Here is a 144179-nt window from a genome sequence, read left to right as displayed (position 1 = left end):
CAGAAATTTCAAGGTCCAAAAAGCGAAGAATAAATGATGAGAGAATATTCATTTTTGGGTGAACCATTCTTTTAAATATTTTTTGGCTAATTTGATGATGCTTTCAGCAACCAATAAGTGCGTAGTACTTTACGTGTAGTAAATAAGCCTGCCCCTGTGTTTGTGTAAATTCAGAATACCTAAACTGATGTCAAGTTTGTTATCCAGGCTAAGGTGAGTAGCAGTACATGTGTAGGTGTGTCTTCCTCTTTGCTTTTCAGCACTTAGTTCCATACTCTTCCTCATCTGGTACGTTCCATCAGCGTTGGGCAGCAGTTCTCCTCCTGTAACCTGCTCCTCATTTACTGGTTGGCCATCTTGGAGAAGTGTCAGGTTGATGTGACGTGGGTAAAAACCAGTTGCCAGGCAGGTAATTCGAACCACACCTGTGTCACTGTAAGAGTGTTTAATCACTCTCACTCTGGGCTTTACTGTAGGGGAAAAAGTGAAGCCACTGAGTAGGAAATGCATCATAAATGTTTTCAAAGGCTTGAGAACCAAGCAAACTAAAAGTAGAGAGCATTTTTGGCAGTTACATTAACTATATTAGCTACCTCTTGCCATCACACGGTTCTTCTCCTTTTTTAGATATTTCTTGAGTTGGCTGATGCACAGAGGGCGGTAAAAGTGGGCATAGAGCCACGCGTCATACTCCAGCTGTGCTCTACTCTTTATCACAGGCCATTTCCACTGAGTGTGCTGGTCTCCCTGAATGTTATAGTGTCTCTCAAAGCCACTCTCGCGATTGAAGGCTTCCACTGTCATCATTCGACCAGGCTTATCATGGAAAATTTCACAGCCAACCAGTCTCTGCTGCACATGAAGGCCTAGGGAAGAAGTATAGTTTCACACTTAAACATACTGTATATAAGGCTGTTTATCACAATGGACCTTTTTCACAATAGTGCCATCTTGAATTTTTGACAGGAAAGACAACGAGGCTGTGAGGGATAGATTTACAGTCTCTTCAGTTGGCTGTACTGTTGTATAAATTGTTTTGGAGAAACATGAAAAAAAAAAAAAAAAATTCCCAATACATTTTATTAGACAAAACACTAGAGATAACATGAGTTATAAGAATGAGAATAAGATGAGATCTAGGAGCTTTATTCAGTGCATGCCATTGAAGAAACCATAAGCTTATCCCTCACAGCCTCGTTTTCATTCAAGTCAAAAATCAAATATGGTGTCACTGTAAATAAGGTCTATACCGGCTTATACCTGCTACCCTTGTCACAATATTAAAGGGATAGTTCACCCAAAAAGGAAAATTCTCTCATCATTTACTCACCCTCATGCAATCCCAGATCAATATTTAAGTCCTTTTTACCATAAATGGTAAAAAAGGACTTAAATATTTATCTGTTTTTTTACCCACACTTATCATATCACTTCTGAAGACAAGAATTTAACCACTGGAGTCTTATTTATTACTTTTATGTGGCCTTTATGTGATTTTTGGAGCTTTAAAGTTCTAGCCACCATTCACTTACATAGTAAGGACCTTCAGAGCTGAAATATTCTTCTAAAAATCTTCATATGTGTTCTGCAGAAGAAAGAAAGTCATACACATCTGGGATGGCATGAGGGTGAGTAAATGATGAGAGAATTTTCATTTTTGGGTGAACTATCCCTTTAACAGAGTTAAAAGAGTGCAAAAAAGTCAACCATAAAAAACAAAACTCAATTTTGCTGACCACACACTGTACATACTGATTGTATTGTATCTGCATAACAGACAGATTTGAATACAACATAAGCAAATAAATAACCAATGTGAATGTTTGTAAGCTGAAGAAGGTAAAGCTACAGTAATCCTTTGAATGTGTGTGGTTTTTTTTTTATCATTTAAATATCTCCTTTTCAATATGATATAACCTGTTAGTGAAAATACTATTTCAGATGCACACTTCAGAGAAGTCCATAAATCATATTTACCTTTTGTATAGTTTAGGTAATCAATTAAATAGTATGCTTTAGTTTTCATGGCCTCGTGCATGTCTTTACAAACTGTTAATATGGTCAGTTGCTCAGTGGCATTAACCGATTCTTGTGGTATCTCCTGGACAAAACTTCTCTCTTGTGAATTATAGTGACCAATGACAAGATCATCCAGCATCATAACTGCAGTGAACTCTGGAAATGGGGCTGAACTGTCTCCAGTCAAAAAAGTGGCAAAGACCCATAACGAATGTGACCCTGGGAGAGAGAAGAATTTGATTAGATCAGAGAATTTCAACTTCATTAAAAGACACTGAAGGGCAGCTGGGAGGAAAAAAATTGAATTGTGTAAGGCATGCCAAATTTCACTTTAGAGCAAGCATCATTCATAACAGGAAAATAATTATTTGACTACATGGAAAACAGGAATAGCAAAATGTGTGCTTCAGTATTAATGCTGTAAAACTGTACTTCCACAAATTATGTTGCTTACCCGAGTCAGAACATACAGGGGCTGACAGTACTGCACACATTGCAACGATCAGACAAAACATGCCTTTTCCAAGATGTAAACAGGGAAAGATTTCCTTTTTATGGTATGAAAAGCATTAGAATATGACAACTATCTATTCTACATTTCAGCATGACTTTGAAGAGAGTATTAAAGTACATTTTTGCAATGTGGACTTCCTCATTCTGAAGTCATTGGGTGTGGTTAGAAACAGGCATGTCTTATTTTTACCACTAGGGTGGGGGGACATTTGATTTTGTATTTTCCCAAAACTATAAAGAGCAACAAAAAAATAAAATAAAAAATAACATAATACTTTCCATAACACTAGTTTGTTACTTTACACTGCAAAATATTCCTGATCCATGAGATAATTGCGTGCAATGTCTAAAGTTGGATTTTGAGGTAATTTGATCCAATATTTAATTGTTTTTTTTAATTTTCCAAATTTACGTAGCTAATGAAAATCTCTGAAATTATCACATTTATTCTGAGACAAAATGCGTATTTGTCATTTTCAGTTTTGTTCAAGATGATTTAATCATTAGAATTTCAATAACTGTAAGTAAGTAAAAGTATTTGGGGTAAAAAGCCCCCCATTAAAACACATTGTTTTTCTTAATGGGACGAATAGATTTGATATGAAGAATGTTCAAAGTGGGCTCAAACTGACTGATCCAATCACATTTCATTTGTATATAGAACACTTGAGGTGTCATGAAATGTCAGATGTGACTGAAATTAACAGGAAATGGTGCACCCTTATCTGAAATGGTTATTTTTAATAAGCATAACCATAATTTATTACTTTAATAAGCACATTTTTCTTAAGGTGTGCCTTTAACCTCGTTGTATCTATTCCTAAACCTTTCACTTCTGAATAGTGTAACTAAAAAAAATAAATTAAAATTATTTTTTTTAATTCCGTTTTTCTATCTCACTCTTTTTTTTCTGCGTTTCAATAAAGAACATTTTTATGATTATTTCATATCTATATAAGTTTACTTTCACATGATATTTATTTGTTTATTACAAGACAAATGAGTACTGATTTTCTATGTGACAAAGGTGAATGATCAGTATCCCATTTGAGTGTTCTGTACATACGCAGATTATACATGCTTCTTACTCAAGGTGGCACTGAAGTGTCAATGATTGACTTGATTTATATTTGACATTGCTTTCGACAAAGCAAGGTGAATCTAAACTATAGCAAGTGTAACACATAAACAGTATGATATGACTGTTGTCATTTGGGTGTATTACTGAAATTATGTAAATTGTGCATCTGTTTAGACTCAAAAGGTGCCTGAGAAAATACATATATGTGTAGCTTATGTGTTATGTGTCGCTCAATATGTGTTTGACAGCCAGTTGCATGTCATGAAAGTTCAGTGTGGAAGTAATGAATCCTGTTCTGTATTTGGTGCATCATCTCTTTGATATATGAAAAATAAAACATCAAAATATATCAGAATATATAATATTCTATTATTTTATCATCGTCTTGAATATGTTTTGAAAATTTGACATTATCTGGGCATTTTTAGATCAATTTTTGATAGATATACGTGCCGGGTCTCTAAAAGCCTGAGTATATAATAATCTTTGGTGTTACACCCATGCATTTAAGTGTTAAGTAGGTTGACTGTGTTGTCTTTTATTCGTGAAAGCATTAATTTTTCAAGCAATTGCTCTCAGCTGGGCAGACAGTTTCATCTTGAAACAATTCAGAGTATCAAACTGATTCATGCCTCACTGAACATTAACAAAACATAACTTTTAAAATATTCAACAATAAAGATTCAGGTTAAATTCCAAGTTGGGGTGATCTGAACTTGAGATTTCCTATACCATTGTAGACCATAGTACAAAGTAGGCTCAAAACAGGACTGTAATTAGCAGTCTTCTCCTCTAGAGTCCAGTCTTCGCCAGGTTTATGGTATCCTCATTCGCATTTGATTAAAGCAGGAGAACTGTAAGTTACCTTACGACTCAGTACACTTGACATTGCGTGCTAACCTATATGGGGAGTTGTCCTTCCACACAATCTAGTTGAAACCTCTCTACAATAACGGCAATATTCTAATATTGGCTATGGTGTCTGAGCCCCGTCCTTTTAGGCGCAAAGCTGTCCGCTATGAAAGCAGGTGCACAAACACCATTCCTCAGAATTTTCTTCCTTCAAGACAGCGATTCATCTCTCGTCTAGAAGCCCTCTACTGCTTCGCCGTCGACTACACAAGTCAGCAGGTGGAATCTTCACGGCAACGAGAAGACTCTCCGCTCCCCTTCAGTGTTCCGGCTAACATCACACTGCCTCACCGCTTGATGCTTCGCTGGTGAACGGGGCGCTTCATTATCCTGATGCCCCACAGCTCTTCGGCAGGTGTTGTGTATCTTATAAAGCAATTGTATATTGTATATTGTGTTATAAATATAAATATATATATATGTATATATTTACTTACGGATATATATATATAAAAGTGTCGCTTACGTGTTCACGTCTTTTTAAAGATGTCGTTCCGTATGTGTTCCTTGTGCGAGAGGCACATCCCACCGTCAGATCAGCATGAGAGCTTCATTCTCTGTCTGGGCAGCACCCACACAGAGTCAGCTCTCATGGAGACAGACTGCTCAGAGTCTCAAGACACTGTGCTCGTGAATCGGCCTTGTTCTGAGTGACGATTCAGCCTCACACGCCCTCCCACCCGCCTCTTCTGTTCACGCCCTCGTCTCGTTCTGTGGTTCTGACACTGGGGATGATAATGTTGTCATGTCTCTCATTGCATCAGTCGACTGGTCAGTGGATGTTGCTACCACCCCTCCCCCCAGCGAGGGCGAGGAGTGTGTACACACCACTGACAAGGAGATGCTTTGTGTCCTTTCAAGGGTGGTCGAAGAGCTCGATATCGAGTGGTCTCCTCCAGAGGAACCTACGCAATCTCACCTTGATGAATGGTTCCTGTAGTCCGGACGCCGTCAAGCGACCGCGTCTTGTAGATCTGCCCCGTTCTTCCCTGAAGTTCATAACGAACTGTCATATATTGACGAGCAAGGCTACGATCCAGAGACGTTCAAAGAGCTCCACGCTGCTACAGACTTAGCGCTACAAGCCACGAAAGTCACTGCACAGGCCATTGGCAAGTAAACGAGCAACCTGGTGTTTTTGGATCGTCACATCTGGCCGAACCTCATGGAAATGCGTGATGCTGGAAAAGCTGCTCTATTTGATGCTCCAGTGTCTCCAGTCGGCCTTTTCAGAGGCTCTGTGAATAGAATTGCTGAGCGCTACATCACGACTCAGCAACAATCACAGGCTATGAGACATTTTATGCCAAAACGGAGCAGTACTTCATCACAACCTGGCTCGCTCCCACTCTGTCTCGGTCCAGCGCCTGGCTAAAAACCCCACACCAGCTGCCTCAGCTCCGCCAAATGTCACTGCCAAGCCGCTGGTAAAGCCATGCAAGCCTCAGCTCAAGGCCAAATTGCCCTCTGTCCCATTACGCGGACGTGTGGCGAGCTCTTACTGGCATTCCGACTGCGTACTAAAAAACTATCGAACATGGTTATGCAATCCAGTTTGCATGTCGGCCGCCCCATTTCAATGGTGTTCTGTCTTCCACGGTTCCGTCCGGAGACGCGTCAGTGTTACGAGGCGAAATACACAATCTTCTTGCAATGAACGTGATAGAGGTTGTTTAATATGAATTAATAAGCCTGCTGTCCCACTGCGCGAATGCGTGGCAAGTCCTCATGGACGTGTCAGAGCTGGTGTTTACAATGATCGAGCACAATCTGTGGTCTGACGTGCCCATTCGAAATGTTAACTCAGAAACAGATCTTATTGCACATGCTGCAAATCAATTTAAAGTCCTTCATTTCAGTCTGTCTCTGGCTCCCCACACGTTCACAAAATGTATCGAAGAGGCACTCACCCCATTGAAAATGAATAGTGTGTATGTTTTGAATTACCTCAGCGATTGATTATTACTAGCCAATCAGAGGCACTACTGAGCGAACACAGACTTGCTGCTTTGCCATATGGAAAATCTGGTTTAATGTCAACTGGCGAAAAGCACACTTTTCCCCAGACAGCAAATCTCCTTTTTAGGAGTTCATGTGTGTGCACCTCATGAAGGAGCATGTACAAACCATTCTTTGGTGTCTGTTTCAGTTCAAACTGAAAAAACAAACAAACAAACATTACCACTGAAGTCATTTCATTTTCCTGTGCCTCACGGTAACTCGCCACTGTCTGGCTGTTCTAGCACCATGGACAGTGCCAGCCTTCTACTGACAAGGTGTTATGCTGGGTCAAGTTTTCAGAAAGAAAGTGCTGACCGAAAATGCATCCAACACAGGTTGGGGCGTAGTGTGTTATGGACGCCTGACTTTCGACACCTGGAAACAGGTGTGAAACGGCCGTAACATGCCAACTGTCTAGAGCTACTGGCTGTCATTCTAGCTTTGAGAGCATTTCATTCCGATACTGTGAATCACCACATTCTGATTTGTTCGGACAACACAACAGTAATGGCATACAGTATATATGTTGCCATGACACGCTGGCCAATGTATGGCCAACGAAATGAAAGTATGTGCTTCCCCCGGTGCGCCTCCTTCGTTCTGTCATCAGCAAAGTCCAAGTGGGATGGAAACAGTTCTGTTAATTGCACCGAAATGGCCCAATCAGCCATGGATTCCAGAAATTATAGAGATGTTATATGTTCATGGGAAATACCGCCATGGAGGGATCTCCTCTCTCAGGCGCAAGGCACAATCTGGCATCCCCAGCCCAAGCTGTGGAAACTGCATGTGTGGCCCCTGAACGGAGCGCGCTAAACACATCAGAACTGAGGCATTCAGTCATGAACATCATTTTACAGGCCAGAGCGCCATCCTCTAGACGTTTCTACGCGCTAAAATGAAATGTGTTCACTGATTGGTGTCTTTCACATGGCAAAGACCCAGTAAACTGCCCTATACATGAAATTCTCATATTTCTTCAAGAGTGATTAGATGCAGGACCCACTCCGTCAACGCTCAAAGTTTATGTGGCGACTATATCTGCATATCACGCACCTGAAGCTAGCACCACTATAAGCAAACATGATTTAATCATAAAGTTCCTTAGAGGAGCAAGACGATTAAGTCCACCTCGGCCGGCTACAGTCCCGACTTGGGACCTAACTTTGGTCCTAAAGCGCTCGCAGGGCCCCCCTTTGAGCCTTTGGTTGATTTGCGCATGCTCTCCATTAAGACCACACTACTACACTACTTACATGCACTATCAATTGACAATTCATAATTCATATGGAGTTTGGCCCTGGTCTTTCAAAAGCCACTGTCAAACCCAGAAAAGTTTATGTGTCTAAGGTTCTAACCACGCCCTTCAGAGCGCAGGTGGTTCATCTTCAAGCTTTTTTCCCTCTTCCATTTATTTCGGATGAGGAACAATCTTTGCATTTGTTATGCCCTGTGCGGGCGTTACATGCATATGCTGAGCGCACCCACCAGTTCAGACTGTCTGATCAGCTCTTTGTGTGCTATGGAGGATGCAAGAAAGCAATGTCCGTCACCAAGCATAGACTTTCTCACTGGTTCATTGATACGATTGCCCTGACTTCCGAGTCACAGGGTATGATCTGCCCAATTGGTGTTAAAGCACACTCAACTAGAGGCATGGTCTCCTCCTGGGCATGGATGAACGGTGTGTTTTTACAAGACGTACGTTTTGCAGCAGGATGGTCTTCTCAAAACACATTCGCAAGGTTTTACAACCTAGACGTAACGTCTCTCTCTTCACAAGTCCTCACTATTTAGAGCACTTTCTATTTCATTTGCCAAACATATACTTATAATTGTAATTTACCATAAAGTCACAAGCACTTTCGTTATAAATAGCTCCCTTACCGACTGGGTTTGTGAAGGGATTAATTCATCCTATACGACTATAGTTCATACATTCATTCTAAGTGCTCCCCTCCTGGCCCAACATGAGAGTCACTCACTTGCGGTATACTCATGTTGGTCACCGTCCCGTGGGACTACGGCGTCATGTTTCCTCACTGGAAGGTTATGTCATGTAGTGCGGCATGATGGGATTCTGTTCCCTATATGAACTACAAGAGTTCTTCTTAGGTGTGAGCGATGCGCTCCTTGTCCCTCAGTCAGAAAATTCTGAGGAATGGTGTTTGTGCACCTGCTTTTATAGCGGACAGCTTCGCGCCTAAAGGGGCAGGGCTCAAACACCATAGCCAATATTACAATATTGGCGTTATTGTAGAGAGATTTCAACTAGGATGTGTGGAATGACAACTCCCCATATGCGTTAGCACGCAATGTCTCATTCCCTTCATCTCAGGGCACCGAGGTTATGTACGTAACCAAGACGTTTGCACAACCTGAACATCCTACATTTATTTAGCAACACTGGTTCTCAGTTACAGCTCTGTGATATCGTGGAAAAGTGTAAATAGTTATAGTATGATTCAGGATTTTTAAGATAACGTGGACAGTTTGGGAAGGATAGTAATAAGGCAGCCTTGTTATAATAAGGTCGGTATTTTTTGCCTTGTAGTAGTAGGATCACATTAATTTGTAACTGCTCTCAAGCAACGTGGGTAATTAAGTCAATATGGGAGCGGATGAGAGCCTCCATTAATAGCGGCTTGCTAGGTCATATATATAGAATGATAAGACTTATCACTTTTATACATCACATGTAACAGCAAGGTTGAGACAATTTGGAGTTCAGTTTTCCCTGTGTCACATAATTAACTTAGTGAACTACAGTGAAAAACATCAGTCATGAATTTTTCTATTTCTTTATTCCAAATTTGATTTAAAAAGTTAATCAATCTATATCATGAACAGTAGTTTATTTAAGCAATAAGGCATGAGAGGCCGTGCTGTACTGTGAATATAGTCATGGCTGAAGGGCGTTGCCTGCAACCACTTCAGCTGTGACTACATTCAAAATATGGCACAGCCTCTCATGCCTTAATGCCTTTATAAAACAGTCACCACATAATGAAAATAATAAGCACACAAATGTTCATTCAAATTTTATATTTTGTAAGTAAAATCATTAAATGCCATCCTTCTGCCAGAAAATATAAATCTACAAATCCACAGTTTGCCTGAGCAACCACTGTGCGGCGCCATGATGATCTCGATACGCAACGTAAAATTAACCGAAACGAGTGATCCACACAGACAACAACAACCATTTAAGAGTCATTTGGAGTAAAAATTAATTTCACGCTCAACTTGTGCAGTTGTTGACTGTCATAACAACTCAAATTAGTAAATGATATCAATGTAACTAACCTCAGACTAGTGCTTCATGCCATCTACAACCTCAGGTGAGGCACTGTAAAAAACGGTCACCTCGACTATGTGAAGTATCAGCACTTTTTTTGTTTTTTTTTACAAATGTAATACTTTACCCGCTAAAAATATATGTGATGCTGGTGAAAACACTGGCAACCGGAAATTTAAAACAGGCGAATCGTGAAACACTTCTGTGTTCAGGAAAAAGGTGGATAGAAGTTCTATGAAGAGGTCAGAGCTGTGCTTTATAATGATTAAAGCACGGCTGTTGACCAATCAGCATCCAGGACCAGAACTATCCGTATAGATATTTATAGTTCATCTATATATATATATATATATATATATATATATATATATATACTGAATACTACCATGGTATGAGTTCTTTTTTTTTTTTCATTCTTTTTACTCCTTCAGTTGCTTGAATTTTCAAAGCAGCATTGCAGAAAAAAAAATAAATAAATATGACAATATCTGAAAAAATACAAGCGTGTCATGGCAACATATATACTTCATTGAGCAAGCCAAAGGCAACAGTGGCAAGGAGCAAGTTCCTAAGATGTTATATACTGTAGATGAACCTTGGGAGGAAACAGTATTCACCTGGGGAAACTCTCCTCTTCCATAATGCATTTAAGCCATCTACAGTATTACATTACATATCTTTTTATCTGCTAGTTGTCTATGATTATGAGAATAAACACATCATCAACTCTTCAACGTTCTGAGAAGGTTAGTTCGTAGTTATAAAAATAAAATATAACAACAAAAATAAAAAATAGCAAACGCTAAAGGAAATGCTCCTATAACGTTAGAAATTGGTTCCCAAAAAAAAAATAAAATAACCAAACGGAAAAATATGATAACGTTAGGGGAACGTTCTATGTTTGCTGGGATGTAATTTCTGCGACACTTGCGCCACCAAACGGAATTGCAAAAATAAACTTTGTTTTCAAAACAGTTTTCTAAACACGCCCCCCCCATCTGTCGTTGGTCAAGCAAAGAGATAGTCCCGCCCCCAACTCACGCCATTGGTTGAGTAACGTTGTTGGGTGGGTCTAAGTGGGTTGCTCAGAACAAACAAGTAATTTTCATAGTGGAACAGAAACACAATGTTTACAGTTTTCGAGAAAATTTATCTATGAATGGCTAACTAATAGTTATCTCTGCATATGGCACAGGAAAAAGTATTTAACACAGAAAAACTTACTGCAGCTTTAACATAAAAATGTTCATTACAATTTATATTAACAGTGCAACAATTTGAGTTACGAGTTCTCTCATGAAATATCATACATTTCAGAATGTCTTAGTAATTTCAATTTCAAAGTACTTTATAGGCATGATTGTGTTTACATATAGTACAGTAAAACCAAAGCATCAATAGCCTACATAGGCTCCAACAAAAGCTGGAAAGAAAAAAAGAAAGAAAATAATCCAGTAAAACAGCAATAGTTATACAAATATAATAAAGGTGCGCGTGATGGTAATAAAAGAATAATAATAGCAATTTACAATTAAATAAATAAACATTCGACAAGACATTAATGAACATAAAGAATACTAGTATTTAGACTCCACAAGTTTCTGCAAAACCTGATGATCCATGTGTGCGCGCGGTTCACGTTTAACTAGATCAACAACCAACCACCCATTACACGGGTTTGTTTCCTCCGGACTGTGTTTACATGAGTGGATGACCGAGGCTACCCGCTTTCCACGAAAATAGAGCGCCGGGTCGACGCCCACTTCACTGCTCCACTTCAGAGCTGAGTCGTTACAGCGCCCCCGCACGTGGACCAGCCTGGTGACCGCGCGCATCACCAGCAGAACACTCGGTGACGACACACCCCTATCACGCTCCTGTGCGTGCAGTTCACTGTACTAGGTGCGGGACAACTCACATGGCACACGGTCATCCTGCGACAGTCGCGTACAGAAACAGGGAAGCATATTTCTGTGTACCGCATCAGTGCAATTAGATTTGCGTGCGGACTGAACGCTTCGGCTTGTGCGTTTCTGTCGAACATCTCAGACACATGCTGTGCCGAATCACTGTTTAGCCTACTGCTGTTTACTGCCTGTTAGCTTAAACTACTACAAGGGCTTAAAAATATATTAGAAACATGCTGCAATTCTATAAACGAGGCTGGAACATTCTAATAATTACAGATGATAGTGTATATCAGTGTTCTAAACGAAATCTTTAAAACATTTTGATGGAATCAAAGAACCTCAGCCTTGAAATGAGCCTGGTGAGAAAAGGACCGCCTGGATTAACAACCACCTGATATCTCGAAATGATTGTTTAAGAATGTGTGATTAATACAGCAGCAGTCACGAAACATCGAACGCCTCATTGCAGTCTCTCTAGCTTATTGAGTCACGCGGACAGTAGGTTAGGAGGCGGTTCAAGTGACCTACATTCACAACCTTATAAGATACAGAATGTTCTCTAAAGGCTCAATTATGGTTATATTTTTTAAACCATAAAAAAACATTCCCAGAACGTTGCAAGAAGGTTTTGTGTTGCAAACTTATAAGATACAGAATGATCTCTATTGGTTATTTTTAGGTTTTATTTATAAACTAACGTTCCCAGAACATTGCAGGGAGGTTTTGTGTGCAACCCTAAAAGACACAGAATGTTTTCTAATGGTTATTTTCTCTGTTTTATTTGTATCACCATAAATTAATGTTCCCAGAATGTTGCAGGGAGGTTTTTATGGGTCAACCGAAAGATAACTTTTACAAAACGTTTTCTAATGATTATTTTTAGGTTTTATTTTTGTATAACTATAAACTATCCTTTCCAGAACATTGCCGGGAGGTTTTTATGGGGCAGCTGAAAGAGAACTTATACAGAACGTTCTTTAATGATAATTTTTTTGTTTTTTTATAACCATAAACTTACATTCCCAGAACGTTTCAAGGAGGTTTTGTGTGGCAACCGTAAAAGATGCAGAATGTTCTAATGGTTATTTTCAGGTTTTATTTTTATTACCATAAACTAATGTTTCCAGAACATTGCAGGGAGGGTTTTATAGGGCAAGTGAAAGTGAACTTATACAGAACATTCTGTAATTATTATTTTTAGTTTTTTTTTAACCATAAACGAATGTTCCCAGAACATTGCAGGTAGGTTTTTATGGGGCAAGATGAAAACAGCAGTGATTATGGGTTAAAAGTGGAGTGTGTAATTTTAATCCAATACACTTTTTGTCAAATTTTGTGAATATCTCTTCACAGTCCACTAGCTGTCCGTTCTGTGTGTATGCTGAAAAAAAAAATCAGGTGTTTGTACACAGCCCTGGCTCTGTAAATGGGAAAATAAACAAAGTGGATCGGACCGATCCACACAACACTATTGCGATTACACAGCATTGGCAAAGGGTGTTCATAAATTTTTTTTGGGGGGGGGGGCTTCTGAAGGAGCACTGATTGGGAGGGGTGTGTTTGTTTGGCTGTTTAGTTAAAATATCAACAGTCTTTCTCAGGAATCGCTTACTCCACCTTTAACATGAAAAGCAGTTGAACCGTAACACCGGCAATGTTATCGGACAAGCTGACCCCTCTGCAATGCTTTCTGTCCGGTGTGTTTATGTTATAGTGGTCTTGTTTATTACGAAGTTAAACGTTTATCATATTTTATTTAGAATGGCCTATTTGCTCATAGGGAATTAGAGAGTGCGAAAGGTCGTGATGAATCTGAGGGGTGTTGGCAAATGTTGTTTGAAAACATACTTTATTTTTGTAATTCCGTTTGGTGCCACTAGTAGCGCAGAAATTACACACTCCACTTTTAATGAGCTTTCGCAATATTATGCAAAGACTTCCTCACGTTGTCGAGCACGAGCGCTGTCGCGCCAAACAATACCAAGCGGAAAAAACACAGTGATAAAACTCCAGCAATATGCGGAAGTTTAGAGTTTTTTACATGCTATAACTTGTAATTGGAAATTCATTACCGAACAGTTGTACATATGATAAGTTGTACCATCACTGCACCATAGGACCACCAAAGTACTTTATTGCATGTGCAGTTACAAACATTGTATGAATTTAAAACCACATAAATTTAAGCTTAATAATGCTTGTGATCTCTGACTGACATTAGAATGATTTACCTGATAAAATTCGAGATAAAGGTTGAACAGAATTTGTTTAGGCTACTTTAGGTCTCACGGTTGCAACTAAATCACTCTACTGTATACAGTCTACCTGTTTTTATTCCAGTTTCAAGCATTAATGATTTTCTGATAATCAGGCCAGTTTGCTTTGCCTCTTGATTCTAACACTGACCAAGATACAGCGAGTGCGAGTCTGGTAACAGGATACTCAGAGACCTGCTGGTGAGATTACGGCACACCGCTGCGCGCGCCATGTGCAGTGTGTGTACAGAATGGGCACGGTTTTGAACTGAGAGATTTTGCATGTGACAAATAAAGGCGTGCACACACACACTTCCCTTGTGTTTCGCTAGATTCGAGGCATGCAGCTTTAAGGCCACTCAAGTGATTACGCGCGGTGCGCGCGCCCGGTCTCATGGTCCAGGTAACGTGATGTTCAAACGTGAAAACCTTTACGCCTCGCTTATCCAGAAGCTCTGCTATTATCCCATGGCCTTGATTGTCTAAACAACTGGCACAAAGATGCATTCGCTGCAGAAACGTGTCAGTGCCATAAACGAGACTGTTCGAAAATAGAACCAAAAGGCGTGGTCTATTCACAACATCAGGCAAACATCTACCCACCACACCAGTGAATCACGTATGTTTATGTTTGGCTTTTTCCCCACCCCTCTCACGTGCATTGTCACGCACAGTTGTACAGGTGAGAATGATTAGGCATATATATGCAATAAGGCGTCTGGCCTGAATGATTCACGTAAATACAAACAAGTGGCTTGTGTGGGTACAGTGCCACAGCAAGATGGTCTATTTTTTGGGGGCAGGATTTGTTCTCATGCATGTGCCTGCCAGAGACCCGAAAAGATGATTAAAGTGTGCTAAAGCTGGACAGTCTTTCTCCGAGGGATACGTGGTATATGGGGCACAGTGAAAACTTATGTTGGGGGTGAATTGATATATATATATATATATCAATTCACCCCCAACATAAGTTTTATATATATATATATTATATATATAGTCATATATATATATATATATATATATATATATATATATATATATATATATATATATGTGTGTGTGTGTGTGTGTGTATATGTATATGTATAATATGATGACAGTGCTCTCACGCGCGCGCACACGAGCAAACACATAGAGCGCAAGGAGAGAGAGCGTGTATCCATGGCGGTGATATACTTTATGTGTAAAATTATATATAAGTAGACGGGGCTTCGAGGTAAAAATGCTGGGAACCACTGGTCTGGCACATATTTTCATAGAAAAACAACAACAACAATAATAATAATAAAACAACATATACAGACGCAGAATTGCTTCTTTGTGGTAGTTTATGTCATATAAAATATATTAACATGTATAACTTTCATGACTAACTCATTAAGCATTATTGCATTATACATTACATTACATTGCATACATTATTAAAAGCATATTTTGCGCACATCCAGATGGCATCCATTTACACATGACAGAAGCTGTCTTCAAGCAATCAAATAGTCACAAATGTCATGCTTTAACATAAATAAACCTTTCCTGTGATAACATTAGTTTCATTTTCTGATGCTTCTATGACAGAAAAAAAAAGAGAAGTGGTATCCAAGAAGGCCACAGGAAAACAACAGTGAAAACCGCTGCCCCCTTCACCAAGGTCCTATAGTTTAACTAAAAGTAGCCTATAATCAAATAATACGGCAGTTAAAAATAGTATGGAATATTAAGGATGTGCTATATTAGTAACAATATAAACTATACACATTGTAAATATATTCTTTGCTTAATGTTACTCAGTATATATTTTTTACATAAGGTGATAACTACACTCACTTAGCACTTTATTAGGAACACTATGGTCTTAATAAAGTTTCCGATGTGGTTTTCTGCTGTTGTAGCCCATCCGCCTCAAGGTTTGACTTGTGCATTCTGAGATACTATTCTGCTAACTACAATTGTACAGAATGGTTATCTGAGTTACCACAGCCTTTCTGTCAGCTCGAACCAGTCTGGCCATTCTCTGTTGACCTCTCTTACCAACAAGTCGTTTCTGTTCGGCAGAACTGTCGTTCATTGGATGTTTTTTGTTTTTGGCACCATTCTGAGTAAACTCTAGTGACTGTTGTGCGTGAAAATCCCAGGAGATCAGCAGTTACAGAAATACTCAAACCAGCCCATCTGGCACCAACAATCATGCCACGGTCGAAATCACTGTGATCACATTTTTCTCCCATTCTGATGGTTGATGTGAACATTAACTGAAGCTCCTGACCCGTATCTGCATGATTTGATGCAGCGCACTGCTTCAACAGGATTGGCTGATTATATAATTGCATGAATAATTAGATGTACAGGTGTTCCTAATAAAGTGCTCAGTAAGTGTATATCCAGGCCTTTACTTTTGTCAGATATTTAGTTTAGCCTAGGAGGTACAGAAAGCTTGATCTTAATTTTAACAATGGTCAGTAAAAGTTCACTTAGCCAAATACCCCTAAAATGTCCTTTATGCGCTAATATCTAAATGAACAGAATTTATTGAAGTAAAAAAAATATGATTTAATATGACTGAATCAGCCTGACTACATTGCACTAAAATATTTCTGTAAAGATTCAGATCAGGTAGAAATAGTTTCTTAAAGTAACAACTATCTTATTCACCTTTACAATGCACTTTTATTTATGCGCATTCTAATGCGTTACCAAATTGACAATTAATGAAGGCTAGTTACAGTAAAAAACCTACCACTTAGAAACTGACACATTCTCACTCAGTATGTAAATATGTGCTGAACACCACTTGCGCTTCTTATAACTTCCCCTTATCCAAAAACACTCTTCACTCGTTACACTAAAGCACAAAACAAAGTCATACAAACACTTAATCTTGTAATCAGGCAATCTCAAACTTTTCTATTTAAATTATTTCCCAGTACTGAGGCGGCCACGTGCGCGATTTTTTTTTTTTTTTTTTTTTTTTCTGAAAATGTGTTCGAGAGAAACTGTGTCACTGGGCCACGAGGCTCTCGCCGGGGTCACATGGACACATTTCGAGCCTCGTGCAGAGGCGGCGGAGCCGGTGCGCCTGCGCTCATCTCATCCATGCATGCTTCTTGGAACGAGGGAGGCAGCCTAAGCAAAACCGGGCAGACTTTGACAGAGCAGGTCAGATCGACACAGATTGGGCGAGCGACAGGACAGGCGCACTGGCGTATGATACACTTTCATTGAATGAACCACATTTGACACTTAACTTATAACTCTGCGAGCTGCACACTTCGACATTGTTTTTTCTCCCGCATCTATCAGATGCGCACCTACTTTTTGCTATTTTAGGAGGGTCATTATTTGCCAGTTATGACTATTTACTAAAGAACCGATCCCAAGAAAAACAGCAGTGCATCTATAGAGAGAAAGCATCTCTAGGTGTTGCATTAGAGAGATTCTCTTACCAATATCTGCATGACTTTACTGGGACTCAATATGACGACAGCAGTAGACACGAACAACACAGGTAAGACACTCTGGATAATTTTAGAACAGTCTTGTCTATTTGTTTGATTGTTACTGTCGCTTGCATGCTTCACCAGTATCAATTGCGTTACAATGTCAATGCGTTTCTTACATTACGCGCTACTGAGTGTTGAATAAACAGATCCGCAAAGTTGATTTGAAATCCGTTGATGTAGTCAAATAGGACGAATGTGCTTACGTATCCTTTTAAACATCAAAAAATAAAACGTATGCATTTGTGGGATGACATTTAGAGTTATGTCGAAGTATCTCGTCGTTTTCCAATTTAACGTAAAAACCTATTTTAAATAAATAAATAGGCTGCTTAAGTAAATACGTTAGAACTTCATATATGTGTGATTGTAGGGCACGAGGAATTGCGACAAAGTAGAAAGTAGAGGAAGAACACTAATTAATTAGACTAGTTATTTTATATCGCATATCCAGTGAGAAAAGTTACATATATATAGTACGTTATATAGTACGAATCTAGATGCCGGTCTCTTGAAAATATATGCTACCTATCAGAATGTGCTACTAACGCTATATTCGTATAGTTTTTGGGTTGGGGTTAGAGTATGGGGTAGGGATAGGGCTTAGTCCAGCCTCACACTATATCGTGCCGGTAGTACATCCTGATAGGTATTATCTGCCTGACAAGATGTGCTACCTAGGTTTTTAACACATTTCATGCTGTTGTAGTACATACCGATAGGTTCTCCCGTGCCTCCCGACATGTGCTACCCATGTTTTTATTGCTGGTAGCACATTCTGAGCATGTAGCACAGATTGTCAGAACACCGGACGAGGACACGGACATCACGGGTTCAGACACACTTTCCCCATACATTTCGGGGAACTAGGTCATAACAGAAAAGTCAGGTGTACGGACATCCCTGTGATGCAGGCGCGCGTCTCAGATCCTCGCTCGATTCACATGGACCGCCGAGTCTAGTCATGTGCTTTTTGTTTTCATTCTCTATCCTCCGCCTACATCCATTGGTAAGCAGAGGCGCTCATTACATAATTCCGCCTTGTTCCGTGTCTGCCCTCCCAGCGCGAACCCGTGTGTGACGCAGCAGGCCGAGCCATGTGCGCGCTGCCATTGGACCGAATGTTGAGAGTCTGGGCTGAACATCACGTGTTCACCGTGTTCACTTTAAATGTGGGACATGAAACTGATTCAGATTAACGTTACATGAATACAGCGTCACCAAACTATCCCCACCACAGCTTTTGATAGATTATCTCTTGAAGTTATTGTTATCAAACATGCAGGGTTGCCTTTGATTTTGATCCGAATATGGTGGCAAAATTAAATGTTTGAATTAAAGAAGAGAAAAGAAAGTGTCAGCCTTCATTTCAGAATTTACACGTTAATTATTGAGTTGTTTATGATCATAAAAGTTCGAAGCGTTCTAAAAATGACGATTTTGTGACCGCACATTAGCGTTCTATGTTAATAATTATTGTGTATTGTAAGGGTTTACGTGTAGGTGCGAATGAATGGTGAAACATAAAAATAAAAAATAGGGCGTGTTTTGATAGGCGGGTCTAATGCAACGAGTTTCGTTGAAAGGCTGTCCATGAGTGGCGCACGTGGAAGAGATGCGTGCTTCCCCAATGATAAGCTTGAAAAGCTCACGCGCGACCCTCTTGTGCTTACACAAGTATTCCCTTTTGACGGAATGTTTATTTATCGACCCACTTTATTAAGTGTTTAATAAAAATAAATAAAATAAAAAAAGAAAGAAAATCGGTCAAATCCATGGGAAGGAGGAGACCTCACTGTTTGATGCAGTTAATGTAATTTTCCAAGAACCTGTTGAGGATCCTAAGTGCATTTAGAAAGAGTCGAACATGACAAAGGTTTGATACATGTAATGCGAAAGACGGTGTTAAGGAGCATTTGAGGCAGAATAGGGGAATGCAAAGTTTCCCTGTTTGGGTTCCATTTGACACAGTGACTATTTGACCTTTTGTGTTAGTGTACCCTAGTTATGTAATCTCTAGGGTATTTTGCCTTTGGTATTTGGAATAGTGTGAAGAGTATTGCCTCAAAACTCCCTTTTATCCCAAAATAATTCTTGAAACTGGCATATCAACATTGTCAGCTAACCGTAGAAGCCTATTTTCCAAACAAATTTTGTAGGCATAGTGAATAAAAGACAATTATATAATTAATGAACAGCAATAGCATGAAGATCTCACTTGTATAACTTGAAAGATGGTATCAGTTTAAAGAACAATTTAATCACAAATCTGCTTAAGATGTGGTTTCCATTATGATAAAATGAGAGCAAATGATACTGTGTTTAATTTTAAGGGACCAAAGGTAAGGCAGCACAAAGTGTTGGAAACTAGGGAACAGTATACATGCTGCAGTCAATGACAAATTGTGAACTCTAGCATGCTGTGTAGTTCCCCAAGAGCAAAGTTGACTGATCTTAACTAATTTGAGCAAACAGACACTAATAAACAAGCTCTAATTAAAACAAACAGTTGTAGTGCATATGCTACCATCACATTATTAGAGTTGCGTATTTTACACACCGTGAGCTCGCATAAATAACACGAGGCAGATGCTGCTTGCGCACATGGCTTACTACAGTATAGTGAAACTCTAAACCAAAGAACTAGAGCCCTTTGTGGCACACACTCAGGACAAAGGGAGTGGGTGCTGTAACTGTCCCCATTTTACAACAAAGCAGTAACAGTTCCTAGAAAGTAGCCCTGTTTTCCACCCAGACACATTCCCTAGTTTCCACAGCTTCCCTGTTGCCAGGGTGCCATCTGTTTGACTGAAACTCCTTGTGCAACTGAGAGAAGTATTTATGGGAACATTTAATGAGGATGTACCCACAGATTGTTTTAGGGAGGATAAAAATACCTCAACTACCTCTCAGTGGGCCTCACCTTGTATTTCAAGTGTTCCCCCAGTGCAGCACAGAGGAAATAATCCAGTATGTTATATAAAGTTTCTTAATGGTTTGTTTTTTTCTAAACCTATTTACACTGTGCTTTTCTTTACCATCACTAGGTGGGGTAATATCATACATCGGATCTTGTGGGGGTTCTCCCAACCGCACCAGTCCGATTTCCATGTACAGTGAAAATTCCAACAGCAGTCTGCAGTCCCTTACACAACCCTGCTTCGGCTTCCCACCTTCCCCCAATGGATCCCATGATTCCTCACGTATGTACACCAGCAGCAGTAGCAGCAGCTCAAGTTCAGGATCAGGAGAGGACGGAAACTCATCATGTTCCGGTGGATCCCCAAGAGGTCGTGATGATAGTGGAAGTACACGCAGTTCACCCAGCAAATCAGTTGCCACCCTTACTAGTAAGTACAAAGATCTGTAATGCACTTGATTAGCCTGATCTGTATTGCAAAGTTGCCTCGGGAATGACTACAATGCATGGCTTTATCTCCATTCAGAACTCAATGGAATGGTGTTGCTGTGCAAGGTGTGTGGGGATGTGGCTTCCGGATTTCATTATGGTGTCCATGCCTGTGAGGGCTGCAAGGTAAGATAGTTTCATCTTCTTACATGTGCACTGTAAAAAAAATTCTATATACTAAAATTTAAAATGTTGGTTTAATTGATGCCTTACATTTTTAAATAGTCAAAGTGGGGCCAAAATTACAACATGCAGTGATAAGATAATTGCACTTTTTCAACCACTTTAAATCGAGTAGAAATGGCATAAATTATTGTGACAAGTTAAATGGGTGGAAACAAAAAGCACTTTTCCACCATTGGGTAGAACTGTTCTGAGCATGGTGAGTAACGGTTCCGGTAGCATTTCCAATTAGGCATGGTTTGGTACTGTGCCAAACGGGACTGGAATTCACAGCACGGTTTGCTCAGTCTCAAGATTGGTCACTTGCTCAGTCAGTTCATCCCAATTATGATTTTGCAGCACCACAGTGTAAAAAGAAACCGCAACTAGAACCATTCGGCCCGATGGTGGTTAAGCACCTAATTATATTTTTTACATTCAGTACATTAAGTGTAAAAAAAAACAAAATTCTTGATCAAAGAACATCATTTTAAAATTGTCACCATTGTCCACAGGGTTTCTTTCGACGCAGCATTCAGCAGAACATCCAGTACAAAAAGTGCCTGAAGAATGAAACTTGTACTATTATGAGGATCAACCGGAACCGGTGCCAACAGTGCCGTTTCAAGAAGTGTCTGTCTGTGGGCATGTCCCGTGATGGTGAGCGTCTTTTCAACCAAGCATGAAGAAATAAATAGAAATGTTAATAGAAAGGTTTCAAACATAATATTGACATGGAAATGGAGATATAATGATATTCTGTCCTTTTTTTATCCCCAGCTGTTCGTTTTGGCCGTATCCCTAAACGCGAGAAGCAGCGTATGCTGGCCGAGATGCAGAACGCCATGAACAACATGGTGAACAACCAGCTGCAGAACGAATTCCAGATGGCGAGCATCACATCCAATACCCCCTGTACTTCCTCAGCTTCTCCATCCATTTCCTCATCTTCTTCATCTCCGTGGCCGGGTCTTACAGTGGGGCCCCAACACCAGCCCCCTGCAGTGCCCGTAGCACCATCTCCTTCCCCCCCTGCCCCAGCTTCACCATCAGTGCAACCGGCTCAGAGTCCTTCACCCCTTTCCTCTATTCCACCTTTGTGCACCAGCCCAGGTGTAGACACCACCATCGCTGCCATAACCAGGGCACACCGTGAGACCTTCACCTATGCCCATGATAAACTAGGTCCAGCACTGCTGCCTCACAATACTGAGCTGGACAATCGAAGCAGCAATCGCTGCATGGCTGGCTACCACCTTAATGGCCATAACACCATCTACCACCATGATAATAATGTCACTCATCATCATAAAAACTTTGAGGCACCACAAGAAAAGAGCCACTATTTTCAGTCCTCCCCAACACCTGGACCATATCAGCAAGGAATGCTTCACAATAACAATGGACAGCATCCTCCAAACAGTAATATCTATGGGGCCCACCATGGTCAGGAGATAAACAGCAGCTCCCAGGGTCAAAACTGTCCATGGAAAAAACACAAGGAGATTTTGTTGGTAAGAAGATATATAGATATCTACAGACTTTGATAAAGCTCAGAATTCCATGATGGGATAGAAACCCTAGTAAAGAAGTCTCAGTATATTTCTAAAAACAAAATTTCTTGGAAGTGATCTTGAGGAAGCAAACTCAACTATTTCTGATGCTTTTTTCCCAGGCTTGTCCAATGAACATGCATCCATTCTCAGACCCCAGCAAAACACCCCAGGAAATTTGGGAAGACTTCTCTCTGAGCTTCACACCAGCAGTGCGAGAGGTGGTGGAGTTCGCCAAACACATCCCAGGGTTCAGCACGTTATCTCAGAATGACCAGGTCACTTTGTTGAAGGCTGGCACATTTGAGGTACATTGAGTGAACATTACCCTACTTATTTAAAAAAAAAAAAAATCTTGTGTTGTTTCAAACCTTAAGACTTTCTTTCTGTGGAACAAAAAAGATGTTAAGCAGGATGTTAGCCTCAGTTACCATTTACATTCATAGCAACTTTTCACCACAATGAAAGTGAATGGACCCTGAGCCTAATATTGTCTTTTGTGTTCCATGGAAAAGAGAAAGCAGTGTGGGTTAAGTAAATTATGACAGAATTATCATTTTTTAGCATACTATTCCTTTAATCTCCTACCTCAATATATTGTACATGATCGATGGAATAATCCTTTTTTATCTTTGAATATTTCCTACAGGTCCTCATGGTGCGCTTCTGCTCTCTGTTCAACGTAAAAGAGAAGACTGTAACGTTCATCTCTGGCACCACCTACAGCCTTGAGGCCCTGAAAAGCATGGGCATGGGGGATCTGCTGGGCACCATGTTCGACTTCAGTGAAAAACTCAACGCATTAGAGCTCTCCCCAGAAGAGCTGGGACTCTTCACTGCAGTGGTGCTTGTATCTGCAGGTCAGTAACATATAAGCATCATTGACTTGACTCTGTGTTTCAAGTATCATATTTTCCCAGTAACTTAAAGGGATAGTTCAACTTGTATGACTTTTCTTTCCTCTGTGGAACACAAAAAGAGATGTTATGCTGATTGCTAGACTCAGTCACCATTCAATTTCATTGTATTTTTTTGCATACAATGAAATGAACGGTGTCTGAGGCTGTCATTCTGCCTGTGTTCAATGGAAGATAAAAAGTCTTATGTGTTTGGATCAACATGAGCAAGAGTAAATTTTGACACAATATAAATTTTTAGGTGAACTATCATTTTAATTTCCCAAAAAGTTTTCTCAGTGATTTTTTTTATCCTTAGTTTGATCCATTTTGTAATTCTTACTTTCTTTGTTCTATCCAGATCGCTCTGGTATTGAAAATGTGAATTCAGTGGAGATGCTTCAGGAAAGTCTAATCCGGGCCCTTCGATCCCTCGTCAGCAAGAGCGCCCCTGGAGATGCCTCCCGATTCACAAAGCTGCTGCTCAAACTTCCCGACCTGCGCACACTGAATAACATGCACTCTGAGAAGTTGCTTTCCTTCCGCATTGATGCATGAGCTCAAAGACTGCTGCCATGAGAAGCACCACAGTTTGGCCTGAAAGACAGAAAGGACACCAACACTGGTACCCTTTCCAAGAGATCCCATCAGAAAGCAAACTGATGCCTCCGGTACTTCAAAGCAATTAATGACACATTTGAAGGGACACTTTAGAACAAAGTGTAAAAGGCTCTAAATGGCCACGTAATAGCCTTCACGTTCAGAGCAATTAAAAGGGTTCTTGTTCCACTTTTAATCAGACTTGAAATGGGTGGCAGTTTAAGTTAATACAAAAAGAAGAACAACTCTAAGGCACAATTCCTCCATAGCAGAGAAAAACTCGGATTCCAACTGTAATACATATGGGACCCTCAGCAAGCCATAGGGAACAAGTGCAAAATGCCTCTTTGAAAGGATCTCCAGGCCACTTCCAGAGAGGGGACTAAAGACACCAGCTGCAGAATAATAGTGTCTCTCTTCATACCCAGTCAGGCCTGGGTTCCTGCCACACGGACACTCAGAGATTAAATTATCAGTTTAACCATAATTCAAATGACAAGTTATATGTGGTATTATCCTCCAGACATATTCACATCTCTTTGTAAATTCAGTGTAAATATGATATAGAAATATACTTTAAATGTTTTAAAATGTATAATATATATATTTTGTAAAGTTCACATGCTCAATGCAAATGATATATATATGGGCATAAACATAAAAGTAGAGTGTATGCATATTATAATAGTACAACATTGAACCATGTATTTCAGATGTCTTTTACTTCATAAAGGCATTTTACAAAATTTGAGTGTGTTGTCTTTTTTATGTAGATAGTTGAAAAAAAATGCATGTAACATTTTTCAGTTTTGTGTTTGTCTTGAATAAATCCTTGGTTTATCTATGAACTGCCAAAATCTATTGTAAAAGCAGCATATGAATAAATATACATTCAAATACATAAATGTATATACATATATACAGTATATATTTATATACATATGTATATACTGTATTTATGCATATACATTCATTTATATACAGTATATACAGTACTCCCCTGTTTAACATTGCCTTATTTTAACTCGTCAAATTGTTATTAGTCTTAAATTGACCGTCCCAATTTTTTTTGGAGCGTGATGCAATCATCTGATTTGAAATTACTGTACATTAAAAAAAAAAAATATATGAAATTAACAAGGTAAAACATCATACAATGTTTAGTTGTAGTGCTTTCAATATAGCAAAGTGTGAATATAATTTACAAATCACTCCTTTTTATCTTTATTAGCATTTTTCATACTGTCCCAACTTTTTCAGAATTGGAGTTGTACAAAACTAAATTGAATAAGCAGAAAACTATGAGCAAATGCCAAAATAAATAAATTAAATAATAATAATAATAAAATAAAAAAATCCATACTTCATTGATGTTTCAATTTTCAATGTGAAAAGAAAGGAAAAGTAAGAAAATAAAAACATTGACAAGTTCAGTCTGCAATGCAATACAATAATGACACATTTTGTACAAGCCATTTAAGGCTTTGCGTAAACATAAAACCTATTTTTTTATCAGGATAAGCTGAGGCATAGTAAGCAATGAATTTACCAAGGTGTTTTAGGAACACTCAAGAGCCATCATTTGCCTATCCTTTCCCCAAGCTGGACATTAAATCTGATCTATGAAGACAATTATCAAAGCATGCCATGCACATAGTCCAGCCTCCTCCTCCTCCTCATTGCAGAGATCAGAACAAGCCAGGGAGAATATGTGGAGAGCTCTTTACACACATGGACTTAGAACTGGGTCATTGTGCCCGCATAATCAGTGCTTTACAGCTCCCCATTGGCCAAGTACAGAACAAACCTCACATCTCTTTTGGCCAATAGGAGCACACTGCCGGTGCTGTACTAGAGCGCGGGTAGTCATGCTCCAAGTGCCGAGTATGTAAATAATATGTCAGGGGTGGGAAATGATTCTTCTTTTGTACTGCTGTGTAGTAAAAAAGGAGGATTAATATCTAGGGCTGCATAGCAACTAGCCTGAGGCTCCAAACACAGTCGAGTTTAAATTGTTACCTAACATGTTGTCAGATTACAGCAGATGCGACACAATGCATGTGACGCTACTTGCAGGAATAACTAACTGCTGCCCTCTAGTGTGAGGGGGAAAAAAGAGGTAAAAGTATAGGAGGCATGTGCAAAGCAGATTTTAGATAACTTTTATTTACTTAGATACATTATTTGTTTTGAAATGACATAAACATGACATTTAAAAAACTAATATTGATCTTCCTCCAATCACTAAATGAACATTGCAGAGCTCTTCACATACAAAGCTTATTCACAGTAGCGCCATCTTTGATTTTTGATGTGAATGACAACAAGGCTGTGAGGGATAGACTTGCCGTTTTCAATGATATGCACTTTAAAAAGCTACCAAAAATCTAAATGTTCCACAGCTCATATTGTCTGGAGTTTTTTGTCAACTGAAATTTCTCAGATATTGTTTTTTATTTTTCAATGTTTAATCAGCGGAATGTTCTGTCAAACAATTTGTATTCCACAGACAAAAGAAAGTAAAATGGGAGTAAATCATGACAGAATGTTCATGGTTGGGTGAACTATCTCTTTAATCAGCCTTTAATTTAAATGAGGAAATGCTAATTTGTCTAGATCTTTGGGGCAGGTTAGGACAGGTTATTCAGTGCAACTCATAATAACAAAAATAGTAATGATACTCCATTGTTGTTAAGATAAAGTCTTAAATTATCTCTCAGTTGAGAGATCAATTATATTGTCACACAACACAAACATTCATTCATAAATCAACATATACTACTGTACAATCCAGGTCATGACAAACAGTCGACAAACTCGACACTCCTGATTTTCCTCTCAGACTCTAGAGTTACTTTTGTGACATCAGATGTTGGGATTGGTGGAAAGAAATTCAAGCCACTCTGTCACGACAGGAAGTCTCACTAGGGGCTGAAAACAGTGATTTATGAATGAATAAATGTATTTGGCATTCAAACGTGTAAAACTCTGGGATGGTAAAAACTAAAACTATGGGTGATCTACTTTGATCCCTTGATGATATGAACTAAAGGAGAATCACCATTGCAGAAGACAAGTTTAATGTACATACCTTGGATTAAAAAGCATCAGCTACTGTAAATGGTTAATAACTAGTCTGACTTCACCATCTCAAACAAACGCCTCACTTTTCCTGAAAATCTCTTGTATAAAATTCTTAGGATTTGTAGGGAGGAAAAAAAGAGAACAAAAACCCTGCTCACCTGCAGATTGGTAATATCAAGCAGACTGCCATCTTTTCGTACAGACAAAAGAGTAGCTCGGCCGTGTGATGGATAACCCTCTCCAACCCTGAGGTGACACACTGTGGTTGCAGTCTTCAGAAAGATCAGAAGCCTTTCAGCTGGACACCAGTCAATTGCAAATCTAAGGGGACAACATCTCTCCATTTCAAACCAAAAAACAGTGACTCAAGAGACTAGGTGCACATTCCATCATACACTATATGGCCAAATGTTTGTGGACACCTGAACACCAAAATTCATATGGGCTTGTTAAACATTTTATTTTAAAACCATAAGGATTAATCCCAATCTTTGCTTCTCTAACACCATCCACTCTTTTAGAAAGGCTTTTCACTTGAAGTTAGAATATAGCTGCATGGATTTGCTGCCGTTCAGACATAAGAGCATCAGTTTCTGTGTTTCCACTATTGGGCCATTGCGGGCCAGGGCTATCAACTAGTCAGGCGGGGCCAATAGCCTCGGACCTCGAGCCGCAAGACCAAAATCAATCTGCATTCCCACCATTGGGCAGCATTGCCCTAAAACCTGCCCTTAATTTGCCAACCTTGTGCCCATTACAAAATTCACAAGTTTGTTTACTCATGGCGGCTGCCGACTCATCACGTTTCTCATTGCTTTGTGCGTTATACATGTTTGACCAATCACAGGTTGCAGCACCTCCCGCACAGTGCCTCTTCTGGAGTAGACGTACCTACCATGGAGTAGGAGCTAAAAAGTCCCAATAAAGTCCCTCTAAACAGCTAAGAGGAACTATAGTTCCTCATGTGCAAAACCATGAAAAGTACTAGTACTAGTTTTAAAACAGGCTTTAGTTCCTGCAGTGGGAAAGGGCCTACTGAAATTCCTACTTTGTTTCCCTACCTGACATTTAGCAGTTACAAATAATAGAAAAATAAATAAAGTGTTACGTGTTAAATATACAGTAATATATGTTGCCTTTATGTTAAGAAAATCTACCTGGAGTGCAGGGTCTGAATCTCAGAAAGCATCTCTCCTTGACTAATGTACCGCTCCATTACCTCCACCAGGGCGGCGCTCATTTGTCTTAGAGGGCCATCCACAGCCTCCTCTACAAGGCCTGCTGTTCCCTGAAACACCTGCAGGTGAGAGAAAAAAAAAGGGACAGAGCAACAGACAGAAGGCAAATAGAGAAATTTAGAGAGGGGACAGATATAATAAGAAAAGTTTACAGATCAACTTTCAAGTTTGTCACTTATACATACTTCCATCCAGACAAAATCAGTGACAGAAATCAAAACAGCTCACTCATTACGTGCAACACATGTCCTAGACATAGTAAACACGGGAGTGGATTACACAAGCGGTGAGCAAGGTATGGTAGAGATACAGGCAAGCTGCCATATCTCTTCGCACTGCCCGAAAACGCTCACTTACCGTCATCTGAATCAGTGTCAAAAGCGAGATCGTGTGAGAGAGACCCAGCATGTGTGCGACAGAGACTGAACGACAGCCAGAGAAAATAATAGTTAAGATTTTAAACTCAGCATTCAATTTGTTTGATATCTACAGCAGCAGAAGACCCCTCTGGATACCACTACCATCAGCTAAGAACAGGAAACTGAGGCTGCAGTGGGCACAGGCTCACCAAAACTGGACAGGAGAGATTTGGAAAAAACAAGATTGGAAAAACATCGCCTGGTCTGACAAATCTGGATTTATGCTGAGGTACACAAATGGTAGGCCCACTGCAGACACAGTTTTCTGTTCTTAGCTGACAGAAGTGGAACCCAACATGGTCTTCTGCTGTTGTAGCCCATCTGCCCCAAGGTTCAACTTGTTGTGCATTTTGAGATGCTATTCTGCTCACTATAATTGTACAGAGGGGTTATCTGAGTTACCGTAGACTTTCTGTCGGCTCAAACCAGTCTGACCATTCTCCGCTGACCTCGCTCATCAACAAGCCGTTTTCATCCACAGAACTGCCGTTCACTGGTTGTTTTTTGCACCATTCTCTATACACCCTAGAGACTGTTGTGCGTGAACTGCAGTTACAGAAATACTCAAACCAGCCCATCTGGCACCAACATTCATGCCACGGTTTAAATCACTGAGATCACACCCCCCCCCCCCATTCTGATGGTTGATGTGAACATTAACTGAAGCTCCTGACCCACATCTGAATGATTTTATACATTACACTGCTGCCACTCGATTGGCTGATTAGATAATCGCATGAATAAGTAGAGGAACAGGTTTACCTAATAAAGTGGCCGGTGAGTGTACATTGGCAGTGTACAGTTAAGTTTATCTTGTCAATAAATCTTGATATAAATTGAATCTGCCCATTTGACCCTATTAATTAAAAAAAGTCCACTGGAAAACACCAGAAGATTTTTCTCAACTTCATCTGCAGCATGTCCACTGATTTTATGGCATGTAAACATATACTTGTATCAAAGATTTATACCTGTAGAAATGTGACAAATTAACTCGTTTCGAAAAAGAAAAAAGTATAATGTAAATATATTTATGATTATCTTTTAATTTTTTTATTTTTATGTACCATAATTAATCGTGATTAAATCACAGAAAACTGTGTGATTAATTAGTAAAAAAAAAAAAAAAAATCGATTCACAGCCCAAAAAAATATGTAAATGTGTGCATGAAGGAGAGGTATCTATGGTCACTGTCCATGCCGAGTAAGTTGTTCATGGTATGTGCAGCTGTTGTTTTGTCATTTCCTTCTTTGCATCGTCCTCATGTCTTTACTCTCAACATCACTTAGAACAACTATAAAGAAATGTATGCTGGGACGCAGTATCTGAAGATGGAAGTGGTTGCTGGTTGTCATAATGATGGAAACACATAGCGGTTCAAGTGATTTTTCAGCAGCACGAGGCAATAGCTCAAGGCACAGCTCAGAGGGACTGACTGACAACAGCCTGTACTGCATATTCCTCTGAGTCACTTTAACTAAGGTCTGCAGTCTGAGAGACAAGAAAAGCAGATGAAGAAAGAGGAGAGTTTTAGTGTTCTCTGCAAATTCCAAGTGTTTCAAGACTTTGAAAATGTTTGATTAGGTATCAGTCAGAGCAATCAAACATCATTGCTGGTAGATCTACAAGTATAAAGCTAAAAAATAAAAGGCTGTTTCACACCGCACACGTAAGCGGCAACTATTTATTTGCCGGCCACATTAACAGCTCCTCTAAATCAAACACTGTCAGACTCCCCAACACGGGCTGGGTTCAGTGGACCACATTCATGAAACTTTCGTAAATATATGAGTAAGTTCAGAGTAATTTGCATGTAACACTGGAGACTTATATCTCTGCAGAACAAAAATGGGCTTTTCTCAATCAGTGGGCATTTTCAAACCATTGAGATTCCCTACTTTCATTTGTTAGTTTAGAAATGCCCATCCTGTTTGGAAACGGCCATTGATTTCTACACCGAGATTCCCAACTTTCATTGGATTGTTTAGAAATGCCCATCCCGGTTTGAAAACACCCACAGATTTGAAAACACCCATTACTGTTCTGCAGAGACCTATACTTTTCAAATTGACCTTCCAGAACACTTTCTGCCGGATTCACAAATGCTTCATACCCCAGATTTGTTAGTAAAATGTGTGTATGTTAGTGAATTACAAACATTTGTAATTAGGGGGTGTGGTCATGTTCATTCATGATTATCATAATCCACGCCCATGAAAATGCCATATAAAGAGAGGCACCAGACTTGCAGGTGAATGCTTTTAATGTCTATGTGGAACAGTAATGAAATTGTTTTTATGAATGAAGTGCAATCACATCGTAAAATGTTGATTTAGCAAGCACAATATCATCTCAAAGAAAGTGAGAACTTCTCAGGTAAATCATTATGGTAACAGTAATATACTTGCAACTGGAAAAAATCTTTATTTATTAATTAATAGAATGCCTGAAGAAGATCTTTGACTGAAACGCTGTAAGATATTACCAATTTGCAAGCTATATGACAATGTGCTGGCTTTTTCTATTTTTTATTTTTATTTTTTTTATTTGTATTGACCATAGATTATTGACAGAAAGCGATTTACCGATATACATATTCTAAATTATGAAACCTAAATTATAGAGCTCATATCAACAGGGGCGGGTTTATGATTTCTGAGACCACAAGCAACCGACCAACCCGGGGCCCAATTTCGAAAAATTTTGCTTAAAAAATGACAACATTTATTTTAAATCATAATGTTAAATTCATCCTATCAGCCATTGTAGCCAAGCACATTCAGAATATTTAATTAAATACAAATCTAGTTAAAGTTAACTTATGGACATGCGTTTTTGAAACCTGAAGTTCTTTTTAACTTGACACAGTGTCTAAAAATGTTCCAGTCCTGCGTGAGACACTGAAGAAACAGCGAGACGCAATGCAGCAGTCAAGGACGTTCGTCCAGCATGCGTTTACATAGAAAAACAATGGAAAAACAGAGTAGACGCACGCAAAAATACGTTCAGTGTGAATGGCCCCTCATCCGTTCGCACGTGTCTGTGAGTTAGAGCGCCTGGACGAAACAAGTTCGGAAGGCCTGTATATTTTTTTCATAAATTACAAACTTAAACCCAAAGTCCTACTGACCCGAACCCGGCGGCTTCGTGAACCGCGCGTGTACCCAGAACAACATTTCACCCCTCAAGCGGTTTTTGCGGAGCACCAGGGCGGGGGTCCCCCGACGTCCGGGGCCCCACGCAATTGCGTGGTGGTTAAAACCACTACTGCATATCAAATAATAAACTGTCTAACCAGTCACGTTAGAAGGCATAATTTTTCTCGAGAAAAATCAAGCACTTTCACATCTATCAAGAAGTAGTGACAGTTTGCCTGAAAGAACACAACACTTTCGGACATCTTATGATTTACACGTGGTTGGGAGCAGGTATAAATTTTGTTCTTACATTTTGAAAATACGAAAACTTTCATGAATCCGAGAATTTATGTCAGAACGGCTTTACAAACGTTTTACACAAAAAATGTGTTCCTCATGTTTCATGAATGGGACCTTATGTGTTTATGTACAGACTTACCCATCCCTTAATAGTGTCCAGTCACTGATATGGGCCATTTGCTTAATAACCTCATCCTTCAGCTTCAACAGATGCAAATCACACACATTCAAGGCATTCTAGGCTGCCTGCAGTGAGTCTTCCAGCTGAAAGCTGATTTGTTTCTGTGTGTGGCACAATAAGTACGAATTTAACCATCAGTTTGTCCCACAGCTGAAAGAGGCAGACATTTTTACAGCTTACTGGCAAACCAGGAAGTGGTTTAAGGTGAGTGGACATCTTACCTCAGCTCTTTCGTTTAGCTGTGATTCTCTCTTTCTCTTTACACTCCTCTTTCTGAAAAAAAAGAGAAGGGATTAGTAAGTTAATGTGTAACCGTAGAAATCAAAAATCGTAAAACTCCATGTTGAGTGGTAAAGCTAGAACTAGAGGTCGAAAATCCCAATAATGATCAGAAAAAAATAAGGGACACTTACTTTAAAATGAAGGACACCTGGCCCAGTTACAATGCTCTATATTAACCAAATTAAGTTTTTTATAGCCTATATATTCACCAATGAAGGTTTTTGTAAAAAAAAAAAAAAAAAAAAAACATTATATATATATATATATATATATATATACACACACACACACTATATGGCCAAAAGTTTGTGGACACCCCCTTCTAATTAACGAATTTGGTTACTCCATTAAATCCAGTAAAGAAAAATCTTAATGTTTCTTTATGTAATGGCTTGGGCTTTGTGTTCTTCCAAATTTGTGGTAACTGTTCCAGCATGACAATGCCCCTGTGAACAAAGTGAGGTCCATAAAGAAATGGTTTACTGTGTCTGGTGTGGAAGAAATTTACTGGCCTGCACAAAGCCCAGACCTGAACTCCACTGATCACTTTTGGGGTGAATTGGAACAGCAAATGTAAGTCAGGCTCCATCGACCAACATTAGTTCCTGGCCTCACTGATAGCCTTGTGTCTGAATGAGAGCAAATCCCTGCAGCCATGTTACTACATACAGTATAGTGTCAAGCCTTCCCAAAAGAGAGGAAGCTGTTATTACAGCAAAGGGGGAAATTGATGCCTAAGGTTTTGAAATCAAATGTTCATCAAGCACATATGGTTTCCACAAACTTTTGGCCATATAGTGTATATATAAAACAAGCCATCCTAACTGTAGAATCCATCAGCGCCAGCCACAGAGGAACACAGAAGAATATATATATATATATATATATATATATATATATATATATATATATATATGTATATTTTTTTTTTTGTTTTTTGTTTTAACTATATAGATTTTTGCCAATAAACGATAGTTCCAAAAAGCAACTATCGGCACTGATTAACTGGTAAAATGTATAAATCGGTCTAACTCTAGCTAGGACTTTAAGTGACAGACCGATATATTGCCGAGGCCGATTATTTGGCCAATATATGATCATTTTGACCAAAAACCATGAGCACTTGGCCAATTAATAGAAATGTATAATAATATTAGAAGTGTTAAATAGAAGTACATACATACAACACTGCACAAAAGTCTTAGGCACATAAGATGTTTCACAAAAACATTTGTCTTAAGATGGTTATTTATATCTTCAGCATTGGTGTGTCAATATAAAATATAAATGTTAAACTCCCAAACATTCCTTTTGCAAATAAAATAGAAGAACAGGTAGCCCTGCAACAGATGGCATAGCCCCCACAGATCCACCCACTGAACACTGAGTCAGTCTGGGATTACATATAGAGACAGAAGCAACTGAGACAGCCTAAATAGATAGAAGAACTGTGGTGAATTCTCCAAGAAGCTTGGAACATCCTATCTGCCAACAACCAAGAAAAACTGTGTCCAGGTGTCCCTAGGAGAATTAGTGCTGTTTTGAAGGCAAAGGTGGTCACACTGAATATTGATTTAGCTTTTTCATGTTTAATGGACTTTGTTATGATGTTAATTGATAAATGAAAACTACTTATGGCATTATTTTTGAAGACATCCACACTATGCACATTTTTACAAGTGCCTAAAACTTTTGCACAGTACTGTGTGTTCTTTTAATTTTGGCACTGAAAAACCCATATCTGTTGACTAAAGCAAATGACATAAAAATTGTTCATAACAGAGGTTCATCATTTTTAGAATCAAATAATATGGTCACCCACAGATGAAAGAAGAGTCTGTCTGAACTACCTTTATCTGTAGAGAAGAGAGCAGAGTCTCCAGTTTCTGTCGTTTCCCCTGAAGCTCTTCCATGCGGACCTGGAGAGTGCTGATCAACCCCTCCACCTCCTGAACTCTGTCCTGATATTCTAATTTTAAAGTCTTCCATGCAGAACGAGCTTCATTACCTGTGTGCCCACACACCCAAATCAATGCACCATTTCACTGGTTTGCAAAGTATATCATCAAACAATAATACACAGTTATCAGTGAAGTGTGTTACCTGGGTTTTGGGGACATGGTTCATTCAGCAGTTGATCCACTGATGCCAGACCTGCCAGCAGCTTTATCAAATTATCCACCACACATAGCTGCCTGAATATATGCTTCTGTTTGCATCTGCAGTCCTACCCAGATACACATATTCCATTAATGTAATGTACCGGTAAATTTTATTCTGTACAAATAATACATTTAGACCCTGAGTGACATTATCTGAAATTACATAAAACAGAACAAAATTTACCATAAGATACGCAGCCATAATTTCTCCCTCTCCTGTTTCCTGCAGTTCGGTGGTGTTGCATGATTTCAAGAAGGACAGGTCAGCCCTTTCCAGCAGTCTGAAACGAGATTATTCAGTGTATATTTAAAGGTGTGCTCAGTAATATTTTTCAATATGTCATTTTGGACACTGACACCTAGGGGCATGGATGCAGCATCATTCAAACGCAATACATTTTAGTTACCGCTGCCATTGAAGAAATACTATTCACTATTCAAAGTCAGCCAGGATTCATTTTATCCCGGAGTGAAAATATCCAATAACAGGGTGGTTACTGCGATTAAGCGAGTAGTATTTGACTGGTCATGTGTTTCTAATATGGTGGCCCCCATGAGGCTACCCTTGTAGAATAAAACAGCTTTTATAAGGCTACTGATATGACTGGAGACTTCATCTCATGTGAGTGGCCATGTTTTTATGAACGTTTCAAAATCACAATTAATTTCTTTAGAAGTAAAACTTCTTAAAGGAATAGTTCACCCAAAAATGAAAATTCTCTCATCATTTACTCACCCTCATGCCATCCCAGATGCGTTTCTTTCTTCTGCAGATTTTTATACAAATATTTCAGCTCTGTTAGTCCTTTAATGCAAATGAATGGTGGCCAGAATTCTGATGGTCCAAAAAGCATATAAAGGCACCATAAAAGTAATCCATATGACTCCATGGTTAAATCTATATCTTCAGAAGTGATATGATAGGTGTGGGTGAGAAACAGATCAATATTTAAGTCCTTTTTTTTTTAACTACAAATCTCTCCACTTTCTTTTTGGTGATTCGCATTCTTCATGCATATTGCCACCTACTGGACGTGGAGGAGAATTTATAGTAAAAACTTAAATATTGATCTGTTTCTCACCCACACTTACAGGTGCATCTCAATAAATTAGAATGTCATGGAAAAGTTCATTTATTTCAGTAATTCAGCTCAAATTGTGAAACTCGTGTATTAAATAAATTCAATGCACACAGACTGAAGTAGTTTAAGTCTTTGGTTCTTTTAATTGTGATGATTTTGGCTCACATTTAACAAAAACCCACCAATTCACTATCTCAAAAAATTAGAATACATCATAAGACCAATAAAAAAAAACATTTTTAGTGAATTGTTGGCCTTCTGGAAAGTATGTTCATTTACTGTATATGTACTCAATACTTGGTAGGGGCTCCTTTTGCTTTAATTACTGCCTCAATTCGGCGTGGCAGGGAGGTGATCAGTTTGTGGCACTGCTGAGGTGGTATGGAAGCCCAGGTTTCTTTGACAGTGGCCTTCAGCTCCTCTGCATTTTTTGGTCTCTTGTTTCTCATTTTCCTCTTGGCAATACCCCATAGATTCTCTATGGGGTTCAGGTCTGGTGAGTTTGCTGGCCAGTCAAGCACACCAACACCATGGTCATTTAACCAACTTTTGGTGCTTTTGGCAGTGTGGGCAGGTGCCAAATCCTGCTAGAAAATGAAATCAGCATCTTTAAAAAGCTGGTCAGCAGAAGGAAGCATGAAGTGCTCCAAAATGTCTTGGTAAACGGGTGCAGTGACTTTGGTTTTCAAAAAACACAATGGACCAACACCAGCAGATGACATTGCACCCCAAATCATCACAGACTGTGGAAACTTAACACTGGACTTCAAGCAACTTGGGCTATGAGCTTCTCCACCCTTCCTCCAGACTCTAGGACCTTGGTTTCCAAATGAAATACAAAACTTGCTCTCATCTGAAAAGAGGACTTTGGACCACTGGGCAACAGTCCAGTTCTTCTTCTCCTTAGCCCAGGTAAGACGCCTCTGACATTGTCTGTGGTTCAGGAGTGGCTTAACAAGAGGAATACGACAACTGTAGCCAAATTCCTTGACATGTCTGTGTGTGGTGGCTCTTGATGCCTTGACCTCAGCCTCAGTCCATTCCTTGTGAAGTTCACCCAAATTCTTGAATCGATTTTGCTGGACAATCATAAGGCTGCGGTTCTCTCGGTTGGTTGTGCATCTTTTTCTTCCACACTTTTTCCATCCACTCAACTTTCTGTTAACATGCTTGGATACAGCACTCTGTGGCAATGAATGTTTGTGGCTTACCCTCCTTGTGAAGGGTGTCAATGATTGTTCTCTGGACAACTGTCAGATCAGCAGTCTTCCCCATGATTGTGTAGCCTAGTGAACCAAACTGAGAGACCATTTTGAAGGCTCAGGAAACCTTTGCAGGTGTTTTGAGTTGATTAGCTGATTGGCATGTCACCATATTCTAATTTTTTGAGATAGTGAATTGGTGGGTTTTTGTTAAATGTGAGCCAAAATCATCACTTTTAAAAGAACCAAAGACTTAAACTACTTCAGTCTGTGTGCATTGAATTTATTTAATACACGAGTTTCACAATTTGAGTTGAATTACTGAAATAAATGAACTTTTCCATGACATTCTAATTTATTGAGATGCACCTGTACATTTAACCACTGGAGTCTCATGGATTACTTGTATGCTGCATTTATGTGCTTTTTGGAGCTTCAAAGTTCTGGTCACAGTTCATTTGTGTTCAGCAGAAGAAAGTAAGTCATACACATCTGGGATAGCATGAGGGTGAGTAAATGATGAGAGAATTCTCATTTTTGGGCGAACTATCCCTTAAGTGCACCTTTAAATCTTATGTATTTATATTTACTTTGCATAAAAATTACTACGGCAACCACAGTTCCGAAGAACTTGAAATTTCACAGGTTCAAGTTATAGTTACAGCTGTAAAATCATAAATTAATATGGAACCTCCATCAATCAGTGTAAGAAACCTTCATCCTATTTCTGTCATTTTATTTAATGTGATAAGTGGTGACTCATAGTAACTTACCACAGTTTCTTGAAACAATAACCGTATTAACGATTATATTTTAGCGGAAACCATGGTTACCATTGTTACAATTTTCTAAGGCGGGACACGTTTTAAGTGCTTCATTAACTGCCACTGCCAGCATACACAGTATCAGAACATTTTCAATGTATGCCTGTAACAAATATTTCAATTAACTTTAAATGTAAATATGTGATTTCCTTTACACTTTAATGGACAATACTTACGCCTCGATTCTCTCCGTCGCCATTTTTGTTTTGAAACGTACCCGCCCGTCGCTGATTGGTCAAAACTGTGACCAACCAGAGGCCAGCGCCTACGTCATAAGCGTCAACCAATCAGTTATCTATGAAATAATTATTTACACTTTCTTAAAGGAATATTTCACCCAAAAATGAAAATTCTCTCATCGTTTACTCACCCTCATGCCATCCCAGATGTGTATGACTTTCTTTCTTCTGCTGAACATAAATTATTTTTTTTAGAAGAATAGACCAATCCCACGGTTTACAAAAAATGTCAGAGTGTGTGCAGTAAGTGGTGGCAAAAAGCCGGTAGACTTCTGTGTTAGAAATGACAGATCAGATGATAAAACAAAAGTACGACACAAAACCATGACAAATACACAAATATTCTTAGCCATACTATTTTTATAATGATATGGGTTAATAAGATACCTAAAATAATGTTCACTATAAATGTTTGCTGCAAAGCCCTGAGTTGAAATGATCTCCTCAGTCCAGTCAGCTCTGTTGATGGCTTGAAGCCAGAGCCATCTACGAGAGCCCTCTAAAAAATTTTTCAACAACGTAATCTGATAAACGTTTATTGTTTGTGCACGGCTCCAGCCAACACTTCTGTGCGTAATGTAAGCGGTGACGTTTACAAAGGATTGGTTTATATCTGTTGGGGGCGGTGGCTGTACTTATTGTTTTGATTATTGGGAGGGTTACCTTCCCCCCATCCCCCCTGGAATCTACGCCCCTGGTTGGTCCTTTAATACAAGTGAATGGTGGCCAGAAATCTTAAGGTTCAAAGGGCACATAAAGGCAGAATAAAAGTAATCCATAAAACTCCAGTGGTTAAATCCATGTCTTCAGAAGTAATATGATAGGTGTGGGTGAGAAACAGATCAATATTTAAATCCTTTTTAACTATAAATCTCCACTTTCACTTTCAGATGTGAAAGTGAATGTGACTTTCACATGTGAAAGTCAAAAGCTATTTGGACCTTCAGATTTCTGGTCACCATTCACTTGCATTTAAAAGACCAAAAGAGCAGATCTTTAAAAATATTGTTTGTGTTCAGCAGAAGAAAGCAAGACATACACATCTGGGATGGCATGAGGGTGAGTAAATGATGAAAGAAAGAAAAACAAAGACATGCTTCAACAAAAGAGTTCCTCTAAATAAACTATAGCAGTATGCAAACAAACAAATAAATACATAGTTTGTTAATTGATTCATTCGTTATTTATTCCAGGTAATTTTGATGCATATTTTTTTTTACACATATCCATTTACTCTTTATTAATAATTTATTAAACCAGCTCTTCCATGATGAAACATGCAGGGGAAAGGCTAAATACATTCTCATATCACTGATACATGGACCAAAGTTCAGATGTAATTACAAAACTTTTGTTTTGTTATTATAGTGAAGAGTAGCATATATTTTAGGTTTTCGAATATTCCTTAGATGCCAAACAATCTTCAGATAATAGAGTACTGGTCAGCCCACCTCATTTTGTCTTTCTTTTTTTTTTTTTTTCCAAGAATATAATTTAGGAAATGATTGGATGAAACAGATTCTGTGCCTACATTAATTATGGCTTATTTTTTTTAGAAATCAAATAAACCCACAATGAATACATTCAAATAAATCTACAGTAATTTTTTTCCATTTCATTTCCCAGTTTTCTGGCAACATCAGAATTAACAGTACATTTCAAAATTGAACATCTAACCTGATTTCCTATATTTCCTCTAATTGAAGTGTAATGTTGTAATTCAAGGTGTTTATTGGAGGAAAATGTCATCTTTACTGCATCTGAAATTATTTGATTTATATAAGATAAAAAGATAAAGGTAGATAGGTCCAAGTGGAGACAAACACACAGATACAACCCAGACACAACAGAGGACACCGGTTTACTCATCTTTTATTGTCACATTCATATCTATGCTCTGTATTCTTTACAAGGAGTTCAAAACAATTGTGGATGAGAATCAAAGAAAATCAGGCAGGCAGAGGCTGAAAGTCCTAATAATGTCTGTGGCACCTTCAGTAAGAGGGATGAAGGGATAAGGTAGTCCGATAAAGGTAGTCTCCTTTCTCTCTCTCATCCTCCAAAAATGTGCCCTATTCAATTAAACAGACCTTTACTCTCCTGTCGTATCATTACAGGTGAATGAAACAATAAAAACGAAAATGATTTTAACATCATGCTGCTCTGTGCGGCCTGAAAAGATACTATTATGTCACGGTTCACAGAGAAAGAGAGCGATTTCTATTGCAAACATAAGAGATACAATCCTATGTCATTTTAAAAAGCCATCAGAAATATAAATCAAATAAAAAGAAGAATTTGTAGGTTAAAAATGAAAGTCAGTTTAATAAAATAATGGGGGGGGGGGGGCTGTAGATTGACTAGTGAAATTGACTCGTTTTTTGAATTATTTCCCCTACCAGATTCCATTTATTCCATTTTCAAATTCTTCCAGATCAATTTCAAAACAACTGAAAACAAAAAAAAACAAAATCATCTTTGGAAGTAAAGGTTTTCTATTCACTACAGTATATGGAGATGCTGCTACCCAGTTGCTTATAAGCCTTTTATTATCATTGATTTATTTAGTTTCAAAATGTAAATTTTTTGTGTCCATTTTTTTTTTCGTTTTATGATCATCCTATTTGTTTATTTTCTTTTCTTCTAAGAGGTAGATCAACAAAACAAAAAAATTAATAATACATGGTTACAGATGTGGTGCCCTTTGATTCAGGGTGTAAATCATAAAAGGGGCCTACAAATGGAGGACAGAATGTTAGTAGAAGCTCTAGGCAGAAATTGCCATTTTATTGCCAATTTAAATCTAGTTTCACTCATCCTATCCACAGCTTTCGAAAAAGAAATAGTGAAACTGGTTTCGAGGGCAGCTTCCATTGGGGGGATTGTACATCGGGTATGTCCAAGTAATGGTAGGTCAAGGCTGCAAGGCGTGGAGGTAGTGTGGTGCCATTGAGGTGGGAAAAGACACAGAGGACAGCAGAACAGGCACAATTTTGTGTTTCGTCTACTGAGGTATCGACAAAATCTGATGCCGACAGTTAGTTAAGTTTGTTCCATTTGTATCGTAATAGTTAGCTACCTGGAAAGAGGTTCTTATTTAGGGTTTGGTTAAGACACTTTATCATATGGGGAGAATTTTAGCTTAATTGTGGACTTAGAAACCTTAAAAAAAAACTTTCCTTCTCCTTGCACTGTGCAAACCATCACACCACACTGTCCTGCCCCCAGTTCCTCCCCAAAAGTTCAGACGCCACTGTAAATTAGAGTCCCAACTCTAGGCTGGAGTAGTAAAATTCTACCCAAACATCTAAGAAGAGCTAAAAATAAATTAAGTCAAAAGTAATGTAACATGCACTTTCGCTCTCGTCTGGTTGATAAAACAATCTTATGGCTAAGTCTTGAGGTAGCGTTCCTAGTTATATGAGGTTTGAGTCGTCATTGTAGCACCCAAATGTTTTTTCTTTAAGGAGATGCCAGAAACTAGCACGGTGAGATACAACAGTGGCATGCAACGTCAAAATCGATGATCACACCCAACTAAGTTGAGGTTCAATCTGCCCTCTACGTGTAAATCTATGCACTGCAATGCAACGGATGGGGCGATCACGTCCTCCTTATGGGTTTCCAAGTGGACAGTTAACAGTCCGTGTGACAAACAACAGCCATTCATTTGACTTGTCACAGAATTGCATAAGTAAACAACATACCGTCTCTTTTTGAAGCTCAAGTATGTCAGCGTAACTGTTCTACTGTTTGTTCAAGCCCTTGCCACAGACAATGAGTGTGGAGGACCTTGAAAAACATAAGAAAACAAGTGCCAAACAGGAGGCCTAACTCGCAGTACTCAGGGAAACCGTGTACCAGCCAATCTATATGAGCACTGCATCTGCTCCTGACTGTGTACAAATCTTAGTTCCTTTTTCTTGGAGCACAAAACAGGAAATAAAAAAATGAGAACCCAAATGAGAACCCCAGTTTGGCACAGGTATTACTTGAAGGATGAATTATTTGTTAGTATTTACTATATAACTAGTAGCAGTGTGAGATGTGTGTGTATGTGTGTGTGTGTGTGTGTGTGTGTGTGCATCGTGAAGGAGAAACCTAGCTATAATCCAACACTAAATAAACGGAAACAATCTGAGCAAGAAAAAAAAAAAAGAAAAAGAAATTAAACATCAAACGACTCAACTGAACTGAGAAAACGGTCACAAACAAGGCCAGCGTGAGAGAGGGTGTTCTACTCCAGAACTGAAACAACACGTCTCTTGCCAATGCAAATGGCTCTTTTGATTCAGGAAATAATGAAATATAAGGAAAACCAAAATACAAAATGAGCAGATGAAGGTAGCGAGTGGTGTAATAGGGATGAATGGAAGAATGGAGGAAGGAATGACATGGAAAAAAAGAGGAAGAGGATGAATGTGGCATCTAAAATTCATCTAAATGCTAAATTAACAGAAGGAAAAATGAAGCAAATCCATTAAGGTCTCTTTAAAAACTAGCTTTGAAAGAATGTCTACCTCCTCATTAAAATTGTCCATCTCCCTCTCATCGCTTATTATACCTTTCACCCTAAGAATACAGAAAAAAATTTAATACAGAAAAAAAATAAAAAATGCAAATTACAATAACATTTCTACTTTTTCCATTTTTGTCACAATTATGTTAGTTCTTGGAGATCTGCTGTTTATGTTAATATTTCTCACATATTTTTTGTCTTTTATTGACGAAACAGTTCGCAACCAGATGTCATGTCCAAATAAAGCTTGCTGTCTAAAAAAAAAACAAAAAGTTAAAAGTAAAAACAAAATGGCTGCTGCAGTCTGAACAGAGCAAAAGTGTATGAGTGTGTCTTGGTGTCTGACAGAAATCTATGGGCTGTAACTGAACAAGACGCTTCTTTCCCGCCTGAAGAGTAGTATGTATTGTGTCTCTCTAGAGACAACTGAGGAATCATTGACAAGTGTGACCTTCAAGCAGAAAACAGAAGACTGCCATCTAGTGTGAAAAAGGGAAGCTTAAAAAACAAAGACCTTGACCTGTTAATGGGATAATTCAGACAAAAATGAAAATTCAGTCATATTTAATCACCCTCATTAAAAGCGGTTCGTAGGCTAAGCCGGAAGAGAATTCGCCATGGGTTCCCTCATGATTTTCCTTTGGGTTTTTAATCTTGTGTGTAAACTAAGGTCTGTGGCACACATTACTTGACCATACGTGGACGTTTTGTTCTACAACATAAATTACACAGTCATACATCAAACGTGAATTTTGAAACCACCATGTGTTTTTAGAAAAAAGTATGTCATTCAATTAGCCTTCAAAATTCACGTTTTAAGTATGACTGGGTGTAATTTATGTTGTAGAACAAAACGTCCACGTATCGTCAAGTAATGTTTACCACAGACCTTATTTTTCTACTCAAAACTCCCCGTTACAAAAAAAAAATCTAAACTAGCCGCAAACTTGCTGCAAATTTGCAGCTCGTTATTTTCACATGTAAATGAGCTTTTGATTCGCCGCAAATGTTTGCCATGGTGAATTCACTCCCGGGTTTTGGACTACAAGCTAAACGGGTCTATTGTACCATCTGTATTACTCTGTCTGCATGTGCTCCTTGGAAAAAAAAATAAAGTCATTCATGTTTCAAACAACATGAGAATGTGTAAAATGTTGACAGAATTGTCATTTTTGGGTGAACTTTCCCTTTAAAGCACATGGACATGTGGCAAACCCTTCACAGATGTCTGAATGGAACCTGAAAAGTATGCAGTCCGGCAGTGTCCATCCATCTTTAACATTTAAGCCTTTCCATCCTTTATCCAATTAGCGTTTTATTCTAAAAAAAAAAATTAAATTAAAAATTAAATTAAAAAAATCTATTTTTTGATCGATTTGTTTAAAATTATGTGCGAGGTTAAATTTGCGAGATGTGAGCATTTTTTTCTTAATTTTTTTGGCTCCCGTTTTTCAAAGGTACCTTTTATGCTCTCAGTCGGTTTAAAAAAATGAGTATTACCGAGGCCATAGTGTGTTTTTCAATTTTTCTGCCTTTTTTAAACACCCAAACCACTTCCCCAACAAAAGATTTAACAATTAAACTCAATTAGAAAACACACTCGCGCACACTTGCACAGGACAATGGGGAATGAGAAGACTCCAACCAAAAAAAAAAAAACAAAAAAAAAAAAAGATGTTAGATGTTTTTACATTCAGTGCCTTAGGGCCAACAAGGTCACTTTGCTTTAGTTTTTCAGTTAAGTTGTGGATAAAAACTATTTGGCAAGCATCCCCATTTATAAAACCCTCTCAAGTTAGTCAACCAATGCTGTTCATGTAATTGATAATGGAGTCCAAGTCGAAACCTTCAGTGCAAAATGATCAAGATCACACCACAGGCGCAAAAATTAATGGCACATCACAATCATAATTCATTCTGATATGCGTCAAACTAAAAAGATCTGTGGCATGACAACATCATTCATGCACCAGTAAAAGATGGTGTGAATTGTTCCACTTCCCATTGGCCAGTGATTTCAAGTGCAGGTCTCTAAGGATCCCCAGGCTGGCCTAAAGGCTGTGAAACCACCTACACAATTCATTGCTTTTCCTGGGGGTCCTTTTGAGCTCAGGTGAGGAAGAAACCTCACAATTACACTCATGCATACACTCATACCGAAAAAGAAAATAATGGGAAAAAAGCTACCAGACAAAAAACTAAAAATATTTCTTCCTTAAAAAAATAAAATATTCAAGACTATCAGCTTTTATATAAAACACCAGCAAGCAAGAAAAAAAAAGGAAAAAAAAAGAAAAAAAAGAAAGAAAAGAAATTAGGAATACTGAGGTAACAATACCCTGAGGTAGGTTTTTCATTTTTCTTAATTTCATTTTTTATCTAATCTGTTCTAGGTTCAGTGAGAAAGGCCAGCATTCTGGCAACCTCATCGGCAAATGTCGAACAAAGCAGGGGAGAGAGAGCACAGAAACCACTTTGCTGTCACCTGTTCTTGACCAATGAACTAAAAGGCAGGTTTGACGAGGGGCTGTACCCTTTGTGTTGAAAGGCCAAAGTATACTTCTATTTTCTGTTTGCCGTTCTGTCTCACGCTATAGTCTTTCAAATTATACTCTTTTGATCACAGGCCCATACGGACGCGCAAAGACTAATGCCGCGTTTCAGACGAAGTCGGAGATTTTTCCAATTTCCAATTTCCAACCTCAATGCCTTGCAGTCACAAGTCACGGTTACATGTACACACCACAAGAAGGCGCCATGACTGAACAAGAACATTTCGTGTTTTTATGCCCATTATGGCAAAAGCAAAAATGTCACAAGCACAAAATGCTTTCGTCCAGTGTAAATACTTAAAAGTTTGTTTTTACGCTTCACAAAACCCAGCTCTGTATTATGCTCGTTGGTCGCCGCCATCTTGGAAATTACGTTCAATAATGCTTCTCTCTGATGTCGGGATTTATCAATCTACCCCAACTTCAAAAGTCGGACGTCCGACTTCGAGCACTGTTTTCAAATAGGAGGTGGGAAAAGTTCTCTTGAACGCACCATAAACGCACGTGTCTAGAAAAACTTGGCTGCACGAGCACAGTCCATGTGTTCTGCAGGGCCGGCACTAAGATGCAATCTTTTGGAGGAGTATTTTGATCTTTAGGGTGAGCAAATGGTAGACCGGGAGAGGGGTGTCAGACATTTCTGGGGGGGGGGAATCTAGGGGGGCAATGCCCCCCACCCCCAAGACCCGCCATTGGCGTGCTGTGCCAATGACAAAATTTGTGTCACAAGCACTGTGCGCAAGACATACCAGCACACGGAAAACCGAAGTATACTTTGGCCTTAAGGATCCCAGTAATTTCAAAGCTGGCCTTCAGACTGTTTCAACATATTTTACATGTTATTCTCAGGGAAAGCCCCAGCAAACAGTTTGAAGGTTTAGAGATAACAACTGTTGCTATTTGAAAATTGCAAATATGTTATTCACACATTCCTAAAATAGAAAAAAACTTTTACAAAAAGATGGCCTGGGCCTTATTTACTGTAATCCTGGTAAGCCCCACTCTCCATTTCATCAGTTTTCTTCCTGCCTAGTCCAATGCAATGAGGGGCCAGGTTAACTCACATATCATATATATATAATATATATAAAATATGCCATTTGGGTGCAGGCAACGCAGCAGCGATCATCGCTGGCGTGGTTTAAGGCGGGATAGGTGTGTTTCCGCATCTCAAAGCTGAACCACTGCAATACAACTGCAGAGGTCATCTTAAGCCCACACACTTACTGAACTCCAACCGCCCGCCCTGCCAGCCAATCAGCAACCAGCTTGAAAGGGAAGCCTCAAAAAATGGCACTACCCACTCAAAACATCCTCTCAAGCCAGGTGCATGATTGCAGACAGTTAAACGTGCAGCACAAAGTCATGAAGATTATATTTACAACCTAATTTTTTCATCTTTTTTCATCTTCTAACCCCCACAGTTTACTGTGAGGGACTGCAAGAGCAGTGTTAACAACTTTGGCCCCTCCTCTCGTCCCTGATAGGTAGGGAGAAGTCACCTGATTGGTGACTCCGCCCACCAAATTGTGGTGGTTTCTCCTGCTCTCTCTCTCTCTCTCTCCCATCTCTATCTCACTGCATTTCATTAATAATACCTCTGAATAAACATTTCTATACATATATCTCTATCTTAAAAAAAAAAAAAAAAAAAAAAAAAAAAAAAAAGTTAAAATTTTTGAAGTGACTGTTGATGGCGGAGGGTCCCGAGTAGCACACATCCCTTCTGAGGGAACTGCGCTATCCTAATAAGCTGCTATCTAAAAAGCTCTCAATAGAGGGCACCCCACCTCCTCGCCATCCTCAATCACTCCACCTGGCCTGGCATCTGGTCTCTGTTTTCTAGTTATCTCTCTTTTTAAAAATCACTCTTATTTCTTGTTCATTTTCATTTTCTCTAGACTTGTGTCCTCTCTCAGGCATTTTTTTACTTTTTCGTTTTTTCTTTTAATTCCCTCTCAGTTTGATGCTCATTTCTCCCTGTCTAGCGCTGGGTCTGTCTGTCACTATCTCAGTCAGTCCGCTCGTTTGTCCTCCATTTGTCTGTCCGTCTGACTGGCTATGGGCCCCAGCCTCTCACTTTCTCCTGGGTTCTTGTGCCAGCCCCTGTGGGGGCCCCATCTCAGACATGCCCTGTGGTTGGGGCCCCTGTTGACCTCCCATTCCTCCTTTCTGCTGCTGCTTAACTTGTGTCAAAATATCCCTGATCTTCCTCTGTGCCAGCTAGAAGAGGGGACAAAAAAGCATTTTAGTTAATCAGGAAGAGATGTTTTTGAGGTCTGATTCCATTCTGTTCTGATTGAACAAATTTCGAGCAATATGAAAAAACAAATTTGTGTGTACTTTCCTAATCAAGCACGTTTTAGATGAATTGTGGGCAACACCATAACAGTAGAAAGAAATGAGGGTGAAAAAGACTACGGTTGACTCACCTGACTTGCGTAAAAGTGGCCGATGATTTTGACGATAACCTGGTCCTGTTCATCAGGGGTCTGCTCTCTGGGAACCACAACTTCAGCAGCGGTGAGGTTCTGCAGCTCATTTACCTAAAAGGGGGTGGTCGAAGCACAATGATAACCTTTAAACATCAGCAGGACTGTCCTGCTCAATTCATTCCACAACTGATCGATTTAATGGATTTGAGGGAATAAGGGCTCTATTTTTGTTAGTGCGCAAATCACAGCGCTATATATTCGTGAGCGCGCTAATTCGAAGCGTACTTTTTGTGCACGTGGGCGTGGATGGGAGTACAAACTGTGGGTGTATTGTATGTAAATTAAGTGGTGCAAAGCTCAATTGGCTGTTTTCCTGAGAAATAGGTCACTGTGCTAAGACGTTTCAAAAGCAGGTGTTATCTCAGCGCAAAGTCCAAACTCGGTTCCTACATTTGAAGTGAGGAGATTCCACCAGCAGACAGTAATAAAGTTCATGTCCAAACTCTGAAAATAAAGTGGAACATCAAATCAGGTCCCTGATGACCACTGTTGCAGCTGTTTTATGAAACAAATACTTATGAGATTTGTGTTTAACTATCTTTAGGTCATGGTTTTAAATTTTTTGTATTATGTTTATATTTACAATTGTATTTATTAAATAATTTGTATTGGTATTTTTCTACCTGCTATCATAGAGTGATTTTTAAGTCCTTGCAAAACGGGCCGGTGGAAGAAGTTGGAGTATGTTTGGAATGTTTGGATTTCGTATGATTTCTTTTTGACCATTTTGTTATTATGGTGATATTTTTGAATTTAGAAATGTTTTTGGTATATTTTTCCATGTTTCAATAAATGAATTTAATTTTTCAAAATCGACCGGTAGAAGCGAAGTGCGTTCTGATACAACCACTGTTAATACTAGCCATGATTTGCATGTCAGTACATGAAAATGATTAATAATACTTACATTCTCTATCATTTAACGAAGCGTAAAATCAAATCCTGATGAGAACCACATTTTCCATGTGTTTAAAAGGAGCGTGTGACTGTCATAGGCAGTCCATTTACACAACCAACTTCTTCTAAATGTGCTGTCTTTGTTTATATTGCTGTTGCTTGACAGGGAATGGACTATATAATACAGTCACGTGGAGGAGTCAGGAAGTGCGTCATTGATTACAAGAGAAACTTGTGCCATCCACAAACCAAAACAGTCCAAAACAATTTAAAAACAATATAAAATTAGAATCATTTCCAAATAATAATTTTAAAAAACCCAATGTAAACAGTGACAAGCTTCCTGACTCCTCCTCCATGTGACGCGTGACCTTACCAATGAGCTTACGTCATCCCTCTCATGATCGCACGTCACAGAGATGTACGAAAGTGAATATTTGTAGTTAAAAAGTAAATTAGTATTGTTTTGTTTCTAAAAAATAATCAGTCGTTTGGGTTCAGAAGAACATTATTTGTCAACTGGAGTCGTGTGGATTATTTTTATGCACCCTAAATATGCATTTTGGATCGTCAAAAAATGCAGTACATTCGCTGGCATTGTTTAGAGGAGGAGGCCTGAAATTAAATCCTAAAAGTCTTAAATTCTGTTTTGATGAAGGAAGAAACTCAGATACATCTTGGATGGCCTGAGGGTGAGTAAATTATCAGCAAATTTTCATTTCTGGGTGAACTATTCCTTTAAGTAATAAGGATGAAATTTTTTTCAGATAGCCAATAATTGTTATGGTCGACCGATCCCTACATGATGGCCAATATTATATTTCTATACAGTTTTGCCTGTTTTTCAACAAGGCAGCTCAAGTCAAGACATTTTTATTTGTATAGCGCTTTTCACATTACAAATAGTTTCAAAGCAGCTTTACAGAAAATCATACTGTAGTGTCTCTAATGTCTTAAATAGAACAACAAGAACAACAACAAAACAATACCAGTGAAATAAAAAGTGATCAAAGTCAAATTAGGCATTAAAACATTTGAATGTGCAGAGGAGAAGATAAATAGCCATTTTGTATTTTTTAAACCAAGCAGGAATATGGTGTTTGAATTGGAATATAAAATAAGGTATAATAATCACTGCTTCCAATATCAAACTAATAAGATGATACTAATTATGAATGTAAAAAATGAAAAAAGTAATTAAAAATGCCTAATATGGACAATACTGAAATAGTCCCGATATATAATGCATCAGCATTAAGTAACTTTCTCATCTGTCCTTTACATTTCATTCACTTAACTGTCACTCTACTGAGTTGCTGTAATGTGACATCTAGTATCAGCAATATTGGAATGATATCAACCAGCATGACTTACGGTTTTCCCACCCTTTCCAATGACTCTTCCAGCTGCAGCAGCTGCTACTTTGATGTGCGTCTCCAACTTCACCTCCTCTTTGGGCCCAAAGAAGTTCTCTTCCTTTAGCTTACCATATATTCTGCCTTGAGCCTAAAACACACGAGAAAGCTTCTTAAAATACTTGTGTCACATATTATGAATTTGTTATTGGCTTCTCTTTGCGGATGATCAATCTGACACTACATAGAGTATAATAGTAATCAATATGCAGAAAAGAGTAAGCCTAACCTTGAACTGAGCCTCAGGTGGTCCGGTAACAATGACCATTCGCATTTTTGAGTCTGGTGCCTCTGCAGGTGCAATCTGAAGAAAAATTATTTGGAGATGTTCAGATGAGCCTATGACACAACCAACTTTGTCCATCAGCAATGAGGCACATAAACTCTCTACAATATCTGTATGACATATGTAAACATTTGGTGACATAAAACACAATATTTGATGAAAGATGACCTATCGGTTCAGTTCAACAATAGATCTTGAAATAAAAAATAAAATAAAAAAATCACAAAACAAGACAACTGTGTCTTTCAGTTGATGTTGTAGGTTTATGGTTGCATTTAACACAATAGAAGGCAATGGACAAAACACAAAATGTGGTTCCTTCAGGACACTACACCTCCTGCAAATGCAGAAAGCAGAAACACATTTCGTCAAAATAACCTGAATTTGTTTTCTTAAGACTGTGATTTATCCTGTGACTGATGGGTTTGACTAAACTATGCTCAGATTCAGAGAAAATGGAGCGAGACATTTGACTGGACAGTCAAAAAACTGGTGTTGGCGTAGTTGTCATGTTTTGGCTTTTGTGTGCCGACTTCATCTTACATTTCACAGACATTCCACACAGTATGTGCAATATCTGCAGAAGAGTTACCTTAATAGAAGCCCCAGCAAAACGGCTCAGCTGCTTGATATGTTGTCCTTTCTTGCCAATGATGGCTCCCACGGCTTGGGCTGGGATGTACACATGGACAGTTTCCTGTTCAGAGGCCTGTGGGGAGACACGCAACGAATAACTGTTAAGAACATCATAAATGTCAATGTTTCACTACTGTAAACGGACCATAAAAAGGAAAAGATGCCACAGAGGTCCGGTGATGTGAAAACAGTTACTTTGGGGGGAAAAAAAAAAAAAAAAAAAAAAAAAAAAAAATTGCAAGGAAATTGTACATACCCCAACAGGACCATAGGGGGGGCCAGGCACAGAGTTTCCGAGGGCAGGTGGAGGCATTGCAGAGGATGGCGGGAAGAGGCCGATGGCTCCCAGGTTTAATCCAGGGATCAGGTGAGTCTGTTGCTAGGTAAAGAAAAAGGGAATACAGTGACAGAGGTCTGTGCCGGATACTTGTATAACAGCAATGCTCACAATTTACAGGTAATACTTATGTTGGGGAAAGTTAGGAAGTAGAAGATGAGAATATTGGTTATAGATCTTTTTTTTTTCTTTTTCAAGCTGATATTGTTGAACACCTTCTGCATTTGGGCCATTCACACATTCTTGCATTAAAAACAGCTAGACGGAGCATAACAGAACAGAGCACAGGGATGCTCGGATTACATGGCATCTTAAAGGGATAGTTCACCCAAAATGAACATTCTCTCATCATTTACACACCATCATGCCATCCCAGATGTGTATTACTTTCTTTCTTCTGCTGAACACAAACAAAGATTTTTAGAAGAATATTTCAGCTCTGTAGGTCCTCACAATGCAAGTGAATGTTGGCCAGAACTTTGAAGCGCCAAAAATCACATAAAGGTAGCATTAAATTAATCCATAAGACTCAAGTGGTTAAATCCATATCTTCAGAAGTAATATGATAGGTGTAGGTGAGAAACAGGTCAAAATGTAAGTCCTTTTTTACTATAAATCTCCACTTTCACTTTCAGAAACTGAATACAGAGATTTAAAGCAAAAAAAGGACTTAAATATTGATCTGTTTCTCACACAGAGTGATTGCATTGCTTCAGAAGACATAAATTAAACCACTGGAGTTGTGCGGATTACTTTTATGCTGTCTTTATGTAATTTTTGAAGAGTCATACACATCTGGGATGGCATGACGGTGAGTAAATGATGAGAGAATTTTAATTTTTGGGTGAACTATCCCTTTCAAAAGACAATGCTTATGGCAACGCTGTGTACATAGGCCAACAATAAAAAAAATATTGCAGACGGAATGCAACAACTGTCCTGTGTAAACAGCCCTTAATTAATTTTTTTTTTTTTTTTAGATACATGGAGAATATTCTTAAGATTTCTTAAGCCCACACAGCTTTTAACAATCAAACTCACATTCATAGCAGCAATGTCATTGTCATACGCCTCTCGCACTTTCTTCATGATCTCCTGTTCTGCCAGGCAGCACGCCTCAATGGAACCCTTCACTGTAATGGTCCTTTCTGGGTTATAAAGGGTCAAGTCCTGCAATCTGCATTCAGAGGACGTTTATGATATTAACAGATGCAACAGAAGAAATAAATCACATATTCAAGTCAAGTGAACTACTATTTATGTATTATAAAAATCGTATTTATTTTGTGTTGTTGAAGTGTGTGCGCTTCATTTCTTACGGTGAAATGGTGATCTTGGTATCGGTGTCTTGCTCCACTTTCTTCAGGTTGCGTCCCTCTTTGCCAATCAAACGGCCGACAAAGTTGTTGTGAGCAAGAATCTTCAGAGGCACCTCATCAGCACTACCAGAAATTAAAACTCTATTAATACTGATCTGAGAATAGACGCGACCCAGCACTGACAAATCGAACGACTCAAGGTACAAAGGAATGTGAAACCGCTAAAAAATGAGCAGTATTCTATGTATTGACAATTGCCTTTGTTTATATATTCTTGGGCTTGTACTCAATTTTTTTTTAGCCTTAAAAGCTGCACATTTAGCCCATATTTTTTGTGCTATACATTTTATTTTGTAATCACTGATTTCATTAATGCATAACTACATGGAAACGCACTTATTGAATGACCATTTATCCCTTTATAATAGAGGACATTATTACTTCAGACAGACACACACACACACAGACACACACACACACACAGACAGACAGAAAGGCAGATAGATAGATAGACAGACAAATAGTCAATCAGACAGACAGGTAGACAGACAGTTAGACAGATGACAGATAGACAGTCAGAAAGATAGATAGACAGTCAGAAAGACAGACAAATAGTCAGACAGAATGACAGACAGTCAGACAGATAGACAGTAAGACAGACAGATAGCTAGATAGACAGACAGTCAGAGATAGACAGACACACAGGCAAGCAGATAGACAGTCAGAGATAGACAGTCAGATAGATAGACAGACAAACAGTCAGACAGATAGACAGTCAGACAAACAGACAGACAGTCAGACGACAGAAAGACAGATAGCTAGATAGACAGATAGATAGACAGACAGACAGCTAGACAGACAGATAGTCAGTCAGACAGATGGATGGACATATAGTCAGACAGACAGACAACTAGACAAACAGCCAGGCAGATAGACAGACAGATAACTAGACAGACAGAGAGACAGACTGACAGACAGAATGACAGACAGATAGAAAGACAGATAGATAGATAGACAGACAAATAGTCAATCAGACAGACAGGCAGACAGACAGTTAGAGAGTCAGAAAGACAGATAGACAAAAAGATAGACAGACAGATGACAGACAGACAACAGACAGACAGATAGACAGTCAGAAAGATAGATAGACAGTCAGAAAGACAGACAGACAGATAGACAGTCAGACAGAATGACAGACAGTCAGACGGTAAGACAAACAGATAGCTAGATAGACAGACAGTCAGAGATAGACAGACACACAGGCAAGCAGATAGACAGTCAGAGATAGACAGTCAGATAGATAGACAGACAAACAGTCAGACAGATAGACAGTCAGACAAACAGATAGACAGTCAGACGATAGAAAGACAGATAGCTAGATAGCTAGACAGTCAGACAGCTAGATAGACAGACAGACAGCTAGACAGACAGATAGTCAGATGACAGAAAGTCAGACAGACAGATGGATGGATGGATAAATAGTCAGACAGACAACTAGACAAACAGACAGGCAGACAGACAAACAGATAACTAGATAGACAGAGAGACAGACTGACAGACAAATAGCTAGACAGGCAGACAGATAGCCAGACAGACAGACTGATGGACGGACGGACAGACAGGTGGACAGAAAGTTAGACGGACAGACAGACCAACCGATGGACAGCTAGACCAACGGACGGACGAATAACAAGACGGACAAACAGACAGAAAGACAGACAGCTAGACCGACCAACAAATAGATAGACCTGCCATGGTGACTTACGTTTTGGTGTCCTTGGCCTCCTGGTTCATGATTTCCAGGATCATACGACAGGCAGCTGAACAGCCCTCTGGCGTAGAATGGATACTGATGGGCTTTTCTGCTGCGCCGGCATTCTCTTTGCGATGCACATCGATCCTAAGAGATGGGAGAATGAAAGGGAGGTATCGTAAAGGTTCTGAAATGAACACCAAATAAAAGATACAATGATAAAAAAAAAAAAAAAAAAGAAAAACAATTACTGATCAGCTTAGACATTCTACTCAATAAAGTTTTTTGTGTTCCACGGAAAAAGGCTAATCATACTGGTTTAGAATGAAATTAAAGTAAATTATGAATGTTTGGGTGAACTGTCTGATTAAATTTGTTTTTGCCATTAATTTCATACTTGTAATCACATACTTGCTCTGAGTTTGCTTGGTGATGTTGCGGATGGTAGCACCCTCCTTGCCGATGATGGCACCCACATACTGTGTTGGCACCAGTAGTCTGAGAGGGATATCAGCGTGCTGGTGTTTGGAGGGGATTCCAGAACCAGGCGACATCTGGCGCGAGTTACCTCGTGGACCATATCCGGGGCGACGGCCGTTGTCTGGACCTCGTTCAGAGTCGACCTCAGAGTTCTCGTCAGGGATGTATGACACACGCAGGGCATTGTTCTCAAACTGGTAGCCATTGAGTTTCTGAATAGCTCTTCGGGAGGAAAAGTTTAAATGATGCGGTTAATACAGGATTCCCACAATTTATGGCTCATTGATAAGGATTTTTTAAAAACGAAATCAGATTGAATCGCTAACGTATCATTCAGACCAATTTGTGAGTTGGTTTGAACATTTAATTGAGAAGAGCTGACTCAAAAGTATGATTCGCTCTTGAACTTCTCTTTCATGGCTTGCGAACAGGTTTTACTCTACACAACATCAATATCTAAGCTGATTAATTATTTTAGAGCAGAGCTTAACTTGTAAAATGCATATTCACTACAGAAACTTCAGTGACTTTTCCAGGTCTTGTAAACATCATTTAAAATTTCCCTTGTTTTCCATGACTGTGCTACCCTGGATATAATGGCAGTATCTCTGAGGTAACTTGGGAGGAAATGTCACTGAATGCTAACTAGTTAAATCTACAAAAATACAATTATATGGATAATTTCACAGTTCAACAGAAGTGATTTACCTAAATGGTTCTTAAGCAAGATTACAGACTAATCAGATAATGAACAAAGCGTTACATCTCAAGCTAAAAAGTCAACCAGCAAAACGCTGGTACCGCTGATTTTGGCTTGCAGTGCAGCTGAATGACCAGTAGGTGTCAGGAGAGAGCAAGGAAAAACACTGATCTGATTCAAGCGCTTCTTTCCATTGTTAACCAAAAGATGATTCTGTGAAGGTTTGGCTTGATATAAAAAAAAATAAATAAAAAAAAGACAAGATAAGAAGCTATTCTGATTTAAAGTCGCAGGGTAAAGGTCACTTACTGTCTAGCATGTTCCCGGGTCCCGTATGTGACGTTCACAACTGCAGTTTCACTGTCTGTGTTCACTATGAGAACATGAGAGAAAGAGATAGAGAGAAAAAATACATTTATATGTTGCTGAAAATTGATTTTATTTTATTCTATTGCATTTTATTTTATATATTATATTGTAATTACTTTTATTATTAACATGACACCGTATTTTTGTTAGTACGTTTATTTGTGTGTGAATTGATGACTTGGAAATATTGTATGCTAACAATAATGCCAATAAAGTACTTGCAATAAACTTAAAACAACTGACCAAAAAACAACAACAACAACAAAAAAAGTATTGTACATATAAATATTTCAAATAGTTTGGACACAATCCTGTCACATTAGTGCAAATTAGTAATACCTTTGAAATGGGCAATTCAAAACAAAAATGGCACTCATGTGGTCATTTACCTTGTTCACAGTTCTCAACAGTTCCATACTGGGCGAGCAGACCATCAAGAACCTAACAATGGATTAAAGAGAGAATGAAAGAAAAGAAAAAGTATAAGATCTTCAGGACATATTCGTTTGATTCTTAGTTCATCCAAAAATGAAAATTCTTTCATCATTTACTCACCCTCATGCCATCCCAGATGTGTATGTCTTTCTTTCTTCTGCTGAACACAAACTAAGAATTTTAGATGAATATCTCAGCTCTGTAGGTCCATTCAATGCCAGTGAATAGTGGCTAGATCTTTGAAGGTCCAAAAAGCATATAATGGCACCATATAAGTAATCCATATGACTCCAGTGGTTTAATCCATATCTTCAGAAGCGATATGAGAGGTGTGAGTGAAAAATAGATCAATATTTAAGTCCTTTTTACTATAAATTCTCCTCCTTGCCCAGGAAGTGACGATATGTACAAAGAACGTGAATTGCCAAAAACAAAAGAATGTGGAAGTGGACATTTACAGTAAAAAAGAACTTAAATATTGATCTGCTTCTTACCCACACCTATCATATCGCTTCTGAAGACACAGACGCAACCACTGGAGTCATATGGATTACTTTTATGCTGCCTCTATGTGTTTTTTGGACCTTCAACGTTCTGGCCATTGCATTGTATGGACCTTCAGAGCTGAGATATTCTTCTAAAAATCTTCATTTGTGTTCTGCAAAACAAAGGAAGTCATACAGCTATGGGATGGCATGAGGGTGAGTAAATGATGAGAATTTTCATTTTGGGGTGAACTATCCCTTTAATATGAGGTCTTGAAGGCTGCATGCTCAATTATTATAAAATATTTATACAAATTTGCTCATTTGGAAATGATTAAACATCATCTTGTTTAAACTAGTTATAGATATTTTAAATATCTACCAGTAATTTAAATTCAATATTTGGCATCAGGAGTTTGTGTCAAAACAGTTTTGCCACTTAGGTCACTTCCTAGTGGCTGAGGTTGGCAGATGTGAGGCCAGCTGGAAATGTGCCAAGAGAGACCCCGCCCCACAAGAACAACAGTCAAGCAGTATAACAACTATCAGAGAGCATGCACTGTGCCACACCCGCACATTCAGATACTGTATGTTTAATGGTGTAATCTCATAAGCACAGACAGATCACCTAACCTGACTGACACTGACAAAACTTGATGAGTTTAAATCAACACAGGGCACTATACTTGCCAGAACATGTAAAGTTCGATCTTTGCTATTCAGAGTCAGATTAAATATTGGACACATTGAAAAGATTTTGCAAAAAATTGACAGCTGCGCAGAACTGATTGCACAGAAGTTTTTTATGCCACATAATCACTGATTCTTTATAAGTAGTACATTGAAATATATATATATATATATATATATATATATATATATATATATATATATATATATATATATATATATATATATATATATATAAATACACATTTATTTATTTTTTTTGTAGTAAATATAGCAGAAAAGATGGGTACTTTCTACACTGAATAAGTTAAAGCGTGAACTTGAACATTTTAAGTAAATTCTACATCTGTATTCAATTCAAACATGTAAAAATATATTCACTAGCTTAAAAGTAAATATTATTTATGATTGTTTGTTATATTTACAATGCGTCATTATTTATTCCTTGAAACTTTGTCATATTTATTCACTAATTTGGGTCAATTTCACTGGTAAATTAAATAAGTAAATTTTACTTAACTTTTCAAAGCTGGTGTTACTTAATAAAAAATGATTAATAAAAATAATTGGTTTAGTTTCACTGTTTGCAAGTTTATTCCATTTTTATTGTTGACTTTGTTGTCATGTTTGGCAGCTTCTTGTTATGTGAAATCTGAAGTTCATTTTCTACTCAAAATGAACCGTTCATGATAAAAAAATAAATTAAAAAACATTCTGTTGATTGTTAATGCCATTGTGTTTTTTTAACCAAGCGTTGAGGTCTTCGTGCACAGCTCTGTACCTTGTTTCTATTGCCAGTAATGCAAGGTGATGTTGTCTAACAGACTACATACTGTACATAGCATGCAATAAGCTTCCATGTGGAAGGCTTCCGTATTTAATGTGGTACATGATTAAACGTGTTTAAAAGGAAAGTTCAAAATGTGAAGTTTAAGTACATCAGATTTATAAGTAAAAAACTGTATTAATTGTAATGTTTAAGTTAAATTTACTCACTTTAATCAATATTATGTCATGAAGTAAATTTTACTTTAGATTTTACTTTTATTTAATTTTATACCATTACAATTCCCTTAGAAAAACTATGTGCAAAAACGTGCAATATAGAAATTAAGAGAACCTTACAAGTATTTTTTTTAAAATATGTATTTTTTATGCTTTAAATTGTCTTTCATTTCCCAGCTTGATATGCATAGACAAATAGAAGTAAGCCATTCGTAAATTGACCTCCCTAAAAAGTGTAAACACTTTTGCGCTATCAAAACATTAATCTGTTTGTCTGAGCATTCAGACCAGTCCAACGCAGCAACATTAAGCTCGTTTACATGGACACCAAAAAAATATTATTGCGAGAAACTTATGTCTGAAAAGTCACATTTTCATTTATAAGCACTTTGTTTGCAGCTTTTTCCTGTACTCTTACATGCTGCTCATTCTGTAAGCAGCTTTCTCCACAGCAATGTAATTTCCCCGCAAAGCTTTTGTAAATAACAAACATGGGATACAAGGAAGACTTCGCTATTTTATTCTCTGTTGCTTCACTTTATTTCCAGACATTTCAGAGTTGTTGCTGTGTTTGTTTCCTTAACTTTCCATCGCAACCTGCAGAGGAATTGCACTGCAGTAGTGGGGTTTCCCTCTTACGTCAAAGTTCAGAATTACGCCATTGTACTTGAGCACATATACGTGGACGTGAGGGGCAGTAGTCAATATTTAAAATAGGTGTGTATAAAAGGAGTATATTATATAGTGTATGTGCTTTTCCCTTTTCCTGCTGTATTCCCAATGATCAATGCTGGGTGGATTACTTTTTAGGCAGTGGTAGGTTCAGCGGTTCAGGCTCTGGGTTACTGATCAGAAGGTCGGGGGTTCAAGCCCCAGCACTGCCAAGATGCCACTGTTGGGCCCTTGAGCAAGGCCCTTGACCCTATCTGCTCCAGGGGCGCCGTATCATGGCTGACCCTGCACTCCGACCCCAGCTTAGCTGGGATATGTGAAAAAAGGAATTTCACTGTATATGTGCAAAATGTATAATGTGTGATAAATTAAATTAATTATTATAATTATTATATTATACTTGTTAATTGTAATCAGGTAATGATTACAAATTACATGGCAGAAAATGTCATCAGTAACGTAATTTCGTAGATTATATTTTGGAGGGTAATCTAATCCGATTACTGTTGGATTACTTTCAGATTACTTTCAACCTAAAGCTGCATGGTTTAGTCATTTGAATGGTGCTTATGTCTACAAATTCAGACAAATGATCACAAATGTAAAAATATGAAGGAAGTTTTCATATTTTCATGTTCCATGATGCTGATAGAGGTCTAAGCCCTCCATCAATGACAGACTCAAATATGGTTGAGTTTAACAGGTATTTCTTAAATGAGTTGAAAACTAGAGTTTCTAAAATTATGGACAGGTTCCCGAGGCATGTTAACAAAAATGTGGTCATGCAATTTCGCCATTTTACAAACGTCATCCACATGTGGTAAGAGATCAGACCAGTTATATTTGTGAATCAGTGTCACAAAAACATCTCAAAGTTATCACTACACCAAAAGTGCATTCAGATACATTTTTGAAGCCGACTACAAAAGCAATTTAAGGAAACTAAAAGTAACTTTACGGCGCTAATCCAACTGAATACGAAGTGTATTTATGCATTTTGATGCGTCTGATGGACAAAACCCTTCCAAAAACATTGCGACACATGGTTATATTACACAGAGAGTGACAATTCAAATAATAATTGAAAAAATGTGTTTGAGTTGGTTAGATTTGCAATGTAAAGTAAAAAAAAAAAAAAAAATCTTTACATTTGACGTAGAATCCTTTGCAGTTGACAGGATATTAACTTTTGGAAAGCAGTGATGTTTGTGCCCTGTGTATCCTTAAATATTAAATGATCTCTATAGATCCAGTGGTTAAATGGTTAATATATAATCACGTAATCTATAAAAACGTAACTAGTCCAATTATGAGTATTTTAAAATGTAATTTAATCCAATTACAAGTACCTGATTTTTAAAATCTGATTACATAATCCAGATTACATGTAATCCGTTACTAACCAGCTCTGAAATCTTTGTATTCAAGAAACCTGTTTGATAACATTTTTGCAACTCCGTTTGGTGACACTAGTGGTGTAAAAATTACACACTTCACCTTTGACAAGTTTTTGTTGTAAAGTTTCTTTTCAGATGTGGCTGGGAAAAAAAAGATTGATCTAGTACAAAAGTATGAGGCTAGAAGAATCACAGAGTATAAAATTATTATTATTTTTTTTGTTGTTGTAGGATTAGGCTTAATCTGTCTGGAAAACATCCTTTAGAGCTCTGTCTCATAGACAGAGCATTTGAGTGAAACAGCATCATTGTGTTGATGAAGAATGATCGAAGACTTTGTGTCAGAACAGATACACGCCCAAACTTACCTCCCACTGTAGGTGTGGTGGAATGTTTCTGATCTGGAGTTTTCTGGTCCTGTAGATGGATAAATAAAGAGAAAAGAGTTATAGAGATAGGGTTCCTTTACCAACTTTATTTCATGAAAATAATGGCATCAAAATATGCATACACAAATCATGACAGGAGTGCTTATAGTCACAGACATCTTTAACAAAATCTGATCTCAAGGTTTCAACCACAAGCACCCAGAAACAAATTACATTAATGACTTTTGGTAAGTTAGTGTCATCCAAATAGTGATTTTTAAGTATGCTAACAGATAGGTGTTAAGAAAGGTCACTGTCTCGGCTATATCAAATGATGTAGACAAAAGGTGAAAGACAAGGCCAGAACAGGAATAAATCCACTAGAACAGTTGACTTTCATGACAGCATTTAATTCATTAGCGCTAACATTAAAACTCTTGTGCATTCACATGACAACAGTGAGGAGATACAAATCAAATTCTTCACGAAAAATTCAACTGACGCTGCAATGTGCAATTCCCATTAAATAAATGAAGAAAAACAACAACCACTTAAAACTAAAACCCAGAACCATATGTCTTAATAGTTCTTTAGACTTCAAAAGAGGTTTCAAAACCTTAACATAAGTCAAACTGAAACTGCAACAGCCAGTAATCACCATGGAAAAGAGCAGCTTTGACATTCTGAGAACTGCTTTTGTGTTCTACGGGAAAGCAAGTCATACTCAACTTTTGATTGAGTTTTGAGTGACTGATCGATGACAGTTTTTTTTTTTTTTTTTTAGTTTAAAGTAAATGATCTATGGAGGATGTGACTCAGTTGGAATGACCAGATTTAGATACGTGAATGGGTTATTTCTGCCAAAAGCGTTTTAGGCAATTTTGACCTTCAATAATCGTGTAAATACATTTTCAATGATGCTTTTATTAAAAATCCACTTGGCTCAAAAATCAATTTGTATGGACATGACGCTTCTGAGATTGAAAGTAGGTACTGGTCGTGGATCAGTCCGGAACTTCCACATGATATTGGACACGTGCCAACTATGTGTAGGTAAATGAAGATTGTTAAAACTGTTAAAAATTATAGAATGGCACAAACTACTTTCTGAATTGACACAATGTAAGAAAATGTGGAGTTAATGGAAAGATCTATTCTCTCAGTGAGTGCTTCACCAAACACAATTCCACCTCTCACTATCATCTTTATAAGAGGTGAGAGAGAAAAAAAAAGTCTGAATATGTTAATGTATCTAACATCTTAAAGCAGTCTGGATTCGCTTAAGATTTATAGTAGGGTAGATTAAACATTGTGAAGATGCTGTGGAGCACCAATTCAACATGCTGTTGGTGGAAGCGGGGAGGAACGGGCAGAGGAGAGAGAGAGGAGACTGAATGGGTATATTGAAACTAGACACTGATGTAGTTTAATGCCAGCTGCCCGGAACCTTCCAAAAAAAAAAAAAAAAAAAAAAAAAAATGGAGAGAGAGAGAGATAGAGAGAGAGAGAAAAGGAAGGTGCTCCATCTATATAATGATGCCACTGTAATAAGGAAACCAACAGAAATGGACCACCATAAATGACAACCACTGGCCCCCCAAAAAAAAAAAAAAAAGAAACCTACACAAAATTGTAGCACCCTGGAACCTCTAGAGGGCATATCAGCAAACATCTGAGGTGCATGTGTTTAAGATCAAGAAGGGAAATGGGTGCCAGGGGTCATGTGGGATGGGCCTGCAACCCTTCTCTGGTGGTTAAGAAAGGGTTAAAACCAGAAACCCTAAAGACCTCTGAACTCCTGAATGTTAACGCCCACTGGCTGACTAGAAGAGAAAATGGCGGCATTTGAATGCTGTCAACCACCCAGACTTGCAAATGGCGGGCCAAACAGCCAATCAGGCATCACAGAATCCTGCAAGGGTGTTTCACGCCACAGAGACCAGCAATACAAGAATGGATTGGTGAAAATAACCCAACTAAAATCATGCAGTGGGATGAGATTGTCAAATTCAGAAAATGACTGTGGTGATTTGGAGGTCATTGGAAAACTACATGATCGAAAACCGGTTATATGAAGTTGGCATCGGAAATCAAGTCAAAATTAAGGAGAAACTTGCACCCAATAATGAAAATTCTTTACTCAAAATTCTTTATTCTTACTCATGTTGTTCAAAACCAATAAGACATTTTTTCAGTCACCATTCACTTTCTTTGCATGTTTTTTTTTTTCCATACAATGAAAGTGAATGGTGACTGTGGCCTTCATACTAACATCGCTTTTTGTGCTCCACAGATGTCAGTCAGTTGAATGGGTTTGGAACAAAATGAGGGTGAGTAAAACTCAGAATTTTATAAGTAAATTAATACCACCAACGTACCAAAAGTTACAACAAATGGCCAAATGCCACACAAACGCATGATTGCCTCATTCATGCTGGGCAAGACCACCAATCTGTCCGCTCTCCTGCGGATCAATCACATCATTCCCAAACCCATCCCCCCACCCTGACACTTCCGCATCCCACCCACATTCACCAAACAACCTCAACAGGGCTTCCATCCCCACCCCCCCAAAGCTGGACAACATCCCCCTTGTTTAGCACCTTTGAACCGGTTTGAACCCACCACGTCACGTCCCATCAAGTCCCTGACCACTCCGATTGGTCAATGCCATGGAAATCAAGGCAAGATGAAAGAATGGACTTTAGAAAAGAGGAGACCCTTTCGGGTCTTCTTCGTCTATTGTTCGTGGATGATGGCGGAAAAACATCCTCAAACTTACATTTCTGAACTGACCAAGTCCAGCATTGGAGCATTGGTTGATGGAAAACTAACATGGAACACAGAATGAGTTCAAATCTGCCATATTTTATGGCTTTGTAAATAAAACCGGTTTAGGTTAACTTCAGTTAAAAATAGAAATCTCAATACAGACAACAAAGAAAGTTAAATCACACAGCACTATAAAGACAATTACAAAAATCCTAATAACATGACCAGAAAACGGTGAAAAAAAAGAGTGGAATTCACCCCCCAAAAGTTCAAAGGTGAGGACTCAAAAGGACGAATAGCATTAGGGGGAATATGTGTTTGTGTTTGGGTGAGGGTTGGTATGTGGTATTGTCCAATAGGTGGTTAGCCGGTGCATTACTAAAGTTTACTCCTTTCTTGAACTTTTGAATGTGAAAGAAACATACAGATATGACTATATGAGTTAAGATACATCAGTTAATATAGTATGGGTATGTCATCATTTACTCACCCTCATGTTGTTCCAAACCCATATGACTTTCTTCTGTGGAACACAAAATGAGATCTAAGGACCGCTGTTAGCCTCAAGTTACCATTCGCTTTCATTGTATGGAGAAAAGCTGCAATGAAAGTAAATGGTGATTGAGACTAACATTCTGCCTTGCATCTCCTTTTGTGTTCCACGGAAGAAAGAAAGTCATACGGGTTTGGAATGACATGAGGTAAATAACAACCTAGTTTCATAGAATGAACGTTACAAAATTTTTGCAAACTGGCTTTTACGTGCTGTGTTACGTGCTGTGATAAATTTTAACGCTTGTATTACAGACTCACCTACATTTACAAACGTAATCTAGTGTGATTAGCATGCAGGGTAGCTCAATTTATAGAGCGTTGGACTTTGGACTATGAAAACAGAGGTTTGAGCCCAGCCCAGCCCAGCCAAGCACGCAAGCTGACATGTGAGATGAATGTGTCATTGAAGTGACACGACATGACGTGGCTGCTTCAGAAAATGTGCTTTTCATTTCTAATTTTGTTTCTGGACAGTATCGGTTAGTTTTAGGCGTCGGTTAAGGATAAAGATTTCCGTTTTGTGTCTAACATGATTTTATGCACTGCACTGCTGCCATATGATTGGCTGATTAGATAATCGCATGGTTGATTGTTGGTGCCAGATGGGCTGGTTTGAGTATTTCTGTAACTGCTGATCTCCTGGGATTTTCACGCACAACAGTCTCTAGAAATTACTCTGAATGGTGCCAAAAACAAAAAACCTCCAGTAAGCGGCAGTTCTGTGGATGGAAATGCCTTGTTGATGAGAGCGGTCAACAGAGAATGGCCAGATTAGTTCAAACTGACAATGTCTATGGTAACTCAGATAACCGCTCTGTACAACTGTGGTGAGAAGAATAGCATCTCAGAAGGCTATTCTGAGATGCGGGTTGGTGCTGTTTTTGGCTCCACGAGTGGGACCTACACAATATTAGGCAGGTGGTTTTAATGTTGTGGCTGATTGGTATATACGTCTTGACATATTTTAAGAACATTCAGTTCCTCCACACCGTGCAGACATGCTCAGACACACGCACACACACAAACATTCGCTCAGATATCTAAATGGGTACATAAAAGACATTTATTGTTTTTATATAAAACAAACTATAATTACTTAACCTAACCCTGACCCACACCCTAAACCTAACCCTATCAGAAAACTTTTTGTATGATTAAAAAATCATTATTTAAATTTGTCCGATTCTTGCTCACTTCTGGGTACAAATTTGTCCCCAAACTATTGTTAAGTACACACACATACACGCGCACACACGTACAATCTCTCTCTCTCTCTCTCTCTCACACACACACACACACACACACACACGCACGCACAATCTCACTCTCTCTCTCTCTCTCTCACACACACACGCACACATATTAAGCAGGTCCAACCCTAACCTCTCTGCAAGACCTCCAGCATATCCAGATGCAAGATGGACCAGTCTTAGCTGGTCTAGAGGAACCAGCAGTACTCCATCTATCTGATGGGGACACAATGACACACATTCCATATCGTATATTTATAAACACTCTCAGAAACACTTCCACTTAATCAAAAACACACACTAAACTCATGTTAAATGCATGTTTCTATCTCTTAACAGATAGAAAATAGATACAATTTCTATCACTAATCTATCACTAAAACTACTAGATAGTGTTTATAGTGCTGGGACATTGAACGTGTCTTTTATAGTAATAGTTGGTGTTATACTTTGATAAAGTTGCCCCAAAAAGTATTTGGACTTACTTTTTTTTGTATTGCAAAATTTGTATTGTGGCTTGTGTGTCCAAAGTGTTATGGGGCCACTGTTTCAAAGATCAACAAAATGCATATGAACAATTTAACTTGGCATCTGGAAGGTCTTTGAATGCATTGTAGAATAATCAAGTCACATCAGCAAAACTGCTCCTGCCATGCACATACACAAACACCCCCCCACAATGTTCACATTTAAAACAAACAGTCTCAGAGTGCAGGGCACAAATGTGTGACACTGACATTATAAACGCACAGTCGAACTACACCGCCAGCATCACACAGGTGCATCCAAATGTACATCTCTATGAAAAGCACAAAAATCAACTCAACATATTTTGATAAGTTTAACACCACGGCTGTCAAATAAGAAAAAAATGACACACATCTGGAAGACAAATGAGAGTTGTCGAGGACAATACATGTGCTTCCCAAAACATAATTCTCTATTTATTCTGAAAGGATACACTGTATTTATTAAAAATTAAAAAAGGTGTCTGTTTTACAAAGCTACGATGCAATCAAGCATTTAGAAGCTGGGAATCTTTTTCTGTCACTTATGTGTTTATGTGTGTAGAGAAAAAAATTTGCTGAGAAAAACTAGCTGGAGGATGGAGATGGGATTAATGACAAATTCACTGAAGGTATGCAAGACAACTTTAACAAAATTCTAGGACTGGGAAAAAAATATCAATTTTCCGATGCATCGCGATCTTTGGTTGAATGATCTCGATATTCTTAATCCCAAGATCAATCTTTTACTCTATGTGGCAACCCTCTATAATGCAAGTAAATCACTCACATGTGAAACCAAATCTCACGGTATGAGACAAAAAATTTTAAATGTTCCGATTTTACTCACCAATGATTGAGTAGTATAGTGGAGAAGACGTTATTAGCACAGAGATCCTTTCACTGCATGCTGAGAGTAAAACTTTTGTTTAACTCCTTCTGTGCGTCCAAAGACGAGATCCACGGATCCATACGTCATTGAATAATGTCTCTTTTAATACCCTTACTGTTTTTTACAGTCAGTTGTTGATTAAAAACAACAAAAAAGTAAACATTTAATTCTAAATCACACATGGATATGCAAAAGATATCACGCACGTCTTTTCTCATTATAAACGCTTACTGGCTGATGCCGCTAGTCTTAAAGAGACAGTATCGATTAAGCATGTGATCTACGCATCTATGTAAATACTTGTAAATAATACAAATTATGCAAGTAAACAATACAAATTTAACAAAAATATATATGCAAAATAATTTATGCAATTTCGAGACATTAATTGATGGAATAGACTGAATTTGAAAACATTTCAAGAGTGACCAATTGGAAGAAAAACGAATGATTTGTAAAATTTATATTTTATATTTATATTTAGAAGGGCTGCCTAGAAGGTTCCTTTATAATTAAGAGTGGTAACACTTTAGTTTACAGTGTCCTTGTTATACATTTTACATGTAATGACTATAGTAATAACAGTAAATTATGCATAATTACAAGCAACTAACCCTTAACCAAACCCTAACCATAAACCTATAGTAAGTACATGTTCTTAATTAAAATTACTGAGTACTTATGTGTGTAATTACACTGTAAAATAAAGTGTAACCTTGAGAGCATTAGCTGAGAAAGAATTTCTTTCATATGTAAAGCAAAATGGACATTGTAACAGAAATGTACATATATTAATCAATAGCCAATCGAAGCTTGTGAATCACAACTGAATCAGGAAATCTGTATCAGTACCCAGCCCTTCAAAATACACCCTGCAAAAAATCTTTTTCTTAGTGATAATTCTTGTTTTAATGATGTTCAGATATTGTTACTGGAAAACAAAACAAATTCACCTGGATTGAAGCAAAACTGTAAGATATTAAAACTTGTTTTCAGATAATATATCTTGAATATATGTGTACTTTGTCTCGTGGGACTGGCAGGTTTCTTAACTTGTTTTTCACTTGTTTATGCTTATAAAAAATACAAAATAAAAAAATCTGCCAGTGCCACAAGACAAAATACACTTCTCTAAAAACAAGTCTTTATATCCTGTGCAGTGCAGTTTTGCTTCTCAGGTGAATTTATCTTGTTTTAAGAATTTTTATGTAGTTTTACTGGAAAACAAAGACAAATATACTTGTTAAGAGTATGATTGCAGTGCAGAGATCTAGTTATTTTTTGAAACCGATAAACAATACAAATAATTGTTATGGTCATAATGGAGATCATAAGGTTAATGCGATTCATACATTTAGGTCAGCACAAATCTGATATCAAATCACTTCGATGGACAGTATGTCATTGCTCAAGTCAAGTTTTGCTGGCAAATATCTTGAAGATGAAATAACTTTGAATAAACAAAAGAGGGAAAGAATAAAGACATCAATGGCATTACAAAGACAGTCTTAAATACTCAAGAAATGTAGGAAGTGAAATATCCCACATGTAGTGACTGCCTAGCCCTAATTAACTATTTGAGACCCACAGTAAAAGTAAAGGGTCCAACAGGAAACTGGGCACACAGGAAGTCAGAGATCGCCTTTTAGAAGTCACAGTTCTCTTCAAGCAACTTCCTGTCTTGTTTGCAGCCATTTCCACCAAAGCCAATCAGAGGTGAAGTTGATAAAACGAAGTAGAGATAAGACTTGAGAAGTAGAGAAAGGAAAAAGAACAACAATTATGCCAACAATATAGAAAAGAAAGCTCAGAAAAGAGCATTCACAACCCTTCACTCACTCATTCAAACACATTCTCTGCTTTACCTCCTTAAATAGCATGAACTTTAGGTGGTGCCTTTTTTCTTTACTGAGAAAGCGCCATTACACACGGATTCCAGCTAATCATGGTAGCCTGCCAACCTACCTACTACCTATGAAGGTCTTGAATGACAACATTAATCACTGACTGATGGCAAACAGATTGTAACATATCCTTAAAGATCTTATTTCTGATTTAGATTAGCAGAGTGGGTCTAATGCTCTGCCCTTTTGAACAGATCAAGAAAAAACCATTCCCACCTTGATTAGGTCCTGATTTAAAATAAAGACCTTTTGCCAAAGTTTGTTGGAGCTATGAGAATAGGATTAGTTACATATCTGCATCCTGTAAAATAACAGCCTTTCTATCCTCCTAATTTTTGCACATATTCAAATAATGATGATATATTCAAATAGTCAACTTGCATAGTATTTACAATGCATTCGTGTAAACACATGGAAAAAGGAGGCATCTAAAAAGAATCAGGGTCCCTGATTTTTACAAAAAACATTTGGGAGAGACTATAAATCCTCCAAATGATCCAAGCGTGACCTGCACGAGCAAGCCCAACGCATGCTGGGTTAAGGATTCCACCAGTTTTGCAATATGTACAGTTCCCACAAACAAATGTATTTAATAGTGATGACAGACTTGGAACCTCTAATTTGGGCTAAATGGACTATCACTGGTCTGACTGACAATATAAATTAGTTGAGAACATCGATAAACATTTGTTATGATCAGTAAAATGTATAGACTCCCGTCACAAGAGACCAGCAAATGTTAGATCAGTCCCTATAAACACATTGCACTGAAATTGATATTTTCATAGCTACTTTAAGCTAGAAAATAGAAAAACATTTTACAGGGTTCAGAATAATTTCCATGATACTTGCATTACTTTTCCAATTGTTTGGATTATTAGAAAAGGCTTTTTTTTTAAATAATCTTAAAAGCCATTTCTAGCTGATTAAATATTTTAGAGAACAACTAAAATGTATATTCACTATAGACATTTAACTTAAATTCCCTGATATTTCCAGGTTCTTCATGACCGTGGGAACTCTGTTTTTAAAGAAGTGGGACATTCACTTGCTTAAAAAGATAAATCAGGAACATTTAAAAAAAAAAATACATTCTTTGTACATTTTGTACATTGAAAAATGCTGGAAAAAAATAATTTGAGCTAGCAATTTTACTATATAAATTAACTAGGAAAAAGGGAAGCAGCAGACATTACTCAGCACAGAAAATCTTATATTTATAGTTTCACAAATGTTTCAATGCACACCATTATGCTGTATGCCACACACAAAAAAGAACCACAAGGACCAAGTGGTGATCCCCTTTTTAAACTGGAATGGCTAATTAAACTGAATGACTAATAATTTTAATAATAGTATTTCAAAAAAAATTTTTTCCAGCTGACCAATGTATGTCTGCATTTTTCTAAGAAGGATTTTGTTTTACCAGGCAAATCTTTATAGTTACTTATATATACAGTATATATCAATCTTAAAATTAGATTACATTTAGAAATCCAAAGCATATTAATTAACGAAATCTCCTGTAAACACAAATAATATTCAATAACACTAAGTAACTGATTTATAAAAAGATCACAAGGTCGATTAATACATCCAAAACTGAAATTACAAAATGCTAAACCTTCTTTTCAACATGACACACTGTGACGAGACAGATGTAGAAACATGAAACACAACTTCAGTTGGTAAACTGCCAGTGGAGTTTACTCTGCAACCAACACTGAAAATGGCGGGTAAGTCAGAGAGGAGAAAGGGGCGGATCCTAAGTTGCACACACCTCCCTTTCCCACTCTTTGCGTAACAAGTCCACGGAGGAAAGTTGTAAGCTGCTTAGTGGACATAAAGGTTCTTCAAGTCAACGAAAACCCACCCTCATAACTTCGTTAAGGTAAAAGATCACAGTTCAGTTTGGTGGCAGTCAGATATCCTCTCGCCCTATGGGACCAGAGGCAGCGGCTCCAGGCACTGAATGGAACAGCAAGAGTTAAGCCATAAATCAAAGTGGTATAGAGGATGGCAGCAATGGTGAGACAACTTTACCAGAAATAACAGACATCCCATCCCCCTTCTTTCCTGGTTTCTTCTCATTCTTTTTTCTAACTCCCTCTTTCTACACTCCTCCCTGCTGAGTTTTCTGCTCTGCATTACCTGATAGGCCTTCCCTCCCCCTCTCCCCACTGCTTTTTTTCTCCTTGCCCTATTCCTCTGAGGTGAAAGGTCACTCCCTATAGCTCAGGAATCAACACACACTGAAGCAACCCTTTAAAAATGATTCAATTCAATTTAAGCTCGAATCGACAGCATTTGTGACAATGTTGATTACCACAAAAATAATTTGGACTCCATCGTCCTTTTCTTTAAAAAAGCAAAAATTGAGGCTACAATGAGGTACTTACAATACAAGTGAATAGGGCCAATTTTTAGAGTGTTTAAAAGGCAGAAGTGTGAAGTTCATAATTTTATAATAGCACATAAAATAATTCTTCTGTCAAAACTTCTGTATTGTTTGAGCTGTAAAAAATGTTTAATCATTGTTTAAATGTTCATTTTAGAATTTTAAGGTTTACAATCATGTTAACACGCATATTGTTTATGTCCTGATTGGCCCCATTCACTTCCATTGTAAGAGCCTCTCTGTAACCCAGATTTTTGCTTTTTTTAAAGGAAAATAGGGACGTCAAAATTAATTTTTGCGGTAATCAATATTATGCAACAAAATGCTGTCAATTGAGCATAAATGTGTGAACCCGGAATATTTCTTTAACATATCAGGAAAATGGTGAGAGATAGGAGGCAATACATTGCTTACTGCTTGGCTGCAATTATGCAATAAAGAAACTGATAAAAATAAATCTCCCACCTCTTCAAGGTGTCAAAACTCACAACTGAACCGCCTGAGCCTCTTTGAGAAAAATAAATATATATATTCCTCAAAGAGGCTCAAAAAAAAAAAAAATTATTACAAAAAATTTATATATATATATATATATATATATATATATATATATATATATATATATATATTTTTTTTTTTCTTTTTTTTTTTTTTTAACAGTAAAAGGATAGTTCACACAAAACTGAAAATTCTGTCATCATTTACCCTCACCCTCTTGTTGTAAAAAACCTGTATGACTTTCTCCCATGGAACACAAAAGGAGATGTTAGCTCAGTCATCATTCACTTTTATTGCATTTTTTTCCCCCATACAATGGGAGTGAATGGTGACTGAGGCTAACATTCTGCTTAACATATTTTGTTTCACAGAAGAAAAAAGTCATACAGGTTTGGAACAACATGAGTGGGAATAAATGAAGACAGTTAATTTACTTATAAGAAAATTTTCAAATTTTCTGCTCCTCAGTGACACAACTGTTCAAAAGGTATTAACATATGTCCTCTAAAAGTTTGTTCTCTTACAAGCAAATGAACATGTTCAGTTCACAAAGACTGCTGCAGAAAAGTATATTAATTCTAAAAACACCAAATATTATACACAAGCAAAATCATATTTATTATAATTACAATTACCATAACAACAACACCATTATTCATTGATAAAATGACAGCACAGCAACTGCTCAATTTAGTGACATTAAAGAGTAGTAATGTCTCTGTTGCCATTCAAATGTAACAGGAGAGAACAAGCAGTTGGCGTTGTGATAAATTGACAGTGAGACAAAATGTAGACTCTCATAGACTGCCAGTGCTATAGAACTAGTGACTGTAAATTTTTTATGCTACTGCCAAGCAGGAAAATCAGAGTAAATATTTCATAGTCCATGCAACAGTGGCCAGGGACTGCAAAGTGTCTAACAAAGATTCAAACAATGACTTAAGTAGCAAGCGCTGTTAAGTTGAAAACTTCACAGACATTGAAACAGTTGACATTTGAACAGGATGTAGGAGACTGGCCAATTGTTTAACCCTTTAATGCATACCTCGGGTCTTTAGTGACCTGGGACCTCACCTCTTATGCCCACACCTCTTTAGTATTTCTCAACCTTTCTCTATTGAATAGTGTAACAACAACAACAACAACAAAGAAAAGGCAAAAATTGCACAATATATATATATATTTATAACTGCTTCATTACCACGTGTATAGGGTCATTAAAGACACTAACTATGCAATAGTGTTGTTGTTTTTGTTTGCGCTTACATAATATTTTTATGAATATTTAATATCTATATAAGTTTATTCCCACAAGATATCTATTTCTTTGTTAAAAGACAAATTAGTACTATATTCATACAAATGACTACAATATCACGTTGATGTTCTGTGTGACAATGGTGAATTATCAGTATTCCATATGTTTGTACACATACATATAATACATGCTATTTGTTACTCAAAGTGGCGCTGATGTGACAGTGATTGACTTCATTTACATTCGACATTACTGTTTGACGAAGAAGCAACATGGAAGTAAACTATAGCAAGTACAACACATGAACAGTATGATATGATTATTGTGCTTTTGTGTATACTACTGAAATGATGCAAGTTGTGCATCTATTTAGACTCAAAAAGTGCCTGAGAAAATACATATGTGTAGATTATGTGTTATGTGTAGCTCAGTATGTGTTTGAAAGCCAGTTGCACCTCATGAAATTTCAGTGAATTAATCCTGTTCTATATTTTTTGCATCATCTCTTTCATAAATGAAAAATAAAACATAAAAATTGATCAGAATATATTCTATTCTATTATTTTCTAATTGTCTTGGGGAAAAAAGAAGAAGAACATTTTACACTATCTGGGCCTTTATTTAATTTTGTAGATCCATTTGGGATAGATAGATGTACTGGGTCTCTAAAGACTCAAGTATGTAATAATGTTTGGTGAAACATCCATGCAATTAACTCCAAAAGATAGACAGAACTACTTTTAATACAACATACATGACAAGATTGTCATTCTCCACATATTCCAGGCTGTGATATTATTCTCTAAAAAAGGTGCCTGCCATACACTAATAAAAGAGAGTGTGTTAACATGGGGTAAACAATTAAATACTTTTGTTTTACAGTTAGGTCTGAAGTTTAGGCTTCTCTAATGAAATGTAAGTGAAGATTAAAAGATTGCAAGGCACATTCTACAAAGTTGTACAAAACGTTATTTTTTTTAATTTTTTGCCTTCAAGGCAGATCATTTTAATAATAATAAGAAAAAATCAAGTTTGCTATCTGAGTTTTTTTATTTTTATTATTTGTTTTATCAGAGGAACCATCATTTCATTGAAACGCCATTGTAGCCAAGTAGATTAAATATTTTAAAGACATTAAATAAAAATAGAATAATTAGTGTTTCATTAAATAAACACGAGAGAATGAAATTCAATCATTTTCATTGATAAACACTTTATATTTATATTTCATACACAATGATACATAGTAGCTTAATAAAAAGCATTATTTACCTATATAAGTTAAACATTGCATAATACTAAATTATTACTGTGGGACACGTCAGGTTGATTATTATAATATAATGCTGAATTATCATTATTATTCTGATTATTAGATTTGCGTTATACAAAAGTAATATATTTCTGTCCCGTTTACTTCATCTTCACCTGGGGACTTTTATTTTGACACCAAAAGTGCTGCAGTATTTACTTCAACTTCACAAGGAGCTTTTATTTCCACATTCTGCATTTCATGAAACGCTGTAATCTCCTCCTTTTCTGTTATTCTGTGCCGCGTTTGTAGATTTGTATAATAACTTGTAACTGTTACTAATGTTTGGAATTGTGCGAATGCTTGAACCTGCATTACTTTGATTTCCCAATCAGTGCACGTGAACTGATCTGAGAGCGCCGCCATGCACATGCACACAGATCAGCGTGTCACCAGTTTGTTCTGAATCACACACAGACACGTTTATCTGTTTTTAAATTACAGCCTTCTGTGGATTAATATTCACATATGACCAACTTGCCATTTTGATGTTATTTTGTTTAATTGTGCAGCCCTGAAGGATCGTGAAATTAGTCTACTAATGCGCTATTTATGAAACTTAATGGCCAAATGAAAGCACGATATTGGTAAATTTGACATCGTCAGCAAAATTATCTCGATTATATCGTTAATATTCGATATATTGCCCAGCCCTAGAACATATACATACATATCCACATATAACATACATATAGGCAGTGTTGAGGAGTAACGGAATACATGTAACGGGATTACGTATTTAAAATACAAAATATAAGTAACTGTATTCCACTACAGTTACAATTTAAATCATTGGTAATTAGAATACAGTTACATTCAAAAAGTATTTTGATTACTGAAGAGATTACTTTGCATTTTATTGTCATTTGTTTCATTTAATATTTAGTCCTTTCAGATAGAAAACATTTATACATATAAATGATGCGATCCAAAGTGCATTTGAACTGCAGTGAAACACTTTCTTATGATGTGTTACATTCATACGAGCAGACAGAGGAGTAAGTTTGAAGTAAGTTTGGAGCACAAGAAAGAGAAATAAACCTTGTGTAAATTGTCAGCTTTACACTAAGTTAAAATGCTGTTTCTAGCCATTTTACATGCACGTTACCAGGCACGATCATATTTTTTTATCAAGAAAATTCACGTTGGATCATAATTTCTTTTTTTCCTAGTAAGACCTTTGATATTAGGGCAAAAATCATATTCTTGATAATAATTTTTGTATCTGTTTTCCTGTAAAAATATCTAAAAATCCATAAAACAAGATCAGTTTGATTTATCTTATTTTAGAAACAACACTGCATAAGATATTAAGGTTTTTCAGAGAATGTATTTTTAACATGTGTATTTTGTCTTATGAGTTTTTATAGTCAAAACAAGTGAAAAAATCTACCAGTACTGAAGAAGTAATCTAAAGTATTTAGAATACGTTACTGACCTTGAGTAATCTAACGAAATACATTACAAATTACATTTTACAACATGTATTCTGTAATCTGTAGTGGAATACTTTTCAAAAGTAACCCTCCCAACCCTGCATATAGGGAGATGGGAAGAGAAAAATGTAACTCGGCAGTAGTAATATATTCAGTCCATCTTGACATTTTTACATTAACTGTTCAAATTTAACAAACTGTAATTTTAAAGAATATATATTTCTGCTACAAAAATAACATTCATAACTTGTAGAAAATCTTGGATAGTTGGGGTTTTAGGATGTAACCATTTCTTTGTAATTGCTTTTTTACATGCTGCTAACATTATTTTAAAAAGAATTTCACTTTCTAAAAATACATTTAGATTTGAAAGGGTGTGTAGCCTATATGTGGGCCTATGCTGGGTTAGAATATAGGGAAACCACTCTGCTTTCGACTGCTAGGCTAATTTTTAAGCATGTCAAAGTGTGCAGGGAGACATGCTCAGCTGAGGAATGCAACGCCTCTGAAACGGCAGCCGGTGGGGGTGAGGAGAACCTCAAGTCCCTTCCCCGTTTTTAAATCATGTGAAACACCCCTCCCTCTCATCCGTCATCGTCCCTTTCTCTCTCCCTCTCCCTTGGCCATTTGAGTGAGACAGGGAGCCATAGGGAGTGGAGAGAGAGAGAGAGAGAGAGAGCAGAGAGAGATTTCATCTCATCGACAAAGAGTTTTGTCTGCAAGTAGTTCTCAACCCTGAATCTCAACCTTTGACCCCAATGTGGATGGGGACCGCTTTTGGCAGGGACTTTAAAAAGAGCCCAAGGGAAGAGCAAGGGACTGGTGTTGCTAGCAAACAATTCAACTTTTCAAAGAGGCCGCAGATTATAACGAGGTATGGCTACTGTTTTAGAAGGGGGAGAGGAATTGCATCAAAATAACAGCAAATATTAAAATCTTCAGTTATGTATTAGATCGAGGTGCAGTGCAATAGAAAAAAAAAAATCTCTGAGGTCACAACAAATAAAAAACAATCGCTCATCTAAACAGGCCTTCAGGCAAATTATGAAATTTTCCAGAAACAAGGGGCGTTGTCTGAATTATAATTTATCAGCAATAACGGGCGGTAGCTATTGTCTAAATGTACACTAACATTATCGCGCCAGTTTATCGTCAGCTTGGACGATATGTACGTAAATGCAGTGCTGGTTTCTGAGAAACCGATAAAGCACAAGTTGCGTCTTCCTAAAAATTCCATATGTATAGGCATTTTCCCCTCAGGTGGGGTTGGTTTGGTGGGTGGTATGTGAGAAACAACTGTAGTGAGTAAGAACTCCGGGATCCATTTAGTTCACAAAGGAGATATGCCCTCAGTTTGGATCAAAGTTCACGCTTCACTCTGCTTTGCCCTACTCAGTGTGGAGAAGATGGGAGCGCTTGTGCGCCTCCATTTTGTGAGTAAAACACGGGACAAAATGACTGTGTACAAACGGAGTCAAGAGACACAAATTGAGCACTTGCTCAATATAACCAAATCCTTTTTATCACACACTTAAAGTTCATTACTAAAGAGCAATCACGCATTTTCAAGAGGTATATGGCGCTTCACTGAAGTGGAATGTCTGTCAAACATACTTTAAATAAAAGATAGATATGTAGGCTAGAAGGTGTAGGCTGATCCATACGATTTAAATTACCCTAACATTACAGTGTTAAGAAGTTTCTGTCTATAAGCATGTAAATCTGAATCAAATGATGCCCCCTCCCCCAGTCTCGCATGTTCGCCATTTCAAGCGAGCCAAGGGTGCAGGCAGAAATAAAATGGCACTTTGCACTTGAGGACACTTGTTTAGCCCCAAAAGTCACGATTCCTCTTTAGAGCTGCTTCAACACCCACAATAAAGTCCATTGTTCACATACGGTAATTAATATTCAAAATTGGTCAGTCAAAGCGTTTTTTATCTAAGCTACTGGCACTCATTTGCAGTGGCGGGAAAATATATTTAGTGCATATAGGCTACCCTTAATTTAGACTAGTTGGGTAATGGTTCACATGTTTAATTATGCATTATGCTGGGTTTAAAAGACCGTAAAATATAGCTTTTACAAGGTCTTTTTTTATTTTATTTTTTATTGTAAAAACAAAAACACTTTCAAGGGCAAACGCGTTTGCTTTAGTTGAAATTCGGCCACGTATTTTGCATGTTAAGTGCGTGAAATAAATAATAATAAAAGATTCATACCCCAAATTAACTATTGGGTTTTTCAGACGGTTTCACTGAAACCCCAGAAAGAAATTCAAAGTGTTTAGACCTTTTAAGATTAGCTTTACAAAACTGAGTTGCATAAAGCAAACTTTATATAAGAGACCAAATTAAATCTTAAAATGTGTCATGAAGCCCTCCATTAAGAATGGATACAAAAGCACAAAATACACTAAAATGTACATGCCCGCTCTGTATCTGCGTCTTTTGTTTTAGGTTAAATATGAAACTGCGCCAAGTTGTAATGGCATTATTAGTAATGCACTAAAGTGAGGCAAATGTGCACACACTTGCGAAATTAACATTAATCTCGTCATGCAACAAAACCAGCCGGAATTTCTATTTTGTTGTGAGTAAAATGGGCCTATATGTCTCAACCATGTGGGCCAGTGTACGCTCAGGCATCTTCCACTGACAACGCCCAGTTACCACAATGAATCTCATTCACATGGGCAGGCGCAGAATGTGCTGGAAAACTATAGGTAGCATACAGTATATAGGAGCCGGATTAGCATCCATGCCAGCATTGAGTGAAATCAAGCCATAATGCCTTGATATAGTGCCAAAATTGAAAAGAAACGGGTGTAACTGGCTGAATGACAGCTAGTTTTATTAAATGTAGCCTATTCATGTGCTACTAACGTCTTCCCCTATACACTATATTTAATCTTTTTTATTTATTATTATTACCATTATCATGTTTTTGTAAATGAAACGAGATCCAACTTGCAAAATATGAGTTGCACTTCACTTGTTCATGGCAATAAAGTACTGTATTCCACTGTATATCATCGCGTTTATTTGAGTCATATCGAGCCAGTGATGTAGAATGTGAGGATTTGTCTTTAGATGAATGCCTGCAGTGCAGCAGAAGCAAATGCTCTCGAGCCGATTCTCGTGCTTCTCTCGATCACTCCTCTTTACGCACGCGGCGCTGTGGCTTCAGCTTCTCGCAGGCAGAGAGAGGGAGACCTGCCTTCATTCATAAAGTCACCAGGCTGCTCGAGAGTACTACAGCGCCGTGAAAGAGGCGGTGCGCTCAGTCACTGCACCGCCCACCGTGGAGAAGCGGAGGGGGTTGGACGAGAAGAGGAGATTTGCAAGTTGACAAGGAAATGGGGGGTGTGGAACGGAACAGTAACGGTCTCGTATACAAAACCGAGCCCCACGCTGTAAGTGACACAATCCAGTGCTCCTGACTCAGCACACACTATACTCACAGGTTTAATCATTTAATGATTGTGTCACAATTTGCTCTGCTTTCGAGTCAAACTGCTATCTTAATGAGGAGCAAACCGTGTAGATTATGAAAGTAGCCTATGGGTTTGCCTTATTGTTTTGGCAAAGACATGTCCAAATGAATATTTTTCATCCTGTTACATGTTCTGGTCATAAAACGCATTTTATAATGCTTCAAAGAAATTATTTCGTTTCATTCTGACCTGATCATGAATATTAATGCCCCTACGACCGTAAATAGTGCGGCGCTTCAAAGAACAGGCCTATCACTGAAATTAATTGAATCTTTTACACTTTTAAAGTATTTTAATATTTCAACAATCATATGACATGGAAAAAAATTTGGAAAAAAACAGAGAGAAAAAAAAATCACATTTTAAGCACAAACTCGCTTCAGTAATATCTTTCAATGGTGCTGCATCAAAAATACTGAAAATCTGAATAAACATGCCCCGTTTCTCCTTCGAAATTCTGACAAATATCTTGAACTACAAATAGTTTTTGTATACACTTTCTGAGCCTAATCACTTCTGAGCAACATAAAGCATTGTTTCCAGATTTACTTTTGTCCACGAAGTCATCCATTTCCTAAAATAGATTTATTTTGGTTCAGATAGTTTTACTTGCTTCCAAAGAAGTATGTTATAAAATACCTCAAGTAAAATCACGAGGTCAACTTTATCATCACATGTAAAAACAACTTAGTTATTTCACTATTTTAACTGTTACAAATCTGATTCAAGTGTTTACATGCACATTTTCTCACTTTCCATCTTCATAAAACTGAACAAACCATGAATTCAACACAGAAAAACTTATTGCAGGTTCATATTTATTTTAAATAAAATGATCTACCTTAATAAACTTATTGAAATAAAAAGTATAACACCAAAAAATGAAAACCACTCTAGCACAAGGTTGACCTCTTAACAGTGTTTGATTTAAGACAGTCATTTTAACTTTCAAATTAAGGTACAATTTTATTTTTTTACAATTATTACATTTTGCATTAATTAAAACAATCCAATTCACAATTCGCATGTGGTTATTTTCCAACAAATTAAATCTATTGATTCACGAGAATAAGTATTGCACAAATTCATATAATTAAACTTCTTTTTTTAAACAAATCTTAAAATTAAAATTAAAAAAGGCAAGAACTTGAGTGTACTCAAGCATATATTGAAGGATAGCCGCAGTTTTGTTTTTAATTAAAATGTAAGAGACTAATAAATTAATTTAGGTTAAATTAAATGTATTAAACTTTAAGCAATACTTTTGCAACTAACCCATTTTTACCAAAACAACATATGAAGGGCTTTTTTCTTTAAGAATTTGTCTAAAAAGCATATTTTATTAATTTCCATTTTCTCTCTGAATAATTAATCTCAGTATTTTTTATCATTCATTTTAAACAGACAATAGTTATGTATGCATAAACAAATACTTATAAAACCCTTATTGGAAAATGTAGTGTTTCTTATTGACCACTTATAGGTAAATAAAATGGAACCCTTATAAGTTACTTTCTGAATGTCTAATAAATTGGTTCACTACCATTAAACACTGAAGACAATCCAGCAAAATGTCTCTTGAACCCAACAAATCTTCTCTTCAAGTTAAAGAAGACTCAGACCAAAGTTTCTTCTTTTGTTTAAAAATGAGGGCTCTTCTTCCTTCCAGAGCGTGACGTCAGCCTCAGACTTTGTTTGTGATCACCTAACTCTGAGAACCTTGGAGAATGTTAAAAAAGTGAAGCTGTGCTACTACTGCCTGCAAATGGCTGCTGACAACAACCCTCTCATCTCTTCATTCCCGTGTCTTCACCTTTTCCTGCTTAAAATTATTAATGATCAGAAACTGCCCTTTGCTGTTCGTCCAAGACGAGTTTTGTGATTTCTCTTAAAAGCAGCAGCAGTTAGATTATGATAAACGTTCTTCATTCTGCCAAAAGGGTTAAAAATTCAGTTTAAAGAATACGAACCACATGAGTAAACATGATACTGCTGGGAAGTAAGAAAAAGATTGTAATAAGGAAAAAAGTCCAAACAATGAGCTACAAAAAGTAACAGTTCTAAAGTCAGGATAACATGAATTTCCAACATACTTAATACTTTTTATAAACAATGTTACATAAAAAATAAAATAGAACTATCAATCTTTAAATAACCCTTTCTGTAGAGAGAAAATGAAACAGATCAAGAATACCATCAAATCATCCACAAACAAGACAAAACTTGAATTTTCCTCCCAAGTAAATGCACTTTTTCTGAAATCTGAAATTAAGCCCTGTTAAACTCACATACTAAGAACAGTATAAAGTATCTCAATATTTGGGTGCGCCATTAGATCATGCTGAATTTACCAGGAGCACCAAGTCCAAAATGTTACTTAAGCAACAGCAACGAAACAAATACCACCACATTTTAAATGGCATGTAATGTCAGTTCAGTACAGTAAGTAGTATAAAAACAAAATATCATGGGTATTACCAAAATATCCTATGTTTGCTGTATATATATATATGCGCATGAGAAGGCCACTCTTCGCCTGAGAAGGCCTACACTCTTCTCTGCATGTGATGTATGTGCTAAGGGGAACGTATGACTCCATGTAGCTCTGTTTGGGGGCGGGGGTGTTTGGCAGCCCCTTCCCCCTCTCTATGCTTATAAAATGTGTGTGTGTAAAGGAGGGATAGCATGACCATACCAGCACATGCCTGTTTTGAGGTCATGTGATCTAGAGGCTCCATTTTAAGTGATTTGGACTCGGAAGGAGGGAGTTGCAATGGGGGGGCGGGTTGAAAGTGAGAAAGAGAGAGAAAATAGCATAAGAGAGAACAGAAGGGGAAGGGCCCCATGAAGGGGAAATGGTTAAAGAAATGTAAAAGCAACGTAGATTCTCTGTCACATTCATACTTGTATCCATACCTACAATGTAAAGTCTAATTAGATTTTTTAAGGCAATCGGACTGCATACAAACGTACTTATGTTGCTCAAGTAAACTGAACTTAGTTTTTTAAGTAACGTTAACTAGTTACAAGTAAACTTAACTCATCTGTGATTAAATTATTATTGTTTTTGTTGAATTATTTAAATTGAGTTATAAGCACATCTTATACCATATAAGGGAAATTATGACCGGAATCTCGATTAGTCATATGGCACATTGGATTGTCCTCAGTACTTCTTAGTGCACATAAATCTGCACTTTTGTAAAGTACAATTAAGTAAAGAAGAGTGGATTTAATTTAACAGACTTTTTTCACATTTAATCGCCCTAATGGTGACTTCACATAAATCACAACTATCAACCAGTTACAACAAAATAACAACAATAGTCATAAGAATTTAAACTATATACATTTTAAAATAACTATTAATATTCTTCTACATAAGTTCCCTTGATTTGACCAAACATAATTTATTCAAGCGCAAGGGCTTTTATTTAAGACAACTTTAGTGTTTAGAGAGTAATGGTAACTTAATTAAACTAGTAACAATAGTATAAAATGAAGCTTAAGGTAAACAATTTTTTTATTATTATTTGAGATAACTATTAGAATTAACAGTGTATTTAGAGGGGTATATTTTCATGATGGACCATAAAATACTAGACACATACTTGTGGCAGAACCGTGGACTAACGTTCCTTTATACTGACAGTTGACTACCTCCTTTACTGCTGATAGCACTTATTTCTGTACTGGAAAACTACGGAATAAAAATAACAGAGCATGTGGACCTCAAAAGGAAAATGTTTGGAAAGTCAGACACCCATTCCTTAGCTAACGGACAGCGTAGACTGAAGGATACTGACTGAAAATGACTAAATTAACTTCAAAACTACAAACTATGGTTTGGGTCAATTCCATCGTAATGCAAAAAAACATGGAGTAAGAGTTCAGTTCCCAAAAGTAATTCTGTTTATTAGGTGTGAACATCTAGCAACGTTGAGTTGAGCAATTGTTGATTTCAGACACACAGCACACACACACACACACACACACACACACACTTTCAAGACAACTTCCCAAAAAGAGCTCACATCTTATACAAGACACGAAGATAGTAACTTAAGGGGGGAAAAAATCAGCTACATTTTCTCTGTTATAATATGTGCTCTAATGTTCTTGATGATTAATACAGAGTAATGTGAATCTGTAGGAATTGACTCATCCTCAAAAATTTTCTGGTTTTAAATTATTAATGAAGCAGAGAAAGAAATAGCTTTTAAAAATATTACATTGCACAAAAACAAATGGAACCCAACTGGTCAATTTATTAAATATTTCTAGGTGCTAAGAAACAATTATTTGCTGTAAGAGATCAATTCACTAATAGATTAAAGCTATTAATAAAAACAGGCGTGTTGCACTGTAAACCCTAATGTTGTCATTACTGGAAAAATCAAGTTGTCTTAATTAAACATTACTTGAAATGTCATGTTTTGGGTTTATAACTCAAATAATATGTTCCTTGAACTTATCTTTTGTAAAAATCCATAGATTTAAAGATTTTAAGTGTTGTTAACTTAAACAATTAAGTACAAAGTTAGGGCTATATATACTGATATATATATATATGTGTGTGTATTGTATGTGGATATGTATGTACGTATATGTATGTGGATATGTACGGGTCTGTATGTACATATCAGCGCTCGGCATTAACGTTTGTCCAGGACAAGTGGATTTTTGAAGGGGCAAGTGAAAGAATTTTACTTTCGACCGGACAAGCAGACTGATTAAAACATCAATAACAAAAAATAAACGGCTATATTTGTGATAGCCTAGGCCTGTGTCACTTATTAGAAAGTCCATATTCTTATTCTGCTGTTGAAAGTAATCCAGAGCATGTAATTTTATAATTCGCTAGTGATCTAGTAACAACTGCGCCATGTTTGATTGACAGGCGGCGTATGTGTGTGTGCTGAAAATGCTCACGCTAATGCACACCTGAACGGTCAAATACATTTCAAAATTCCGCCAAAATGCCCGTCTTGGTGAAGAATTCATGTAAACACAGAGAGTGATGTCTAAAGTGAATGTAAACAGTGGGGAAAAAGCGGATTTGTATTAAAATATCGGACTTGTAAATATAAATGTAAGCTAATATACCTGCTGCTGTCTAGTATGTCATAATAATCAAACAACCAGAACGAGAAAACGAGAAAACACTCACTGCTCTTGACTGGGTAAATTTAGTAGCTTTGAAAATTATTAATGTATTATAATCATACAGTACAGACCAGTAGTAGTTTAATGTTATATTTCATTCTGAATGTTTACATGAATGCTTCATAGCCTACTGCTGTTAAAAACATTTAAAGCAGTTAAAAGCAGCACAGAATTTTCTTAATTTGTATTTTTTGTTCTATTATTTTTAATCTATTTCTATTCATTGCTGTTTTTATTGTTATTTTATTACTGACTGTTTACTAGTCTTGAATATTTCCTTAAGAACTTGAAAACATTCTTGAAACCATTCCTTGTATTTGTAAGCATACTTGGCAATAAAGCTGATTCTGATTCTTCCATAATTAACATATTAGTTAAGTGTTTATTTGTTGTGGTTTTGAAGCTGGTATTGAGAATCGTCAAATTTCACTACAGAAATTTCTCCTAAAATTTTGGTATTGTGATAATGTATAGCCTTTATTGTACATGGTAGATCTTTCTGCAATAACATGATGAAAATGTAGATCTCATTCCATAGAAGTGTGAGCACCCCTGTTGTAAATGATGGCGATGGAGGCTTTTCTTTATCTGACTACCATACGTGACATAAAATAATTATCATATGACAATAGCCTCCTCTCCTACCCAGTGCAGTTTACATTCCTGTTGCAGAGAATTGAGTTGATTGCATAGATATGCTATTAGGTTGGGCATCGGTCATAATTTTAGAAAATATACAACATAAACTTTGACATGTTACTTGAGCCTGTGATTTAAATGTCCTTTTTTCAATCTGGACAAGTAACTTTTTTTACTCGGACAAGTGAATGACCAATTTACTTGTCCGGAGGACAAGCACATGATATGACAATGCTTAATGTCCAGCCCTGCATATGTATAGGTATGTGGTATGTATGAGAGTATACACTGATCAGCCACAACATTAAAACCACCTGCCTAATATTGTGTAGTTCCCCCTCATGCCACCAAAACAGCGCCAACCTGCATCTCAGAATAGCATTCTGAGGTACTGTTCTTCTCACCACAATTGTACAGAGCGGTTATCTGAGTTACCATAGACTTTGTCAGTTTGAACCAGTCTGGCCATTCTCTGTTGACCTCTCTCATCAACAAGGCATGTGCATCCGCAGAACTGCCGCTTACTGGATGTTTTTTGTTTTTGGCACCATTCTGTGTAAATTCTAGAGACTGTTGTGTGTGAAAATCCCAGGAGATCAGCAGTTACAGAAATACTCAAACCAGCCCGTCTGGCACCAACAATCATGCCACGGTCCTAATCATTGAGATCACATTTTTCCCCATTCTGATGGTTGATATGAACATTAACTGAAGCTCCTGACCTGTATCTGCATGATTTTATGCACTGCACTGCTGCCATACTATTGGCTGATTAGATAATCGCATGGATGATTGTTGGTGCCAGACGGGCTGGTTTGAGTATTTCTGTAACTGCTGATCTCCTGGGATTTTCACACACAACAGTCTCTACAATTTACTCCGAATGGTTCCAAAAACAAAAAACATCCAGTGAGCGGCAGTTCTGTGGATGGAAATTCCTTGTTGATGAGAGAGATCAACAGAGAATGGCCAGACTGGTTTGAACTGACAATGTCTATGGTAACTCGGATAACCACTCTGTACAACTGTGGTGAGAAGAATAGCATCTCAGAAGGCTATTCTGAGATGCAGGTTGGCGCTGTTTTGGCGGCACAAGGGGGCAGTATAATATTAGGCAGGTGGTTTTAATGTTGTGGCTGATCGGTGTATACATATTATATATACACTACCGGTCAAAAGTTTTGAAACACTTGACCAAAATGTTTCACATGATCTTAAAAATCTTTTGATCTGAAGGCGCATGCTTAAATGTTTGAAATTAGTTTTGTAGACAAAAATATAATTGTGCCACCATATTAATTTATTTCATTATATATCTAACATTTAATTTAAAAAAAAAAAGTTTTTGAAATTGATGACTTGGACCAAATAATAAAGAAAAGCAGCCAATAAGTGCCCAACATAGATGGGAACTCCTTCAATACTGTTTAAAAAGCATCCCAGGGTGATACCTCAAGAAGTTGGTTGAGAAAATGTCAAGAGTACATGTCTGCAAATTCTAGGCAAAGCATGACTACTTTGAAGATGCTAAAATATAACACAGTTTTGATTTATTTTGTTTAGTCACAACATAATTCCCATAGTTCCATTTCTGTTATTCCATAGTTTTAATGACTTTACTATTATTCTAAAATGTGAAAAAAAATTATAATAAAGAATGAGTAAGTGTTTCAAAAATTTTGACTGGTAGTGTGTGTATGTGTATGTATATATATACACACACACACACATGAAGTAGATTAGACAGATAGATAGAGAGATAGATACACACACACAATTTATTTTATTTATTTTTCATATTTGGTTCTATATACATTACTTCTTTTCCTTTTCTTTTTGCATACTTTTGGTTTGTTTGAAAGAATGGATGAAAAAGCTATGATGAAATAGTTATCTGTTATTTACAGTATTTATATGATTTAACTGGCTTTTCTGAATAATAAAAGATTATCTAATTATGTTTCCTTGCTTAAAGAGAACATATGAAGGCATTTAAATAGTTTTTAAGAATTCATAGAGTTTTTAGATCTTTTGTAGTATTTATGGTGTTTTGTTGCAAATAGTTGTTTAGTATGATGTAACTATGATTGTGATTTGGTCAAGTTGGACACTGTTAACACTATCTCAGTTCTCCTTATGCATGTGCAACTGAAGTACAGGTGACACTGCATTTCTGAACAGAAACAATTTTATTTAATGATTGACCTAGAATCAACTATAATCTTCTTTATTTAAACCATGTTATTGTATGACCTAAATTTAAATCCATTCATTTAAAAATATTAAGTAGAAACAACAACATTTATATATCAAACCTGAGTTAAGTCTACATGCATCTAGTTAAACAGTTAAGTTCATTTTTATATGATCACCAGGTTTAGTGAACTTAATCACACAAGTTTTGGAGACACCATTACTCAATTCATTTGAGAGAAAGGGTTTCCTCAAACCAATTGAGTAAAGTCAATTTATTAGGGTTTTCAGTGTGGAAATGACTAAACATAGGTTTAAAGCTTTTTTTTTTTCCTAGTGGTGGAAGATAACACCAAAACTGTATTTGAGGCATCCCAAAACATCATTAGAAGCCAAATAAAATGAACAACCTAGTTTTCACCATCCTACGACCAGTTTTATTCTAATACAACCTAATTCCACAGATCATTGAAATAATTCTGTGAGCTACTGCCCATGTCTGAGTCACAGTGGGAGAGAGAAAAAATACTCAGGAAAATGGGATTGCTTTGGATGACACACCTAGAGACTTGGATCTGTCGGGTGAATCTGTATATTTTAATATAACAGCAAAGAAGCAAGAGGTACGAATGAGTCAATACTTAGAGAGACAGAAATTAAATGACAAAAAGTGACTTACTTCCACGTGTTTTTGAACTAGAGCTAACATTTTGAAAAATAAAAAAAATTATTTATATATATGTGTGTATATTCTTCTATATATACCCATCTAATGTATATTGTTCTTTTCACCCAAGCAGGATCAGGATTACAAGTATCACAGGAATCTAAGCCAGCAGCATTTTAACACACATTCAGACGAAGAACTATGTACAAAACAGCGTCATTATTTACAGTGCAACAAAGCCAGTTTTTAATCACACTTAAATGTTTTGCTTTTTATAAATGCAAATAGAGCATATAGTAAAGTATGGAATAAGAATTAATGAATATTAATAAGAACAAGATGTTGCTTGTACTGGGCTGCTAACTATGACCCAGGCACTACATGTTCATTGGCCCATTTGAAGAAAAGGGAAAAAAAGAGGTAGAAAAATGTAAAGAATTTTAGGTTCAAGGGGCACCTCCCCCCTCCTTCATGAGTGTTTACGATGACCACGCCTTCAGAACGGTCCGTTCACCAGAGAAATAAAGAGTCATGGGGGGCACGGGACAGACAGGGGGGTAAAACACAACTTTTTTTCCCCCTGGGAAACACCCCTTGTTTCAGTCTCTCCCACACAAGCACAAAATTTTTTTTTAAAAACATGTACCCATACACGTCTCTAGACTCCTCTTTATGCCACACTGAACTATTCTGTAGAAATACCCATCGTAATGATAGTAAAACTTTCAAAAGTTACTAAAGTTTAGGTTAAGAGTTTTAACTTGAGAATGTGCAAGAACTTCACTTTGTCCAGAACAATAGGCCTTCCAATGTAAATAACTTGTTTGCTATTTACCCTCATATTCTGTTTGAGGTCTGAGAGACCAAGGCCATTTTAATCAAAAAACTTGATAACATGCTTCAACTGTCCTCAAAGTTAAATGTGTTTTTTTTCTTCTAAAATGTACTAGTGTCTCAGACACCCAGGTATAAACATGAATAAATGCAACAAATTTGTAAGTTTTCTTGTTAAGCTAGTTTCACAACTTTGGCCACGATTTTGACTGCTCCTATGACAGCCAGTCAAAATCTGCAAAGTTTTACCCAATAAATCATTGAGATCATATCTTATAGTCTGACAAGCAACAATAGTAAAGGATTGTAAGAATCGTAGTGTTCACCTGGCTGTACGCTACAGTAAAATGAAGTATGGTTCTAACCCTTTATAACAAACTTTTCCATTTCCAGTCATTTGTGATTACTGTACACAGTTTTTTAAAAATCATGTTGATTCAGAACGATGTGCTAATGAATCATACAGAGTGATTTGTGAAGCATTTTGACCTATTCATTGACTCAAAAGAAAGATTCACTAATGAATAACACTATGGCTTATGGGTAAGTTTTACTCCACACAAGAGCAATATGTTTATATTAGAGCTTTTGGAATTAATCCCCATGCGGCATGCGATTAATTTAAAACGTTTAACGTGTAAACTTTTCTTAATCGCAATTAACGCATTTACCGTTAATACAGCATAAACCAGCATAAACACTTGTTGGGTGGGCGGAACCTTTGTAATGTGCCCGCCCGGAGTCATTACACTGACACACACACCACAATAGCGCTTCACTGTCACTCATAAAATGATGGAGAAAGGACCTCTAAGTGCTATTATTTGATGTACAAAACAAGCCCAGATTGCACTTGTGATAGAAATCAAGTACTTTCAGCGCATTTTTAATACCACTGAAGCACACTCCGCTTTTCCTGTGGAGTTCAATGCGGCACTAGATGCTGACGTTGATGCTCTGACGTGAATCATGAACGTAGCTTCACGATTGCTGTAGTAAAGTGGATAGTCACAGCCTACCGGCAGATAAATATTGTGGAGGAAGAGAGTTTAAGAGATTTAATGCCCATTGCAATGAATACTAAACCTATGGGGACTAAAGCCATCTTTACACAGCAAAGGTGGCACAGAAGCTGCATCTGAAGTGGCAATTAGCAGGAATAAATGCTTTTACACAGCAGTTGCAAATGCATAAATAATGTAATGAGATGAATATTTTAAATGTAAAATTATGAATATAGAAATATGAAATAAATGAAAATATGAATGCATACTGAACCTATAGGGACTAATTATTTCAATAAGTCAACCTCCCAATTAGACTTTGGGAAACATTTAATGTTACTTGAATAGGTGACATTATAATGTGGAAGGTTTTGTTTGGAAAATGTTAATATAGCATTATATTGTTGCATATTGTTTTCTTTTCTTTCTTAAAATGGAAATAAATGCATTTTGGCAGGAAAATTATTATTTATGGTGTCAAATTTCAGCATTTCAAAATCTGCAATTAATCAACTGAAAGCCCTAGTTTATATATGTTTAGTCTGAGGAAAATGAAGAAAATATATCTTTGGCAACTTGCATGTAAATGTTTAGATTTCACTCACCAGTGAATTAATTTTGTAGTATAGTGGTGGAGTATTCAGTAGCGAGATCCTTACACAGTGTGCTGAGAATAAAAGTTGTTCTGTGTAGTGTGTGTATCCAAAGACGAGATCCATGTGACCCATTTGTCACTGAATAATGTCTCTTTAATACCCTTTCTGTTCTTTACAGTCAGTTGTTAAAACAAAAACAACAAAAAAAAGAAACTTTTAATTCCAATCTGGCATTGCACTGATGAGATAAAGCCATTCTAGTCTCTGGTTAACATGCGCTTATTTAAAGACGCTGTTTACAGAAATGCCGGATTCCCTTAAAGAGACAGTACCGGTTTTTGTTTTTAGCACATGTTCAACAAATCAATGTAAATACCTGCAAATAGTACAAATTATGCAATTAAACAAAAATGTAAAAATATATATAATATATGCCAAATAATATATTTATTGATTAAATAAATTAATTTGTTCATTTTTAAAAAGCTAAAATGTGACCAAAATTAACTATTAAAACTAACCCCATTTAATATATAATTAGTCAAATTAATATTTTCATATTGTACCTAGTTGAAAGGTCCCCTGTATATTCACAGAATTAGCTGGGAGAGAATTTATTTTGTATGTAAGCAAAAGGGACATTTTAACTGAAATATACCCATATGAATCGATATTGAATCGAATCGGGAAATCTGTATCGATACACAGCCCTACATTGAATATTAAGTAAATTCTTCATCTGTACTCAATTCAAACATGTAAAAATTAATGCTCTAGTTTATAAGTAGTGGTCGACCAATATGGGATTTTTAATGGCCGATGCAGATATCCAGAGATCGGGGGGCCGATAGGCCGATACAATGCCGATATATCACACAATATAATATAGTAAATAACAAACATAAAATTGCTAAAACAAATCATAATAAACTCTTATTTAGCACTATATTTACTCAATTTCACACAAAACAAAACAAAATTATATTGTATTTTAAATGGTAGATAGCATTTTCTTCAGATTTCTGTTTAGTCATAAAATTTTAGTAATTATTTGCACATGAAGAAATTGTTCATATATTAGGAAGAAGAAAATAGCAGTACACACAGTAGTCCAGCAACCATGGATGACATGTCCACGTTAGCAAATCGCATTTTCTCAAAAATTACCGAATCAAACCAATTGTACATACAGTGCATAGTGAATAAGACATTTACTTATACCACACGTGAAGCGCTTTTACCTTGGGCTTCCTTGGGACAAAACTAACCATGACCGATCGTTTACATGTCTCAGTCGCTTCACATGCAAGCAAGCGATTTTTGCCACCCTCAAGAATAAAAAGAAAAAGAAAAAAAGTCGGCCAAACGGAAAAATTTTATGGCCAATGCCAATAATTATAAAAGTCAGAATATCGGCCGATTTATCGGCCTCGACGATAAATCAGGGACCACTATTTATAAATAAATATTAATTATGATTGATTGTTATCTTTACAATGTGTCACCATGTATCAATCCTAAAAGAGAAAACCTTATCAAATTAATTTGCTTATTTGAGTATATTTCACTGGTAGTAAATTTTACTTTTCAAAGCTTTTTTTCTCAGCATGAACCAAGCTTGAATAATTAATGAGCTTGTATGGTTTCACTGTTTGCATTACACCAATTTTATTGTTGATTTTGTTGTTACATTTGGTAACTTGTTTTGTGAACTCTAAAGTTAATTTTCAACTCAAAATTACCCGTTCATGATAAAAATAAAAATAAAAGAATCTGTTGATTGTTACCGTCATCCTGTTTTGTGCACCAAGTGTTTAGGTCTGCGTGCTCAGCTCCATTAAAGCAAGGTGATGTTGTCTAAAAGACTACAAAGCATGTATGAAGCTTCCCTATGGAAGGCTTGCTTGTGCACGAGGTACGTGAGTACGTTTAATAAAACATGGAAATGCCACTACACTTTTAAAAGCATGGCTTAATTCAGTGCTACATTGCTTGAGTAAAATGTATAAAAAAAAGCGAGTAAAATGAACAGAGATTTGCAAAGTAAACTCTACTTGAGTAGTTCGAATTAAATTAATTTATGATAAATTGATAAATTTACTAGCAATTTCTGTGTGGAAATTGTTTCCAAGGTTCTTTTTAAATAAACCTCACTACAAATATTTTAAGTGTATGTACAGGGAATTAATTAGGTCACAAGATCATATTAAAAGAATTTAAAGGGTAAAAAAAATAGGTTATGTAATTATGTAAACTTTTACAGCAGTATTTTACATTTAAGAGATATACTGTCAAATAATGAATAGAATGAATCTAAATCTGGCATGATTCCCTGGACTGAAAACCCTGAACCCTGTCCCACAGTCGCTTGGGCAGCCATGCTACAAAATGGCGCCAACCGTTAATCTGAACTTCCAGCCAAGTCCCATCCCAACCTGTTCATGCTCCACATGCTCAATGCCTTGTAGTAAGACTCTGCAGTTCTCCTATCCATTGATTTCAACATTCATCTCTGAAAGAAGGTTTCTGAACACTGTCAATGGACAGTGACAGAGAATGGTCTTATGCTCTATTACTAGTTCCTTGACCTTCCGGTGAACAAGAACCAGCTCTCGCTAACTGTGTTGATTCAAATCCTCCCCCAACACGGGCAAACTCTACATCAAAGATTCTTAGCAGGAGATACCCCTCGATCAAATGTGCAACATACAACACACACTTTTATCTTTTCAGGGCCCATATTTTCACCTCAGTTTATGCCAAATTAACTAATTTTATACTAAGAGCCTTGGTGACATGTGAATGCATGTACATATGGGGTTTATGGTACTGAAAGCCACCTCCTCTGTAGAGGTAAAGGTACTTCGATCCTTTAAAAAAAAAACAACAAAAAAAAAAAACAGCACAGATGGTTCAAAATAGGGATGGGGGAGAGAAGAAGGCACATTGGTAAGGGGTTAAAATGGGAGGGGTGCTCTTAAAGACACAATGCACATTTAACCTTCACATTTTCAGCATCTCTACGTGACATGCACATTTTTCCTTTGTGCCTCCCTCACTCTGTCCCTCTTTTTCCATCTCCCTACTTTTGCCTTTTTCAAAGCAACATTAGTTTTGAGAATCTGCCTCTATAACGGCAGAAAAGGGAGGCCCACAAGGAAGTGCTGCCATTCGTTCCCCCTCAATCCCCACCCCCTCCTCTCCTCTTTTCCTCTATTCTTTCCTTCTCTCCTCCCTCTTCCTGCTCAGGCAAGTTCTGTGAGCAGAACGTCATATAACCAAACTGACATGACTGCCTGCATGCACGTTCTGCTAGCCAGCCGAAAAGTCCTGTGTATCTGGAAATTAATAAAAAAAATGCATATGTCTTACAGCAAAAGAAAGAAGGACAGCAAATGCGATGCAGAGGGACAAAGGGAGGAAAAGGAGTAAGAGAGATATAAACAAGCAATAGAGTAAAACTGCAAGCTGGGGGGTGGGGGCAGCAAGCAAACAAGCGTGCTAGTGGAAGAGAGACAGAATGAGAGGAAAAAATTAGAACGAGGTGGCCACTCGTGCAGCACCGTCAACGGCTTCTGAGAAACTGCACACAGGTGTTCCTGGCCTCTGATTGGTCGCACCTCCTTCTTCGTAAAGACCCCTCCCACTGCCTTCTGTAGTACTACGATCACAAGCGGAGATGGAGAGAAAAGGACAGAGAGAAAAGGAGGGTGGGAGCCAACAAGAGAAATAGCAAGGGAGATAAGACAGAGCAAGCAAATGTGGCTTCAGACTGCCTGAGAATGCAATCGCAACGCATTATTTACCCAGTAAAATGCTGAGATTCATTTAAATCAAAATCAAAGCTCTTTCTTTTTCTCATTTCTCCTTGAATCCACTTTGCAAAGGTCCAGCAAATTTTTTTTTTTTATATTATGAATAGCTTCTCTTAACTCACAGATCCTTACTAAGTTGAAAAAGTCAAAACTGCAGTTATTTCAAAAGAGAAGACACCCTGTTATAAGCATGCAAATTTTTCCTTCAGCCAAAGCAACCCTTTTATTTGGTGGACACTACACTTTCCATGTCCCAAAAAAAAAAAAAAAAAAAACTATGGCTATTTAAAGCATGTACACTCACAAACTGCAAGACAAAAGACAAGCATTTTCAGCAGGAGTTTTTCTTTTTTTTTTTTTTTAAAGATCTTCTGTACTAATTTATTTACAATGGGTGAGATGTCAAACATGGTCTGTAGTAAGGATCTCTCACCTTTACCAAAAATGAGCACTCAACAAAAATAAGTGCAATTATGAGACCGTTTTACTGATCAGTAACAATAAGGAATATCATGACAAACGGAGCATTTCATGAGGGAAAGCCCACCAACACACTCAAAACACACACTTCAACAGGTTCTCTATCTCCTCAAATCAATACATTTGGAGAAAGTTACTGTTCCCCAGTTTGCACAGTAAAACAAATTATTTTTTTTCCTTCTATCCATGACCACACACATGCAGTCAGAAGTATGGCTATCATTTTGGATTGAAATAATAACCCCAAAAGTGTTATATAATTTTTCACTTCAATGTAGGAGTATTATGTTTCTGTTAGGTAACAGTTACTTTAGTTTAAGTATTTAAGTGGCTATAATTACAAATATCTTTAAAATAAACATTCCTGTTGCGGTTCTACATCAACTAACTATTTATAAAATTGCACAGCACTTGCACTACTTGCAAGTGTTTCCATTTTCTCTGCAGTATTAGTATTAGTTTGCAATGAATTTGCCTTTGATACTATTAGTCAAATATTGTCCACAAGAATTTTGAACAAGCAGCAAAGACCCTGTTGCATTTGGATCTTGATAGGTGCTAACAAGGGGAAGGGGTGTGCAGAGTAGCATCTGGAAATGGGGGGGAGGGGGAGGGCATTGTTACACTTTATCACCCAGTATTGTCATAAAGGTGTGGTTTTTCCCCTTGTCTCTAATCTCTCTCCTGCCAAGCAACTTCAAAAGTGGCCCATCAAGCCATCACAATTGGCCATGTCATACAAATGCCCAATTACATAAAGGCATGAGACACAGAGTCGCACACACAGTACTATGCACAAAACATCATGTCTTACTACACCCTCTATAAAACCTTCCTTTTACTCCAAACTATCAAGTTAAAAATGCTTAATCCCAGCTTCATAGCCTTGAAGTTTTGACCAGTTCTATTTAGTGTTTTTTTGTTTATTTATTTTCAACAATGAGATGCCTTTATCAATACACATTTCTGATTTGAGTTAGAAGCACTTACATAAGTCAGACCCCTGTTACCAAACACAAGTGGTGTGCAAAAAAAGGAAAGGAGCTGCTCTGACTCCTCCAGACTCCCCAAATCGTCTAACTGCTGGTAACTCCTCATTCATTCACATTTTTCCAAAACAACTAATGCAAATTAAATGCAATAGCAAAATATGTGTCTCACTTGCATACATACATGTTGGTGTAAAAAAAAAATTTGTTTTTTATTTGGTCAGGGTGACAACCCTGGCAGCTCCTAAGCATACAGTGTAACAAAAGGCCAAAGCAACATTTCCGTTGACATAGGGGCGTGCATTGCTTTTAAACGTCCTGCACCTCAGAGGCCAGGCCCCGCAAAGACGTTTATCAAAATGGCGACGAGAAACAGTTCCTCTTTAATTAACATTTCTAATTCATTTTCCACAACCCTGGTTGTGTTGTGTGCATGTAGGCTGGTTACTTGGAATTTTCAAATCAAAAGAACCACACAGCATCTAACCAAACAGACATTAATAATTCTAAAATTATCATAGGCACACAGGGAGCAAATGAAGTCCCTGAAGTACGTGTTTGCAGCATAAATGTATAAATGGCAAAATTTGCAAGTTTAAGTGCAAAACGTATTTCTATATTTAAGAATAATACCTCACCTAGTCATTATATCAAGGATTAGTGAAATGTGTGCATAGTGGTGTAACGTTATCAAAAGGGTGTGTAAAAAATTGATCTCCACCTATTCATGTTAATGCCCCAGTGCTTTCAAATGGAGCCTTCGACAGATGGCTACATTGTACGCCATTTTCTCAATTGCTGACGTTGGTTACTCTTCACACTGATGGCGACCACGTGTCACATTATCAGTATAACGTTGGCCTCAAAATATGTATTAAATGTCATTGTGGTACATTTAAAATGTGTATCTGCAACAAAACAATCAACAGAGTAGGCTTCATCAGTTAGGAATATGGTCCACACTGAATATGGAAACATTTCGTAACCTATCTGAATTAAAGACGTGTCCATATAGTAAAATATTAAGATTTACGTCGAAAAAATGTGCAAAGCATACATTTATCCTCACAACATCCGTCAGTCAGTCAATTATTCAAACACGTGAGAGGCATAATTTAAATTCTTGCGCACCAATTAATCTGCGCACACATATCTCCCATCTACTTGTGTACACCAATCATATTTTTCGTAGGGTGCAACATTTTAAAACATTACGCCAGCGATTTTCAAGCCAGGATAACAGGTGAAACTCGGATAGTTGTGCAAAATGTGTTTAGGGTGTACAGTATAAAGGTGATATGAGTTGAGTTGGGTGGGGACGAGTTTTTTTTTTTTTTTTAAGACACAAACAGCCAGTTGCGCGCCATGCCAACTGAAGCAACCCAGTGCATGCATTTCTGGCGCTAATTTTAATTTCAAAGAGCTAAAATTGTACTCTGGCGTATAGTTTCACACAACGCTGTTGCCAGAAAGGCCGCAATGTATACAATTCTTTACAACTTTACAGTTTATGGCATACAACGTATACATACATATACGGTTTGCATGACAAAGTACTACACTTTCAATACCCTACAAAAGTCTGAACAACGATAATATACCAAAGTAACAGCAGCTTTAACCACAGAGCGGACTCCAAAACAAAATCTGTGTTGCATGAATCATTCAAACGAATCAAGCACCGAGGCCTTGCAATAGGCCTAGGCCTGATCAACAGGGGACAAGTGATTTAAATGACGCTGAGACCACCGTTGTTACATATTTGACAAATACGCACGAATATGTCTAACATGGCAGACGACAGCAGGCCACAAAGCATAGTAGTAGTAGTAACTATCAATGTAACAGCACGTGGTGAAATGCTTAGGGCATTCTCCACTTAAACACACGTTAGAATGCCACATGAAGAGAAACAAAGAATATTCGCGTACATATACAGAGAGAGAGGGAGAGACTGGAAAAGTAACAATAACATAACTCTTTCAATCAAACAGATCCACAATTAGCACACAGCGAGGGTTTGGTGACAGTACAAATATTTGTATCACCGCCACGAGACATACATTCAGCTTTTATATGCAGAAAGCAAACAGTTGTTCAACTATTCAAGAGAAAGCCAAATACCTCTGCTTCTTAGGGACAGAATGTTCGACCTCAATTCGTTTGCCGTGAAGTTCCACTTTACCTGGAAAAAGGAAACAAATGTTTTTTTTTTTCTTCTTCTTTCTTTCTTCTTCTTCTCCCCACTCACAAACGAGACTAAGACCTTACATTAACTGGCCCTCACAACGTAAGCAAACTTACTAGATTAATAGATGTCACAAACTGACCCCTCAAACATTTCTATATATATGCCTCGTTACATATTGGCTTCTTTCCTGTGTGTGAAGAGAGGCCGTATTTTTTTTTTTAACTGCATTTCAAAAACTTGCTTTAGGAATGGCCTAAATTAGCTTTTGGCGAATGTTGGTTTGCAGAGGTAACACGAAGCTATTTTAATCAACTGTATGACAGAATCCATACGTGTAGGGAATTATTTGTTGTGCGTGTCCACTTGAGACACAACAGTGATCAGGAGAACAGCTGAAGATGAATTAATATTGACCATGACTTTATGTGGTGGATAGTTTTAACTGGATCCTTATCGGCATGGCGACCTTCGTGCTATATAGAGCACACGTCACATGCTACATATGTGGAGAACCGAGGAGAAACATTTTGTGGTCAGCAAATACATAGACAGATGAAGTGAAACGGCATTGTTGAAGTCAGTATTTAAGAATGCATTAGGGCCATATATATATATATATATATATATATATATATATATATATATATATAATATAAACAAAACAAAAAGACTTCCCCTGTTAACTTAATTAAACGTGTTTCATTCTAGCTATACTGGCCTATAAGCCGAAAGGGGGAGGGGTGGGACCTGAATCTATAGCTGTGCCGGGTAGGTTGGACTAAACCTAAAGACTGAGCTTAGAAGAACTACGTCTTACAGTTTATGTCGCCAAAATGAAGGTACATTTAAATAGTTATTAATCACAAGAGAATACACTGCACGTTTAAAACCTTCCAGAGCAAAGCAAGTAAAGTCGTGTGTGATTGTGTGCATTAATGCTTACAGTGTGTGCAAAACCCTCTGTTCTTCAAAGTTCACTATCTCAAGCACCTTTGCATTATATCCCCTTGCATTGCCTGGACTGAAATGGCGAGAAGTAGAAACATGGATTCACTTTCCACTACACTCTGAATTTTTAGTGGGGGGGGAAAAGTGGAAATTAAATTCTAAACTAGTAGAACGGATATGGGAGGTCAACAAGAGTAAGTTATTTAAGAAAACCCGACTTAGAAGTCACCGGTAAACGGAAGGCCCATTACAACCAATTTACTCACCAGAAAATGTTTCAATCGCTTTCATCGCCCATTGGTCGTCCGGGCAATCAACAAACGCATAGCCAGTTTTCATGAGAAACTGCCCAGAGTATGGAATCTTGTAATCTTCAAAGGTTTTAACCAAGTCTTCCGCGGTCACGTTTTCATTCAAATTTCCAATATATAGCTTGTTCATCGCGAAAAACTGAATGGCTCCCTCCAAAAATAGAAATGAAAATAAAACTTCTCGCCAAAACGTTTTTAATTTTGAAAAGGGACTAAGACACCCGCAGATTACAAAATCATCTGATGTCAGCCGGTTGGTATAAAAAACGGGGGGAAATCAAATTGCAAGACAATCCAAAATAAAAGGGGAAAGTTCGACTAACAGTAACGTGGTAGTCTGAATAAGTCCTGCAGACGAGTGGTAAATATTCTTCACTGTAGCAACCCTCGCGAATTTCCAGCACGGTGTTGAAACAGTATCAGTTTGAATTCATCTGATGTTTGTTACGATGGAATAGAGGAACGAGTATATAGCGGGATCGGGAGAAATTCTTTCCTCTCGCTGCCCCTCAACCTAAAGCTGTACCCCGCACTGTCACACAGATCCTACCGCTTGGCGATGGCACCGCCTCTAAAACCGAGTCGAATTTACTAATTTTTTTTGTTTGCAAAGAAGAAACCACGTGGTCTCAGAGTAGCAAGAGAAGGGGCCGGTTCTCTCTCTCTCTCTCTCTCTCTCTCTCTCTCTCTCTCTCTCTCTCTCTCAAGCACAGCGGCAGAAGGTTGTACTTGGATAGACATGAACATTCTCTGCGACGGATATCCTATGCATGCATGCAAGCATACAGACGTACACGCTTCAGTTTTACTCATGTGCTAGGTCACGTTTCCAGTAGCTATTTTCTTTCAAACTCTTTGTTTCTACAGTGGAAACAGTGTTTCGTATTCCAACGAGGCGCAATTGACAAAGAAAAGGCCACTTTTCTTGGTGGTTGAAATGTATATATATATATATTATTATATAGGAGGCCTATAAATCAAGCTCGGCTTCTCTGATATTTCCTTACCCACCTTTTCCGTTCTCTCTGTAACCTGGTTTAACGTTTGTTCGCAAGTCTCCAAAGTTGCATTTGAACCACGTATTTCGAGCATTAAACCCATTAAAATCGCTCTTATGTACACTGTATTGTCAGCCGTGGATCATGACAATGACGAGGAAGTCAAATATTTAATTAGTGTAGTTTTACAGCTGACTAAGTTTATGTCAAACATGTTTGAGGTGGCGTAACCAAGTAGTAACACGTTTGTTCAATGCATGGTTTTATTGAAACACTGTATCATTTTTTAAATTCTACTCTTGGGAACTGGGCCGCGCGGGAACACAGAAGCCAGATTTACTGTAACAGGTCTCCGAGAGAGACGAATTTCCACAGACATAAGTTCACAAGCTGAACCAAGAAGGTCCAACAACTGAATCAAAATGGGGGTGGTTGAGACAGTAAGGCCTAGCATAAAGGATACCGCCCTCCAACAGGAAGTGAGCAACTGTTGCGCTGCCTTTTGTGCACCTTGTGTACCTGATGTTTCATTGCTTGAGCTCTCAAAAAATCCGATCTTAAATTGCCATTCAAAATAGATATAGTAGATAAGTTTATAGAGGCTATTTTGTTACAGCTCTCAAATTGTACACGTGGCGAATGTCATAAAATGGCTTCCCGTTCATTACAGTAAGAGTGAGGGGCGATCTCAAAGCACCAGCCACGTAGGTTCAAGCTACTCTAAAATAGTTGCGCAATTAAGTGTATGTTATCCAACATACTGACTTAAATAAGAATCAGACGCTCTACAAAACACATTTCACCCGCGTGGTCTTTGAGTTTTATATCTCGCGTGTTTAAATCACGCATTACAAATGTAGTAACATCATAACACAAATTGGGCGCAAGGATGTCTTATTTCAAGAATGATTACGATGGCTTGACAAAAGAGACACCGCATTAGTTGTATACGTATCTAATCACTTTAGCTTTTATTAGATTTCTGAAGTCTGAACAAAAACAAAGGACGTTCTCTTGTGCCCTAATAGGCTGCATGCTCACAATCATCTCGATTCTCTCGCAAGGTTTCATGTAGCTAATGTAAATAAAGGTTGTTCTGAGCTCTAGTGTAGACTGGTCCAGAAGGGTAAAATTGCAAAAATGTTTACATTCAAGCCTTGACAAACCAATAAAGGTCTACATGCCTCAGGGCCATTCATGGGCATACTAGCTTTAAGTCACTTTAAAATGCTATTTAAACCAGTTTGAACTGTGAATTTTATCAGACTGAGCATTCCATTGCACATTACTGCTGCTCTGCTTTCACATGTTGATGTCATCAGCTGGCATACAGGCTAAAACTATAAAGCACTAAAGGGTCATTGGTTTGATGGCATTTCCCTAAACTCAGCTGCCTAAAAGTTGGGGTAGAAGCAGATTTGAAGGCACCAGGCCAAATCTGTATGTACATTATTTTAATTGCAACAATTAATCACATTGGCAAACAGATGGGTATACATGCATGAAGTTGTAATGTCTTGCATTGCACGGGATATGCATTTCTTTTCACAGTTCTATTGCACAGTAAACAGACACTGTTGCAAGGGGGTGCACTGTGGTCCTTTGAAGGAATTGCCATGTCAATACAACCCCCTGTGAGTTTAAGAGGGACTCTGAGATTTGAGATTGTGACCTGACCACACACTGTGAGGGGGATGGGGAATAGCTGGTGTGGGGGTAGGGTATCTCTTCTGGGTGAGGGAACTTGTCCAAGACAACAAGGAATTTAGAGTTTGATGTTGTGTCAGTGAAAAATGTCCCTTGGTATTCCTTACAATTATTTATATATAATTATTTTAATGATAGCAGGTGTTTTAGACACTCTAACATATGAGCTAGAGCTTATTTTTATTATTATTATTATTAAATATGTTTCATGTTGCATGCATTGGAAGTTAACCAGTAAGACTTAAGATCTTGGTCTGGGGAACAACAAAGCATGCTACAGTGGGTGGGAAGGAAGTTCTAAAAAAGAAGCAAGCATGCCTCTGAGAATGGTGTGTATATGGTTATGTAGCATGTTATTTAATTGATTTCGATAACTTGAGGTTAAGAAAGTAATGTTTTGTCAAACAAAATTCAGAAAGACACAAAATAATCCAAAATAATCATGTAAAACCTCATCTGAAATTTCTGATAGACATAAAGCTCAATATGTGGAAAAGACAGTGTTTACAAAATGAGGGAAATGTTTGGTCTGACCCAATATAAAAGGATGTAATAGGACTTCTTCCTATGTAATTGCACTATTGTAAGGCTTCTTCAAAGTAACATCCATTTCCAAACAAGAGACTAGAGGCAAGGTCAGTCTTAATAAATGGAAACGTAAAACTGTAGCTGAAAAATTATAGACAGCTGTTTTATATAAAAAGAAAAAAAGGACAGAAGTTACATAACCATTAAAATATATTTATAACTATAACAACAGCTTGTCATTATTGAAATGCATTAGGGATAGGAACACACCATTAATGCTGCATAAATAACCTGCATTTCATAGTGGCATTGCATTATGACAATAGAATACAATTATTCTCAAAGTTTTCGTTTCATTTTTCTTGGGGTGAAATCATGATTTATTCTTTCACAGGAAGGGCAGATGTTTGAATGCATATTTGCTCAAGACTTTTGCAGAAGAATGTCTAACAGTAAAAGAGGTGAAGACTTCATTGTTCCTGTGGTTTCCTCCTGCTTTTTACTAAATGTTTCCATAGTTTGTATTGTTTCTAACAGTTATTAAATTTTCTGATTTCTTTATCGATAATAAATTCAACAGGTACCTGGCTGGATCTCAAAATACAATAGTATTCTGTTTCTCATTACGGCTGCTGGTCTGACCTGCACTACAATGTTTTAGGTTGAAAGCTACAATTCTGTGGTCCAGATATGACAATAAGTTTTAAACTTAACGGAAGTTGCTTAACATATATAATCAGATATTTATCTGGCTTAGAATAATTGTAAATGTAATTTTGAGGTCTAAAAAATGACCACATAGAAGTGAATAATGTAAATGTTTGAACTGGTTCAATAAGTTAATTTACACTTTAAAATTGCTTTAAATTAAGCATGCACAATTACATAGTTTTATCCATTTCAACATCAGAAACTCTGGATGTACTGTAATTTGTGCATACTAGCAATACAAAGTTGAGATCACAAATGGTACAAAAGCCTGTTGAACTTAGTTTTAGTTTATGTAGTCATCTGGCGCACAGAAAAATAGCAGCATCAGATCTGATTAGAAGTTTTTAAAGTTCTAAAAAGATCTTGCCATTCTGATTTCCTTGGGATAAGGAATACAATTCCCCTGTTTAGTGCTTTCTCTGTATTCAGTGACACTACTGCTCAGCATATGCAAAGTATTTTAAATAATGTTACATTTCTCACAGACAGTATTGGGCATTATGTCTGAAGGAAGGCAGTTCTGACCTTCCCCAATGTTTGAACTATTTAATTACTGGTTGAGAGTGATGTGATTCCTCCCATCTTGGAGAAAGCTGAGAATGATTGGCAGTTCTCTGTCATTTCCTGTGATGCCACTCAAATGATGTGAACCCCTCTCTGCTGTTTTAGTAATAACATAACATAATCTGGGTTTGTAAAAATTCTCCCTCTAAATCCAGCTTTATTAATCTATATAATCATAATGAGAATATGTAAGACATGGAAAAACCCAATAGTATATTTAGGGGGTTTGTTTCCAACTTCTGAAACCATTAATTGTTTCAAACGATTTATAAAATATAAATACTTCAATACATATCTAAAAATGTACATTTAAAAAAGTTATGTGTTGATCCAACACACAAAGTGACGTGTTGGTAGATTTACAAAAACAGGTTTGGTTAAAATGGTATGTGTTATAATATCATTACATAGACTTTTTCATTTTACTTTACATTGAAATGGTAATTGAAATATTCTAGACAATCTCACAATAAATTAAATCACTAAAGTTTGATTAAAGAACATGCTTTTATTTTCTTAAAAAGTGTTTTTTTTCTCTCTTTTTTGTTGCTACAAGTTATGTGTATAATAACATACTGGAAGTATGACATAGTAATTTACAACGAATCTAAACAAAGTTGTAGCACATAACATAAAAGCAAATGTAATAATTTTTAAATATGTAATTTACACGTGTCATACAATTTAAAAAATAAATAATTAGCACTAACAATTAATAAATATCACTGCAAGATTTTTTAAAGTTTTGTTACAACACACACACACACACACACAAAGAATGAATATGACTCACAAATGTTTGACTTACAAGCATACAAAAAAGAAAGATAAAATAAGCTACATTAATAAGAAAGAAAGAAAAGCAACGCGCTGTTGTTGAACTATACCTGACTAATTCATATCAGCAAGTCCTCTATTGTGTTTAACTTCTCGGAGACATTACATTAAATATTCGCTATCCGTTATGGAACAAGCGACAGTTTTTATTTAATGTCCAGCTCCAATTTGACGCCACTATGCGATTTCTTACAAAATGGAGAGGGGAGGGGGGGTATCCAATCAGAAAAGCGTTTCGCTGGTGACGTATGTAACACACCCCCGCGCCTACAATGTGAACAATTGTAGTTGCTGAATATCCCCCATACATATAAAGTAAATGTCTCAGCTCACGTAGCCTATGCGTCATCATATTTCTTTTTACCCCACATTTGAATAGATTAAATGATACCGTATTGTGCAGAGAGCTTAAAACTAGAAGAAACTGCTGTCCTTTTAGCCATGTCAAATGCAATGCTATTGGATTACCTGTGGAGCCACAAAAGACCATTGAAAAACTAACGCGTACTGGTTGGCTCTCTAATCAAGGCTGAACTAGACGGCTACATCTATGTATGTACGTATCACCAAGTAGCTACACGCTCAAAAGCGTAAAAATCTAAAGACTGTTGGCATCTGTAGTATTGCCAATCAGGGCAACGACTTGCATATGGCTGCTTCCACCAAGTGGGCATTTTGAGATAATGCATGTCCCAAGAACTGAGACGCACAGAGAAGAGTTTCTCTGTTTTAGTTACACAATTGTTGCTCAATCTTCGTGTATATTGATTCATTTTCGAAACAGCTTCCGTTGATAGTCATGTGTACAAATGTTAATTGACAAAAACACATCCCTCAATTGTGGTATTTAGCCTATATGTGTGATGATTTTCAAAGCAACAAACAAAAACACTAAAATAAACGAACTTACACAAATTTGAACGAAATGTTGTGTTACAGTTGTGTGGTTAATTCGTGGTGAATTTCTCAGGATTGCTACACGTGATAGCAGCAGATCCGAACCTTTCTCCTTTGACTGTAATCGTTATTTACTTCAAACACGTTTAAAAAACAAAGCCCAGTCTTAAATATGGCATCCTTAATTATAGACGCTGTATTGATCATGTTAATCTTGGATCAAAATAGTTTCATTGTGCTCTTCGGATATTTAACGAGTTAATGACGTTTGTTAGATTAAAACGTTTAGTGCAAAGTCGATCTGTTGCAACAACCAAAACATTAACCTTTTTGTAACGATTCTATTAATTCGATAAATAGTTTGCTTTAACGAAAGACTAATGAATTCGAATCTGCGGATTCTGAATTCGAATCAATAAGTGTTCTGAAGTGAACAATTTGTCCGAGACAATAATTCGTTTTTTATAAATGAATGAATTAGGTGCGTAACTCAAACAGTTCACAATGAACCTTTTTCAGAACATCAACTAGCCTATTTTAAAGTTTAGATAACTTATATGAACGTCTTTATATTGCGCAATCATTTAAATGCCCGATTCTTTCAATGTATGAAGCGTACAAATCATTAAAGCACGACAGCATTTTTTTTTTTATTATTATTATTAATTTTGTGTTTAGAGTGTGCAGTTGTCTTTTCAATATATCATTTCCCCTCTTATCTTCATCTGACAACTCCCTTTCAACTGAACTTTTACTGTTTGTGACTTATGCATGTAATACATTCGTGGTTTCAACACCCTTTGAGATGATTTGAACTTTTGTGTTGGTGTGCTGCGGGTTCCGTTGGTTACTGTGGTGTGTTCGAATTTAAACTTAATTATACATGATGGCTATAGTGACGTCAGGAAACGTAACTTTCACCGCCCCCTCCTGGAATTCAAACGTTGTCATAGTTGTAATGTTGCCTTTAACAAATTCCTTCACAATCCGCAGTTAATCACGATTCATAAGGCAACGATGCGTCAAAATATGCATCAAATGCCTACTGTAGGCAAAACATATTAAAATGAGCACATCGTGACGTCATTAGGAAAGCAAATGAGGTTATACTTTTATGGGAAACCTACTTAAATTTGGCTAAATGTGAGCTTATGGCCATCAAGGTATGTTCTGAAGCATCTTATTATGGTATTCTCTTAAAAAATGAGGTTCAGTATTTGGGAATAGTCATTACTAATGATCATCACAGAAGGTGTTTACTAAATTTCAATCCTATTGTTGAAAAAACTAAAAGGAAATTAAATCAATGGCTTATGAGGGATCTTTCTTTAAGAGAAAGAGTTTTAATTACAAAGGCTGAGGGTATTTCTAGACTGACTTATGCAGCAATGGCCTTGCATCTTAATAAAAAATGATGTAAAGAGATTGATAAAATACTGTTTGACATTATAGGGAAAAACAAAATACATTGCATAAAGAAAACAATTATAATAAATTCATATGAAAATGGTGGCCTAAATGTTTTGGATTTTGAAATGATAAATAATACATTTAAAGCTAATTGGCTTAGAAATCCTTACTCCATTTGGAACTTTATCCCCTCCCATATACTTTCTAATCTTGGTAATACACATTTTTTTCTTAGTTGTAATTATAATATTGATAAAATACCAGTAAAACTATCTGAATTTCATCGCCAGGCCTTTTTATCATGGACCTTGATTTTCAAGCATAACTTTTCACCACATAAGTATTATATATGGAACAATAAGGAAATATTATATAAACGCAAGTCGTTGTTTCTGAAACATTGGTTTGATAATGGCATCATATTGGTGGATCAATTATTTAATTTAAATGGTTTTCTTTTCACTTACAATGAGTTTTTGGCACAGTATAAAATTCCTGTAACACCAGGGCACTATGCAAAAGTTTTTGGTGCAATATCTCCTAAAATCTGTATGCTGTTTAGACATCAGAAAAGAAGTAACATTCAACAATGGTCCCCACCTACTATAGTAAGTTCTTATGTAGGAAATATTTGTTTTTCCCTTAACTCACAAAACAGATCCATAAGAGCGTTATTTCAAAGAAACAATGTGTCTCTGCCTTATATTTACTCATATTGGAATTGTTTGACAGACAATATTGTGTGGAAAAAGGTTTGGCTTATACCTAATCAACATTTAATTACAAACAAAGTTAAGGAGGTATCATTCAAAATTATACATAGAATTTACACAGTGAAACATTACTTTGTAAAATTTAAAGGTGATATTGATTTTAATTGCACTTTTTGTGACAGTTGTCCTGAAACTGTGGTTCATTTATTTTGGCACTGCCCATTTGTAAGACCGTTGAGGTGAAATGTTTGTGATTTTATCACAAAAAACATTGATGGCCAATTTGTGCTGTTTTGGAAACATTTATTATTTGGTCTTCTGGAAAATTGTAGAGACAAGCACAGTCAGATTTATGTAATAAATTTGATTCTTTTAATGGCAAAATTCCATGTTCACAAATGTCAGTTTTTCTATAAAAAACCCTGTTTTACATCATTCAAGAAAGAAATGGAACTTTATATTGACTCAATCCGATTTTCTATTAACCAAAAAGCAGTTAAAACTTTGAAAATTTGTAAATGTTTGAATATTTTTATGTAAATCTACATTAAGCCCCCCTAGTGTGCATCTATTTGTTACATTTATGTTGTATTTTCTTGTATACTCTAATAATTGTAACATACTCTTTTTTATTGTTAATAATAATACAAATAATAATAATTAAAAAAAAAAAACTTTTATGGAAACCAATATAAACTTTACTTTAAGGGCTGATTGTCAACGCTTGGTCTGACCAATGAATCTTCTAAAGAATCTAGCCCTGATGACTTCCTTTGAAATCTGTTTCTGTTTTTCAAAGGATATCATTTCTGCACATACCATACTAGAATAATAATAATAAAAATAAATAAAAAAGGACCAAATGTTTTTATAATACCAAACAGTGTAAATCTATGGCAATTTCTCAAAAAGAGATAACTTCCTATGAGGATTTTTATACCACAATTACCACACAAAAGATGGCGTAAATGTTAGTGTTCTTGTGTTCAGTTATTTTCATTTCATTTTAAACTTTCAGGCTTTATTTTTTATAATTGTATCTACTTAATTTCAAGCAATATTACCAAAGAAAGGTTAGAAAATTCAAAAGCAGGGGAATTTGGTGATATAAATATCATAGTGGCATAATACATATCATACACTCTTAAAACTACTAGTTCTTTATCAGCTTGTATGGTTCCATTAATAACCTTTAACATCCATGGAAACTTCCCATTGCACAAAAGGTTCTTTAGACTTCAAAAAGGTTCTTAAAAATGGATTACATAAAAAGACAAAAAAAATTAACCAACCAAAAAAAAAAAAAAAAGGATTCCACATATTAATTAATTACATAAATTCCAACCCAATTGTCCCTCTCTGCTGCTCCTCCCTGTCAGCCCTCCAGGAAGACCAAATAAGTGCCCCACTTCCTGCCATAAGCACCCAAACTGCCCAGCCATCTATGTGACAACTCCTCAAAAGCCGCCACTCTGCCCAACTCGGTGCACCACTACTGAAATGAGGGCACACCCGGCGACTTCGATCCCCTAAGTATCGCCTGCCGATCATCAAGCAGGTAAGGACCCAGTTTTTTATATGTTTATTTATTATATTAATACCTGCCCCATCACCCAAAATACAAAGTCTGGGGCAGAATAAAATCTGAGTGCCCAAGACCTCACAGATAAAACTCTGAATCCCGACCAAAACTCTTGAATCTTAGTACAGGACATTAAAACATGGGCTATGTCCCCATCCTCCAAATGGCATCGCCAGCAAGTAGGTGTGTCTTTAAGGCGAAGCCTATACAATCTAGAGGGAGTCCAATAAAAACAATGCAGAATCTTAAATTGAATGAGGCACACCCTTGCAACCCTACACATAGACTTAACATTTAAAAAAATCCTACCCCATTCTCCATCTTCCAGTACTAAATTCAAGTCTCTCTCCCATAACTTCTTAAGAGATGTTAAAACCCCATCTCCTAGACTCTGAATTAGCTAGGAATAATAAGCTGAAGCTTCATGACCTTTTCTAAAAGCAGCAAGCACCTTCTCAAGAGTGTCTGCCACTTTAGGGGGTTGCGTACTACACCCAAAGGTGGTACAGAGTAGATGGCACAGCTGTAAGTACCTGAAGAATTGAAATCTGGGAATCCCAAACTGCTGTATAATATTTTCATGCAGGTCACCCAACGTAGTAACATCCTTCTCAATCCATTCTGTCCAGCAGAAAAAGGACTTGTTAATGCACAATTTAGGGTTTAACCAAATACTTGTGGCAATGTTCAGATAAATGTCCGAATTGAACACATGAGAATCTTTTGTCCACACTAAATGCATGTGTGAGGTAACGGGATGTGTCTTTACTTCTCCAGGCAGCTTGGTAGAAAGCCTTTGCAATGGCAAGATAGGGGCAAGGACCTCCTGTTCAATAAAGAGCCAGGGAGGAGCTCTCTCAGGTGGAAGTGACCAATGCGCCAAATGTCTGAGACCAAAAGCATAATAGTAAAACAAAATCTTGGGGAGACCTAACCCACCTTTGTCAATTGGCCGGTGTAACTTGTTAAATTACATCCGAAGATGTTTACCATTCCAGATAAAGGATTTAGCTATACTATCAAATTGTTTAAAATAAAAGAGGGGAACTTCAGTGGGGAGAGACTGTAGTAGGTAGTTGAATTTTTGAATACAATTAAGACCAAGATTTTTACACATCCTGTGAAGCGTCAAAGTTGCTCTAGGGAGCTTACACACTTTGCTTTGCTATGATCAAGGACTGAGTCCAACAAAAGATTAAAGTCTCCTCCCTATATTATATCATCAGGGGTGCCAGCGGCTTGCAACATCTCTTCAAGATCTATAGAAAAGCCCTCATCAGCATTAGGTATGTCAATATTAGCCAAAATCAACCTTTGCCCCTGAATTTCTGCTAAAACAATAATGACTCTTCCTAATTTATCTTTAATCTGTTTGAGACATTTTAATTGTAAATGTTTACTTCTCAATGTAATGACTCCCATGCTCTTACTCGAGCCAGCACTAAAGAAAACATGTCCACCCCATATCTTCCCAAATTTTTCAGCTTCCTGTGGGGAAAGATGCGTTTTTTTGTAGAAACACTATATCATATTTCTTACGTTGAAAAAAATAAATAACCTTCCTTCTTTTTATGGGGTGCCCCAGCCCATTCACATTCCATGTGGAGAGACAATCCCCTCGAATTAACATTTGACATTTTGACGTATTAGAAAAAATAGATTGTGTGTCAAAAACAAAATTATAAAGAACACATTCCACATTAGTGCAACAATCAAACCCCAAACTTCCCCCTGAACCAAACAAACAGAAAAAAGAAAAACATGTGTATTAACCCTGCGCATGACAGCGCCAACTGGCGTCCATCCCTCTAAACTCAAACAGTCCATGAGAGCCCCCATGACAACTTTGCCGTCGGATTGCTCAAGTCCAGTGCTTCCATACAAATTTTGTGAGACAGAATTACATAACAGAAAATAATCTATAAAAACAAAATCCAGGTAATAAGCAGAATAAACACAAAAAATATGTAGATTCATCCACATAACTGTCCCGAAGGTGTGTTCCTCCATCAAACAAGCTCCAGCCGCTAGCGGAATCAGCACAAAAAAAAAAAAAAAAAAGGCCCAGTCAAACTCACTCCAATGTCCTGCAAGAAATATTCCACAAAACCAGCTCCAGCCAACAGGAGGCATAAGCACCAGAAACATGCAGATTCATCCACAAACTATCCAGAAGAAATGATACTACACAAAACAAACTCCAGCCGCCAGGCGGAACCAGCACAAAAAAAACCCCGAAAAAGGCGCTCAGTTTCCTCCGACAGTCAAGTGTATGTTCATTGAGTCAGGTCCACTAGGCAGCAACATGAAAATCACCAAATGGCTTACTCACTTCAGTGACTTTATGAAGGTCAGTGCTTGCTGTGGGCATGTAAATTCTCTACGGCCATCCTTAGCATCTATTCTCAGTTTGGCCGGAAACATCAGAGCAAACGTGACCTTCCATTGATGTAAGAGTTTCTTGCATTCCTTGAATCATTCACGTTTCTCTCTTGCCGAATTCACAAAGTCTGAGAACAAGAAAATACTGTGGTTCGTCCAAGAAAGTCTTCTTTTACTCCTCGCCTCGTATAATACGAGATCTTTATCGGATGATCTCAGAAATTTGGCCAGAATTGTTTGGGGCCTGTCTCCTTCCGCGGATCTCCGAGCTGGAACTCTGTGAGCTCGCTCGATTTCCAGCTTATGGCCTGTTATGCCGAGCAGACTCGGGAAGAGCTCGTCTAGGAATTTTACCATATCTCGGCCTTCCTCATGCTCAGGAATTCCAACAATTCGGACATTGTTTCGTCGATTACGATTCTCCAAATCCTCCAGTTTTTCCCCAATGCGTTCCAAGTCTATCTTGGTTGCTAGCGGGTTAGCAGCTAATTCCCTCTCCGATGACTCCAGATAATTGATCCCTTTCTCAACGTCCGACATTCTTGCAACCATCTCAGAGAATTTAATCTCCATGGAAGTGATCGATTGATGTATTACAGCAAGATCCTCCAAGTCTGCAATGACTTTGTCAGCATTGCCGACACATTCATCAATTCATGCCGGATTTCTTTCAGTTCACCGTCCGAATTGAGTCCGGGGCTTTCAACCTGCCGCTGCGGGGTGTCAGCTTGAGCATGTAAGTGTCTTTTAATGTCTCCAAAGCCAGAGGATTTTGAATTCTTTGACATATTGCCTTCTTCGAACCGTTAAGAATCAGGGTGTATTGAATCTTACCGGTTTATGACACAAATAGTATTAAAACTAGCAAAGTGCACAGAGCTCGCTGTTCATATGTCCGACTTGCATGGTGTCACGTGACCTCCCTGTGGTGCTGATTAATTTGTTGTGACTAATAAACCATTTAGTGTTCACTGTTATCTTTTCAGAGTGTAAGATACTTGGGAGGGGGTGTAACAAAGTTGATTTAAGTGGGAAAGCTAGTTCCATAGCAGGAAATATCCACCGAATTTAAATCAATACTTTATTCCTCTGTCCTTTAGGTTCCTAGGCAAACATTAAGGCTGCCATAAGTACACTGTGGTAGTCACAATTCATAATAATAATTTTCATCTGAAGTGAATATCATGGAACTAATGTATATGCACTTTTAAATCTGCCACTGATCTTATGGTCTTGAGTTTAAATGTTTGCTGATAATTTGAAATGGTTAAGTTATAATAACTTACATATAATGAGAACAGAGAATATAATTGACCAGCAAACTGAACAGAACTTGAATGTTTGCAAGAGAGATATGGTCCTTTCTCAATCCACGTAACAATGATTTACTCTAATATAATATATTTGGTTGCACTTTATTGTACTTTCAGTATACTTACAACGTACTTACCTGAGAAAGTACTGACTAATATTAGTTAACTATATGTTCTTAATATGGGTTAAGGTTAGGGTTAAGTTTAGGGTTAGCACCTAGTAATTACAATAGTTGTTGTAATTATATACTAGCCTAGTAAATGTGGATATAAAGGCATCTACAGTTTAAAGAAACCAGTTTACCCCCAGAACTTTGTTGGTTTAATCCCAATTTTCCACTTCCATTCATTATGAGATTGATGGCTCATGCGTTCTGTAAACAATCTACACTTTACTGCCCCCTATGGACCATTCCACGTCTTCGCAGTGCCCTTACCACAAGTATTATAAACACAACGATTGTCTTTGTTTTGTGAATTATAATAAGAGCTCATTTCAGGGATGAACGTTCATTTTTATGAATGTGGTAAATTTGTGTCAGACCAATGAGAGACAGGTTAAAAATAACTCAAGCCATAGTAGAATACTCAAGCCCTGAAACTTTAATAAAACGTTTTTCTGTGTTGATCTCCTGTGTCTAAAGGTGTTTAACCTGAGGCATTTAAATTAAAATTGTGCTTAAAGTGTCCAAATAGTTTAAAAATAACAATGTTATACTGTATAATTGGATACATGTAAAAATGTAATGAAATTTGACAAATGTTTTCAATTTTTTTTACATTCACTAGCTGCATTCAGTAATTTGTTTAATATGTAGCATCATTCAAACAGTTTTTTTTTGTTGTTATTGATGCCATTATTGAAATTCTCTATTCAGTCAGTCATTATTAATTTAATCCATGAGCGAATGTGCGCGATGGGAGAAAGGTGCCTCTTGTTGTTCCTTGCAGGGTACTCAGCCTTACAGGCTCCACATGGTTAGGATTAGGGCATCTGCTGCCTCCCAGGAACAAACTAAGGCCCTTTTGAACAATGGGTATAAAAGTGTCTAATTACAGGGCGAAGATTAAGCGAGTAGTAATGGACTGGTCATGTGATTCTAACATGGCTGCCCCCATGATGTGATCCCCTCCATGTAAAATAAAAACAGCTTTAATAAGGTTACCGATCTGACTGGAGTCTTCATCTCATGTGAGTGGTCATGATTTTAAACATACATTTCAAAATAACAATGAATTTCTTTAGAAGTAAAACTTTTTATATGAGCAAAATATTACTGAGTGCACCTTTAAGAAATGCTTCAATGTGACATTATCCAAAGGCTCAAAACTTTGAAAGTATATAGAAATTTTGAACCATTTACACTGAATTACTAAGACTGAACATCAAACATATGTATTAAAAATATGCATCAAGTATAATGTATGTATTATTTAATTTAATATGTATTAAATTCATGACTTCGGCCCATGGTTTAACTTTCCATTAACAAATCGTTCCTCTCACTCAACCCTCATTTCAAGATTTAAAATGAATGAACTCATAAAATACTATTTAACCAAACGTTGAAATGTACCATAATTCCAGAGTGTACAATTCTGCGGTCTGAAATTAAGGTCCCAAGTAGAAGTGGATCAGTTGGACCACACAAAGTTTATTTTGTAAATCTAATTCAAAACTTCTAATCGGAATTGCCATTTAAACTCAGGCAATAAAAGGCACATTACCAATTTACCAGAACTTCCAGAACCTGAGCTTATGGTCAGAAAAAAAAAAAAAATTTTAACATGTGAAATTAAGTTTGTTATTATGTGTATTATATATATGTGTATATAACGGAAGTATTAACGTGTTGGGTTGGTAGAACACAGATGAAATAAAACAGAGTCAAAAGTAATCAGAAGTTGTATATGTATATTTTTCTTCTTAGTTGCAATTAATACATTATTTACATAATTTTCATTTCGCTAACAAGGGAAAAGCATTACTACATCACAAAGTCAAACTCACAGTTAGGGAACTCTTTCCTGTTACAGAGCATTCTATAGGTTTAGTGTGAAATTGTTCATTCAAAACAAACAAATCGAGGAACCCAACTGTGTTGTTTTGTCAAAACGTGATGTCCTAGACCAGAGTACATTAGCTCTCATATAGGAGAAAAAACTGCATTAAAACTATAACACATGCAAAAACCTCAGAACTGTACTTGTAATGGTCCATCTGCTACAACAGAACTTCGTCGAAAGTGTTTTGTGGACTTTTTTTAAATGGAGGTTCACCATCAACTGTAATACAGTCCAGGACTAAGCCTGGTAAGAAACAAGTGCTCTACACAGAAAAGTCAGCTGCTTTTCCTTGCAACAAAAATTTACATGTACACAGAAAAGTAAAGGCTGTCGGCTGTTTGGTTTCATATTTAGCATATTTCGGGGAACTAGATCAACTACCTGCTCTTTAAAGGGATGGATTGCAATAGATTGTTGGTGCACTCTCATGAAAACTAATAGGAGCACTACATGAGCTAGTCATGAACCATGGTGCCATATAATGTCTGAACATTATACTCTTCCTTTAGGCAGCTTCATCCTGTTGCATATGAGGACACCAGTGACCACAGTATACCCGGTAAAGACAACAAAATATAATATTTGTAGCATTATTGAGGGGCATTCTGCGCTGAAACTGGCGTGGAACTGATGTCTAAGCATTACGACTGGAATTATTAAACAAAATGCAAGTTTCCACCATGTAGAAAATTCAGTTCCCCAAGATTATTCCCAGAACAATAACAGAAGAGACGTGTCTCTTTTCAAACTCAACCAACAGCTTCACAATTAGAGATATACTTAAATTAACCCAACAAAACAGTATTTTTAAAGAGTCAACAACACTCAAAAAGCAACCTTTCCCATAAATGTTTGGGGAATCAGTCTGCAGGATGCTGATACTTTCACTTTACTGTTCAATAGCATTTCAAGAACATTGAACATTAAAATAAAACATCTCTATGGACAATTCTATGTACATTTTTTAAAGTTCTATTTTTCTTTCTCTTAAAGTGTGGTATTCAATTCATTATGAATTCGTTACAATATCAACTAAATTTATAATCATATATTCATTTCTTAAATGATTTAATTAGGCAAGATGATAAATGTTTTGATCACTATCAGACATCGAGGAAACAGTGGAACAAAAAGACCAGGAAATTCGTGAACTATAGGTGAGATGTGTGTATTTGCAAGCAGGCTGGGTTGTTTTCAAGAGTGGTTTACTTATCATAAATTTTTTGACTAGTATGAATAGAATTTCTTCTTTCTGTGGAGCTCTACACGGGATGAGAAAGGTGGCAAAGAAACATGGAGTTGAAAGGCAGAGGCTGTGTCGACCTGCTGAGAAATTGGCATGACATCGCTCTCTTATAAAGACGCAAACACACACCTTGCAACTTGCAAGGCCCTTATTATTCCCCACTTGACTGAAACTCTTCTCCATTAGGGAAGAAATACTGTGAAAACAAAAGGCAGTCATTGGACAGCACACAAGGAACAAGTGGAAAAATATTAACCAATCAGAAGGACAGAAACTCAGAGAACCCCTGTTCTTCATGAGCAGATTCTCCAGGCTTTCTCAGCTCTCCTTGAATTTGTGCTCGCTTGAGAGTTCAGAGCTGCAGGTAAAGGGAAACAATCTAACCTTGCTCTTTTTGCACCACTAGAGGGTGCTCTATGGCTGTGAGCTGCCCTGACTGTCCGGATCAGTACCGGAAGAGCTGGTGTCTGAGTCAGAGTCACCGTCGTTGTCCTCTGGCGGGCACTTTTCCCGCAATCGCCTCTGGATGGCTCTGAGACGGGTCAACAGGCCCTGGTAGTCAAAACGACCTCTCTTCTCCCCAAAAGGATCCTGTAATAAAAAGATAACATATTCAACAGTTCACAAATGGAAAGAACAAAACTTTTCAAAATATTACGCTGAACTCGGGTGTACTAAAAGGCACCACCACAGTTAAAAAGTAAAATCAGTAAAAGGTTGTTATAAAAAGCAGCAAAAAATGCTTCCCCATGAATAGAAAACAGTACACACATAATATTCTATTATAACTACGACAGCCAATTAATTACGTGAGATGCTATTTAATTTATTGCATATAATCAAATATTTGCTGAGAAAAGCCCCAAAATAAAAGATATCAAAATAATTATAACAAAGGTTACATTATATTACTTAAAAGTAGTTCAGATAATACAAAAACATTACATTATTGCTGCATACGAGCGAAGCATTGATTAGACAATACAAAAAGTGGCTTTAGAAGTCAATACATAGTTTGTTTTATTTCCATTTCATTGAACATAAACCTATCACTGGCCTACAGTCCACGGCAATACATTTGGCAATTTTTCCAAGCTAGACATAGGGGCTGTTCTTACAGGATGCGTTCTTGCATCATTCTGCGCTATATTTGTGTGTGTTTTGTTGCCTGTACAGCTGGAGTTGCGCTTACTGCCCCCTACAGACTGACTGCGATTATTTATCCAAAACATGAAGGTGGTACTTCAAGCTTGAATTTCTTTGATGGTAAGAAAATTCCTTATAACAGAATTTACTTGCGGTCAGGGAGGTGTGATTATTAGGGGTTCAAACACGAAGTTGCTTTTTACAAAGAACAGCACCAAACAATTGTGTGTTGACAATATGTCTTTATTTGAAAATGCAGGATAGGCAACAAACTCTCCGTTTAAAAAAAAAAAAAAAAAAAAACATAGGAGAGGTCTGGACAATAAAAAAACAAATTGGCCACCAGAAGACACCATCACGTTTCACATGCATGTAAATTGTTGCATATTCTATAGTGTTTCACAAACACAACTTTTCCATATCATATGCCAGACCTCTTCATACCGAAACAACTAATCATTGAAGAAAACCGTTTGTTACATATTTCACATTATTTAAACATATGGGTGTGTCCTCTTCAAAGAAACCTGTTTTCATTACATTTAGTATGTATATGCAGGGCTCCAGACTGCGACTAAAATGGTCTCAAATGCAACCGAAAATAATTGATCAAGACAATAATTTAAAATCTAGTCGCTGTTGTGTGTGTTCATATGTGGTTTCATCAGATATCATCTTGTGAGTTACTGAATAAATGTTTTCATCTTTTTCTCCCAATATGGAATGCCCAATTCCCAATGTGCTTTTAAGTCCTCGTGGTCACGTAGTGATTCGCCTCAGTCCGGGTGGCGGAGGACGAATCCCAGTTGCCTCCGCGTCTGAGACCGTCAACCAGCGCATCTTATCACGTGGCTTGTTGAGCGCGTTGCCACGGAGACATAGCGCGTGTGGAGGCTTCACGCCATCCACCGCGGCAACCACGCTCAACTCACCACGCACCCCACTGAGAACGAACCACATTATAGCGACCACGAGTTTACCCCATGTGACTCTACCCTCCCTAGCAACCGGGCCAATTTGGTTGCTTAGGAGACCTGGCTGGTGTCACACAGCACGCCCTGGCATTCGAACTAGCGAGCGTATTTTACCACTGAGCTACCCAGGCCCCCAATGAATACATCTTTAGAGCACGCACCAGTGTGTCTCAAGCCGCTTTTCACCCGTTCTGTTTCTGAAAAGCTCGCTGCACCGCACGCAACAACAAACCCAGTGCAAGAGAGTCGTGACCAAATGACTCTTTTGAACCAGGTCTTTTTCATGAATCACCCGAAAAGAACTGAGGGTGTGAACTCAGGAGCTAAGATTAGCAGTTTGAATCAGAGTCACTTTCTCAGCAAATCATCCGTCAGTGTGTTCACAACTGGGAGGGCAGACATTTCAAAATAGCAGTCCCATGAGTAGTTTGGGCTTCTCTATTAAAAAAAAAAAAAAAAACTGGACTGTGTGCATGTGTATATATATATATATATATATATATATATATATATATATATATATATATATATATATATATATATTATATATATGAGATCCAGCTTTTGACACTTAGGACAGTTGAGGGACTCATACACAACTGTTACACAAGGTGCAAACATTCACTGATGCTCAAGAAGGCAACACACTACTATATGCATATTATACTTTATGTAAATATCTGCTTATGTAGATTCTGAAGGGCAGTACTAAAAAAAAAAAAAATGTATCTCTTAAATTTGTATAAATTATGAAAGGGGTGTGAACATTGATGAGACAAAAGGGGAATGCAAACTCACACATTTTCTCAACTACATATACTGTTTATGAAACCGATTAATGGGTGATCAGCTGTCTTCCTTTTCTTTTGCTTTCTATCTTGTTTCTGAACAACAATCTAAATCGAGCAATTATATGATTTGGTGACTAAAAACAGCTATTTGGCTCCTAAGTCATTTTTTTAGTCTGGAGCCCTGATATGCGGTATATGCTTTTGAAAAAAGCATGAACTTCAGGCAATTGGTGATGCTATAACTGTCAAAAATATTAAAAGCACTATATCTCTATTGTAAATTTTCCTGATTTTGCTAAACATTTCATTGCTTTAACTGCATTTTAGTTGCTTATTGCCACCTAATCTGAATTATGCTTCATATCTTGTAACACATGCACTCAAAGTTCCTATGCTGCTTGAACCCTGTTAATTGCTGCTTGCAGCTACATTTATTATTATTATTTTTATGCCCTAAAACTGATCGTGCAGACAAACCGTAAGGCCTAAAGACATGAAACTTTGGGGAATGGTAGTACCCCGGTGGACTACCCATACGTATGGAATCCACCTGATCAGCCAATAAGTGCCGCTATAGTGAGAAAAAAAAAAAACATATATATAAAACCGCACATTCTGGGTCATAACTTTTGAACCGTAATGGCTAGAAACAAAATTAATGTTTCCTGTGAATCCTTAGATTATGACGAATCTAAAAACTCCAGACTAAATTTTAGCTCGCCCTTTCATTCTTCTGCTATTTTTGATTGTTTGCAAAATAAACGTTTCGAACTTAACCAGTGCACAAAGTTTCTCTGGAGTCCCAATATTAATAATTATCTAAAAAAAAAAGTTTGAACTTTTGATTCATCGTAGCAAAGATATGCCAAAACATATGTAGTGTGTGTGGGTACTTTTACGAAAACTGTTATAACTCTTACTTATGTATGGGGTCATTCTGAAGACACACACATAAATTGTGTGACTCTGCCTCTTGGTGGTGCTATGATAATTAAAAACCTAAAAATGGCTCTAAAAGGAACCATTGGTCCGATCGACCTGTAATTTAGCATTCAGTGTCTTTGTCCATGGTGCCTTCAATTTCCATCAGGATAGTTGCATATCTCAAAAAACATGGCTGCCTTCGACCAATCAACTTTCAGCAGCTTTTAGACAAGGTTAACAAAGGCCAACTGGAACAAAACGCGATGGGCATGTTTGACTCTTGGCCCTAGAGGTCTGTGCAAAATGTGAAAAAAAAAAAAAAAAAAAAAAGGCCACCGGGTGGCGCTGTCACATTTTACATGCTTTTAAATCACTGAATATTATGAGGTGTGTCACTCAGACACACGTTTGACACATCATATGATAGATCTCCACTTTCTGAACAACTTTACCTCAAGGACCACTGGTGTCATTCGTTAAATATTTGAAATTATTTAAAATACATACTTTTGTGAACTAGTCCTAGGTTTTTTATGTGAGATCAACAAAACCTGTACAGGAAGAATCTTTGGACAGCCTAGATCAATAATTATCAAAAAAAAAAAAACTTTTTATTTGGCATATAACAGGGTAATTTAAACATATGGGTGTGGCCTAGATTACGCAAAAGCCAATAAGTCCTACACAAAAAGTCCTATTGTCATCACACTTAGTACACATATGCGAGATGGCATTTTGAAGAAACATGCAAAATTTGGTGGAGATAGGACAATAGTTGGCGCAATAACAGTTACGAATGTTTATGCTATCGCATTTTACATGCGTATGAATGGTTGCATATTCTGCAATGCTTCACAGACACACGTTATTCACATCATATGATAGATCTCCTCATTCTGAACAACTTTGCCTCAAGAACCATAGGTGTCAATCAAATTGTTTTGTTAAATATTTGAGATTATTAAAAACACTATTTTTGTGAACTACTCCTAGGATTTTCACTCAACCTCGACAAAACCAGTGTAGTACAATTCTCTGAATTCTAGATAACTATAAAAATACGTAGAACTTTATTTAGAATGGCTATAATAGGGTCATTTAAACATATGGGTGTGGCTCAGTTTACCCAAAAGCCAATAACTCCTAAACAAAGGCTCTGACTGAAATCAAATTTAGTACACAAATGAAACATGATTCCAAAGCAGCATGCAAAATTTGTTGTGGATCGGACAATAGGTGGTGCTATGGCAGTCAGACATGTTAAAAAAAACACAATCTCTATGGTTGTTTACCTGTGAGTGCTGAAAATTATATTGCTTTCTCTCTATTTTAGGTGTATACGGGCTATCAGAAAATTAATAACATTTTGTAGCACATGCACTTTAATGCCGCTTAAACCCCAGTAATTGCTGCTTGCAGCTATATTTTCCATTATTTTTAACAACTATTTTTTTTTTATATAATTAAATCGCTTGTTTAATTAAGCTTGTAGTAAAATATCCCATAAAAAGATTTGTTACATACAATGTTTTAGACAAACGAATTGCAGAACCACACTGCTATTTTTATTACAAAGACAAAATAACAAACAGTGTTCCCTCTCTTTTCAAGGCACAATTTCCAGGACATTTTGTGTGCCCAACAAGTATAATATTTAAGCAAAAACACATGCGTCCATTTAAATCAAGTTTTTATTTTTGCGTTTCAGTGTGTTTTTGACAGTAGTTTCTCACCTCAAGATAAGCAGTTTCCTTCATGGCCCAGTGTCATTACTAATCCCTGTAAAGCTGTAATTCATTTAAATAAATACATAGTCTGTATGTGCTGCACACTTCAGAGTGCTATCTGTCATTTTAAACACAAGAGCGCACATGACGATCATGATGAGGTGTTTTCAGTGTATGAGCAGCCGTCTTTACAGATTCATTTTGAAGTGTGGATCACTTGCAGATTATTTATTTATTAAATTAAATCAGACTTTTTTTTACTTTAATTATCACACTAGGACATATCACAATTTTAATTTGATTAATTGTATATTCAAACATTTATTTTCATCCAAATAGGTCATATTCCATGACATTCTGCATTTTATTGCTAATGTCATTTATATGACTAGATTCTGTGTTTTCCACATACTACATGTGGTAACCACGGTATAAGCTGACTCCGATCATTGAATTATTGAAAATGAATTCACATCCCGAGGTATTAAGGTCAAATCACCATGCTACCAACTCAGTATGAATTTTTTTTTTTTTTTTTTAACCAGTGGTCTGACTGTCATCATTGTCTAAAGTTTATAACTCACAGATGCAAACTAATGAGGGTCAAAAAAGTTGAGACAAACACTGATTCACGGACAAGATGGCGCCACGGATGGCCACCTCGGTGTGTAGCTCTTCAGTTCTTTTGTTGTTTTTGTTTGTTTGTCCTGTGTTTAGTAATATTTTACCAGAGACGAACTGCTGAACATTCGGCAGCATATACCAGACAACCTTTTCCCGGTTTTTGAATATCCGGACGTTTTGCTGTACATTTTAGTCGGAGGCGTGGCTGTGTTGTTTAAATGCGCTATGAGACGCAGGCGAGGGAGACGAGCAGGCACGCTGGTCAGGCTCCGTCTGCGCGGATTTCGAACAGCGCTGCCGAGCATTCATCTAGTGAATCTCCGCTCTCTTCCTAACAAAACGGACGAACTACATCTCCTCACCCGCACAAACAAGGACTTTTCAAACTCTGCTGCCTTGTGCTTCACAGAAACCTGGCTGTGTGAAGCCATTCCGGACAGCGCGTTACATCTGCCGGGCTTCCAGCTGTTCAGAGCGGATCACATCGCGGAGTTAACGGGGAAAACGAGAGGCGGTGGAACATGCTTTTATTCTGGTGAGTGTGTATATCGCGCCAAACATGTGTGTGAACACAGCGCTGCAACAGCTGACTGATCAAATCACAGACACAGAACAACAATACCTGGACTCAGTTATTATTATTCTTGGGGATTTTAACAAAGCAAATCTCACACATGAACTGCCCAAATACAAACAGCACATAACATGCCCCACCAGAGACAGGAACATACTGGATCATTGCTACACAACAATAAAGGATGCATATCGCTCTGTCCCTAGAGCAGCTTTGGGACTCTCTGATCATTGTCTGGGTCATCTTCTTCCAATCTACAGGCAGAAATTAAAATCAATCAAGCCAGTAGTAAGGACTGTAAAGAGATGGACCAATGAAGCAGAGCGGGAACTACATGCCTGCTTTGATTGCACAGATTGGAGTGTTTTTGAAGCTGCAGCCACAGACCTGGACGAGCTAACAGATACTGATACATCATATATCAGTTTCTGTGAGGATATGTGCATTCCTACTTAGACTTATTTAAAGTTCAACAACGACAAACCGTGGTTTAGAGCAGAGCTCAGGCAGCTTCGTCAGGCCAAAGAAGATGCTTACAGGGGTGGGGATAAAGTCTTGTACAATCAGGCCAGGAACACATTGAACAAGGAAATCAGAGTGGCTAAAAGAAGATACTCTGAGAAGCTGAAAAACACGTTTTCAGCTAACGACCCTGCATCAGTGTGGAGTGGCATGAAACAACTCACAAAATACAGGACTCCTACCCCCAACCCTGTGGTGGATCAACAATTGGCTGACGACCTGAATGTGTTCTACTGCAGATTTGAAAGGCCCAATCTCACACCCCACACCCACTCTGACCTTCACTTCACACAAACACCAACACCTCCTGCTCACCTTACTCAACCTGCACTTAAGATCTGTGAAGATGTGAGCCGGTCTTCCGGAAACAAAAGACGAGGAAAGCTTCAGGCTCAGATGGCGTCTCACCAGCGTGTCTTCGATCCTGTGCTAACCAGCTGGCCCCCATCTTCACACAGATCTTCAATAGATCACTGGAGCAGTGTGAAGTCCCATGCTGCTTCAAACACTCAATCATTATTCCTGTCCCAAAGAAACTAAAAATGACAGGACATAACGACTAGAGACCTGTCGCACTGACGCCTGTGGTCATGAAATCATTTGAGAGACTGGTGTTGGCCCACCTGAAGAACATCACTAAAACATCACTGGACCCTTTCTAGATTCCCTTCAATTTGCTTAGAGCAAACAGGTCTGTGGATGATGCAGTCAACATGGGATTGCATCATATCCTGCAACATCTGGACAGACCAGGGACATGTGCAATGATCATTTTTGTGGACTTCAGTTCGGCTTTCAACACCATCATCCCAGCTATACTCCAGAATAAATTACACCAACTCTCTGTCTATCTGTCAGTGGATTACCAGCTTCCTGACGGACAGGCAGCAGCTTGTGAGACAGGGGAAACTCACTTCCAGCACCTGTACAATCAGCACTGGTGCCCCCCAGGGATGTGTGCTCTCCCCACTACACTTCTCCCTATACACCAACGACTGCATCGCCAAGGACCCCTCTGTCAAGCTCCTGAAGTTTGCAGATGACACCACTGTCATCAGCCTCATCCGAGATGATGATGAGTCTGCATACAGAAGGGAGGTTGAACAACTGGATGTCTGGTGCAATCAAAACAACCTTGAGCTGAACACGCTCAAAACGGTGGAGATGATTGCGGACTTTAGGAGGAACACCTCAACACTGACCCCCCTCACCATTCTAAACAGCACTGTGGCAGCAGTGGAGTCATTCAGATTCCTGGGCACTACCATCTCACAGGACCTGAAGTGGGAGACTCACATTGACTCCATTGTGAAAAAGGCCCGGCAGAGGTTGTACTTCCTTCGCCAGCTGAGGAAGTTCAACCTGCCACAAGCGCTGCTGATACAGTTCTACTCAGCAGTCATTGCGTCTGTCCTCTGCACTTCAATAACTGTCTGGTTTGGTTCAGCTACGAAATCAGACATCAGAAGACTACAAAGGACAGTTCGGACTGCTGAGAGGATTATTAGTTGCCCCCTGCCCCCCCTTCAAGAACTATACACTTCCAGAGTGAGGAAAAAGGCTGGAAAAATCACTCTGGACCCCACTCACCCTGCTCATTACCTTTTTGAACTGTTGCCTTCTGGCCGACGCTTCAGAGCTCTGAGCACCAGAACCATCAGGCACAGGACAAAAATTTTTTTCCCTCAGGCTATCCATCTCATGAACAGTTAAATTGCCCCATTGAGCAATAACTATGTGCAATACACAGTTTATACTTTTTTATATTTATCCAACACATCCAACCTCTTCTGCCGTTTCATTCCTGGAAAATAAATAAATAAAAAACACATTTACACTGTACATAACAGATTTGTATTTTGCACTGTAAATAACAGATTTGTATTAGATTTGCACTACGTATGTGTATGTGTGTATGTATGTATGTATGTATGTATGTATGTGTATAATAATTTTTTATTATTATCTATGTCTTGCTGCTGTTTTTGTATTGTTTTTTGTATTGTTGTACACTGGAACCTCCTGTTACCAAGACAATTTCCTTGTATGTGTAAGCATACTTGGCAATAAAGCTAATTCTGATTCTTCTTCTTCTGATGTTTTCCAGGGTTATTTTTTTTTTTTTAAGAATAAGCTAAAAGCACCAACTGAAGCTGTTTTAAGTATTCAAGTATAGAATATTTTCTGCACAATTGTGCAGAATTAACTGCAAATAAATATGAAACAACAATCTTTACTCATCACACTCGCATAAAAAAACAGAATATATACACTCCTCAGAATGCATCAACACCTTGGAAAGAACAATGAAACAGATATGCCAAAGTAGGTAAATAAATGCTTTAACAGCGTTCAGTATATTAATCTCTAACAGCTGAAGGGTGCGAACAGGAGACTGGTGTGGCAACAGCACCACCTACTGTACAGAAGTGAAATAGTTCCATCAGAGGTGCGTCTCACAAAATCATCATGGATTTGGTGTGAACAGGCCTTAAAATTACAACATATATGCCACACTTCCAACTCTAACACAACATTCAATGAAATTACAATGAAAGTAAGAACAAACCAAACAAAGATATATAAATCCACTGCAATCTGTACAACAGTTACCTTAAACATGCGTCATAACTACAAAATGCCTGAATGCTGATTCAGTGTGGCTTGACAAAAACAACTCTGAAAATCCCACAGAATGGTTCCAGGCAAACGGAAACTGTCCTGAATGATTCAGACTCTATTCTCTTTAGAGGTGTGATAGTACATCAGATTCTTTATTCTTATTGGTATTCTGTAAGTACTGACATGAATGACTCATACTGTATATACTTGTATGATACTTATATTTGTTACAATGGCAAATAAAAGGTTGCATAAGGTTGTATTTCTAGCGCAATGATGACAATTGAAATGACAATCTCAAAGCCCAACGTGAAGAGAAAAGCACTGTGAAAAATAGGCACACACAAATAAAATGTACCTGCATGTTTTGCCCTTGGACATGCAGACGTTCTTTGCAAACCCCCTCATAGAAATCATAGTACTCCAGGAAGGATTTCTCCATCACATTCCTAGGAACAGAGAAATAAGACTCTTAAGGGGATAGTTCTAAATGAATGGGATAGTCCTAAAATATAAAATCGAGAGCCTTAGTCACCGGGCATGTTTTTCCATGCAATGAATGTAAATGATAACATCTCTTTTTGTGTTCCATAGAACAATGAAAGATTTGGAACAACATGAGTGAGTAAATGATTACAGAATATTACTTTTTGGGTGAACTATCCCTTTAAGACTATTACAAAAGAACCTTGTTGAATGAGTTATTCAAGAATAACTCCATTACATAGCACATTCAGGATTAAATTTCTTCATAAAGAAGACAATTACAAATAAACAGTTTAATATGGCTAACGTCCTTTAAAAAGGACCAAGATGCTAAATAAGGGTGCTTTTTGGAAAACAACGTGTCAAGGCGTAGTCACTCACCACAAGGCCTCAGGACATGACACTTTACCCTCTAGCATATCACACACAGCAACTCGCATGGTCTCATGGCGGATGCACTCATTATAGTTTTTGCTGTCACCTGGATGCCTTTCCTAGCAAACAGATGAAAGTGCAGAATAAACTACAGTATCCACTGTGAAAAACAACAACAACAACAACAACAACAACAACAACAACAACAGGAGGGCATACTGTTCAGCAGGACAAGGAAAAACCTTGCAGATTATTTAAAGGGATAGTTCACCCAAAAATGACAATTTTCTCATCATTTACTCACCCTCATGGCATCCCAGACGTGTATGACTTTCTTTCTTCTGCAGAACACAAACAAACATTTTTAGAATAATATCTCAGCTCTGTAGGTCCATACAATACAAGTGAATGGTGGCTAGAACTTTGAAGGTCCAAAAAGCACATAAAGGCAGCATAAAAGTAATTCATAAGACTCCAGCGGTTAAATCCATGTCTTCAGAAGCAATATGATAAGTGTGGGTAAAAAACAGGTCAATATTTAAGTCTTTTTTTTTTTTTATACTATAAATCTCACCCTTCTTTTGTTTTTGGCGATTTGCATTCTTTGTGCATATCGCCACCTACTGGGCAGGGTGGAGAATTTATAGTAAAAAAAGGACTTAAATATTGATATTTGTTTCATCCACACCTATCATATTGCTTCTGAAAATATGGATTTAACCACTGGAGTCTTATGGATTACTTTATGTCTTTATGTGATCTTTAGAGCTCCAAAGTTCAGGCCACCATTAATTTATATTGTAAGGACCTGCAGAGCTGAGATGTTCTTTTAAAAATCTTTGTTTGTGTTCTGCAGATGAAAGAAAGTCATACATATCTGGGATGGCATAAGGGTGAGTAAATGATGAGAAAATTGTCATTTTTGGGTGAAATATTCCTTTAACTTCAAATTTTTCCATTTTCCATTAACTTTATTCCAGGGGTTATAGTACCTGCTCAAAGCCTGGCTCATTGTGGTAAGGGTTTTCTGTCATTAGGGACTGTATAGATATAAGAACAGAGGAGATGCTTTGTGCAGGACTCCATGCTGGCCCAGTCCAAGTGCTGTAGAAAAAACAACCACCAAAACTGAGATTGTGAAGGAATGCTGTTTGAATGGACAGAATACAATACTCATGACAAATGGTTTGCTAGGTGTAGGGCCAGTTTCCAAAACACAAAATGACTGTGACTGCTATATAATAAGTAACTAGGCAACAAAATTCTGTTTTCAAACATGGCCAAGTAAAGCGTGAGACTCAAATTACAATATTGAACAGAAACAAATTGAAAACCAGCTTGCAGACAGACACCTCACCACTGGTTGAGTCAACTCTTACCCAAGGATGCTGAGGCACACTTTGCCATTGCGATAGAAGTTGGGATTGAAACGAACAGTGTTGTGCCCAGTAGTGATTAGTTTGACTCTTGGAGGGTGGATGGGATAGTCAGGGGGACAACGGAACAGGAAGAGGAAGAAGCCACCCTCATACGGTGTGTCAAAGGGGCCAGTGATGAGGGCGTGAATCTGTCGAGACAGGAGGAGGGAGACAATTTTTCACTTTAAGCCAAACTACTTCAGCAGCAAAGTTTGATTAATTGTTAAAAGTCACCTGTTAAGAGTTGGTTATATTTCCTATATGCACTGCAAAGTCCATCTTATAAGCTTTAAAATGACAACCATTTTGTGTTGGTCAAGCAGTAGTTGTTTCTTAATTTGAAGGGGATGTTTTTTCTTTTTCAGCATGGAGTGTCAAAGAATGCCAAAATATGTATTTATTATTAAGTGACTAAAGAGCAAGCATAAAGTATATGACTGATTTATTTACAATCTGCATGGCAGGCAACATGTATAGTAAATCACCTTATTACAACATAATGAACTCATGTTTAATGCTACAATAAAAAATACTTTTGAATCCACAAATGACACTGTGTTTGTTTATTTATGAAATGTATAATTATTTCAGAAATTAAGACATTTTCTCAGTACACTAGCATTTTGGCTGTGTACTCACAGAACGACGCAAACACACCAATGCAGAACTATAAATGCAAACCAACGCGATGGCCACTTGGCGGAGGCTACGTCGTAGGTTCGGAGCAGAAATAGAAATCGGGTAACCGTGAGATGACACTCACAGCAGAGGATTTAACGTTCGACAGTGATCGTCTTGTAATATGTTGTTAATGCACTTTAAAGCGCTTTGATGGCTGTAACAGCAGTGGTGCAAAAATGTACTAAACTTAAAGAATTTAAGAGACAAAAATTCTTAAAGAGAGTTTTACTGTGCTGACGTGTTAATCACTTTAAAGTTCAACAAGCTACGCTCACCGGCCACTTTATTAGGTACACCTGTACATCTGCTTATTCATGCGACTATCTAATCAGCCAATCATGTGGCAGCAGTGTAATGTATAACATCATCCAGATATGGGTCAGGAGCTTCAGTTAATGTTCACATACAGGTGTACCTAATAAAGTTGCCGGTGAGTGTATAATAGGGTTGCTCCAATACCAAAATTTTGGCCTCGGTACGATACTAGCCCTGGTATCTCGGTATCAATACTAACTCGATACTAAGGCAACAAAATTTGAAAACCCTTGTTTTTTATGCAATAAAGCAATTCAGGAACAATTCTCAGCTTGTTTTGGATGTGTAGCCTAAATAAAGAATATGGCATGCATTTGATTAGATCGAAATGAATAAATCGCAATTATGATTTGTCACAATTGTGCAGCCCAATTAGGAATATATCAATAGAAGGAAGAATGAAGGGAACACAAGGGATGCGGGATACACTGAAATATCACCACACTTCAGGGAAAAGTCTATTGATGCTTACCTTGGTCATATCGTGAGGATCAGGAACCACAAACATTCCCGGAGGAGGTTCTTTATAGATGGACATGATGTCCCTGAATGGAGGACAAGAATGGAGTATAAAATTAGTAAAAGCACAAAGACTTTATAATTACATAATGCACAATTTTTCAAAAACACGAGATGGAAATGGCAATCACATACATGCCGTGGATGCTGATATTTAATATGCCAAACTAGAGAGAAAAATAACTGACCCAAAGCTGAATCCTGTCATTTTTTCTGTGTCCTCATGTCCATAGCTCCATTATTAGTGCTATACTAAAACGTGTGCCCCATAAATGCAGTTGACTATGACAACTTCAAATTATTGTCACATTTGTGCAAATATATTTGTAATTTTTGCTTGGCAAACGTTTGTCCATTCAGCACACTTGTACATACATGCATGGCTGGATCTCACCATATGTTAGGACATGAATGTTGATTAAAAAAATACAGATTGCACGCAAAATAACGTGAAAAGCTGCCTTACATTTCTGAAACCAAATAGAGAACCTATAGGACTGAAGTCCACCAGCATTACCTTTTTATCCGGAGAATGCATTGCTGAGACGCCTTTTCGTTATCCCAGTCGGTGCTTAACGTTGGGTCCCATGAGGTGGCGTGAAGTTGGGACAGGAGGCCCGCCCCGGCAAGATTCGGCGCACCACCCGGGACTGCCGAGACGATCCCAGGCGACAGATGCTGGGCCGCGGTGACCGGGGAGTCCAACGCATGGCTCAGCACACTGAACCCGCTCTCCACGGCGGGAGTGATGGTATGCGCGATCCCGTGAGCGACCACAGCCAGGCCGGTCTCTGCGGCTGCTGCCGGAGGCGGTGAGGCTGATGAGTGCCCCGGTATAGAATGACCCAAACTCGCGGACAACTGTGTCCCGTGGTCCTGACCCGCTATAAAACCGTTGGCTTCATCTCCAACGTTGTTCGCCATCGTCTATCAAGTTGTAAGATCAATCAGTTTCTTTTTGCAGTTTCTGTTTCTCCTCTCGTGGAGGCAACTGGAGGAGGGCAGGGAGAGAGTATGACTTCTACATATTCTCCCTTTTGCCTCTTCCGACCTCAATTAGACAACCTGTGTCGAAAGCAGCGCCAATATTAACGTACTAACCGGAGTATAAATTAATCTTAGAGGAAGCATTTAACGTGCATATCATTCAGCAGACGACACGTAAACGTAGTTTCTCCCCCGTTCGGCCTGGCCTGTTTGTTGTTTAATTTCTCTTCACTTCCTCCTCGTTTAGGAGGAAATACTGCCATCTAGCCGTGCACTCCTGAAGGAAAGTCAGCCAAAGGGAGTTCGTTGGTGGTCAGGATGGATTGGAAAGTCCCTCACAACATTGAGTAACTGCAACACTGAGGGCCCTTACAAAATGTTTCCACGGTAACCATAGCTTCCGACAAAATAGTAACTACGATTATTGTCATTGTGAAAATCATGCAGTGCTTCAAACAGTGTAAGAAGATGGTTTAACCCTTGTGTGATATTGGGGTCAAAAATGACCCCTTTTCAGAATCAGAATCAGCTTTATTGCCAAGTATGCTTTCACATACAAGGAATTTGTCTTGGTGACAGGAGCTTCCAGTGTACAACAACACAAAAACAACAGCAAGACATAGATAATAATAAAAAATAAAAAATAGTTATACACATACGTACATACACACACATACATACATACACACATACGTAGTGCAATCTAATACAAATCTGTTATCTGTTATGTACAGTGCAAATTTATTTATTTATTTTATTTCCCAGAGGAATTAAATGGCAGAAGAGGTTGGATGTGTTGGATAAATATAAAAAAAGACTAACCGTGTATTGCACATAGTTATTGATCAATGGGGCAATTTAACTGTTCATGAGATGGATAGCCTGAGGGAAAAAACTGTTCCTGTGCCTGATGGTTCTGGTGCTCAGAGCTCTGAAGCGTCGGCCAGCAGGCAACAGTTCAAAAAGGTAGTGGGCAGGGTGAGTGGGGTCCAGAGTGATTTTTCCAGCCTTTTTCCTCACTCTGGAAGTGTATAGTTCTTGGAGGGGGGGCAGGGGGCAACCAATAATCCTCTCAGCAGTCCGAACTGTCCTTTGTAGTCTTCTGATGTCTGATTTCGAAGCTGAAGTGCAGAGGACAGACTCAATGACTGCTGAGTAGAACTGTATCAGCAGCACCTGTGCCAGGAAGTTCCTCATCTGGCGAAGGAAGTACAACCTCTGCTGGGCCTTTTTCACAATGGAGTCAATATGAGTCTCCCACTTCAGGTCCTGTGAGATGGTAGTGCCCAGGAACCTGAATGACTCCACTGCTGCCACAGTGCTGTTTAGAATGGTGAGGGGGGTCAGTGTTGGGGTGTTCCTCCTAAAGTCCACAATCATCTCCACCGTTTTGAGCGTGCTCAGCTCAAGGTTATTTTGACTGCACCAGACAGCCAGCTGTTCAACCTCCCTTCTGTATGTAAACTCGTCATCTCGGATGAGGCCGATGACAGTGGTGTCGTCTGCAAACTTCAGGAGCTTGACAGAGGGGTCCTTGGCGATGCAGTCATTGGTGTAGAGGGAGAAGTGTAGTGGGGAGAGCACACATCCCTGGGGGGCACCAGTGCTGATTGTACAGGTGCTGGAAGTGAATTTCCCCTGTCTCACAAGCTGCTGCCGGTCTGTCAGAAAGCTGGTAATCCACTGACAGATAGACATGGGAACAGAGAGTTGGTGTAATTTATTCTGGAGTATAGCTGGGATGATGGTGTTGAAAGCCGAACTGAAGTCCACAAAAAGGATCTTTGCATATGTCCCTGGTCTGTCCAGATGTTGCAGTATATGATGCAATCCCATGTTGACTGCATCATCCACAGACCTGTTTGCTCGATAAGCAAATTGAAGAGGATCTAGAAAGGGTCCAGTGATGTTCTTCAGGTGGGCCAACACCAGTCTTTCAAATGATTTCATGACCACAGACGTCAGGGCGACAGGTCTGTAATCATTAAGTCCTGTGATTTTTGGTTTCTTTGGGACAGGAATAATGATTGAGCATTTGAAGCAGCATGGGACTTCACACTGCTCCAGTGATCTATTGAAGATCTGTGTGAAGATGGGGGCCAGCTGGTTAGCACAGGATCGAAGACACGCTGGTGAGACACCATCTGGGCCTGAAGCTTTCCTCGTCTTTTGTTTCCGAAAGACGCGGCTCACATTATCTTCGCAGATCTTAAGTGCAGGTTGAGTAGCAGGAGGGGGAAGGAGGGGGGTTGCAGGAGGTGTTGGTGTTTGTGTGAAGTGAAGGTCAGAATGGGTGTGGGGTGTGAGATTGGGCCTTTCAAATCTGCAGTAGAACACATTCAGGTCGTCAACCAGTTGTTGATCCACCACAGGGTTGGGGGTAGGAGTCCTGTAATTTGTGAGTTGTTTCATGCCACTCCACACAATTTTGAAATCTGCTTATTTAAAAAACATGGTTTCCTTCATCTCAGTGGCATGAGATTTCGTGACTTTGCTGGCATTACCTATCTATACACACACACAAAAAACTGGGCTGGATTCTGTTGATGTGGTGATGTGAAAAAATAGTACCATTCATGGTGTTTGGGGTCAAATTTGACCCCACATTGGAAATTAATGGGAAAGACGAGTTTTCTTTTATTTGTCTAATAAAATCAATAAATCCACCACAATGCAGAACACACACACAAAGAGAAATAAAGGGGTGGTACTATAACACATCCACATTGCTATTCAGTTCACTGAATGTTTAGAATTTTGATGCCTGCAAAAATGCCAAGTTTGCCATTGCAAAATGTTATTCTAGTAATATGTTCAATGTTCACTCCTGTTAATTTCTGTTCATTTCCATTTATTACTGTTGGTTTTATTGACATGTTTTTATTTTATTTCTTATTATTAACTTAATTATTAAATTGGGATGTTTGAAATAAATAATAGGTGACTAAAATCTTACTCCAAGTCTTGTCTTTTAATACATTGGTATGTAATCATTTATGAGGCATCATTGCAAAAACTTAAAAAAAAAAAAAGGCTAAACTTTGACAGAAATACTATCTTTAATGTCTTTGATAATGTCTAAATATATATTCAAATGCATAAATTGTTTAAGAAAAAAAAAATCAGTTTGCTACAACCAGACATATGAATGGACCTTTGCAGCCACCTGCTGGTTATTTACATTTACATTTATTCATTTGGCAGACGCTTTTATATAAAGCGACTTACAAAAGAGGAAAACAAAAGCAAATCATCTTAAGGAGACGGTGTATGAAAAGTGACATACTACAAAGTTTCACTAGCATCAGAATAGTATTCAAAACAGATTAAAAGTGCAACAAGAAATTTTATTTATTTATTTATTTTATTAATGACTGGTTAATTGCTCATGGAAAAGATGTGTTTTTAGTCATTTTTTGAAGACAAACGGTTATATATTGTAATTTCACCTAATTTTACTTAACTTGTTTTAAGTAACTATGGTATTTTGGTGGCAGCGTGGTAAATCTAAAGGTAGTTGGCCTAATCTTATGCTCTGCTCTGATTCAGTAGTGTGTAAAATGCTTTTTTTATTTTTATTTTTTTATTAAAATGTGCACAACATACCTTTATGTTTGGTCAAGCTGCGCTAAGGGAAAGTGTGTTATTTTTCTGTGAGTTGAACATATTAAGAGTGGTATCTGTAAATGTACATAGTTTATATTAAAGGAATAGTTCACCCAAAAAATAAAAAAATTCTCATTATTTACTCACCCTCATGCTATCCCAAATAACTTTGTTTGTGTTCTGTAGAAGAAAAAGTCAAGATTTTAAGGAGAATATCTCAGCTCTCTAGGTCCATACAATGCAAGTGAATGGTGTCCAAAATTTTGAAGCTCTAAAAAGAACATAAAGGCAGCATAAAAGTAATCCATCTGACTCCAGTTGTTTAATATCTGTCTTCAGAAGCGATCCAGTCGGTTTTTAGGGTAGAACAGACCAAAATAAAACTCCTTTTTCACTGTTCATCTTGACAGCAGTCTCCTTTGGCGATCATGATTTCAAGCTCGATTACATTTCCTTGCGCCATCTAGCACTCTGCACATGTCAAGCTCTAGGAAGTGTAATTGAGCTTGAAATCATGATTGTGCCTAGAGACTGCAATGGCAAGATATATAGTGAAAAAGGAGTTACATTTTTGATTTTTGATATCTTTGCGCACAGGATTCAATCATGTGTTTCGCATTACATCTACAGTTTGTTAGACAATTCATTTGATAAGTCCATTTCTTTTTAAGTCGAGCTGTGAGTTTATTATTAACTAACATAGCATTAATAATGATTAAATGGCAATGTAGTACAGTTCAGTGCATAATGTAATGTATTTAGATGTGTGCTGTGCAGTTTAATAAATAAAAATAAATTATTTCAATTTGTTCTCTTGATCATATGTAATTTTTATTTAACATGAATATGAACTACAAATTAATGTAACCTATTTGCCCTTTTTTGATGATTTGGTTTAGTAGAGCACCTGCACTTTTGTTTTGTGAATTTGCATGCTGTCTGAGGTTTTATAATAATCTTCAAGTTGCGAGCAAAATCATAATATATTCAAATAGCTGAAGTATGTAACTTTTTGTGTTAAAATACTTCTCATATCCCAGCTTAATATTTAGAGACAACTATAAGTAAGACATTTATGGGTTCATTTTCCTGAAAACTGTAAACACTGTTGTAACAAGGTTAAAAATGGGAAAGGAGGAGGCAGGAACTGGCTGAACAGTCAAAATAATATTTAATGAAACAAAAAGACAACACAAACGCACACACGGCAGCTGCGTGTGGCTCTCTCTCTCCCGAACTGCCGCATCCTGCTGCACTTCCCTCTCCTCGGCTGATTAGCCCGATTGGGGGCCGGGCGTGCATAGTCACGGTCATGCCCTTCTGGCCCTGCCTACCGGCAGGCTTTCCCCACCACTCTAGAGCTGGGGAGGGGGACAAGGGGAGGGAAAAACAAAAAAAAGAGGAGAGGGAAAGGGCAAGGCGGAGCAACAGTGAGAGAGAGAGAGAGAGGAGAGAGAGAAAAAAACTTGCTCATTGAGTCACTGAACTTGCATATGCATATGTCCTGACGGTATTTGGTTCTACATATAGATGTGTGTCAGTGTTCACAATCCTGAACATCATCATATCAGTTTGTTCACCATTTCTAATGATTATCTGCACAAGTATCTGGCTCTTGTGTGCAATATCACAATATGTGCAGAACAAGAAAAGGCTAATTTTCCCCTCTTGAAGGAGAGGTCGTTAGCAGCAGATTCTTTAAGTCCTGTAAGTTGTGAGGTGGGGTCTGCATGGATCGGAATTGTTGGTCCAGCACATCCCATAGATGCTCAATCAGATTGAGATCTGGGGAATTTGGAGGCCAAGTCAACACCTTGAACTCTTTGTCATGTTCCTCAAACCATTCCTGAAAATTTTTTGCAGTGTGGCAGGGCGTATTCTCCTGCTGAAAGAGGCCACTGCCATCAGGAAATACCATTGCTGTGAAGGGGTGTAAGTGGTCTGCAACAATCTTTAGGTAGGTGGTACGTGTCAAAGTAACATCCACATGAATGCCAGGATCCAAGGTTTCCTAGCAGAACATTGCCCAGAGAATCACACTGCCTCCGCTGGCCTGCCTTCTTCCCATGGTGCATCCTGCTGCTATCTCTTCCCCAGGTAAACGACGCACCTGGCCATCCACATGATCTAAAAGAAAACGTTCATTAGACCAGGCCACCTTATTCCATTGCTCCATGGTCCAGTTCTGACGTTCACATGCCCATTGTAGGTGCTTTCGGTGGTGGACAGGGGTCAGCATGGGCACTCTGACCGGTCTGCGTTTATGCAGCCCCATACAGCAAGCTGTGATGCACTGCGTGTTCTGATTCCTTTCTATCATGGCCAGCATTACGTTTTTCCAGCAATTTGTGCTACAGTAGCTCTTCTGTAGGATCGGAGTAGATGGGCTAGCCTTCGCTCCCCACATGCATCAATGAGCTTTGGGTACCCATGACCCTGTCACCGGTTCTCCTTCCTTGGTACTAACCATAGCATACTGGGAACACCCCACAAGACCTGCCATTTTGGAGATGCTCTCATCCAGTCCTCTAGCCGTCACAGTTTGGCCCTTGTCAAAGTCGCTCAGATCCTTACGCTTGCCCATTTTTCCTGCTTCCAACACATGAAATTCAAGAACTGACTGTTCACTTGCTGCCTAAGATATCCCACCCCTTGACAGGTGCCACTGTAACGAGATAGTAAATGTTATTCACTTCACCTGTCAGTGGTTTTAATGTTGTGGCTGATCAGTGTATGCTGCCTTCATGTGCTATTGGAATTATCCTACTTCCCACTTCTGAAGTGGTAATTATGAGTGTCGCATTCAAGTGCTTTGCTGTTGGAAAGAACAGGAAACATGGACGATGCCAGGTTCATTCATACAGTATTTTTCGAGGAACTTTTTTGACAGCATAAAACATTACTCAGTTAGCTTGCTGACGATAATGGAATTTTGGTCAAATACAAGCTATTTTCAGTGTAAAAATTTACAAAATGCATCGAATGGTTGCTGATATACATAAATGAATATGACCGAAACCGCAAGCGTTAACAATTAGCTATATTTAGAAAAATAAATAAAACCAGTCATTCACTACAGAAACCATAATCTCCTCCGCCATGTTGAAAGTTATGACTCCTCCCATCTCGGCAACTTGGGTATCATCTAGAATTCAGAGTTTCCCACTTGAACTTCCGACTTTGCTGGGTCATTCATGTGCTCGGAACTCGTAATTACAATATTTCTGTGTCCACTTAAAGGGCACAGTATTTAGCAACGATGCTCCCTGGTTTTTACGGTGCATTTTTGGATTTTTTTTAGGGAGCGAACATTTCAGTGCACTGGAACGATTTTGCTAATGAGACCTAAAAATGGCTGACTCACTGATCTGTGCCCTGACTACTGAACTAGGGAACAGATTGAGATGCACCCATTGGCTCGATCAATGGAGTGAGTTGGGTGTAGGACTGTGTTTATTTGATCTATGGAAGACAGGAGGCGTTTTCAGAAAGCGTCTTGAAAATAATTGTGCAGAAATTACACACTTTACCTTTTAAATAATGTAGGCTATTTATAAGCGTTGGTTGTAGCCTACAGTTCAACATACAATCTGTAACGTAGTGACCTCCAGTGGCTGATGAAATGAAATGAAAAATGAAAATTCAAATTAATATTTATGTCTACTGAAGCGATGCAATCACTTTGGATGAGAAACGGATCAATTTATCAGTCCCCTTTATTTTTTACTATAAATCTCCACTTTCACATCGGTTTCTCACCCACACCTATTATATACTGTAGCTTCTGAAGACATGGATTTAACCACTGGAGTCATATAGATTACTTTCATGCTGCCTTTGTGTGATTTTTGGAGCTTGAATGGTCTGGTCATTATTCACTTGCATTGTATGGACCTGCACAGCAGAAATATTCTTTTTGTGTTCTGCTAAAGAAAGTCATACACTTCCAAGATAGCATGAGGGCGAGTATTTATAAAAAATAAAAAAACAACTTTGTTTTTGGGAGAACTATCCCTTTAACACAGAGCTGGAGATGTTCAAAATGAAACCGAATTGCGAGGACTAGAGTTCCCAATGTGTGAAATATTATATTTAGCAAATAGTTTTAGATTAAATACAGCATATCACAACGCAGGACATGTCAACTTACCTTATTACTATTGAATTGTGGGAGTGGCAGTATGTTGGTGCTTAAAATATATAGAGTTGATCATTTTAAGGTCAGAAGTTCCAAACCCTGAAAGAGGCGACTTGTGGACTACCATACCCCCATCAACATTGTATCAGAGAAAGGCACACTGGTCACCCCAAAGGGACACTTCTTGCGAGTGTATTGCGCACTTGATAAGCACATTAGATTAACAAAATTGGGTAGATTTAAGAGCAAAACGAATCAGCATCTGAAGTCTAAAGAAGATTGTTCATTTAAAAAAAAAAAAAATAAAAAAAATCCTACATCTAAGAGAACTGCCTTGCTTTGTATACAAATCATTTGATTTTGACAATGTTTTACAGAGGTATAACTCACTGATTAACTTTGTCAGGATACCAATATCAGTCTCATTGCTACACAGTCACATCAAACCTCAGACCTCCTCTACCCCCTCAAATCCTTATAGCAGGAAAACACTACAGCCAGATAAAACAGATTTCAACCATTTATTCAAATGTCTTATGTGAAGTGAGTTCTTACATAAAACTTTCGGAACGAGAAAAATGGTACAGGGGAACATAAAAAGGGAGAGTTTCTTGTTGGAATGGCAATGCCACGGCATAAGCTGTGCGTCATAGCTCCGGTCTCCAGAGTTGACAGTGTGGGAGAAGAACAGACGTCTAAATCACATGGCGAACAGGATGAGGAACGCCACCATCAGACAGAACAGACCCATGGCCTCAGACAAAGCAAAGCCCAAAATGGCATAAGAGAAAAGCTGCTGTTTCAGGGATGGGTTCCTGTTAATGAAAAGATAATTAACAATTAGCTACATGTATGTAAAACAAAGAAAGCAAACATTTCTTGCATCCTACTGCAAAAAAAAAAAAAAAAACCCACTCCCACACCCCCACACCCCCAATTAACAGCCACTGGGATCAAAGCCTTTTTCCTTGCAATCAAAGAAAGCTCATTTTAGATATTAGTTTAAAACTTTGGTCAACTTACAGTATGTGAAATGCAACAAAAGACAACCGCATTCAAAGATGCAGAGGACTCTCAGTGACAAAACAGTACCCGGTATCATTTGCCAACATTACTTTATAAACCACTATTAACTCCTACACAGAACTGCTGTACCAATGCAAATACCTGCATTGCATTTTACACTCTTATTTATTATTGTCTGGCATCTAGATCAGTGTTTCTCAACTAGTGGGTCACGGAGCGCAGGGAAAGAACAGTGCCAAGGTCCTTCCTCAATTAAATTCCAAGTGGAATTTTGGACCGCCGAGGGAAATTTAATGACATTCATCTCACGTTCGGCAGCCCTGACATTCTAAACAGCAACTGACGAGGAAAATAGACAACACTATGTGCCAAAATAAAGGTTTTTCATATTGCACATTACGCTTACTATAATTAAAATGACATTTTTACAATAGTAACAGTAACTGTGGTATTTTGACAAATGTTATACTAAATCTATTGGACCTCATTTTCATTACAACTGTGGCAGTTGTAGTTAAAGTTTCTAAATGTGTTTAGGCTACTATTTGTTTCAAAACATATACTGTAAAATTATTTATAAGAAAGACCAACAACATTGACCTAACCACAGTAATGAGCCAGCCATGGTCTTACCTGTGCTTTTAAAACAATGCACTGTAAATATAAGGGCAAGAACATTAAGTTTGGACTTCAAAGATAAAGTTTTCCTCCTCTATAATATACAGCATGTTCTGCTTGAATTAGGGATGCACTGATGTATCGGCCAATTATTGACCAAATTAAAACCACCAGCAAATCGGTTTTCAGCATGAAAACGGCAAATTTAAAAACCGTTGGTTCATTTAATTAATTATCAATACACTTTGTAAAAACAATTCAAATGCACAATCCAGAAATAATGATAGCCACAGAATGTAGGAGGGTTGGAACTCCTAAGAACATGTAATATTAAATGTTTCTTTCTCGTTCTCACATCGAGGACAAACTGTTGTTACAGACGTGACAGTTGTGAAAGCGGCACTTACATATACATGCGGTAAAACCATATAAAACACTTTGAAACTAGGCCTGGGCAATATGTAACAAATATTTTAGTGATAATCGGTTAAAAAATATTGCGATATCCGATTACATCGTCAACCCCCCTGCGAGGGGAGGTGATTTTTTTTTTTGCTTTATTGATTTTGCTTTAAAAAAAAAATATTTTATTGAAACAAAAAACATTTCTAAATTCAAATTGCACTTTAAAATAAACGGAAAAAAAAAAAAGCAATAAAACAAAGTGATCAACCACCTCCCCAAATCCAAACATTTACCACCCCCAACGGCTCCTATTGCCATCACGCAAGCATCCGTCAATGACAACAGGTGGAAAATTACTAATAGCCTACAGATTAAAAACTAAAGACAATTATAAATGTAAAAGACAATAATAATCATAATAAATAAGCCTAATAAATACCCTTGTGTTCCCAAAATAATGCTGCAAAATGTGTGTTCTTATTGAATTTGTGTTTGTATTGCATTTTGGTAATACAGTTAATGCTGCCTAAAGAAAATAACTACATTTTAGGTTCAAGGTGAACGTGTCTTGCATTACTTTGATTTAATCCTTGTTGTCTTTGTTTCTTTAATACAAAGATATACATTACTGAACCTGCAGACTTGCGTTCACAATGCATGCCAACCGAGTGGAAATAATGCAAACTAAACTCACAGCACCTCCTGAGATGATCGGAGATAATTTGCAGCATTCTCATAGACGACCTTATTCTAGCAAACAGTTTTCAGATGAATGAAATGGAGAGAGTAAAAACTCTTTACAGGCACTTGTTCCACAAGACAGGCTCGTGCTGCACGCCTCTGAACAAACAGCGAATCAGACAAGCACTGACAGCTTTTCTTTTGTTTGTTGTTAAAAATGTGTTAGAGTTTCTTCAAGCACATGTCTTTGTGACTAACAGCATTTCTTGTCATGCGTCACTCCGAGACATCTTACAAGTCGCCCACCTGTTGCGGGTAGATGAGCAAAATTACCCAGATACATTAAATAGAGGTTACGTATTTTTTACTGTGTTGGGTTGCCACTTGATGTCCAATGATAAATCTGAGTCCTGAAGCAAACCCAGCTGAGAACCACTGATCTAGATCATCTGCCATTGTGGGAAGCATTTCCCTTATGCCTTATTTTTCAACCTCAAACTTTAAAATTACCTAGCATAGCCAATAATGAGGCTGCCGAACACTGTTCCAATTCCAGCTCCTGATCCGGCAACACCCACTGTGGCTGCACCAGCACCAATAAACTTAGCTGCCGTGTCGATATCTCTGGATACAGCGCTGGTCTGGAACCCCCGGGTTACATTAAGAAGGGAAGCTTGACTGACTGGCAACAGGGCTGCCTAAAAAAGTAAAGGAAAAATTATCGTTTATATGCAAGAGTAGCACCAAATTAAAAAACCTCCACGCTCTTGAAAATGTGCATTAATGAGCCCATGTCAATATAATCTATACTTAAACTCCCTAAAACAAAAAAAAAAACAAACAAAAAAAAGAACTGGTCCCAATCAAAATCAATGGGCTAAGACACTTCGGGTCAGGAGAAAAGAACCCAGAGACTATATCAAACTTTTTTTTTGGTCATTTCGTCTACTCGAGTACTCATCAGATTGGCTGCTGCATTGGGTCTCATTGTTCCAGTGTTTTGAATATTCATTATTATAGGCTGTTATAACGTAATCTGCAGGGTGTAAAATGCAGTGTGGGATTCAGCACAAAAGGTGCACTCAGTAATTTTTAAAATCCTAAAGACTTTATGGCTGTCAAATAAAAATGTGAAATTCGAATATTCATTGAATAAGAAAAACACGCACATTCTAATTCTAAAACTACGCATTTCAATTTGGATGTGTGCCTAGCACTGGCGAAGGGGGCTGCCATGTTAGAATCACAGTCGAATACTACTCGCTTAATCTCAGTAACCGTCCTGTTATTTGCCACTTTCACTCACTGATTAAATCTGAATACAAAATTTCTACAATGGCATCTGAAAAGGAATCACTGATTTTAAACGATACTGCATTCAAGCTGCTAGGTGTCAGTGCAAGTCAAATATGACACAAAGACAAAAGTTACTGAGTGCACCTTTAATGTAACTAGTGAGAAACGGGACAGTTCAACCAAAAACGAAACTGTCATCATAACTTGCCCTCATGTTGCAAACCTGTTCAACTTTCTTCCGTGAAACTCAAAAGGAGATGTTAGGGAGAATGTTAGTTTCAGTCACCACTCAATTAGATTGAATGGAAAAAGACGCAGTGACAGTGAATGATGACTAACATTGACTAAAATCTCTTCACTCTTCTGAGGAACACACATTCATATGGGCTTAAGGGTGAGTAATTGGGTGAACCGCCCTTTAACTACCTGTTAAATTATTTGTTAAAGGTATCTGCAAAGAACAACAAATGTAAGTCAGCACAAGATTGCATCATGTTTTGCTGGAAAACAAGTGACTGAAGGTCAAAATGTAGGCTACATATTTTTAAGACATTCCATCTAAATAAAACGAGGTAAGAATTAAGTAGCCCCGTGAGATTTAGGGGAGATTGTTGTAAAATTGTTAAGTTTGAATATTACAAATTATGTAATGTATAGTGAGAAAATCCTCCCCATATGAGCCATATACGGGCCAAAATAACTCCACTTGCCCTGGTCAGTTACAAAAGTACAAAAACTGGCATAATCAATTTTATGAATCATATTGTTATTATGTGAAGACTTAAGAGGCCAACTCAATGAAAAAATGGTCAGAGAACATCTCTATGTTCGTCCTTCAGGTTACCGTAATTATCTTAAGCATGCAAAACTGTTTTCGTCAGGCTGGCTGAACAGTTGTTGGCTTGAAAAACTTTTTTTTTTTTACCTAAAGCACTATGGAGGAAGTCAAAAACAGCTATACAGCCAACATTTAAACCACCACTGATGAGGTAAATAGCTACAAGACCATGTCATGTACCAAAAAAGGGGTTTTAAACTACACATCAACCTTACTAAAATTCTGTTAAATTATGTTTGATATTGAAAATAAATGTTTGTCAAGCTCCAAATAGAGAGTAAATTCTAAAGTCTAAAGAGAAAAGTTCATTTATAAAGTATTTAATTTACTGACTGGATTATCCAAAAAAATAGGCTTTACAATATGGTTAAATAAAAACTAATTTATTGATTTTCCAGAAATTGGGGAAGGGAATAATGCATGCATCTGAATCCATGTGAAAGTGATAAGACTACTAGAGCATCATGGAAAGCACATTTTTACCTGTTCACTTCTTACTTCAGGTCTGTTGAACACAGACACTGAAACAGGCCGGGCCAAAACCCTGGACCCTCCACGGAGCTGAGGAAAGAGAACAGACTTTCAGAATAGAACCAATACATGATGCATATCCATAACGAGATAGCTACATTGTTTTAAACCATAAATTAACGTTTTTTTTTAATATTAAAACATACAAAAAGTACACATGTAGCTTGTTCAAAGTCAAAGTGATGCAGCAAAGCAAGTGGCATAGCTTCACAATTGTATACAT

At 37.6% G+C, this 144179-nt stretch overlaps 5 protein-coding genes across 7 annotated transcripts in view; 1 reads left to right on the top strand and 4 right to left on the bottom strand.

The window, feature by feature from the left end:
- LOC127452140 (major histocompatibility complex class I-related gene protein) overlaps positions 1 to 2675 on the bottom strand; it is a 4053-nt gene extending 1378 nt beyond the window's left edge. The window contains exons 1-4 of the mRNA XM_051717364.1: positions 2474 to 2675; positions 1978 to 2238; positions 594 to 866; positions 180 to 470 (exon numbers count right to left, since the gene is read on the bottom strand). Coding sequence (XP_051573324.1) covers positions 180 to 470; positions 594 to 866; positions 1978 to 2238; positions 2474 to 2534 — 886 coding nt within the window. The 5' untranslated portion in view covers positions 2535 to 2675. The remainder of the gene's footprint in view (positions 1 to 179; positions 471 to 593; positions 867 to 1977; positions 2239 to 2473) is intronic.
- A 14383-nt stretch (positions 2676 to 17058) lies between these two features.
- LOC127451396 (nuclear receptor subfamily 1 group D member 1-like) lies at positions 17059 to 24852 on the top strand. The gene is made up of 8 exons (XM_051716081.1): positions 17059 to 17494; positions 20534 to 20836; positions 20933 to 21021; positions 21573 to 21717; positions 21838 to 22571; positions 22733 to 22918; positions 23260 to 23470; positions 23868 to 24852. The coding sequence occupies exons 1-8, from the start codon at positions 17443 to 17445 to the stop codon at positions 24062 to 24064; spliced, it is 1917 nt and encodes a 638-aa protein (XP_051572041.1). The 5' UTR covers positions 17059 to 17442; the 3' UTR covers positions 24065 to 24852.
- Positions 24853 to 40112: 15260 nt separating this feature from the next.
- LOC127451398 (insulin-like growth factor 2 mRNA-binding protein 1) lies at positions 40113 to 99731 on the bottom strand. 2 transcript variants are annotated; one of them, XM_051716085.1, is made up of 15 exons: positions 99133 to 99731; positions 97852 to 97912; positions 61068 to 61116; positions 56405 to 56456; positions 55956 to 56019; positions 54878 to 55168; positions 54479 to 54613; positions 52714 to 52836; positions 52436 to 52571; positions 51314 to 51436; positions 51014 to 51130; positions 50365 to 50439; positions 50095 to 50226; positions 47761 to 47874; positions 40113 to 47551 (listed from the first exon to the last, which is right to left on the bottom strand). In XM_051716085.1, exons 1-15 carry the CDS (start codon positions 99305 to 99307, stop codon positions 47405 to 47407), a joined length of 1794 nt encoding a protein of 597 aa, XP_051572045.1. In that variant the 5' UTR covers positions 99308 to 99731; the 3' UTR covers positions 40113 to 47404. The 2 variants fall into 2 exon arrangements, with proteins under 2 accessions (XP_051572045.1, XP_051572046.1); XM_051716086.1 differs by having other exon boundaries at positions 51314 to 51430.
- Positions 99732 to 114714: 14983 nt separating this feature from the next.
- On the bottom strand, positions 114715 to 131053 carry LOC127451409 (ubiquitin-conjugating enzyme E2 Z-like). Of its 2 annotated transcripts, XM_051716111.1 has the most exons (8): positions 130348 to 131053; positions 129784 to 129856; positions 128277 to 128464; positions 127890 to 128001; positions 126904 to 127016; positions 126395 to 126485; positions 116517 to 116723; positions 114715 to 116328 (listed from the first exon to the last, which is right to left on the bottom strand). In XM_051716111.1, the coding sequence occupies exons 1-7, from the start codon at positions 130752 to 130754 to the stop codon at positions 116547 to 116549; spliced, it is 1161 nt and encodes a 386-aa protein (XP_051572071.1). In that variant the 5' UTR covers positions 130755 to 131053; the 3' UTR covers positions 114715 to 116328; positions 116517 to 116546. The 2 variants fall into 2 exon arrangements, with proteins under 2 accessions (XP_051572071.1, XP_051572070.1); XM_051716110.1 differs by having other exon boundaries at positions 114715 to 116723.
- An 8015-nt stretch (positions 131054 to 139068) lies between these two features.
- Positions 139069 to 144179, bottom strand: part of LOC127451427 (ATP synthase F(0) complex subunit C3, mitochondrial-like) — an 11283-nt gene continuing 6172 nt past the window's right edge. Inside the window, exons 3-5 of the mRNA XM_051716142.1 lie at positions 143909 to 143986; positions 141802 to 141989; positions 139069 to 139376 (exon numbers count right to left, since the gene is read on the bottom strand). Coding sequence (XP_051572102.1) covers positions 139262 to 139376; positions 141802 to 141989; positions 143909 to 143986 — 381 coding nt within the window. The 3' untranslated portion in view covers positions 139069 to 139261. The remainder of the gene's footprint in view (positions 139377 to 141801; positions 141990 to 143908; positions 143987 to 144179) is intronic.

The sequence above is a fragment of the Myxocyprinus asiaticus genome, chromosome 14 (assembly GCF_019703515.2).
Source record: "Myxocyprinus asiaticus isolate MX2 ecotype Aquarium Trade chromosome 14, UBuf_Myxa_2, whole genome shotgun sequence".
In the NCBI taxonomy this organism is placed as follows: domain Eukaryota; kingdom Metazoa; phylum Chordata; class Actinopteri; order Cypriniformes; family Catostomidae; genus Myxocyprinus; species Myxocyprinus asiaticus.
This window is presented reverse-complemented; position numbering and strand designations above follow the sequence as displayed.

What these genes read in the sequence shown, in the direction of transcription:
- LOC127451396 (XM_051716081.1), top strand. Translation starts at nt 17,443, where the DNA reads ATGACTTTACTGGGACTCAATATGACGACAGCAGTAGACACGAACAAC. An exon ending in ATCAGTTGCCACCCTTACTA is followed by an intron (nt 20,837 to 20,932) that starts GTAAGTACAAAG and finishes ATCTCCATTCAG; the next exon opens with AACTCAATGGAATGGTGTTG. An exon ending in AGTGGTGCTTGTATCTGCAG is followed by an intron (nt 23,471 to 23,867) that starts GTCAGTAACATA and finishes TGTTCTATCCAG; the next exon opens with ATCGCTCTGGTATTGAAAAT.
- LOC127451398 (XM_051716085.1), bottom strand. Translation starts at nt 99,307, where the DNA reads ATGAACAAGCTATATATTGGAAATTTGAATGAAAACGTGACCGCGGAA. An exon ending in TCTGTCCCTAAGAAGCAGAG is followed by an intron (nt 61,117 to 97,851) that starts GTATTTGGCTTT and finishes ATCCATCTACAG; the next exon opens with GACCAGAAAACTCCAGATCA. An exon ending in ACCAAGCAAACTCAGAGCAA is followed by an intron (nt 54,614 to 54,877) that starts GTATGTGATTAC and finishes CCCATCTCTTAG; the next exon opens with GATCGATGTGCATCGCAAAG.
- LOC127451409 (XM_051716110.1), bottom strand. Translation starts at nt 130,754, where the DNA reads ATGGCGAACAACGTTGGAGATGAAGCCAACGGTTTTATAGCGGGTCAG. An exon ending in GTGTGCCTCAGCATCCTTGG is followed by an intron (nt 128,002 to 128,276) that starts GTAAGAGTTGAC and finishes TTTTTTCTACAG; the next exon opens with CACTTGGACTGGGCCAGCAT. An exon ending in ATGAGCCAGGCTTTGAGCAG is followed by an intron (nt 127,017 to 127,889) that starts GTACTATAACCC and finishes TCTGTTTGCTAG; the next exon opens with GAAAGGCATCCAGGTGACAG.